At 45.2% G+C, this 119,139-nt stretch overlaps 3 protein-coding genes and 2 long non-coding RNA genes across 20 annotated transcripts in view; 3 read left to right on the plus strand and 2 right to left on the minus strand.

The window, feature by feature from the left end:
* HNRNPL (heterogeneous nuclear ribonucleoprotein L) overlaps positions 1-5,891 on the plus strand; it is a 14,287-nt gene extending 8,396 nt beyond the window's left edge. Inside the window, exons 5-13 of one of the 2 annotated variants that reach the window (XM_056537850.1) lie at positions 411-507; positions 597-669; positions 2,316-2,387; positions 2,875-3,155; positions 3,243-3,364; positions 3,461-3,662; positions 3,867-3,924; positions 4,332-4,427; positions 5,599-5,891. In XM_056537850.1, coding sequence (XP_056393825.1) covers positions 411-507; positions 597-669; positions 2,316-2,387; positions 2,875-3,155; positions 3,243-3,364; positions 3,461-3,662; positions 3,867-3,924; positions 4,332-4,427; positions 5,599-5,657 — 1,060 coding nt within the window. In that variant the 3' untranslated portion in view covers positions 5,658-5,891. Of the gene's footprint in view, positions 1-410; positions 508-596; positions 670-2,315; positions 2,388-2,874; positions 3,156-3,242; positions 3,365-3,460; positions 3,663-3,866; positions 3,937-4,331; positions 4,428-5,598 lie in introns of both variants that reach the window. The other variant, XM_056537849.1, reaches the window with a different exon arrangement.
* A 12,713-nt stretch (positions 5,892-18,604) lies between these two features.
* On the plus strand, positions 18,605-69,814 carry ECH1 (enoyl-CoA hydratase 1). 3 transcript variants are annotated; one of them, XM_056537852.1, is made up of 10 exons: positions 18,605-18,658; positions 52,517-52,679; positions 54,255-54,343; positions 57,168-57,292; positions 58,522-58,570; positions 58,647-58,711; positions 62,305-62,375; positions 64,637-64,708; positions 69,000-69,150; positions 69,221-69,814. In XM_056537852.1, the coding sequence occupies exons 1-10, from the start codon at positions 18,649-18,651 to the stop codon at positions 69,323-69,325; spliced, it is 900 nt and encodes a 299-aa protein (XP_056393827.1). In that variant the 5' UTR covers positions 18,605-18,648; the 3' UTR covers positions 69,326-69,814. The 3 variants fall into 3 exon arrangements, with proteins under 3 accessions (XP_056393827.1, XP_056393826.1, XP_056393828.1); XM_056537851.1 differs by lacking the exon at positions 18,605-18,658 and adding an exon at positions 44,790-44,929 and having other exon boundaries at positions 69,221-69,806; XM_056537853.1 differs by lacking the exon at positions 18,605-18,658 and adding an exon at positions 50,028-50,164 and having other exon boundaries at positions 69,221-69,811.
* On the minus strand, positions 25,063-49,555 carry LOC130290352 (uncharacterized). The gene is made up of 3 exons (XR_008847581.1): positions 49,304-49,555; positions 27,819-27,978; positions 25,063-25,439 (listed from the first exon to the last, which is right to left on the minus strand). It is a non-coding gene; the product is annotated as an uncharacterized LOC130290352 (long non-coding RNA).
* Positions 69,815-81,242: 11,428 nt separating the features above from the next.
* On the plus strand, positions 81,243-116,495 carry LOC130291287 (galectin-4-like). 8 transcript variants are annotated; one of them, XM_056539882.1, is made up of 12 exons: positions 91,033-91,051; positions 93,799-93,964; positions 99,213-99,301; positions 101,464-101,671; positions 102,171-102,299; positions 105,235-105,270; positions 107,965-108,000; positions 108,096-108,134; positions 108,245-108,271; positions 109,944-110,032; positions 112,221-112,383; positions 112,508-112,773. In XM_056539882.1, the coding sequence occupies exons 2-12, from the start codon at positions 93,935-93,937 to the stop codon at positions 112,652-112,654; spliced, it is 993 nt and encodes a 330-aa protein (XP_056395857.1). In that variant the 5' UTR covers positions 91,033-91,051; positions 93,799-93,934; the 3' UTR covers positions 112,655-112,773. The 8 variants fall into 8 exon arrangements, 7 of the variants coding, with proteins under 7 accessions (XP_056395862.1, XP_056395861.1, XP_056395857.1 ...); XM_056539885.1 differs by having other exon boundaries at positions 93,799-93,946; XM_056539884.1 differs by having other exon boundaries at positions 91,038-91,051; positions 93,834-93,964.
* LOC130291288 (uncharacterized) lies at positions 83,773-92,068 on the minus strand. Of its 6 annotated transcripts, none has more exons than XR_008847866.1 (3): positions 90,054-90,259; positions 86,548-86,702; positions 83,773-84,340 (listed from the first exon to the last, which is right to left on the minus strand). It is a non-coding gene; the product is annotated as an uncharacterized LOC130291288 (long non-coding RNA). The 6 variants fall into 6 exon arrangements; XR_008847867.1 differs by lacking the exon at positions 90,054-90,259 and adding an exon at positions 91,998-92,068 and having other exon boundaries at positions 83,774-84,340; XR_008847863.1 differs by lacking the exon at positions 90,054-90,259 and adding an exon at positions 91,279-91,799 and having other exon boundaries at positions 83,774-84,340.
* Positions 116,496-119,139: the final 2,644 nt, after the last annotated feature.

Consider the following 119,139-nt stretch of genomic DNA (forward strand, 5'->3'; position numbering starts at 1 on the left):
AATTTTTACCTCTAGTACGAGGGTTTTTTGCCTTCCTCTGGATCAACTCAATAGGGACTGATTAGGGTTATAATTTGAACTTGATGGACTCTGGTCTGTCTTCGACCTTATGAACTGTTACTATGTAGTGGTACACACATGAAGTATTCATACCGGTGCAGAGGAAAAGTTGCCCATAGCAACCAATCAATCACTTCTTTCTTTTAAAAGGGCCTATGCAAAATGAAAGGAGCGATCTGATTGGTTGCTATGGGCAACTTTTCCTTTGCACAGATTTTGATAAATCTCCCCCATTGTGTTCCTTTATGCTGTGCGTTGTCTTGATCTGTAGCAGATGGTGGAATTCAGGCCAGGAACTAATGCAATGTCAAAGATATTATGTTGCCGTATTTTTCCTTAACCATTCGCACATTTGACTCAGTGCAAAGTGCTCAGCGTGCTAAGGCCTCTCTGAATGGAGCAGACATATACTCTGGATGTTGCACTTTAAAGATTGAATATGCTAAGGTAAGCATCAGATGTTAAAACGGGTATTGAGTCCTCTTACTCTAGGGTCCATATTGTGATTAATTTTTGTATTTGTGGTTTTTCCACAGCCCACTAGACTGAATGTCTTCAGAAACGATCAGGACACTTGGGACTATACTAACCCGACACTAAGCGGACAAGGTAACAATTTCCCTTTACGTGTATTATGTGTATACATTCAATATTCATTAGTTTGATCAAATGCACCAGACTGGCACGTCACACTCTAATGCCATTGCTTTGGTTCTTGGCTACCAAGAAACATGGTCTCTCTTGTTCCTAACCTGCAGCTGTAATTTTCTCAGTGTAAGGTGTGGATAGAAGTGCAAGTTAGTTAGTGTCTCTCAAATTCAATAATTTCCAAAGTTTACATGCACCATGTGTCTGAAATATATTCCTGTGAGTCATTTGGCTCCTGACCGTTTCTCCCTAGAGCAAGCAATGGCATTACATGTCCAAACCTAACACATTTCTTTTCCAATGTACATAGTAGAATCCATGTGCAGGGGCCAGCTCAGTGCTGCCTGAGATGAAGGCGTTGCTCTGTAACTGACCCTTGAGGTGACAGTACTGGTTTACAGGGGTGTCCCACTAATGGGAAGTTCCCGGCTCCCTCTTGGGGTCCAGGACTGACAGGCCCTTGTCTGCACATTGTTTGTTATAAACACACAGTGTAGTGAGAAAGCATGGAGACACTCATCGCAGAAATACCAGGCCTTCTGCAGAGCTCACACACGGAGAACATCACATGGTGAACCAAGAGAAAGTCGCTGAAACTGGGGCTTCAACAGGCATGTAACAAGTACAGTGATGCTTTCAACACGCTGCAGACATGACAAGTACAGAGACCGTTCTCTACATTACAGCAGACATTTTACAAGTTCAGTGAAACTGATCGCTACATGCAATAGCAGTGTATTCACAGTGAACACAGTCATGTAACGGGCACAGAAGTGGGGTCTGCACATGCCATGGCAGGCAAAGACGGGACATGCTACAACATTAGCCCCACGTGAACCTCCATTCCCACAACAGACAGTTCCTCCTCACCAACCAAGTCCAGAAGAGCCGAACACAACCTTTTTACACCTCTTCAAGATAACAGGACGTGTGACAGACACCATCTAGCAGCATCACGAGAAACATGCACATGGAGCACACAGAACATGGAGAAACATTTTAGCAACTTGTCAACCTTTTTACAGAATTGTTGCGTTGTGTTTGAACTTCGATGTAACTCATGACTGAAACCATGTGATGCAGGGTCGCAACGTGTGTATGGCGGGGCGGCACCTTTCAGAGCTCTGCTTACGCACACATGAGGTATCCAATGGTAAGAGAAATACAGATATGTTGTTGTCACTGGGACACGTCTGTAAGTAAGTCTTTTCTCAATCTTCCCAAATGAAATGTCTTGTGCTCAGTCAGATTTTGCTAAGGGCTGGTGGTTGATTTCTGGGGTGGATGGGTGGATCTGTGTATCAAGGTCACTTTGTTGTGGAGCGCACTAGTGGTCCTTGGTCTGGGTTTGGGAGGTATTAAGGGATACTGATCTTCCATGCCACTGTAGCACTGGTATATGTTTAGAGGGTGCATAGTAGGATGCATAGAATATAATTTATCTTTTTATTTTAATTATTTTATTTATTTTTTAACTTCAAAGCCTTGATACACAGTTCTTTTTAATCGGGGCAGGCAGCAGTACGTTTACCCCAAATTTGATTAGTTGGTGGGGGTTCATGATGGCAGGGTCAGAAAGCTGACTGACCTTTATAATTCATTTACAGGAGATGTAGCAGGAAACCCTAACAAAAGACAGCGAAATCCGCCACTACTTGGAGACCACCCTGCAGAATACGGTAAGAAGACTGTTGCACCCATACTGCATGAATGGGGATCATACATTTCCACTGAACTTATCAGGTACTTATCCCCTATTCCCAGGATAGGGGATAAGTGGATGTTTACACACTACGTGCGTTTCCTCAGCGCACTCCATCCCCCACCTTCCTGGATGTGGGCTATTGACGGCCCTCACAGCCTATCACTGGCATAGGTGCAGCATCGATGTAAATGACTGAGCCTGCTGTCATTTGCACATGTCTAGGAAGGTGAGGGCCAATGTTAGTGTACCTGTGACCCCCACCAATCGAAAGAATGAGGGAAGGGACAAGCGTGCAGTAACCCTTTGTGTTTTCACACAGGAGTCTGCAAGACAAATGCCACTGTATAACTATATCTGAGGGAAATCATTTTAATGTGAATGTACTTTATATCGTAAATGATGGAAACAACCATTCTGTAGACTGTTACCAATATCTAATATACCTTGTACATCTACCACAGGTGGAGGCCCACATGGTGGTTACCACGGTCACTATCACGATGAGGGTTATGGCCCTCCTCCTCCACACTATGAAAGCAGAAGGATGGGACCACCCCCTGTTGGAGCCACTCGCAGAGGACCAAATCGCTATGGTCCCCAGTATGGTCACCCTCCACCACCACCCCCAGAATATGGCCCCCACGCAGACAGTCCGGTGCTCATGGTGTATGGCCTCGACCCAATCAAGATGAACTGTGACCGAGTGTTCAATATTTTCTGCTTATATGGCAATGTGGAGAAGGTATGGCACTCTGTACACTTAGAAGTTCTTTATTGTAGTGTGCAATATACAGTTACTTTACAGTTACTTTAACTCTTTGACTATTAGGTCAAATTCATGAAGAGCAAGCCAGGGGCAGCTATGGTAGAGATGGCTGATGGGTATGCTGTGGACAGGGCCCTCACGCATCTGAACAATAACTTCATGTTTGGTCAGAAACTAAGCGTGTGGTAAGTTGTTTTTTTATTTTGTATTGCTTAGTGACAGTTTGTGTATTTTTTAGCTTGTGTTTATTTATTTTTTAACTGTGTACTTTAATTTTGTAGCGTATCAAAGCAGCAGTCTATTGTGCCTGGTCAGTCATATGGCCTGGAGGATGGCTCATGCAGCTTTAAGGTGTTCAGTGGCTCTCGAAACAATCGCTTCACTTCACCGGAACAGGCGGCAAAGAACCGCATCCAGCAGCCAAGCAATGTGCTTCATTTTTTCAATGCTCCACCAGAAGTGACTGAACCCAACTTCCTAGAGGTGAGGAACAAAGCATGTCAGGGGTGGCTAGCTATGGCACACTACATAAAAGTAGTTTTCTTGAAGTCTACAGGACTGGCACAAAGATTTTGCTACTTAACCTTTAAAAAAAAGGAATATGTTGCCTATTTCTCCTGTCTACATGTTCTTAATCGGTTTTATATTAAACTCACACAATGTGGCTTACCTTTTCTGTTTTTGTAGATTTCTGATGAGTTGGGTTTAAAAAAACCCGCTTCTGTCAAAGTGTTTTCTGGCAAGAGTAAGTCTCTAGGTATTTATGTCCAACTACTTTGTTTACTTTTATACACTAAACTGTCTTGTATAAGAATCATATGCAATCGATATCTCCCTATTTTTTTTTTTTAAATGAGCACTACAATAAACTTGGTTCCCAAGATCCCCAGCATATAACTGGTTGATTTGACCAGCTACTCGCTTTCCAGCAGATGTCGTACGGCATAGCACATTTATCACCATCTGTAAAAAATGGCTTTAAAACGGTTACTGTTATGTTAGTCTGCCCCTTTATATAATTTAGCATATTGCTGAATGTCTGTAGCTGCTCGTTCCCTCCTGGAACACGATATAGAAATTTTAAATGATCGGCTGGTGACTTAACTTTGTATCTGTCTTCAGTATTTAAGTCTCTTGGTTTTGTTTTTCTAGGTGAAAGGAGCTCCTCTGGGCTGCTGGAGTGGGAATCCAAGAGCGACGCCCTGGAAACTCTCAGTCTCCTGAATCATTTCCAGATGAAGAATCCTAGTGAGTGCTTGTACCTATGTATAGGTGTACACCAGTGTTTCCCAACCAGGGTGCCTCTAGCTGTTGCAAAACTACAACTCCCAGCATGCCCGGCCCGCCTTCAGCGGGCCGGGCATACTGGGAGTTGTAGTTTTGCAACAGCTGGAGGCACCCTGGTTGGGAAACACTGGTGTAGAATATGTTAATAAATACTGTCATTTCACAAAATTGTTAGTTTTTTTGCACACTGTGTGAGATAAAAAGAAAAAAAAGGTAGTGAGGTCACTTTCATTCGTGTTATAGTCAAGGGGTTTTCTACCGGAAAACATTCTTTTGAAATCAACTGGTGCCAGAAAGTTAAACAAATCTGTAAATTACTTCTATGTAAAAAATCTTAATCCTTCCAATACTTATCAGCTGCTGTATGCTACAGAGGAAGTTTTTTCTTTTTGAATTACCTTTCTGCCTGACCACAGTGCTCTCTGCTGACACCTCTGTCCATGCCAAGAACTGTTCAGAGCAAGATAGGTTTGCTATGGGGATTTGCTCCTACTCTGGACAGTTCCTAAAATGGACAGAGGTGTCAGCAGAGAGCACTGCGGTCAGACAGAAAGGGAATTCAAGAAGAAAAGAACTTCCTCTGTAGTATACAGCAGTTGATTAATTTAAATAAAAAATAATTCCAGTGGAGTACCCCTTTTCAAGGTACAGATTGACGAAATATTAGGGTTTTGGATATGGGAGGGTAAGAATTATCTTGTGTAGAGATGAGTGAACTTACAGTAAATTTGATTCGTCACGAACTTCTCGGCTTGGCAGTTGATGACTTTTCCTGCATAAATTAGTTCATCTTTCCGGTGCTCCGGTGGGCTGGAAAAGGTGGATACAGTCCTGGGAGACTTTCCTAGGAATGTATCCACCTTTTCCAGCCCACCGGAGCACCGGAAATGAGTGGGGGGAAAAAATAGTGGAACTGCCATAAGTTAGAAAAATATCATGATACACACACTTGGTCATACTGCCCAGCACTAGGATGAAGTAGTTAAGTATAGAATCAAAAAAGGACAAAATGCTGCAGTGTTAAAGTTCTGTATTGTAGCAAGGTTAATGATTTGTAAATGTCTGGTGTATTTTTGATCTGTGGGTTTGTTACACAATCAGATTAATTGCTACTGTGTCTTGTATTTTTCAGATGGCCCATACCCTTACACCTTGAAGCTATGCTTCTCCACTGCCCAGCATGCCTCATAACATCAGGACGTGACAACATTGCTACTTCCCTGCCGCTAATGTTTAGTTCCAGTTGGGCTCCTTGAGCTATTTTTTTATTTTCAGTTTATTACATAACTTTTTTTTATGTATGGTTGTGCCCGTCTTTAGCACGTGGTAATAAATTGTTTGGGGGGTACTTGTGTTGTGTTAATGAGTGTTTGTTTGCTAGTCTTTCCCATGTCGAATAAAGCCTGAAGCTTTGATTGGTAACTATATAGTCTTGTATGAACTCTGTATAGACTCCCCAAAAAACCTCAGAGGCTTACTAAAGAGGTTATCATAGAAAAATGGCTGAGCAGAAACACCAGCAACAACTTAGGGGCAAGGATGGCGGTATTTCTGGAAACGAGAATCTTACTGTTAAAATGCAAACACTTTGAATAGCCAACTTCTGATATCAAGATTCTCTAAATATCTAGATCAGTGCTTAAGTAAAACTACAACTCCCAGCATTCCTGGACAGCAATCTGCCACCTCTCTCTAGCATTGTCCCAAAGTCACATCCTGAAGGGTTCATTCTGAAGTGCTTAAAGGTGTATTGCAGTGTAAGAAAACGTATCCACTGTCCACAGGATAGGGAAAAGTGTCTGATCCCGGGGTCTGACATTCTGCCTGGTGTCCAGCTCTCCTCTTGCACAGAGCATGCTCCGCTCTGTTCAAGTACTTACGTGTTTCCCAACCACCCAGGCTATCCAGGCCTTCGGCTCTCCGGGCATGCTGGGATTTGTAGTTTTCAACAGCAGGAGACACCCTGGCTGGGAAATACAGAAGTATAGTTGACGCCTGCACGTTGCGGTGGTCTACATGCTCCCCTCCATGTATCCCTATTGGAGAGACAGATAAAATCCACATCAGTATCACTATGGGAAAGATATAAACATGCTTTATCAGTGCTCTTGTAGTTCTTACTCCCTGCCCAATCTGTATACAGAATCTATATGCCGAAGTATAGCAAAGTAAATCAAACTGAGCCATTGTCAGTTTCAAATGCTTCTGCGTTCTGTATTGCTCTCCACTGAGCTTTATTTCAAATCCTTCAAGCTTATATCACCTTTGTCATTAACATAAGTTCCCAGCCCCTGCTAGGGGGAAAGACATGCCATTCCTCAATGTTTACGGGCTTCCTTTGTTCAGTCTTCACACGATGGGAAGGGTGATACCGGAAGATGGTGGGGGCAAGATGAGAGAGTAGATGGGGGCTCCTAAATGAACATTTTTACATGGAAGAAAAACAGATACATCTATTACTATACATGGAGGGGGCGTGTTGGCCTCTGCTACGTGCATTGGAGATCTGGGGTGGCGTGCGGGAGTCCCAGCAGTTGAACACACAGGTCCTAACCCCATTATAAAGTGACCTTTTGTCATGCAAAACAAATTAGAATTAAATCAATCTCTCATCGCTGTGAAATCCAATTTCCTAAATTGAATATACAGTGGTGCAAAAAAGTATTGTCAGCTACTAGAGGTGAGCGAAGCTAGTGATTTAATTCGTCACAAACCTTGCGGCTAGGTGGTTGCAGACTTTAGCTTGCATAAATGAGTTCAGCTTTCAGGTGCTCCAGTGGGCTGGAAAAGGTGGATACAATCCTAGGAGAAAGTCAGCAACGGCTGAGCCACGAGGTTTGTGGCGAATCGAATCACTAACTTCGCTCATCTCTTAGCCACCAATTGTGTACGTTCTCCCACTTAAAAAGATAAGAGGCCTGTAATTTTCACCATAGGTATACCTCAACTATGAGAGACATAATGAGAGAAAAAACATAAAATCACTTGTGTATTTTGACACATTCCTCCATGGAGATCTCCTCTAGAGCAGTGATGTTTTGGGGCTGTCGCAGGGCAACACGGACTTTCAACTCCCTCCTAAAGGTTTTCTATGGGGTTGAGATCTGGACACTGGCTAGGCCACTCCAGGACCTTGAAATGCTTCTTACGAAGTCACTCCACCGTTGCCCAGGTGGTGTGTTTGGGATCGTTGTCATGCTGAAAGACCCTGCCATGTTTCATCTTCAATGCCCTTGCTGATGGAAGGAGGTTTTCACTCAAAATCTTAGGATACATGGCACTCACTGTTCATTCTTTCCTTTACGCAGGTCAGTCGTCTTGGTCCCTTAGCAAAAAATTGCCCCTAAGCATGTTTCCACCCCATGCTTCAGTGTAGGTATGGTGTTCTTTGGATGCAACTCAGCATTCTTTCTTCTCCAAACATGACGAGTTGTTTTTACCAAAAAGTTCTACTTTGGTTCCATCTGACCATATGACATTCTCCCAATACTCTCTTGGATAATCCAAATGCTCTCTAGCAAACTTCAGACGGGCGATCTGCGGTGATTCTGGTCACTCGGGTCAGTGGTGACCCGATGACCCGGAACTAGATGATCGGCGGTGTACGATACACCGCCAATCGCCTGCTGTTGCTGGAGAGAGGTGACAACTGTCACCTCCCCAGCAACGCTGCTATTGGCCGGCGATCGTCCATCCAATAGCAGTGCAGCAGAGGAGGGGTTAACGGTCCCTTCCCGCTGCTGCACCTGTGCTCTCTGTTCAGTCAGCGGGTGCAGCAGTGAGAAGAAGCCGTGGATCCTCCCTCGGAGCTCCGGAGCTCCCTCAGGAGCCTTAGAATAGGGACAGCGGATTGCAGGGACAGGTAGGGGTTAATAAAGTTAAAGTCCCCCCCCCCGACCCCTAATAGGTCCCCAAGGGTCCTATTAGGGTCTGATCCCTTATCCCGGGTCCTATTAGGGGTTCAGGGAGCTGCGTGCGCCACCCCTTTTTTTTTTTTTCCATTACTGTTTTACACTTTTTACACCAAGCACCACACAGTACATACTTCCCCGCACACACCCTCCCCCCGCCACCATAGAAAAAAGGCGATGGCCCGCCGCGGCGTTTTCGGTAGCGGAGGCTTACGCTTTTTTAATCTCTGATTCGATCTGCCAGTGAGGAAGATCCTACATTTTTGTGTTCTTTCTCGTCCTCCTAATCATCTAGTAGTGATGATGAGTCCCCTGTACGGCGGCGGAGACGTCGCCAGGCGAGGCCACGCACCCCCCATGAGAGTGACCCAGTGGCCGACACTAGTACGAGTGGCAATGCCGCTCGTAAAAGGAGTCCGGCCCCCCCAGACAAGTGCACCGGAGCCCCCTTCCGATGACCCTGTCTGGAGCTCCCAGGGGGTTATCAGCCACGGATTACTGAGTTTGTTGGCTACTCAGGATTCCGGATTGACACGGCTGGCTTCACTGATCTGGACTTTTTAAAGTTTTTTTTTCAGTGACAGCCTGGTCAATCACATGGTGGAGCAAACGAACTTGTATGCCCAGCAGTTCATTGCCCACCACCCCGATTCGCTTTTGAACAGGCCCAATGAATGGCGCGCCATTGATGCAGCGGAAATGAAGACATTTTGGGGCCTCACGCTGCATATGGGCCTGGACAAAAAACCAAGTGCTCGTCATTACTGGAGTGGGGACGTCCTCTATCAGACCCCGCTTTACAGTATGGCGATGACACAGAGGCGGTTCGAGGCCATTCGGAAATGCCTGCATTATGTAGATAATTTGGCATGTCCGCCCCGAGGTGATCCCGCCCATGACCGGCTTTACAAAGTGAGGCCGGTCATCGATCACTTTGGGGCCATATTTTTGGAGGCCCACGTACCGCTCAGGGACCTCTCGGTAGATGAGTCTCTCATCAGTGTTAAGGGGAGACTCCTCTTCCGCCAGTATATTCCCTCGAAGCAGGCGCGGTATGGCATGAAACTCTATAAACTTTGCGAGAGTACCTCTGGGTACACTTGCAGCTTTAGGGTATATGAGGGACGAGATTCCCGTATTGAACCCCCAGAATGTCCCCCCCACTCTGGGTGTTAGCGGGAAACTCGTTTGGCACCTTGTGCACCCATTGCTGGATAAGGGTTTCCACGTATACGTGGATAATTTTTATACCAGCATCCCTCTGTTCAAAACCCTTTCTGCCAGATCCACGTCCGCTTGTGGGACCGTGCAGAAGAACCAGAGAGGTCTCCCTCTAAATTTGGTCCAGACGCCTATCCCCAAGGGTGAGTCCAGTGCCCTGACCCATGATAACCTGTTGTTGGTGAAGTATAAGGATAAGAGGGATGTCCTTATGCTGACCACTATTCATGGGAACAGCAGCACCTCTGTCCCAGGTACCGTGGGACCGGTCCTCAAGCCCGATTGTATTCTGGACTAAAAACGGTATATGGGGGGAGTTGATCTCTCAGATCAAGTCCTCAAGCCATATAACGCCATGCAGAAAACACGGGCATGGTACAAAAAAGTTGCGGTCTACTTGGTACAGGTTGCCATGTACAACGCTTTTGTACTGTCCCAGTACGCTGGCAACACAGGGACATTCCTCCAGTACCAAGAAGAAGTCCTAAGGTTCCTGATCTTTGGCGACCGGGAAAAAGCAGGCCGGACTTCCCAAGGAACTGGAGTAATAGGTGCCAGGATTGTCCCAGGCCAACACTTTCAGGTGAGATCCCCCACAGTGGAAAGAAGGGGCGATCCCAGAAAAGATGCAGAGTTTGTAGCAGGAGGGGGAGACGGAAGGATACCACATATCAGTGTGGCACTTGCCCAGATAATCCGGGCCTCTGCATAGGCTGCTTCAGGGAGTATCACACTTCCATGGAGCCCTAAATTTTCCCTTTTCAGTTTAATTTTCCATAATTTGACCAATGTACCAAGTCCAAAGTACATTCCAAATTGTTAACCTCCTAAAACCACTAAATTGCCCCCAAAAAACTGGAAAAAAAAAAAAAAACCTGATAAGACCTCTGGGGGTGTTTTTTCAAAAATGGGTCATAGGTCACTGAGTCACTATCATCGGGGACTTTTTTATGTTACCTCAAAAGCGCAGCGCTCTCTCCACCTGAGCGGGTGCACATTTGAGGCAACAGGTTAGGGACAGCCACACACATCACATTCCCAGAATGATGATTCAGAGCATAGGGTTTGGGGCGGGCATATTTTTTTTTTAGTTTTGGCTATGCTCTGGGTCATCATTCTGGGTATATATCCTTTTTAATTATAATTTATAATTTTCTGGCCCACTGTACCCCATATTACGGGCCTCTGTACCCCACCTGTATACCCCAGTTACGGCCCGTTGTCCCCCATAGTGTTCCCCTATTTTAGGGCACAGTGCTCCCCCATTAACGCTCCTTGAGGGGGCATCCCACATCCTCTGCTATGAAAAGCTCAAGGCCCCTGACTGACCTCATTTGTATTTACAAATTGTGGGGTGTCTTTTCTGCTATTAACCCTTGTAAAAATGTAAAATTCTTCGGAAAACCCACATTTTAGATAAAAAAAATATATATTTTTTTTACATATGCAAAAGTCGTGAAACCCCTGTGGGGTATTAAGGCTTACTTTACCCCTTGTTACGTTCCTCAAGGGGTCTAGTTTCCAAAATGGTATGCCATGTGTTTTTTTTTTTTTTTTTGCTGTCCTGGCACCATAGGGGCTTCCTAAATGCGACATGTCCCCCCCATTTCAGCAAAATTTGCAAATGTGACTCTTTCTCTTCTGAACATTGACGTCCACTTATGGGGTACCTCCATACTCAGAAGAGATGGGGTTACAAATTGCTATTAACCCTTGCAAAAATGTGAAATTTGGGGGGAAACACATTTTAGTTAAAAAAAAATATATATATATTTTTTTTACATATGAAAAAGTTGTGAAACCCCTGTGGGGTATTAAGGCTCACTTTATTCCTTGTTACGTTCCTCAAGGGGTCTAGTTTCCAAAATGGTATGCCATGTGTTTTTTTTTTGCTGTTCTGGCACCATAGGGGCTCCCTAAATGCGACATGCCCCCCGACCAAAATTTGCTCTCAAAAAGCCAGATATGACTCCTTCTCTTCTGAGCATTGTAGCGCTCCCGTAGTGCATTTGACGTCCACTTATGGCGTACTTCCATACTCAGAAGAGATGGGGTTACAAATTTTGGGAGGTATTTTCTGCTATTAACCCTTGCAAAAATGTGAAATTTGGGGGGGGAAACACAAATTTTAGTGAAAAAATATATATATTTTTTTACATATGCAAAAGTCGTGAAACCCCTGTGGGGTATTAAGGCTCACTTTATTCCTTGTTACGTTCCTCTAGGGGTCTAGTTTCCAAAATGGTATGCCATGTGTTTTTTTTTTTGCTGTACTGGCACCATAGGGGCTTCCTAAATGCGACATGCCCCCCAAGCAAAATTTGCTCTCAAAAAGCCAGATATGACTCCTTCTCTTCTGAGCATTGTAGCGCTCCCGTAGTGCATTTGGCGTCCACTTATGGCGTACTTCCATACTCAGAAGAGATGGGGTTACAAATTTTGGGGGGGTATTTTCTGCTTTAACCCTTGCAAAAATGTGAAATTTGGGGGGAAACACACATTTTAGGGAAAACTATATTTTTTTTTAACATATGCAAAAGTCGTGAAACCCCTTTGGGGTATTGAGGCTCACTTTATTCCTTGTTACGTTCCTCTATTGGTCTAGTTTCCAAAATGGTATGCCATTTGGGGGGTTCTTGTTGTTCTGTTCCTTCTCTTCTGAGCATTGTAGTTCACCCGTAGTGCACTTCAGGTAAACTTATGGGGTACCTCCATACTCAGAAGAGATGGGGTTACAAATTTTGGGGGGTATTTTCCAGGGCTGTGGAGTCGGTAGATAAATGTTCCGACTCCGGAGTTTTCCGTGCTTCCGACTCCCCGACTGTATTAATATGTGAATGTATTTTATTCATTCCTTGAAGGAAAGAAAGGCAACATACATGTCATTACCACAAGACTACTGGCTGGGAAGCCAACAGTCTACTGTATTGAACAGTTTGTGTGCTGATCTGCTGCTGAAGATAGGGCAGTGGGAGGATCCAGGAAGGGGCATTTATTATAAAACATGATTTCCCTAGTAGAATCCCATAGTCAAGTTTAAAGGGGTATGCCGCCCCTAGACATCTTATCCCCTATCCAAAGGAAAGGGGAAAAGATGTCAGATCGCCGGGGTCCCGCTGCTGGGGACCCCCGGGATCGCCACTGCAGCACCGTGCTTTCATTACTACACAGAGAGAGTTCGCTCTGTGCGTAATGATGGGCTATACAGGGGATGGAGCAGCGTGACATCATGGCTCCGCCCCTCATGACATCACGACCCGCCCCCTTAATGCAAGTCTATGGCAGGGGGCGTGACGACCCCCACGCCCCTTCCCATAGACTTGTATTGAGGGGGCGGGCCGTGACATCATGAGGGGCGGGGCCGTGATGTAACGATGCTCCGGCCCCTGTATCGCTCGTCATTACTCGCTCGCTCTGTGCAGTAATGAGCGCGCGGTGCCGCAGCGGCGATCCCGGGGGTCCCCAGCAGCGGGACCCCGGCGATCTGACATCTTTTCCCCTTTCCAAAGGATAGGGGATAAGATGTCAGATCGCCGGGGTCCCGCTGCTGGGACCCCCGGGATCGCCGATGCGGCACCGCGCTATCATTACTGCACAGAGCGAGTTCGCTCTGTGCGTAATGACAGGCGATACAGGGGCCGGAGCATCACTACATCACGGCTCTGCCCCTCGTGATGTCTAGGGGCGGAGTACCCCTTTAAGCTAACAATCGCTGAACTGGATCTTCGCTGAACTGTGCCGGAGCTTTGTATGCTCTCAAGCCTCGTGGAGATTGTTCGCACTGGATATAAGATTGTAGAGAGTTGATAGACCAAAACACGTTTATTTCTTTTTCTGAGAGGTGGATAATTCGGTGTTCTAAGGATTTAACGTCCATCAATTCAATGTCATCCTTAGTGTTACATTCCATAAATTAACCCCCCTTGATCATCTCTCCCAGTGAGTAACATGTTCTCTAATGATGCAATGACCCCGTCCGTGTCCATGTCCGTATTTAAATGTTGTGAGTATTCTGCAATAAAGAAAGAATTTTAGAGAGAAGATTGGTGAGTGCCGGTTTTTCTTCATTATCCTTGGATTAAGAAGTTTTGAATATTGCTGTTTAGAGCGAACCAGAGCACAACCATATCTCTACACTGTTCTCTTACATGACTCATTACATCCCTAGTCCCAACAAGTTTACCCCAGCAGTGCCAGACACCGTTGCTTTCTTTTGTGTTTGAACTATTACTGAATTCTTTGTCAGTGTCGAGGAGCATGCGGGCACGGCAGATAATACGCCACAAAATACGGACATGGACACAGATGGGGTCATTGCATCATTAGAGAACATGTTACTCACTGGGAGAGAGGATCCAGGGGGGTATTTTATGGAATGTAACACTAAGGATGACATTGAATTGATGGACGTTAAATCCTTAGAACACCGAATTATCCACCTCTCAGAAAAAGAAATAAACGTGTTTTGGTCTATCAACTCTCTACAATCTTATATCCAGTGCGAACGATCTCCACGAGGCTTAAGAGCATACAAAGCTCCGGCACAGTTCAGTGATGATCAAGTGTTTGTTAATATTTGGAAGCAAGCGCACTATGAGCACTCAATGAAGTTACTGCATATAGTGCTCACTAGGAATCGCATCGAACACGATAAAGTGAATGAGGACCTTATAAAAACCAAGAATGAATATATCAAAAGAGCATCAGAAGAAATTATTTTTTACTAAACTGAACACCAAGTTAGTTTCCCTACAAGATGATGTGAAAAACAAAAAAAGAGAAACATTTCTCAGGGACAAATCTGATTATGATGGTGATTAAGAATTCCAGTGGCACCCTAAAGCATCTGGACCATTGTTTAAAACCAAATCTACATACTCCTGACGTCCCTCTAAACAACATCATGCTAAACGCACCGAAGACGCACCTAATGTGAATACAACTGACAAGAAATCAACTCAAGTTATCGACATCGCACAAGGGTCCGTCCTTTTAGAAAAAAAAACAATCCGGAGAGGCCCAACCAAGAGATCAAAAAGATCCAAAGAAAAGAAAGACTTGAATCCAATAGTACCTCCTGTTGTTACATCCAATGTTATATCCAACGTGATTAATCTGACTACTGAGGCTATTGACCCTGCTACGGACAGCCTGCTATCAAGAGGACTGAGTTTCGGACTTATAGAACAGTTCAATCCAGTCACTTTTGAAATAGACTTAGCCAGATCACTTGGGACATTAATCTATTTAAGTTTTTTCAAAATAAAAATTTATTTGAGCAAACTGTATGTGATGCCGATACTCCTGTGGAGGCTTCTGGTCTCAGTTTCTTTCCTAAAGAGTGCACGTTATTGGAGTCAGAATGTATAAATATGCTGGCCAACGATTTTGGTGACCCGTTAGGGGAACCTTTTAAAAAAGAAGTGCGATTCTCTAAGGGAAAGAGATCGAAATTCAACCCTCCTATATTCCCAGGGAGTAGTCTGGATTCGTTCCAAAATGCAGTTCTCAATTATGTAAAATCAATATTGTACCATCAGTTACCGTCCAATCTGTCCACAAGTGAGTCAGAGGCTTTAACTAAACTGAGGAAGAGAGAAGATATAATAGTAGTGAGGGCTGATAAAGGTGGGAGCGTGGTTTATATGTACAAAGAAATGTACTCGTCCGAAGCCGAAAGGCAACTAGGAGACAGATCCACGTATACACCCCTTAAAACAGACCCGACCAAAAAGATCTTATCTAATCTAGTTACATTTCTCCTTAACTCAGTCAGTAAGGGAGTAATTTCCCCAAAAAATGCCGAACGTCTCATCCCTGATGCTCCACGCCCGGCGACATGGTATTATCTACCTAAGGTTCATAAGCGGCAGATCCCACTCCTGGGACGACCCATCGTCTCGGGGGTGGGATCTGTCACAGAGCATCTGTCCCACTATTTGGAGTGGTTACTGTCCCCTATGTTACAATGTATACCAGCATACATAAAAGATACATTACATCTACTGCAAATGACAAATTATCTCACCGGGGAGGATAGTTGGAAGTTATGCTCAATTGACGTTGTCAGCCTGTACATCTGCATCCCACATGATACGGGTGTACAGGCTGTACGAGCGAGCCTAGCACGCTCAAATAAGACAACACACTTTATAGATTTTGTGACAGAGGCACTCGAATTTGTGCTGACTAATAGCACATTTAAGTTCGGGGAGCAGTGGTAAAGGCAGGACACCGGGACCCCGATGGGGACCCCGGTGTCCTGCACGTATGCCAATCTGTTCTTAGCAGAGTTCGAGAGCCAATACATATACTCATCTACCGACCCTTATATAAGTCTGGTGAAGTTTTATGCAAGATACGTAGACGATGTCTTAATAGCATGGGCAGGCACAGAGAGTAAGTTTAGCGATTTCGTTAATTACTTGAATGAGGTTAACAAAATGAATTTGTCGTTTACTTTTCAGTATGGTGGGTCCTCTATTGAATTCCTTGATGTAAGACTTAACGTAGACCACAATAAGATTGTCAGTGAGGGATACAGGAAAGAGATGGCCAGGAACACCCTTCTTCACTATGCGAGCTCACACCCCCATTCAGTGAAGAAGGGTATCCCTTATGGCCAATTTATACGTCTGAGAAGAAATAATGCATCAGACATTACTTTCGAAACCCAGGCAGACGAGCTGCAAAAGAGGCTAATTGAGAGACAGTACCCAATACAACTAATTGTAGAAGAACGAGAAAAAGCGAGTAAAATTCAAAGAGAGGCGTTATTAAAGAGTAAAAAGAGAAAAGGTTTGACAACAGATAATAAATGTTTTACCTTCACATTTCAGAACTCCCCAAATAATCCAATGATTGAAAGAGCAATAAGAAAAAATTGGTTCTTATCAGAAAGCGACCCCGAGTTAAAAGAGGTCGCAATAAAGAAACCCCTCATTTCCTACAGAAAAAACAAGATGCTAGGAGACAATCTGAAAAAAAGAGAAGTTGACCCCAGTAAAATGACATGGCTTGAGAAGTCTGCCCCGAAAGGGAATTTTGCATGTAAGTCTTGCAATTTCTGTAGGTACAATGCTGAATTGAGGACGCTGCCTATGGGTGCTAATATACATACTTTTACAGATATTATTACGTGCCGAACAAAATACGTGGTTTATGTTATTTTCTGCCCCTGTGGTTTTTTTTTACATAGGGAAAACGATCAGGCAATTGAGTGCGCGAATCAGAGAACATATGTACTCTTTCCGCACTTTGAAAGGAGGCCCAAGCCTGATCGCCCATGTATTAGAAGCCCACAGGGGACAGACTGATCAGTTAAAGTTTTCAGGAGTAGAGAGAGTGCGTCCTAGGCCAGGAATAAACCTAGATAAGTACTTATTACAACGAGAAACGTTTTGGATTATACATACTGCCGCAGCGGGCCCGCTGGGGTTAAATGAGAAAGTGGATTATGCACCGTGTTTTTAAATACTTAGTTTATATGCAGTATTTATATGTTTGTACTGAGTTCTTTTGATGAGTTTATAAATGGCGACTTATAGCCAATAGTGTGAGCCATAGAGTTCACACAAGTCCCGTCAGAGCAGGTAGGCGGTCCAGATTAATTCTGGGTCCACGTTTCACCTGTATAAGAACCAGCACAGTTCCCTGACTTTCATGGCTGGAGGAAGCTCGCCTGTTTGTGTACCCCCCCACGTCGATCCCTCTCTCCCCTCCACGTTTTAAATGTTGTGAGTATACTGCAATAAAGAAAGAATTTTAGAGAGAAGATTGGTGAGTGCCGTTTTTTCTTCATTATCCTTTCATTTACAAATCTGCTTAACTTTCTGGCACCAGATCATTTAAAAAAAATTGTAGGGGCAGTGTCTGCCTCCAGCTGTTGCAGACCTAAAACTCCCAGCCTGCGGTACTCCGCTGCCCTGCTTCGGAAGCTCCGCTCCCCAGCGTCCAGAAGTTTATTGTTCCAAACGCTGCATGCAGGCTTCCGTGTTCAGGGCCGCCCCTTGGGACGTCATGCCCGCCCCCTCAACGAAAGTCTATGGGAAGGGGGCGCGACGGCCGTCGCGCCCCCTTCCCATAGACTTTCGTTGAGGGGGCGGGCATGACGTCACGAGGGGCAGCCCTGAACATTTAAATAAACTCCCGGATGCTGGGGAGTGGAGCTTCAGAAGCAGGGCAGCGGAGTACCCCTTTAACCTCTCCGTTCAAGCCTTCCAACGGGAACCAAGTCTTCTCTGCAAACTCAGTGCATCTACAGAACCGGGTCCTGGCTGCCACGCAACTACTCCTGTTTATGCGCAAAAAGGTGTTGAGCTCTGAGCCAAATACGTCCAGGTACGTGGGCATTTTACAAAGTTACAAGGATAGCGCCACCACTGTCTGTTTTTTCTTTCCGTATAAACCTGTTGTTAAAAGTTAGCCACAAAAAATCCTACTTGGAGTTTGCCCCAAGCCATGTGGGAGACACGGCAAATGTGGAAGAAGGGGATCTCCTCAGATGAGAAACTGGTCACGAAGGATGGAAAGATGAATGATACAGGGCAATCCTGGAAGAAAATCTGATGCACAATGGGAAAGACATGAGACTGGGACGGATTTTAAAATTGTGGTATCCCAGTACTGGACCTGGTCCCGTGCCTTAGTCGTGATCCTGGTCCCGTCCCCATAGTCAGAGTTCCCCCGTGCTGATAGGGCGCTCTTGGTGGATTAACCTCTAGTCGCCTCCTAATGTCATAAAAATGTATATATTTAATTTTTTTTATTATAGTGCAATTAATGTACAGGACCTTAGGTCATGTGATACTTGATAATTCTGTTATGCTAAGGTTAAGGACCTTTGGGTCATGTGATGGGTCATGTGATGTACCATAATGCTTTGTACTAGGACTGACAGGTTTGGGGACCAATAAGCTTTGATCCTGCCCCTTCTGTATATAAGGGCGCTGTATCCAATAATCTCTCTCAAGTTCCGGACTACCAGACTGAGCAGATCTGTGATTGCAGTGACAAGAGAATCTAGGCCTGAAGCCTTCCACTTCAGCCGCATGCTAAACCGTGAGTTAATCCAACTCCATCCTACCAAATCCTACGTGACTACTGAACCTAAACATACCCCTAAATTCAGTGGAACATCATACAAAAGGAATCAAAGCTTATTTCCTACAAAGTCCCAGCCAACCTGTGAGGAGCCTAAATCCCGGTCCTCTTGTAAAGACTGTTGTTAATTGCATCCTGCATAAAATCTGCAGTAAAGTTATTTCAAGTTTATTACAATTCCGGCTGTGGACAATCCTTTATTCCTCCCTATTGCTCTTGGGTCGGGTGGCGGTAGGACATATATATATGACATATATATACAGAGGAAGCCCTCACCCTGGCATCACGACAATCAAGAGTTAAACCTCTACCCAGCAACACTGCTGTCACGATTCGGCTTGCGGGTTGTGGATCCGCTGTGTCAGCGAGGGATTGGTGTGGACCGTGCTAGTGGACCGGTTCTAAGAGGCTACTGGTTTTCACCAGAGCCCGCCGCAAAGCGGGATGGTCTTGCTGCGGCAGTAGCAACCAGGTGGTATCCACTAGCAACGGCTCAACCTCGCTGACTGCTGAGAAGGCATGGGACAGAAGGACTAGGCAGAGGCAAGGTCAGACGTAGCAGAAGGTCGGGGGCAGGCGGCAAGGTTTGTAGTCAGGATGGATAGCAGAAGTTCAGGTACACAGGCTTTGGACACACTAAACGCTTTCACTGGCACAAGGCAACAAGATCCGGCAAGGGAGTGCAAGGGAGGAGATCAGATATAGCCAGGGAGCAGATGGAAGCCAATTAAGCTAATTGGGCCAGGCACCAATCATTGGTGCACTGGCCCTTTAAGTCTCAGAGAGCTGGCGCGCGCGCGCCCTAGAGAGCGGAGCCGCGCGCGCCAGCACAAGACAGCAGGGGACCGGGACGGGTAAGTGACCTGGGATGCGACTCGCGAGCGGGCGCGTCCCGCTGTGCGAATCGCATCCCCGACGGCCATGACAGTGCAGCGCTCCCGGTCAGCGGGACTGACCGGGGCGCTGCAGGGAGAAAGACGCCGTGAGCGCTCCGGGGAGGAGCGGGTACCCGGAGCGCTAGGCGTAACAGTACCCCCCCCCCTTAGGTCTCCCCTTTTTTTTGTCCGGTAACTGCCTCCCCTGGGATGAGGACACCGGGAAAGAATGGAGGGTTTCCTCAACGGCAGGCAGTACAGCAGGAGTTGGAATGGGGAGGGAGGGCAGAGGGTGAAGCTTGGCACGGGGCAGGGTGACACAAGGACGGGAGCCATGAGGAGGCACAGAGGCTTGCCTGACGGGACTGGGAGGGAGGGAGAGGCACTTCCTAAGGCAGGCAGAGTCCCAGTTCTTGATCTCCCCGGTGGTCCAATTAAGGGTGGGAGAATGAAGCCGGAGCCATGGCAGACCGAGGAGGAACTCAGAGGTACAGTTGGGGAGAACGAAGAGCTCAATCCTTTCGTGGTGGGGTCCAATACACATCAGGAGGGGTTCTGTGCGGTAACGCACGGTGCAATCCAGTCTGACTCCATTGACCGCGGAAATGTAGAGCGGCTTGACGAGACGGGTCACCGGGATGCTGAATTTATTCACAAACGACTCCAAAATAAAATTACCAGAGGCACCAGAGTCCAAGCAGGCCACGGCTGAGAGGGAGGAGTTGGCTGAAGGAGAAATCCGCACGGGCACCGTGAGACGTGGAGAAGCAGACTTGGAACCAAGAGACGCCACACCCACGTGAGCTGGGTGCGTGCATGCGTTTCCCAGACGTGGAGGACGGATAGGGCAATCCACCAAGAAATGCTCGGTACTGGCACAGTAAAGACAGAGATTTTCTTCCCTACGGCGATTCCTCTCTTCCTGGGTCAGGCGAGACCTATCCACTTGCATGGCCTCCTCGGCGGGAGGCCCAGGCGTAGATTGCAACGGATACTGTGGGAGAGGTGCCCAGAGATCTAAGTCTTTTTCCTGGCGGAGCTCTTGGTGTCGCTCAGAAAAACGCATGTCAATGCGGGTAGCCAAATGGATGAGTTCTTGCAGGTTGGCAGGAATCTCTCGTGCGGCCAGCACATCCTTGATGCGACCGGATAGGCCTTTTTTAAAGGTCGCGCAGAGAGCCTCGTTATTCCATGATAACTCGGAAGCAAGAGTACGAAATTGGATGGCGTACTCGCCCACTGAAGAATTACCCTGGACCAGGTTCAACAGGGCAGTCTCGGCAGAAGAAGCTTGGGCTGGCTCCTCGAAGACACTCCGGACTTCAGCGAAAAAGGACTGGACTGAGGCTGTGGCAGGATCATTGCGGTCCCAGAGCGGTGTGGCCCAAGACAAGGCCTTTCCTGAAAGAAGGCTTACTACGAACGCCACCTTAGACCGTTCTGTAGGAAACAAGTCCGACAACATCTCCATATGCAGGGAACACTGAGACAAAAATCCACGGCAGAGTTTAGAGTCCCCATCAAATTTGTCCGGCAGGGACAAGCGGAGGCTAGGAGCGGCCACTCGCTGCGGAGGAGGTGCAGGAGCTGGCGGAGGAGATGGTTGCTGCTGTAGCAGAGGCAGAAGTTGCTGTAACATGGCGGTCAACTGCGACAGCTGCTGTCCTTGCTGGGCAATCTGCTGCGATTGCTGAGCGACCACCGTGGGAAGGTCAGCGAGACTTGGCAGCGGCACCTCAGCGGGATCCATGGCCGGATCTACTGTCACGATTCGGCTTGCGGGTTGTGGATCCGCTGTGTCAGCGAGGGATTGGCGTGGACCGTGCTAGTGGACCGGTTCTAAGAGGCTACTGGTATTCACCAGAGCCCGCCGCAAAGCGGGATGGTCTTGCTGCGGCAGTAGCAACCAGGTCGTATCCACTAGCAACGGCTCAACCTCGCTGACTGCTGAGAAGGCGTGGGACAGAAGGACTAGGCAGAGGCAAGGTCAGACGTAGCAGAAGGTCGGGGGCAGGCGGCAAGGTTCGTAGTCAGGATGGATAGCAGAAGTTCAGGTACACAGGCTTTGGACACACTAAACGCTTTCACTGGCACAAGGCAACAAGATCCGGCAAGGGAGTGCAAGGGAGGAGATCAGATATAGCCAGGGAGCAGATGGAAGCCAATTAAGCTAATTGGGCCAGGCACCAATCATTGGTGCACTGGCCCTTTAAGTCTCAGAGAGCTGGCGCGCGCGCGCCCTAGAGAGCGGAGCCGCGCGCGCCAGCACAAGACAGCAGGGGACCGGGACGGGTAAGTGACCTGGGATGCGACTCGCGAGCGGGCGCGTCCCGCTGTGCGAATCGCATCCCCGACGGCCATGACAGTGCAGCGCTCCCAGTCAGCGGGACTGACCGGGGCGCTGCAGGGAGAAAGACGCCGTGAGCGCTCCGGGGAGGAGCGGGGACCCGGAGCGCTAGGCGTAACAACTGCATTCAACCCTACGTCCCCCCAGCTTCCACAAAATAAATCAACATACTTGGTATCACTGTGTGTGGAAATGTCCAAACTATTAAAATAAAATGTTTAATGATTCTGTAGGGTGAACGGCATAAACGTAAAAAATACCATAGTACAAAATTGCAGATTTTTGGTTAAAAAAAAAGTGAATTAAAAGTCCCATATATGCAAAGGTAGTACAGAAAAAAAACTACAGATCCTGTTGCCAAAAATGGCATACATACATACATCTCTGTATAGGAAAAAATAAAATTATAGGTGTCAGAATAAGACAATTTAAAAAATAAGGTTAACATTTTGTAAAAGTTCAGTAATAGTGAAGCATGTGACCGCAGGTATCATTTTAATCGTATTGACCAACAGAATAAAGAGAACATGTCCGTTTTACCATAAAGTGCACTGCGTAAAAAAAGCAAAAACCCTCCCAAAGTTACAAATTAGAATTTTCTTTCTTATTTCCCGCCACAAATAATATATATATATTTTTTGTTGCGCGGTACATTTTATGGTAAATTAAGTGATGTCATTACAAAGTACAATAGGTTGCGCAAAAAAACAAGCCCTCCTCTGGGTGGAAAAATAAAAGCGTTATGACTCTTCGAAGCGGAGGAGGAAAAAAACAAAAATGCTAAAAATGAAATTGGCGGTGTCCTTAACCTCTTAAGGACCAATGACGTTGTGGAACGTCATGGCACCCTGGGCTTTAAGGACCAATGACGTTCCACAACGTCATGGCGTTTTCCGGTCTCTGCCGTGCGCCGGGCAGAGATCGGAACCGGGTGCCTGCTGAAATCCTTCAGCAGGCCTCCAGGGCAAACGCCGAGGGGGGCCATGTAGGCCCCCCATGTCGGCGATCGCCGCAAATGGCAAGGGAAATCACCCTTGCGATCTGCGGCCATACCAGGCTGATCGGGTTTCTGGGACCCGACCGCCCGGTAATTTCGCATGATCCCGGTTGTCACAGACAGCCAGGACCATGCTGGAGTATAGGAGCGAGGTGGCAAGCGTGCCACCTCCTCCGATCCCCTGCGATTCTTCGGTTAGTTAACCGACCAATCGCAGGGGGGGGGGGGCGGTTACTTCCTCCTGCCCTGCCCAGCCCCTTGAAGTCCGGAGAGGACGGGAGGAAGAACGGAGGACGCGGCGGGGGACGGGGGAGTGCATGGGCCCGGCCCCGGTACTTACCTCGTCCCTGAAGACCCGGATCCCGGCGATGAAGACGGCGGCGGCGGCGACAGGTGAGTTGATCTTCAGCCGCGGTCGGGCCCTTTACAGCAATACACGTCGCCGTAAAGCGACATGCATTGCTGTATTGGGACCCTGTATACTACAACTCCCAGCATGCCCAGACAGCCCTTGGCGTCTGGGCATGCTGGGAGTTGTAGTTTTGCAACATCTGGAGGTCCACAGTTTGGAGACCACTGTGCCCTTCCAGATGTTGCAAAACTACACATCCTCAGCATGCCCTTACTGTCCAGGCATGCTGGGAGTTGTAGTTCTGTAACATCTGGCCCTTCAGATGTTGCAGAACTACAACTCCCAGCATGCCTGGACAGTTTTGGCATAATGGGAGTTGTAGTTTTGCAACATCTGGAAGGGCACAGATTGGGAACCACTGTATTAGTGGTCTGCAAACTGTAGTCCTCCAGATGTTGCGAAATTAATCCATCCAAAAAAATGGTGCAGCACTCCATAAGTAAATCCAAGGTGCAAAAAGATTTATTCACTTCACATCATAGCATAGCAACATTTCAGATCACACAGGATCCTTTTTCAAGCTCATACAAACACACATTAGGGGGTAATATATACCCAAGTGAACATTTCAATCATGATATAATAATTATGGTGCCAATTAATAAAAAGTTTACAAAAAGTGCATATTTAGTGCATCATATTACAAATATAAAACATTAGTGCAGCATAAAAAATAAAGTGCATACATGTGTATTAAAATCATTAAAATAGCTTGAAAGATACAGTTAATATTATACAAACATAATCAATTGCGCACACATGTCTGTCATGTTGTATAATCATACCCATGTGTGGCAAATATAAATCATAAACACTGGCACGGAGAAGGAGGAAGGAACGCTCACCTGTTGTGATGCATAATGGCGCCGTAAAGCGTGAGGCAATCTCTACTGCGCAAGTGCAGAGAGTTGTGACGGGGTCTGTGTGGGGATGTCAGCTGACTCACCCGATCACGTGTACCGCGTCACTGTGTTCTTGCATCACATGACCGTCGTCATGGAGACGCTCTCTCCATGATACTCGGTCGGACATAATCTATCACATATTAGTATATTAGGAGATCTGCCATGATATTTGTGTCTAATCTATATATGTGACTACAAAATAAATAGTGTGTACAATTATATATAATATTATATGAAAAAGTGTAAAAAAAAGTATATATGTGAAAAAAAAATGTTTTCTAAGATGCAGCAATATTGGACCTGTGTGGGCAAAAACTCAACATGTCTCAGAGATATACGAAAATAGCATTAGAGAAACTCAGAAATGAAAATAATATAAGAGTAATAAAAGGAAAAGAAAATAGGAGAAAAAAAGGGGGGGGGGAAAGAAAAAAAGGGGGAAAAAAGGAAAAAGAAAAAAAGCGAAATATAGGGAATTAAATTAATATAATAAATAAATAGATAAATAAATAAAAAATATATAATAAAAAAATAAAATACAAATAAAACAATAAAAATGAAAAAATTGAAAGAAAATAATTTTTTTATATTTGATCATAGATCACCACATGAACGCCCAATGATCTCTGGATCTTTCAGGATATGGGGGACCCATATATAGAATCCCTAATAATAACTGCTCCTGGTACCATGGGACCAGTGCCCAGGGGCACACTATCAATGTATCCCCTGACACCAGTCAAAGAAAGAGTCTCCAGAGTTGGGTCGCTAGACCCTTGTCTAGAGGCTCTATTCACCATAGTCCAATAATGGAGCGCGCCCGCTATTTCAGCAGTGACTTATCAGACTGGGTGGGTCCCCCTATTTTTGCTCCTTATTATTTAAAAATAAAAAAAAATATCAAAAGATAACTCAAAAAAGAAAAATAAAGCAAAATAGTATAATAGAAAAATCAAATAAAATACATAAGATGTATCCCCCTGAGGAATGTATATCCCGTCCACACATGATAATCCATCAACTGCATCATACATTTTTTTTTTAAAATATATTTTATTTATCTTATAATCAAACAAGATGGCAGTTCTCCATTCTATACACAAATAATCATAATAATAATATCAAATTACATTAATTTCTTGATGAAATTCAAATTGTTGAGATGTTACTCCTCCTCCATCCAGATATAGTTCCATAGTCTACCTAAAAAATAAACAAAAAAATAATAAGAGTAGAACATAAAAATACATTTTAATTAATGAAAAAATAATAAAGAAATGTGTGTCTATTTATCATATACTGTTGAGTGGACTCCGGAATTTATCATGGTTACACCATATTAAAGTCTACATTAAGACCTTTCAGACGTAATGAGTCCAATTGGTGGATCCACCATAGTTCTCTTTTACGGAGTAGAGCAAGTCTATCACCACCTCTGGCAGGAACTGGTATACAATCGATCGCCATAAATCTTATATCATTCTCCGTGTGTCCAGCCTCTGTACAATGCTTGGACACTGGGAGATCTAACTTCTTCTTTCTAATACTGTATCTATGGTTATTCAATCTGACTTTTAGGCTCCAGGTCGTTTGGCCTACATATATCAAATCACATGGGCACATTAATATGTATATTACCCATGTCGAGTCACATGTAAGAAAGTGTTTGAGATTGTATATTTTACCTGTACCTGGGTGGGTGAACGTTGAATCTTTAGACATGAGTTTACAATTGACACAGGAAAGACATGGGAAAGATCCCAGTCTTTAGATGTCAAAAACGTTTGACCTGATCTCTTTTTATTCTTGACTTCTGATTGCACAAGTTTATCCTTTAAGTTACGTGACCTACGGTATGACATAAGTGGTCTTGATGTAAATTCTTCAATATTAGGATAACTCCTACATAGAATATACCAATGTTGGTTTAAGATTTTTGAGATTGATCCGCTCTTGGTATTATATGTAGAGGTAAAGGGAATTCTTTTCACTGGGTGTCTTACTTTAGTTTGTAGAGTGGATTCTCTGTCCAGAGCCTCCACTCTATTTCTGTTTCTCAATAAGATGTTTGGGATACTTGCGTTCTATAAATTTGGATGTCATGTGGTCAAGGGACTTTTTCATGGCTTCTTCTTCATTAACTATCTGTTTCACCCTTAACATTTGGCCAAACGGCAACGAATTGACCATCTGTCGAGGGTGACAGCTCTGGAAATGTGATAATGTATTTTTGTCTGTAGGTTTGACATAGAGTCTTGTCTGTAGCTGATTGTCCTTCTTGACCACTAAGACATCCAAAAAATTGACGCTGTCTGAACATTGAGTCATTGTAAATTCAATATTGTCATCAATTTCATTAAGGAAGGCATGGAATAACTGGAGTTCTTCCAGAGAACCCTCCCATAGGAGGAAGATGTCGTCGATATATCGCCACCATCCCAGACATTGTCTGAAATGGTGGGATAGATAGACGACATCTTCCTCCATGGCAGCCATATATAGATTAGCGTACATTGGCGCTACATTTGTCCCCATGGCGGTTCCAATTAACTGTAAATAATATTGTTCATCAAATAAAAAATAATTATTAGTCAAAATTAGTTCTAACAATTGTGAAAGAAAATTCTGAACCGCCATGGGGAACACAGAAGCAGCCAATGTTTTACGAATAGCTCTCAAGCCTTTCGCATGATTGATAGAAGTATACAAACTCACAATATCGAAAGACACAAGTAAGGTGTGTCCCGATATAGGTATGTTTTGTATTTTGGTCAAGAAATCATTTGTGTCTTTGATATAAGATTTGGAAGCAAATACATAGGGCCTTAAAATTCTATCCAATAATTTGGAAGCATTGCTCAGGATGCTCCCTCGACCTGATACGATAGGCCTCCCAGGTGGAGAAGATAGGGACTTGTGGATTTTTGGTAAAACATACAGCACCGGAGTAACTGGATGCTTAATTACCAAAAATTCACGTAGGTCCTCATCTATGAGATTATCATTGAATGCTTGTTCCACAACCATAGTTAGTTTTCTTAGAATATCCATTCTAGGATCACGATCTAACTTGCGACATGTAAGGGAGTCTGTCAACTGTCTATATACTTCCTTTTTGTAATCCACGGTGTCCATAACCACGACCCCACCACCTTTGTCCGCGGGTTTTATGGTGAGGTCGTGGTTATGGACCAGTTCTTCTATAGCTGTTTTTTCTTCTCTAGTGAGGTTTTGTCTAACTCTAACCTCCCTTGAGTTCTGGTCTCTGAGCTGCTCTATGTCTTGTTTGACCAGGTTCATGTAGGTCTCCAGGGGGTGTGATACCACTGGGGGGTTAAATTAGCTCTTATTAAAGAGGTCAAAATCCGCCAGGTGTATGACACCACCTGTATCACGTGTCCTAACAGGACCAGTGTAGTCATCTTGACTATTAAACCAGATTTTTAATTTAAGTCTTCTAAAGAAAGCTTGTACATCACATTCAAGGTTGAACCAATCACAATTTTCTACTGGACAAAATGAAAGTCCTTTAGATAACATAGAGACCTGGGCATCAGTAAGTTCACAAGAAGATATATTTACCACCGTCTCCTGTTTCTCTGAAAGCGAGGTTGAGGTTGTGGCTGTGGAGTCCTCTTTTGGCTTCTTTTTCTTCCTGGACCTGTTTCTTTTCCTTCCTCCTCTCCTGGTGGTTTTTCTGTGGCCACAGGCGTCAAGGCCCCATTGTCTAAAAAATCCTTAGCTGGAAAAGAAGAGGCAACATTGATATTATCAGCAAATCTAGGTTTTCTGTTCCTCCTTGGTGTCATATTTGAATTGTCTCCTGAGGGATATATTTGTGAGTCCCAAGTATAGACTTTTCCTTTTGAGTAATCACCCAAGTCTCTGAACCATTTTTTCTTTTTCACTTCTATGATATTTGTTTTAAATTTCTCAAATAATGCTTTAGTCTTATCTGTATAGACACTCCATTCATCTGCTGACAACATTGAGATAAGACTGTTCCAGACCCTTTACTTTCTCTTTAACCAAAATAAGTTCCTGTTGCAAAAAGTCAAGATTCAAAAATATAATGTCCAAAGCATTAAATTCCACATTATCCATATTCACAGATGGTCTTAGTTTCGATCTCATCCCTCTAGGGATTCTTTTACACTTGTAATATTCTCCTAGTGTGGTCAAATGCAACTCCAATACAATACTCCTTCTTACTTCATTCTCAAAATTACGTTTTAAGTCCACAATAGCAGGTGTTGCCAAAAATGGGGTATCCCCTCCTAATCCACTCAAAATTCTCTGAATCTCGCCCTCAGTATATGAGGAGACATGAAGTGTCCCAGAATCAGCAGAATCTTCCATCATATTAGTGTGCAAGCAAACAATAGATCAACAGTATATAAAGAAAAAAGGTTGTTTTGCAGCACTACTTAGCTTAATAAAAAATGGTGGGGTGCCAGCCCCTAATGAACTTGATCAAAGTCCCAAAATTAATCCATCCCCAAAAATGGTGCAGCACTCCATAAGTAAATCCAAGGTGCAAAAAGATTTATTCACTTCACATCATAGCATAGCAACGTTTCAGATCACACAGGATCCTTTTTCAAGCTCATACAAACACACATTAGGGGGTAATATATACCCAAGTGAACATTTCAATCATGATATAATAATTATGGTGCCAATTAATAAAAAGTTTACAAAAAGTGCATATTTAGTGCATCATATTACAAATAGAAAACATTAGTGCAGCATAAAAAATAAAGTGCATACATGTGTATTAAAATCATTAAAATAGCTTGAAAGATACAGTTAATATTATACAAACATAATCAAATGCACACACATGTCTGTCATGTTGTATAATCATACCCATGTGTGGCAAACATAAATCCTAAACACTGGCACGGAGAAGGAGGAACGCTCACCTGTTGTGATGCATAATGGCGCCGGCAAGCGTGAGGCAATCTCTACTGCGCAAGTGCCAGTGTTTATGATTTATCTTTGCCACACATGGGTATGATTATACAATATGACAGACATGTGTGTGCAATTGATTATGTTTGTATAATATTAACTGTATCTTTCAAGCTATTTTAATGATTTTAATACACATGTATGCACTTTATTTTTTATGCTGCACTAATGTTTTATATTTGTAATATGATGCACTAAATATGCACTTTTTGTAAACTTTTTATTAATTGGCACTATAATTATTACTGTATTTATCGGTGTATACCACGCACCGGCCTATAACACGCACCCTCATTTTATCAAGGATATTGTTACGCTGAGCGCTCCGGGTCCCCGCTCCTCCCCGGAGCGCTCACAGCGTTCTCTTATTCGCAGCGCCCCGGTCAGACCTGCCGACCGGGTGCGCTGCGATAATGTTCGCAGCCGGGATGCGATTCGCGATGCGGGACGCGCCCGCTCGCGATGCGCATCCCGACTCGCTTACCAGACCCATTCCCCGTCTGTGCTGTCCCGGCGCACACGGCCGCGCTCCTTAGGGCGCGCGCGCGCCGGGTTTTTGCGATTTAAAGGGCCGGTGCGCCACTGATTGGCGCATGAGGTTTAATCAGTACCTTCACCTGTGCACTCCCTACTTATACCTCACTTCCCCTGCACTCCCTTGCCGGATCTTGTTGCCATTGTGCCAGTGAAAGCGTTTCTTTGTGTGTTCCTAGCCTGTGTTCCAGACCTCCTGCCGTTGCCCCTGACTACGATCCTTGCTGCCTGCCCTGACCTTCTGCTACGTCCGACCTTGCTCTTGTCTACGCCCTTGTACCGCGCTTATCTCAGCAGTCAGAGAGGTTGAGCGGTTGCCGGTGGATACGACCTGGTTGCTACCGCCGCTGCAAGACCATCCCGCTTTGCGGCGGGCTCTGGTGAATACCAGTAGCAACTTAGAACCGGTCCACCGGCACGGTCCACGCCAATCCCTCTCTGGCACAGAGGATCCACCTCCAGCCAGCCGAATCGTGACAGTAGATCCGGCCATGGATCCCGCTGAGGTCCCGCTGCCAGTTGTCGCTGACCTCACCACGGTGGTCGCCCAGCAGTCGCAACAGATAGCGCAACAAGGCCACCAGCTGTCTCAACTGACCGTGATGCTACAGCAGCTATTACCACAGCTTCAGCAACAATCTCCTCCGCCAGCTCCTGCACCTCCTCCGCAGCGAGTGGCCGCATCCAGCCTCCGATTATCTTTGCCGGACAAATTTGATGGGGACTCTAAATTTTGCCGTGGTTTTCTTTCACAATGTTCCCTGCATTTGGAGATGATGTCGGACCAGTTTCCAACTGAAAGGTCAAAGGTGTCTTTCGTAGTCAGCCTTCTGTCTGGGAAAGCCCTGTCATGGGCCACACCGCTCTGGGACCGCAATGATCCTGTCACTGCCTCTGTACACTCTTTCTTCACGGAGATTCGAAGTGTCTTCGAGGAACCTGCCCGAGCCTCTTCTGCCGAGACTGCCCTGCTGAACCTGGTCCAGGGTAATTCTTCTGTTGGCGAGTACGCCATCCAATTCCGTACTCTCACCTCCGAATTGTCCTGGAATAACGAGGCCCTCTGCGCGACCTTTAAAAAAGGCCTATCCAGTAACATCAAAGATGTGCTGGCCGCACAAGAAATCCATGTTAACCTGCATGAATATTAACCTTATTCATCTTGCCACCCGCATTGACATGCGTTTTTCCGAAAGGCGTCAGGAGCTCCGCCAGGATATGGACTTTGTTCGCACGAGGCGGTTTCTCTCCCCGGCTCCTCTCTCCTCTGGTCCACTGCAATCCGTTCCTGTGCCTTCCGCCGTGGAGGCTATGCAAGTTGACCGGTCTCGCTTGACATCTCAAGAGAGGACACGACGCCGCATGGAGAACCTTTGCCTGTACTGTGCCAGTACCGAACATTTCTTGAAGGATTGTCCTATCCAACCTCCACGTCAGGAAAGATGCACGCTGACTCTGCACAAAGGTGAGACAGCTCTTGATGTGAACTCTGCTTCTCCACGTCTTACTGTACCTGTGCGGATTTCTTCTTCTACCTTCTCCTTCTCAGCTATGGCCTTCTTGGATTCCGGATCTGCAGGAAATTTTATTTTGGCCTCTTTCATCAACAGGTTCAACATCCCGGTGACCAGTCTCGCCAGACCCCTCTACATCGCCTCTGTTAATAATGAAAGATTGGACTGTACTGTGCGTTACCGCACGGAACCCCTCTTAATGTGCATCGGACCCCATCACGAAAAAATTGAATTTCTGGTCCTCTCTAACTGCACTTTGGAAATTCTTCTTGGATTACCGTGGCTTCAACGCCATTCCCCAACCCTCGATTGGACCACCGGGGAAATCAAGAACTGGGGTACTTCTTGCCACAAGGACTGTCTTAAGCCTGCTCCCTGTACTCTCAAGACCCTGTGGTTCCTCCGTTATCTGGTCTCCCCAAGGCCTATCTGGATTATGCTGATGCCTTTTGCAAAAAACAACCAGAGACTTTGCCTCCTCACAGGCCTTATGACTGTCCTATTGACCTCCTCCCTGGTACTACTCCACCCCGGGGCAGAATCTATCCTCTGTCTGCTCCGGAAACACAAGCCATGTCGGAGTACATCCAAGATAATTTAAAAAAGGGGTTTATCCGCAAGTCTTCCTCCCCTGCCGGAGCTGGATTTTTTTTCGTTTCCAAAAAAGACGGCTCCCTACGCCCTTGCATTGATTACCGCGGACTTAATAAAATCACTGTAAAAAAACGCTATCCCCTACCTCTTATCTCGGAACTCTTTGACCGCCTACGAGGCGCCCACATCTTTACCAAGCTGGACTTAAGAGGTGCATATAATCTCATCCGCATCAGGGAGGGGGACGAGTGGAAGACCGCATTTAACACCAGAGATGGACACTTTGAATATCTGGTTATGCCCTTTGGGCTTTGCAACGCCCCTGCCGTCTTCCAAGACTTTGTAAATGAAATTTTTTGTGATCTTCTATATACCTGTGTTGTGGTTTACCTAGACGATATTCTGATTTTTTCTGCTAACCTAGAAGAACACCGCCAGCATGTCCGCATGGTTCTTCAGAGACTTCGGGACAATCAATTATATGCCAAAATGGAAAAATGTCTCTTTGAATGTCAATCTCTTCCCTTCCTAGGATACTTAGTCTCTGGCCAGGGACTACAAATGGACCCAGATAAACTATCAGCCGTATTGGATTGGCCACGCCTCTCCGGACTCCGTGCTATCCAAAGTTTTTTGGGGTTTGCCAATTATTACAGACAATTTATTCCGCACTTTTCCACTATTGTGGCTCCTATCGTGGCCCTAACCAAGAAAAACGCCAACCCTAAGTCCTGGCCTCCTCAAGCGGAAGATGCATTCAATCATCTCAAGACTGCCTTTTCTTCTGCTCCCGTACTCTCCAGACCTGATCCATCTAAGCCCTTCTCGCTGGAGGTAGACGCCTGCTCGGTGGGAGCTGGAGCAGTACTCCTACAAAAAAATTCTTCCGGGCATGCTGTTACTTGTGGGTTTTTTTCTAGGACCTTCTCTCCGGCGGAGAAAAACTACTCCATTGGTGATCGAGAACTACTGGCCATAAATTTGTCGCTTGAGGAATGGAGTTACCTGCTGGAGGGATCCAAATATCCAGTTATTATATACACTGATCACAAGAATCTCTCTTATCTTCAGTCTGCCCAACGGCTGAACCCTCGCCAGGCTAGGTGGTCATTGTTCTTTGCCCGTTTTAACTTTGAAATTCATTTTCACCCTGCTGACAAGAACATTAGGGCTGATGCCCTCTCTCATTCATCGGATGCCTCTGAAGTGGAAGCTTCCCCGCAACACATTATTCCTCCGGACTGTCTGATCTCCACTTCTCCAGCTTCCATCAGACAAACTCCTCCAAGAAAGACCTTCGTCTCTCCACGCCAGCGCCTCAGGATTCTCAAGTGGGGACACTCCTCACATCTCGCAGGCCATGCTGGCATCAAAAAATCCATCCAGCTCATCTCTCGATTTTATTGGTGGCCTACCCTGGAAGCTGATGTTGTTGATTTTGTGCGGGCTTGTACAGTCTGTGCCCGGGACAAGACCCCTCGCCAGAAGCCTGCTGGTCTCCTCCATCCTCTGCCTGTTCCTGAACGACCATGGTCTCAGATTGGTATGGACTTTATTACTGACTTACCTTTATCCCATGGCAACACAGTTATTTGGGTGGTCGTTGATCGATTCTCCAAGATGGCACATTTTATCCCTCTTCCAGGTCTTCCTTCTGCGCCTCAGTTGGCGAAACAATTTTTATACACATTTTTCGCCTTCACGGGCTGCCCACGCATATCGTCTCGGATAGAGGCGTTCAATTTGTGTCTAAATTCTGGAGGGACCTCTGTAAGCAGCTCAAGATCAAATTAAACTTCTGATCTTCTTATCATCCCCAATCCAATGGGCAAGTAGAAAGAATTAATCAGGTTCTGGGTGACTATTCGCGACATTTTGTTTCCTCCCGCCAGGATGACTGGGCAGATCTTCTACCATGGGCCGAATTCTCGTACAATTTCAGAGTCTCTGAATCTTCCGCTAAATCCCCATTCTTCGTGTTGTACGGCCGTCACCCTCTTCCCCCCCCTTCCCACTCCCATGCCCTCTGGTTTGCCCGCTGTTGATGAGGTGACTCGGGACCTCTCCACCATATGGAAAGAGACTCAAAATTCTCTCTTACAGGCTTCATCCCGGATGAAAAAACATGCCGATAGGAAAAGAAGAATTCCCCCCATTTTTTCTCCCGGAGACAAAGTATGGCTCTCCGCCAAGTATGTCCGCTTTCGTGTCCCCAGTTATAAACTGGTACCACGTTATCTTGGTCCTTTCAAAATCAAGTGCCAGATCAACCCTGTCTCTTACAAACTCCTCCTTCTCTCCGTATTCCCAATGCCTTCCATGTCTCTCTCCTTAAACCACTCATCCTTAACCACTTCTCTCCCAAACTTGTTTCTCCCACTCCAGTTTCCGGGTCCTCTGACGTTTTTTCGGTGAAAGAAATTCTGGCATCCAAGACGGTCAGAGGTAAAAAATTTTTTTGGGTTGATTGGGAGAATTGCGGCCCAGAGGAGAGATCATGTGAACCTGAGGACAACAATTATTCTCCCATAGAGACCTATAACACTGCACACACTGATCTCTTATGCTCCCATAGGGACCTATAACACTGCACACACTGATCTCTTATGCTCCCATAGGGACCTATAACACTGCACACACTGATCTCTTATGCTCCCATAGGGACCTATAACACTGCACACACTGATCTCTTATGCTCCCATAGGGACCTATAACACTGCACACACTGATCTCTTATGCTCCCATAGGGACCTATAGCACTGCACACACTGATCTCTTATGCTCCCATAGGGACCTATAACACTGCACACACTGATCTCTTATGCTCCCATAGGGACCTATAACACTGCACACACTGATCTCTTATGCTCCCATAGGGACCTATAACACTGCACACACTGATCTCTTATGCTCCCATAGGGACCTATAACACTGCACACACTGATCTCTTCTGCTCCCATAGGGACCTATAACACTGCACACACTGATCTCTTATGCTCCCATAGGGACCTATAACACTGCACACACTGATCTCTTATGCTCCCATAGGGACCTATAACACTGCACACACGGATCATTGTTATCCCATAGGGACCTATAACACTGCACACACTGATCATTGTTATCCCATAGGGACTTATAACACTGCACACACTGATCTCCTATGCTCCCATAGGGACCTATAACACTGCACACACTGATCATTGTTATCCCATAGGGACCTATAACACTGCACACACTGATCTCTTATGCTCCCATAGGGACCTATAACACTGCGCACACTGATCTCTTATGCTCCCATAGGGACCTATAACACTGCACACACTGATCTCTTATGCTCCCATAGGGACCTATAACACTGCGCACACTGATCTCTTATGCTCCCATAGGGACCTATAACACTGCACACACTGATCTCTTATGCTCCCATAGGGACCTATAACACTGCACACACTGATCTCTTATGCTCCCATAGGGACCTATAACACTGCACACACTGATCTCTTATGCTCCCATAGGGACCTATAACACTTCGCACACTGATCTCTTCTGCTCCCATAGGGACCTATAACTAGGGTTGCCACCTTTCCCTCAGAAAAATACCGGTCATGGGTGTGGCTATGTGGGGGTGGAGCTACAAAGGGGGAGGGGCCAGATTGCACAGGGGCTGAGGGATCAGGGGTTTAAGAAATGGCACGGGGGATGGGAGGTGGGTTTAAGAAATGGCATGGGGGATGGGAGGGGGGTTTAAGAAATGGCATAGGGGATTGGAGGGATACAATATATATGCGGGGGGAATTTTCCTATATCGCACAAAAAAATTTACATTTAGAGAATACCTACCAAAACCCTATTTATGCCAGCGGCGGCGGTAGTGGTGGAGCGCGACAGCAACGCTGGCTCTCTGTGATGACGAGTGACGTCCCCCTGCGCAACGTCAGATAAACAGGCTAATCAGACAGTATCACACATGACAGATTTAGATGCACAGGCTCAGCAGACAGTATCACACATGACAGATTTGGATATACAGGCTCAGCTCACAGTATCACACATGACAGAATTAGATACACAGGCTCAGCAGACAGTATCGCACATGACAGGATTAGATACAGAGTGCAGCAGATAGTTTCACACATTAAATCAGTGTTTCCCAACCAGGGTGCCTCCAGCTATTGCAAAACTACAACTCCCAGCATTCCCGGACAGCCAAAGGCTGTCTGGGCATGCTGGGAGTAATAGTTTTGCAACAGCTGGAGGCACCCTGGTTGGGAAACACTGCATTAAATACACAATTTTGCAGAGAGGTCTCACCAGTCTCTTGTCTTCACTTTCTCCTTTCCCCGGGCGGCTCCAGGTTAAGGAATGTCCAGGGGTTGAGGAGGAATGAGGGGGGCAATTATTTATCCCATGGGGCCACATGAGAAACTAAAAATATTGTGGAGGGCCGGGTAGTTGTCCCCCAGATCAGGCAGCATAGTTGTCCCCCAGATTAGGAGCATAGTTGTACCCCAGTTGTCCCCCAGATTAGGAGCATAGTTGTACCCCAGTTGTCCCCCAGATTAGGAGCATAGTTGTACCCCAGTTGTCCCCCAGATTAGGAGCATAGTTGTACCCCAGTTTTCCCCCAGATTAGGAGCATAGTTGTCCCCCAGATTAGGAGCATAGTTGTCCCCCAGATTAGGCAGCATAGTTGTCCCCCAGATTAGGAGCATAGTTGTCCCCCAGATTAGGAGCATAGTTGTCCCCCAGATTAGGAGCATAGTTGTCCCCCAGATTAGGAGCATAGTTGTCCCCCAGATTAGGAGCATAGTTGTCCCCCAGATCAGGCAGCATAGTTGTCCCCCAGATTAGGCAGCATAGTTGTCCCCCAGATTAGAAGCATAGTTGTCCCCCAGATTAGGAGCATAGTTGTCCCCCAGATTAGGCAGCATAGTTGTCCCCCAGATTAGGCAGCATAGTTGTCCCCCAGATTAGGCAGGATAGTTGTCCCCCAGATTAGGCAGCATAGTTGTCCCCCAGATTAGGCAGCATAGTTGTCCCCCAGATTAGGCAGCATAGTTGTCCCCCAGATTAGGCAGCATAGTTGTCCCCCAGATTAGGCAGCATAGTTGTCCCCCAGATTAGGCAGTTTACCCCCCCCACTACACACACACACACATATACACAGACACATAGAGACACAGACACATATAAACACAGACACATATATACACACAGACACAGACACATATATACACACACACACACACACATATATACACAGACACTCACCCGCCCTGTGCAGCAGAGGGAGACAGGATACAGGGCCTCTCCTTCTCTCCCCTCCCTGCTCTGCCTATGGAGGGTTGTAAGACTGCACGGCAGAGAGAAGGAGGGGGAGGGGGAGAGAGGAGACAGGAGGTCACGCCCCCTCCCCAGCACTGTACAATCTCTTCCTGTCATCGCACGGAGCTCTTCCTGTCACAGGCTGCTGGTGTCAGACCTGGGCATTGTACGGCCGGTCATGAAAGCAGTGTTCTTCTGGGGATGCTGCTCCGTCCGCCCCTGTCAGTGAATGAAAAATACCGGCCATTGCATGGCCGGTATTTTTCATCCAAACTTACCGGCACAGCCTGGAATGTAGATGAAAATACCGGCTGTGCCGGTAAAATACCGGCAGGGTGGCAACCCTACCTATAACACTGCACACACCGATCTCTTATGCTCCCATAGGGACCTATAACACTGCACACACTGATCTCTTATGCTCCCATAGGGACCTATAACACTGCACACACTGATCTCTTATGCTCCCATAGGGACCTATAACACTGCACACACTGATCTCTTATGCTCCCATAGGGACCTATAACACTGCACACACTGATCATTGTTATCCCATAGGGACCTATAACACTGCACACACCGATCTCTTATACTCCCATAGAGACCTATAACACTGCACACACTGATCTCTTATGCTCCCATAGGGACCTATTACACTGCACACACTGATCTCTTATGCTCCCATAGGGACCTATAACACTGCACACACTGATCTCTTATACTGATCATTGTTATCCCATAGGGACCTATAACACTGCACACACTGATCTCCTATGCTCCCATAGGGACCTATAACACTGCACACACTGATCATTGCTATCCCATAGGGACCTATAACACTGCACACACTGATCTCTTATGCTCCCATAGGGACCTATAACACTGCACACACTGATCTCTTATGCTCCCATAGGGACCTATAACACTGCACACACTGATCTCTTATGCTCCCATAGGGACCTATAACACTGCACACACTGATCTCTTATGCTCCCATAGGGACCTATAACACTGCACACACTGATCTCTTATGCTCCCATAGGGACCTATAACACTGCACACACTGATCACTTATACTCCCATAGGGACCTATAACACTGCACACACTGATCTCTTATGCTCCCATAGGGACCTATAACACTGCACACACTGATCTCTTATGCTCCCATAGGGACCTATAACACTGCACACACTGATCTCTTATGCTCCCATAGGGACCTATAACACTGCACACACTGATCATTGTTATCCCATAGGGACCTATAACACTGCACACACCGATCTCTTATGCTCCCATAGGGACCTATAACACTGCACACGCTGATCTCTTATGCTCCCATAGGGACCTATAACACTGCGCACACTGATCTCTTATGCTCCCATAGGGACCTATAACACTGCACACACTGATCTCTTATGCTCCCATAGGGACCTATAACACTGCACACACTGATCTCTTATGCTCCCATAGGGACCTATAACACTGCACACACTGATCTCTTATGCTCCCATAGGGACCTATAACACTTCGCACACTGATCTCTTCTGCTCCCATAGGGACCTATAACTAGGGTTGCCACCTTTCCCTCAGAAAAATACCGGTCATGGGTGTGGCTATGTGGGGGTGGAGCTACAAAGGGGGAGGGGCCAGATTGCACAGGGGCTGAGGGATCAGGGGTTTAAGAAATGGCACGGGGGATGGGAGGGGGGTTTAAGAAATGGCATGGGGGATGGGAGGGGGGTTTAAGAAATGGCATAGGGGATTGGAGGGATACAATATATATGCGGGGGGAATTTTCCTATATCGCACAAAAAAATTTACATTTAGAGAATACCTACCAAAACCCTATTTATGCCAGCGGCGGCGGTAGTGGTGGAGCGCGACAGCAACGCTGGCTCTCTGTGATGACGAGTGACGTCCCCCTGCGCAACGTCAGATAAACAGGCTAATCAGACAGTATCACACATGACAGATTTAGATGCACAGGCTCAGCAGACAGTATCACACATAACAGGATTAGATACACAGGCTCAGCAGACAGTATCACACATGACAGATTTGGATATACAGGCTCAGCTCACAGTATCACACATGACAGGATTAGATACAGAGCGCAGCAGATAGTTTCACACATTAAATCAGTGTTTCCCAACCAGGGTGCCTCCAGCTATTGCAAAACTACAACTCCCAGCATTCCCGGACAGCCAAAGGCTGTCTGGGCATGCTGGGAGTAATAGTTTTGCAACAGCTGGAGGCACCCTGGTTGGGAAACACTGCATTAAATACACAATTTTGCAGAGAGGTCTCACCAGTCTCTTGTCTTCACTTTCTCCTTTCCCCGGGCGGCTCCAGGTTAAGGAATGTCCAGGGGTTGAGGAGGAATGAGGGGGGCAATTATTTATCCCATGGGGCCACATGAGAAACTAAAAATATTGTGGAGGGCCGGGTAGTTGTCCCCCAGATCAGGCAGCATAGTTGTCCCCCAGATTAGGAGCATAGTTGTACCCCAGTTGTCCCCCAGATTAGGAGCATAGTTGTACCCCAGTTGTCCCCCAGATTAGGAGCATAGTTGTACCCCAGTTGTCCCCCAGATTAGGAGCATAGTTGTCCCCCAGTTGTCCCCCAGATTAGGAGCATAGTTGTCCCCCAGATTAGGCAGCATAGTTGTCCCCCAGATTAGGCAGCATAGTTGTCCCCCAGATTAGGCAGCATAGTTGTCCCCCAGATTAGGAGCATAGTTGTCCCCCAGATTAGGAGCATAGTTGTCCCCCAGATTAGGCAGCATAGTTGTCCCCCAGATTAGGAGCATAGTTGTCCCCCAGATTAGGAGCATAGTTGTACCCCAGTTGTCCCCCAGATTAGGAGCATAGTTGTACCCCAGTTGTCCCCCAGATTAGGAGCATAGTTGTCCCCCAGTTGTCCCCCAGATTAGGAGCATAGTTGTCCCCCAGTTGTCCCCCAGATTAGGAGCATAGTTGTCCCCCAGATTAGGCAGCATAGTTGTCCCCCAGATTAGGCAGCATAGTTGTCCCCCAGATTAGGCAGCATAGTTGTCCCCCAGATTAGGCAGCATAGTTGTCCCCCAGATTAGGCAGCATAGTTGTCCCCCAGATTAGGCAGCATAGTTGTCCCCCAGATTAGGAGCATAGTTGTCCCCCAGATTAGGAGCATAGTTGTCCCCCAGATTAGGAGCATAGTTGTCCCCCAGATTAGGCAGCATAGTTGTCCCCCAGATTAGGAGCATAGTTGTCCCCCAGATTAGGAGCATAGTTGTCCCCCAGATTAGGAGCATAGTTGTCCCCCAGATTAGGAGCATAGTTGTCCCCCAGATTAGGCAGCATAGTTGTCCCCCAGATTAGGCATCATAGTTGTCCCCCAGATTAGGCAGCATAGTTGTCCCCCAGATTAGGCAGCATAGTTGTCCCCCAGATTAGGCAGCATAGTTGTCCCCCAGATTAGGCAGCATAGTTGTCCCCCAGATTAGGCAGTTTACCCCCCCCCCCCCCTACACACACACACACACACACACACACACACACACACACACATATACACAGACACATAGAGACACAGACACATATATACACACAGACACAGACACATATATACACACAGACACAGACACATATATACACACAGACACATACACATATATACACACACACACAGACACATAGAGACACAGACACATATATACACACAGACACAGACACATATATACACACAGACACAGACACATATATACACACAGACACAGACACATATATACACACAGACACAGACACATATATACACACAGACACATACACAGACACATATATACACACACACACACACACATATATACACAGACACATATATACACACACACACACACATATATATACACAGACACTCACCCGCCCTGTGCAGCAGATGGAGACAGGATACAGGGCCTCTCCCCTCCCTGCTCTGCCTATGGAGGGTTGTAAGACTGCACGGCAGAGAGAAGGAGGGGGAGGGGAGAGAGGAGACAGGAGGTCACGCCCCCTCCCCAGCACTGTACAATCTCTTCCTGTCATCGCACGGAGCTCTTCCTGTCACAGGCTGCTGGTGTCAGACCTGGGCATTGTACGGCCGGTCATGAAAGCAGTGTTCTTCTGGGGATGCTGCTCCGTCCGCCCCTGTCAGTGAATGAAAAATACCGGCCATTGCATGGCCGGTATTTTTCATCCAAACTTACCGGCACAGCCTGGAATGTAGATGAAAATACCGGCTGTGCCGGTAAAATACCGGCAGGGTGGCAACCCTACCTATAACACTGCACACACCGATCTCTTATGCTCCCATAGGGACCTATAACACTGCACACACCGATCTCTTATGCTCCCATAGGGACCTATAACACTGCACACACTGATCTCTTATGCTCCCATAGGGACCTATAACACTGCACACACTGATCTCTTATGTTCCTATAGGGACCTATAACACTGCACACACTGATCTCTTATGCTCCCATAGGGACCTATAACACTGCACACACTGATCTCTTATGCTCCCATAGGGACCTATAACACTGCACACACTGATCTCTTATGCTCCCATAGGGACCTATAACACTGCACACACTGATCTCTTATGCTCCCATAGGGACCTATAACACTGCACACACTGATCTCTTATGCTCCCATAGGGACCTATAACACTGCACACACTGATCTCTTATGCTCCCATAGGGACCTATAACACTGCACACACTGATCTCTTATGCTCCCATAGGGACCTATAACACTGCACACACTGATCTCTTATGCTCCCATAGGGACCTATAACACTGCACACACTGATCTCTTATACTCCCATAGGGACCTATAACACTGCACACACTGATCTCTTATGCTCCCATAGGGACCTATAACACTGCACACACTGATCTCTTATGCTCCCATAGGGACCTATAACACTGCACACACTGATCTCTTATGCTCCCGTAGGGACCTATAACACTGCACACACTGATCTCTTATGCTCCCATAGGGACCTATAACACTGCACACACTGATCTCTTATGCTCCCATAGGGACCTATAACACTGCACACACTGATCATTGTTATCCCATAGGGACCTATAACACTGCACACACCGATCTCTTATGCTCCCATAGGGACCTATAACACTGCACACGCTGATCTCTTATGCTCCCATAGGGACCTATAACACTGCACACACTGATCTCTTATGCTCCCATAGGGACCTATAACACTGCACACACTGATCTCTTATGCTCCCATAGGGACCTATAACACTTCGCACACTGATCTCTTATGCTCCCATAGGGACCTATAACACTGCACACACCGATCTCTTATGCTCCCATAGGGACCTATAACACTGCACACACTGATCTCTTATGCTCCCATAGGGACCTATAACACTGCACACACTGATCTCCTATGCTCCCATAGGGACCTATAACACTGCACACACTGATCATTGTTATCCCATAGGGACCTATAACACTGCACACACTGATCTCTTATGCTCCCATAGGGACCTATAACACTGCACACACTGATCTCTTATGCTCCCATAGGGACCTATAACACTGCACACACTGATCTCTTATGCTCCCATAGGGACCTATAACACTGCACACACTGATCTCTTATGCTCCCATAGGGACCTATAACACTGCACACACTGATCTCTTATGCTCCCATAGGGACCTATTACACTGCACACACTGATCTCTTATGCTCCCATAGGGACCTATAACACTGCACACACTGATCTCTTATACTGATCATTGTTATCCCATAGGGACCTATAACACTGCACACACTGATCTCCTATGCTCCCATAGGGACCTATAACACTGCACACACTGATCATTGTTATCCCATAGGGACCTATAACACTGCACACACTGATCTCTTATGCTCCCATAGGGACCTATAACACTGCACACACTGATCTCTTATGCTCCCATAGGGACCTATAACACTGCACACACTGATCTCTTATGCTCCCATAGGGACCTATAACACTGCACACACTGATCTCTTATGCTCCCATAGGGACCTATAACACTGCACACACTGATCTCTTATGCTCCCATAGGGACCTATAACACTGCACACACTGATCTCTTATGCTCCCATAGGGACCTATAACACTGCACACACTGATCTCTTATGCTCCCATAGGGACCTATAACACTGCACACACTGATCTCTTATGCTCCCATAGGGACCTATAACACTGCACACACTGATCTCTTATGCTCCCATAGGGACCTATAACACTGCACACACTGATCTCCTATGCTCCCATAGGGACCTATAACACTGCACACACTGATCTCTTATGCTCCCATAGGGACCTATAACACTGCACACACTGATCTCTTATGCTCCCATAGGGACCTATAACACTGCACACACTGATCTCTTATGCTCCCATAGGGACCTATAACACTGCACACACTGATCTCTTATGCTCCCATAGGGACCTATAACACTGCACACACTGATCTCTTCTGCTCCCATAGGGACCTATAACACTGCACACACTGATCTCTTCTGCTCCCATAGGGACCTATAACACTGCACACACTGATCTCTTCTGCTCCCATAGGGACCTATAACACTGCACACACTGATCTCTTATGCTCCCATAGGGACCTATAGCACTGCGCACACTGATCTCTTATGCTCCCATAGGGACCTATAACACTGCGCACACTGATCTCTTCTGCTCCCATAGGGACCTATAACACTGCGCACACTGATCTCTTCTGCTCCCATAGGGACCTATAACACTGCGCACACTGATCTCTTCTGCTCCCATAGGGACCTATAACACTGCACACACTGATCTCTTCTGCTCCCATAGGGACCTATAACACTGCACACACTGATCTCTTATGCTCCCATAGGGACCTATAACACTGCACACACTGATCTCTTATGCTCCCATAGGGACCTATAACACTGCACACACTGATCTTTATCATTAATCACTGGTTTCTCATAGGAAACCAGTGATCGATGATTCTGCCGCATGACTGCTCATGTCTGGATCTCAGGCACTGAGCAGTCATTCGGCGATCGGACAGCGAGGAGGCAGGTAGGGACCCTTCCGCTGTCCTGTAAGCTGTTCGGGATGCCATGATTAGCCACGGCTATCCCGAACAGCCCACTGAGCTAGCCGGCAACTTTCGCTTTTAGCCGCGCGGCTCAGCTGCGCGCTATTAGAGGCGGGTCCCAGCTTCCTCTGTAGCATACAGCTGCTAAAAAGTACTGGAAGGGTAAAGATTTTTTAATAGAAGTCATTTACAAATCTGTTTAACTTTCTGTCACCAGTTGAATTAAAGAAATTGTATGAGGCAGTGTCTGCTACCTCCAGCTGTTGCAGACCTAAAACTCCCAGCCTGCAGCTGTCCGGGCATACTGGGAGTTGTAGTTTTGCAACAGCTGGAGGCACCCTGGTTGGGAAACACTGTTATAGAAGCTTGAGAAGAATATGCAATTTCATTTGCGACCACTAGGTGGAGAAAATAGAGTCGGCTCAAGTCTATCTCCAGTCACTTTGTGTAGCTCCATGTGTCCTTCCCACCTCCAGTCCTTCTGAGTAGCTCCATGCTAAAGGGGCGGGTATTGCTGCCAAACACAATATGGCGCTGCCCACAGTGTGACCTGGGTTGTGTTTAGTTCAGGAAGACAGTGATCTATCATGGCTGGGATCAGAGGACTCTTGAGAAGAGGTGAGTAACCACTGATCATAGGGTCAGCACTCTCTTATTATACTTGACTAGGGGATATTATAGCTGCTATGACCCCCACCAGATCATCTATCATTTAACACCTTTATCTTAATCTTAACTTATTCCCCCTATAAATGACACAAGACATGTGTTGGTTAAACAAAGGCCACAGCAGCCCATTTATTAAATAACATAAATAATCAATTACAACATTGTAAACCGATGTATGAACGTCATACATAACAATATAACCTGTCCTAACATTAGGATGTCTATTAGCGCAGGAGAAGAACCTGAGGGGCACCGTTACCAGACCACAGGTGATGGGATCTTCACTTGCTCCTAGCCGTAGCTCACCTGAACAGGAGCACCATTTTGTGAAGCCCACCAACCTGAATTCCCCCTTCGGCTGGGAACCGCTCCCAGCCCACCTCCACACCATCCAACATACCATGCCCATCCACTGGTGCCTCCCCAGATTCCTCTCCTGACCCCGCCACAACGGGGACAAGTGACCCCTTACTTGCCCCCGTTCCTCCACAGCCTCAATGCCCTCTCCACCGTCTCCTTCAACTCAAGAAGCCAAAGATCCATACCCATCACATTAAGATGAATACCATCTGAGGCAACAAAATCCGCACCTCCTTCCTCCAAATCCTGGTGCCGCGCCACCAGACCCCCATTCCTGGCCACGAACTTACTCACCGCCTTATTAACCTTAATCCTCGGTTTGTTGACCGAGCCTGCCTCCATTTCTGCCTGGCAACCATCTCGGACCACACCAGGACCAAATCAGGGAAAGAGGACCACAAGCGCAACAGGTCCAGTTTAATATCCCTGATCAAATCCCGAGACCTGCGCACCCCCAAATCATTCCCACCTAAATGGACAACGAGAACATCTGGGGACCGGTCTAGCTGAACAAAGAACTGGACCCTGGACAACATTTCTGACCACCTCATGCCCCCCTTTCCCAACCAGCGAACCTGGGCCACTGAACCGTCCAAGCCCAACTGTCTGCCCGCCGGCCGAACCCCCGCCCTTACTGCCACACGCGTCACATACGAATGGCCGACAATCCAGACAAGCCCAGCCGCTCCACCTGAAACGACAAAAGAAAAGAATACAGTACAACCCACAGGCGCAAACACACGCACATCACAACAAATGAGGACGAACGTACAGCCTATACCTCTCAGATTCCCACCTCCCAATCCGCTTAACCATCTCCGGTCCCAGGCCCCACCGAGACGCCTCGGTCGCCGCACCTATCCGGAAGGAATGAGAACTTACGGAAAACCCCCACAAACTGAAAATGAGACAAAAAACCCCCGTCAGCATGGACCAGCAACGGCCCCACAATCCCCACCCGCAAAGCCAAAAACGCGGAGTAACAAGCCACCGGGCACATCACCGAACCCCCAGTCGCGCCAAACGCACCACCGCCCCCCGACCCATCTAATCCGTCTTCGACCGCCGAACGCGGCACTGCAAAACCCCTTCCACCAAAACCACATCCGAAAAAAGAAGCCCCCCCCGGCCCGACAACGACTAGGAGACACCAACTCCGATATACGAAAAGCCCCGAAAAACGCCAACGCAAAAGCCAAACGGAACAAACATTGCTCATATACTGAAAAACACACCCCAGCCAATAAAGAACCCAAGCGCAACAACAAAGAAAACGTCACCGGTTTGCGCAGATCCCTAGAACTAGCCCCCTTACGAAAACCCCGCACCGCCTGCCGCACCAAAAAAAGACTTCGTCCCATCCGGCACTCCCCTGACCTTGAACCAGAAAGCCAGAGCCGCCATCCGGAGACCCAGACCCGACGGGGACACCCGCTCACAAAAATCCCTGCCCACATAAAATAAAAGGGCCGCCTCCCATTCCGAAGGGGCGCCCGCAATGGAAAGCTGCCGAAGCAATAGCTCCCAATCTGCCCACCACCACTGCAAAGGAGAGAGAGCATCAGCGACTGAGTTAATCACCCCTGGCACATGCAAAGCGACAACATGCGAATTAAGCTCCAAACCCCGTAGCACCAGGTGACGCAGCAGCGTAACCGCCGGCGGAGAATTCGCCGTCTGATTATTGATGGCCTGTACCACCCCCATGTTATCGCAATGAAAGCTAACCTTCCTATTGCGAAGCAAGTCCCCCCCCCCCACACCTCCAGCGCCACCACAATCGGAAACAATTCAAGCAAAGCCAAGTTCCGTGTCAAACCCGCCAGACCTCCGGCCACTAACCCTGCAAATAGGCCCCAAAACCGCAACCGCCCGCCGCGTCGGTAAACAACTCCAAATCCCAATTAGAAACCGGGCAACCCATCACCACCGACCGACCGTTGTACCTGCCCAAAAACTCCTGCCAAACCCGCAAATCCGCCCTCAAGTCTGCCGACAACCTGACATAGTGGGTAGGCCGCAAAACCCCCGCAGTAGCCGCCGGCAAAAAACCCTCCCCATAGGCATGATCCTGCATGCAAAATTGAGACGACCCAGTAGTGACTGGACCTCCCGCAACTGCAATTTCTTAACCCTGCATGCCCTATCGACTTCCCCTTTCAGCTCACTCAGCTTCTCATCTGGCAGCCGACACTCCATCGCCACGGTATCAATAATGATCCCCAGAAACTTAACAGCCGTAGACGGGCCCTCTGTCTTTTCTGGCGCCAACGGGACGCCAAACCACGTTGCAACCTGCTCCATCTCCTGCAACAGCACCGCACAGACCCTAGACCCAGCCGGGCCCAAAAAAAGAAAATCGCCCAAGTAGTGCAACACCGAGTCCAACTGGGACTCCCGCCGCACCACCCACTCTAAAAACGAACTAAACTTTTCAAAAAATGCACACGAGATAGAACAACCCATGGACAAACAAAGGTCAACGAAAAAACGATCACCTAAACAACAACCCAACAAGTAAAAACTGTCAGGATGAACAGGCAGCAGGCGAAAAGCTGCCTCTATGTCAGTTTTCGCCAATAAAGCCCCCTGCCCAAAACGCCGCACCCACACCAACGCAGCGTCGAAGGAAGTGTACGACACCGCACACAAAGCCGGGTCAATGCCGTCATTCACCGACCCCCTTCAGGGTGAGAGAGATGGTGAATGAGGCGAAACTTGCCAGGCTCCTTTTTGGGCACCAGGCCCAAAGGCGACACACGCAATCCCTCAATAGGAGGGCCACCAAAGGGGCCAGCCATCCTCCCCAGCTCCACCTCGCGCAAAAGCTTTTCTTCCACAAGCTCCGGACGGGCCCGCGCTGAAACCAAATTCCGCACCAGCCCCCCCCGAACCCGCCGACCCGGAAAAAGGGATCCGAAAACCCTCCGCAAAACCCAAGCGCAACAGCTCCGCCGCCTCCCTATTTGGGTAAAGCGCGAGGAAAGGCAACATCCTTTCCACCCGCACCGGCGTCACCCCTCTTCTGGTCAGCCTCTCCCTGCTTATTCTTCCCCTGCCGGAAACAGCGTGACAAACCGTGTCCCCCATCCCCGCAACCGGAACATTCGTGCTTGAACCGGCAATCCGCCCCGAATTTGCAGCTCCCTTCGTTAAACTGCCCAAAAAAAAACACGCCAGGTCCCCCCGGACCGCCTTGACCCCAAACCCCCGACACCGTCCCGAAAGGACTGCGGTCCGGACCCACTACGAGGAGCCTCCATCAGCCGCATCCACAAACCGATATCCTTATGCTCCCAACGCAGATCCGGACGCACCGCCATGCGTTGCCGGAACTGCTCGTCGTAACGAAGCCACGCCGAGCCCCCATAAACCCGATACGCCTCCCCCACCGCATCCATGTAGCAGAAGAGACCGGAACAGGACTCCGGCGCCTTCCCACCCACCACGCTAGCCAAAATGGCTAAGGCCTGAAGCCAATTGGAAAACGTCCGCGGTATCAGTCGATACCGCCGGCGCTCTTCCTCCTCCACTTTTTCCAACCGATTAGACTCGTCCGGCCGGACCCTGTCCAAGTTAAACTTATCCAGCGGCAGGAGCGAAAAAATGTCTACATACTCCCGCTTCCAATTTTTTTCCCTGACCTCCGCCTTGAGATGAGCGCTCAATGGGCCGTCAAAACAAACATAAATCTCCCCCCTAGTTGCATCTGCGAGCCGGACCCCTCCCCCAGAGCTCGACGCCGCCACCACTGGGGCCCCCACCGACGAGCCCAACCCAGTCCCCCCAACCGGACCTAACACCCCAGCACCCCCCCCCATCCCCCCAAACAGGTACCGGAGACACCTGGGAACCCCCCGCCCCCAGACCACTCCCCCGCAGTAAAGCATGCAAGCCATTAAAAAACAATTGTAAATCATGCAAGCCATTAAAAAACAATTGTAAAGACAGTGGTAGACTCACCCGACCTCACCGGCTCGGAACCAGCGGCCGTAACTCCAGAAGAAGGGCGACTCCGGACATCACGGGTTGCATGCACATCGACCAAGGAGAGGACCGGGGGGACCCCGTCCGACGACTCCGCAGCAGCAGAATTCGCCCCACCAACGGCTTGGACGAACAGTGGCGGCGACCGGACCCCGCTGACGCCAACACCCGCTACAACCCCGGAGGGGAGCAGGGGACAAGACAGCGGGTCCAGGGTCTCTGTAGATTCTCCAGCCAGCAGCAGCAGATCATCCTCACTGACCTCACTGAGAGCAGCCTCGATCTCGTCTCCTCCCAGAAGCACCACCCCCTGCCGGCAGCAGCAGCAGGGGACACTGCAGAACCAGCCCTCCTGCTCCCCCTGGAAGAGGAAGCAGAGGGCACAGCATGAATCACGGACCGGGCAGCAACCAGGCCTGCAGGAGACTGCCCCCCGACTGAGGGGCAGAGGAAGCAGCAGCTTCGGATCTGCGCCGGGCCCGCCCTCCAGAGCGGGCCGCACCACGCGCCGGTCCCTCACTGAGGCCCTGGGACACGCCGACAGCACGCCCCGCACCGCTCCTCACAACAGGCCGACCGAGGGGTGCCTGTCCGGACTGCCCCCCCGCCCGACGCTCCGGACCCACGTCAGGAAGCGGCTGGAGAAGGACTCACCCGTCGGCATCTGGGAATAGGCGAAGCAGCAGGTGACAGGTAGAACGGGGCCCGGACTCCCCCGCCGAAAGCACCGGAGAGGCGGTGAGGGATGGGAGCGCGTCCTCCAGCCACTGGGAGCCGCACCGGAGGACCTCATCCCGCACGCGCCGCAGAATCGCCTCCATGTCTGCCATGGCACAGGTAGGGACACTTCTTCAGCCACGCAGATTGTGGCCCCCCGCACAAATCCCCTATCCTATATACCCTCCTTAACTCCTCCCTACTCCCTCACTAAAAGCTTCCCTAGCTCCCTCCTCTAACCTACTCACATTTAACCCCTACCTGCCCGCATAATACCCCTGTCATGGGGCCCCTCCGTTCCCATTCTGTCCCCTCCAGTGCTTTCTAAATATTTGTATACATGGAAGTGATGTCATAATATTAAACCTTGGATGATACCCTGATGCTGTGTTTCCCAACCAGGGGGCCTCCAGCTGTTGCAAAACTACAACTTCCAGCATGCCCGGACAGCCAAAGGCTGTCCGGGCGTGCTGGGAGTTGTAGTTTTGCAACAGCTGGAGGCACCCTGGTTGGGAAACACTGTAGCCGAAGGCTGTCCAGGCATGCTGGGGGTTGTAGTTTTGCAACAGCTGGAGGCACCCTGGTTGGGAAACACTGTCCGGGCGTGCTGGGGGTTGTAGTTTTGCAACAGCTGGAGGCACCCTGGTTGGGAAACACTGTAGCCAAAGGCCGTCCGGCTGTGCTGGGGGTTGTAGTTTTGCAACAGCTGGAGGCACACTGGTTGGGAAACACTGCTCTAAGGACAAACATATAAAAGTGTGTGCTTGTACATGTATACATCCCCTGCACACTTTGCACTTGCAGACTTTGTCGCCACCACCGCTCCCTCCCCTCTTGCGCTGAACTTTAGCCCAGATACTTTGTTACATTGACTCACGATCCAGAGGCAGCTGTCAAGGTACATGAATCGTCCATGTAAGACCCCTACATAATATAAGGACCCCCTCCCCTGCTGATCTACTAGGAATGTAGGGACACAAATCAGTGGTCTCCAACCTGTGGTTCTCCAGCTATTGCAAATCTACAAATCCAAACATGTCCTGACGTGCCAGGAGTTGTAGTTTTGCATCTGATGTAGCCTTTGGCTGTCCAGGCATGCTGGGAGTTGTAGTTGTGAATCTGAAGTAGCCTTTGGCTGTCTGAGCATGCTGGGAGTTGTAGTTTTTCAACAGCTGGAGGCACCCTGGTTGGGAAACAATGCAATAAGGGGAATACAGAATGGATGTCAGGTTTTTTAATTATTTTTTTTCCTCCTCTCCTTCTAACACCCATAACGCTTTAAAGGGGTATTCCAGGAAGTTTTTTTATTTGACTATGCTACAGGGGCTGTAAAGTTAGTGTAGTACATAATATAGTGTCTGTACCTGTGTGTGACGGTTTTCTCACAATTCTTCTGTGATTATCGCCCCAATATTTATTTTTAACAGCATACAAAATGACTCAGGTCTTGGGTTTTCCCAGGTTGCAGTGTGCCGAGATCTGACATCACTAGTCAGATGATCAGAGGGAGTCTGTCCTGCTTCAATGGGTGGAGCGACCACTGGGTGGGAGAGAGATCATTTTGCAACAGCTGTAGGCACCCTGGTTAGAAAACACTGGTGTATTTCTTTGAAGGGATCACTGGTGAGTTTCAATGGCTGGGGTGGTTGATGTGTGGGAGGGAGGAAAGTGACCTCATACTTACAAACTATGGGAAGTGTAGTTTAGAGAACGGAATTCAACAGGAAATACCCAGTTCTGCCAGGTACGTACTATTAAAATCCCCTTATGGTGGATAACCCCTTTAAATTTCTCATCTACAGATTCTTATGAGGGTTTGTTTTTTTACGCCACCAATTGTACTTTGTAAGGACACAACTTGTTTTACCAATATGAATAAAAAATTGTGTGCCCCCCCCCCAAAAAAAACTGTCATTTTGCATCTTTTGGGGGCTTCAGTTTCTACGCAGGGCACTTTTCGGTAAAAATTGCACGTTATCTGTATTATGTCGGTCCGTACGATTTAAACATATGCTTAAAGAGGTATTCCAGGCAAAAACTTTTTTATATATATCAACTGGCTCCAGAAAGTTAAACATATTTGTAAATTAATTCTATTAAAAAAATCTTAATCCTTTCAGTACTTATGAGCTTCTGAAGTTAAGGTTGTTCTTTTCTGTCTAAGTGCTCTCTAATGACACCTGTCTCGGGAAATGCCCAGTTTAGAAGAGGTTTGCTATGGGGATTTGCTTCTAAATTGGGCGTTTCCCGAGACACATGTCATCAGAGAGCACTTAGACAGAAAAGAACAACCTTAACTTCAGAAGCTCATAAGTACTGAAAGGATTAAGATTTTTTAATAGAAGTAATTTACAAATCTGTTTAACTTTCTGGAGCCAGTTGAAATATAAAAAAAGGTTTTGCCTGGAATACCCCTTTAATGATAATAAGACGTTGATGTTGCAGTGACATTGCGCTCCCTTTGATCCTCAGACCTCCACAAGGTGGTTCTAGGTCTCCGAAATATGTCTGCAGAGGCGGGACTGTCCTCCTACAGCTATGAAACTCTGAAAGTCACCACACCAGCGGACCACGTGTTCCACGTGGAGATAAACCGTCCAGAGAAGAGAAATGCAATGAACAAGGCTTTCTGGAGGTACTGAGCTCCGTTTTCATCATCATCATTATTGATATCTGTAGTGCTAACATATGCTGTGGTGCTGTAAAGAGTAAAGCCAACCCTAGACATTACATATGCTCCCCTAAGGGATATTTCCACCCGAGACACAAGGCATGACCACTTTCTGGTGGGGACCCATACAGCCAGTTCTCCATTGTTTCCCTGGTGGGGTGAGGGTCAGGTGTTGTCTTATATGGTGGGGTGAGGGTCAGGTGTTGACTTATAAGGTGGGGTTAGGGTCAGGTGTTGTCTTATAAGGTGGGGTGAGGGTCAGGTGTTGTCTTATATGGTGGGGTGAGGGTCAGGTGTTGTCTTATATGGTGGGGTGAGGGTCAGGTGTTGTCTTATATGGTGGGGTGAGGGTCAGGTGTTGTCTTATATGGTGGGGTGAGGGTCAGGTGTTGTCTTATATGGTGGGGTGAGGGTCAGGTGTTGTCTTATATGGTGGGGTGAGGGTCAGGTGTTTGTTTTCTTATATGGTGGGGTGAGGGTCAGGTGTTGTCTTATATGGTGGGGTGAGGGTCAGGTGTTGTCTTATATGGTGGGGTGAGGGTCAGGTGTTGTCTTATATGGTGGGGTGAGGGTCAGGTGTTGTCTTATATGGTGGGGTGAGGGTCAGGTGTTGTCTTATATGCTGGGGTGAGGGTCAGGTGTTGTCTTATATGGTGGGGTGAGGGTCAGGTGTTGTCTTATAAGGTGGGGTGAGGGTCAGGTGGCCTTCTTATGAAGATTGTTGTGGATAACAGATATGTAGTTATGCCATTAATGTATATCGGGGGGGGGGGGGGGTAAACCTTTTTTAATTTTATTTTTTATTTTTTTAAATAATGAACTGGTGCTAGAAAATTTAACAGATTTGTAAATTACTTCTATTACAAAAAAAATTAATCCTTCCAGTACTTAGCTGCTGTATGCTCCACAGGAAGTTGTGAAGTTCTTTTCTGTCTGACCACAGTGCTCTCTGCTGACACCTCTGTCCATGTTAGGAATTGTGTAAAGTAGGAGCAAATCTATATAACTTTTTAGCACCAATTGATTTATTAAAAAAAAAAATTCCACCAGAGTACCCCTTTTAACTAGCCTCCAACCTTACTTTAACAAAACTTTTCTCAGAGAATCAAAGACAGGTAAGGCTAGTCCTACTGACCTGAATGGAGTCCATCGGGTGTCCCTTATTTTAGGGGAGTTAAAGGGGTACTGCGGTGGAAAATGTTATTTTATTTAATTTTTATTTTTAAATCAACTGGTGCCAGAACAGATTTGTAAATTACTTCTATTAAAAAATCTTAATCCTTCCAGTACTTATTAGCTGCTGAATACTACAGAGAAAATTATTTTCTTTTTGGAACACAGAGCTCTCTGCTGACATCTCTGTCGATTTTAAGAACTGTCCAGAGTAGGAGAAAATCCCCATCGAAAACATATGCTGCCCTTGGGTCCTGGTCCCCTGAAGGCAGACACTGGAAGACTGTCGGCTTTGGCCCAAAAATCGGATAATGTACCCACAGTAAATTGTTGGAAAAATAATAGTAATGTCCATTTCTCCTACAGGGAGATGGTGGTTTGCTTTCAGGCTCTCGGAGAAGACTCCAATTGTAGGGCAGTTGTCATTTCTGGAGCCGGGAAAATGTTCACATCAGGTCAGTACTATGCCCAGGATTTATTTATGTGTAATACAGAGCCTGCCGTAAGGGACAGCATTCTTATATGAAGAGGTGCTGGATCATAAATCTTATGTCTGACCGCAGTGACCACTACCGATCCTTAGAAAGAAGTGGTCACCGCACTGGAAAAGGTTCACAGTGCCGCGACCACCATGTTTACTGGAAAAACACAGCGCCACTTCCCAACTCCCTTTCACCCCAATAGGACAGAGTTGCTGTTTTAAAAAAAAAATAAAAAATTTATTTAGTACAGAACTCGTCTTTGGGTGCCATGCTTTGCAAAGAAAAGCTTAAAGGAGTCTCAGCCCCATCATTTGTCTCTTGGTGAACCAAATTAATGGAAGGCTGATGGATCCTGAAAAAGTTCCATTGTAAAAACATTAAAGGGGTACTCCGCTGCTCAGCGTTTGGAACAGACTGTTCTGAACGCTGGAGCCGGGAGCTCGTGATGTTATAGCCCCGCCCCCTCATGATGTCACACCCCACCCCCTCAATGCAAGTCTATGGGAGGGGGCATGACGGCTGTTGAACGCTGGAGCCGGGAGCTTGTGACATCATGCCCCCGCTGTCACGCCCCCTCCCATAGGCTTGCATTGAGGGGGTGTGATGTCACAAGCTCCCGGCTCCAGGGTTCATGCACATAACAAAGCGACACCCGTACATACAAGAGAACAAATACTGTAGAAAAGAGAAGAATTTTACTACTGTATTTTGCCATGCAGGAGAGAATGGCCTAAAGGAATACCTGTAGTGGAATATAACTTCTCCCCTATCTGAAAGATAGATAGCTGGGACCCCCCGCAATCTCCTGTACGGGTCCGCGGCAGCCTGCAGGAAGGGGGCATTCCGTCCCTGCATCCCATAGAGATACATGGAGGGGGCGTGTCTGCTGTGGCTTCCTGCAGGGTCGGCACGGGGCTTTCTGCGGACTGCCGTGGCCCTGTACCCCCCACCACGATCTATAACTTATCATCTATCCTTTAGATAGATAAGTTATATTTCACTACACTACTCCTTTAAAGGAAAACTGTCAGCTTGTTCCCCCTGGCACTAACCAGCAGTACTGGCTGGTAGTGCGGGGGACGCTGATCAGTTTGATGCCTACCGTGCCCGGATCCGCCCTGCCGTTCAGCCAAAATCTTCGATTTTCTGTGTATGCTAATTAGTTGCTAATTGGTGGGATAACTGGCACTCTAAAGTCAGCGCCGCCCAGCTCATCAATATTCCTCCTCTCCCTCTTCATTACAGAGTGGGGAGAAGAGGGAGAGGCGGAGGGAGGAATATTGATGAGCTGCGCGGTGCTGTGGACTAGCGACTTTGGCGTCAGAGTGGCAGTTACCACCTGATTAGCATACATAGAAAAACAAACATTTCAGCGGAACAGCAGGGCGGATCCAGGCACAGTAGTCATCAAACTGATCAGTGTCCCCTGTGCTACCAGCCAGTACCACTGGTTAGTGCGGGGGGAGCAGGCTGACAGTTTTCCTTTTAATATTTGTTTCTGCCTCCTCCATGAACAATTCACTACACCTGTGGTCACTGATAATGAAGTTCCTTTGGAGGGAGGAGCTATCGCTACCCAAAGGGAATAGGACCCGCTAGGTCTTGGCATCCTCTATTCACGGGCCCTCTAGCATCTGCATGGCCTGCCTCTATAATACATATGCCTTTGGATATAGAGCACAGGACCGTTTTCTTGATCTCGTTCCTGCCCGCCCCCGCTGGATTTCTGACCATTACAGCCTGCTCCTGCAACGTGTGTGTCCTGCTCCCGTAACATGTGACCAATCCCGCCCGCTGCCGCAAACATTTTGTTACAGCTTTTAGATATAGCCTGCCTGTGCATTTTTATTGCCCCCCCCCCCTTGTGCCATTTTATCATCTTCCTGTTCCATTTTAGAGATTTGCAGGACTTTGCGGGACCCACTGTATGTTCTGTGACCGCCCACTCCCGCCCGCACAATACTTAGAACCGCCCGCTCCTGCAAGTTCTCTGCTTTGAAATACTTAAAGGGGTATTCCAGCCTTTCTCAAGCATGTGAAGTGACCGAAGTGAGAGGTTTAAATATACAATCCAAATTGAACAATCAAGTATACAGTAAAAGTCAATAAACACATAATACAACATAATAATATACAATAAAGTGCAAGTGCAGTAAAGTGCATTCATATAAGGGGAGGATATATCCGTCCAAGTGCTTGTGCAGATGTGCAGGCCGCATGAAAAAGCTACACAAACAGATTAATTAATAATCAATACACAATTCATAACTAAAAAGGGGGCAGGGGCTAAGGCAGGACACTCAATGGATGCTTCCACAGTAATAGAGATTGCACGCCATTCCTGCGTGTCTGTATTGCAGGAAGTGAAAAAGGCTAGAGCCAATAGGACTCCGGGACGACCGGTCACATATATATCAACTGGCTCCAGAGAGTTAAACAGATTTGTAAATTACTTCTATTAAAAATCTTAATCCTTTCAGTACTTATGAGCTGCTGAAGTTGAGTTGTTCTTTTCTGTCTAAGTGCTCTCTGATGACACCTGTCTCGGGAACTGTCCACAGTAGAAGCAAATCCCCATAGAAAACCTCTTCTACTCTGTGCAGTTCCTGAGCAGAGAGCACTGTTGGCAGACAGAAAAGAACAACTCAACTTCAGCAGCTGATAATTATTGGAAGGATTAAGATTTTTTAATAGAAGTCCTTTACAAATCTGTTTAACTTTCTGGAGCCAGTTGATATATATATAAAAAACATTTTTTTTCCTGGAATACCCCTTTAATATGGTTTCTCTTCGGCAGGGATCGATCTCATGGATCTGGCAAGTGACTTTTTACAGCCGCAGGAGGAGGATGCTGCAAGAATTGCCTGGAATATTCGCAAGAAGATTTGTGAATATCAGGAATCTTTTTCTGTTATTGAGAAGGTTTGTGTTCCTTTATAGAAAATAGACTTTGAGGATAACTGGAGGAGACTAATATGAGACCTATTTCCTGGGGGTGGGTGGGGAATGCAGGGGGTCAATCCATTTTTAACACTTTAAAGTTTCGCTAGATAACTAGCTTTCTCAAAAGGACACCGGGTATGTCCTTTTGAGAAAGCTAGTTATATAGCGAAACTTTAAGGCTAGGTGTGCGGTTTTAAGACCATCTCAACAAGAAAGTACACATATGCTGGATAAATTAAAGGGGTTATCCAAGAAAAAACTTGATATATATATATATATATATATATATATATATATATATATATATATCATCAACTGGCTCCAGAAAGTTAAACAGATTTGTAAATTACTTCTATTAAAAAATCTTAATCCTTTCAGTACTTATGAGCTTCTGAAGTTGAGTTGTTCTTTTCTGTCTAAGTGCTCTCTGATGACACCTGTCTCGGGAAACGCCCAGTTTATAAGCAAATCCCCATAGCAAACCTCTTCTACTTTGTGCAGTTCCCGAGACAAGCAGAGATGTCAGCAGAGAGCACTGTCGTCAGACAGAAAACAACAGCTCAACTTCAGCAGCTGATAATTATTGGAAGGATAAAGATTTTTTTAATAGAAGTAATTTACAAATCTGTTTAACTTTCTGGAGCCAGTTGATATAAAAAAAAAAAAATAAATAAAGTTTTTCCCTGGATAACCCCTTTAATGCTAACCGGCATCACAAGTTGAGACCTATATAATAACACCACCTAGTGGGCTGAAACTGGAAGTGCCTCACCACACTACCTGACGATTTTAAACTTTGTGTTTGAATCAAAAATAAATCTTTTAAATGGAACTAATAAAAGCTATATTTTAGGTGGGTCTTTGGTTTAGGGTATTTTTCCCCGGAGGGGTCACCTTCCTATAAGGGGATTGGATTTGAACAAAATGATAAAGAGCTTTATTATGGTCATTTTACTTTAAACGGAAGGGGAGGTTTGTGTTAGTTAAGAATTCACTTCATGGGTTACTTTAGCCATCCATGACTGATTTATTTGGAAAACAGCGCCACACCTGTCCACAGGTTGTGTGTGGTATAACAGCTCAACCTCATTCACTCCAGTAGATTCCTTGGACAGATGTGTTGCCCTTTCTGGAAGAAATCGGCCATGTTTATTAACCCTTGACAATCCCTTTAGGCTCCATGCTAACTCCGTATTCTTCCTTTGTAGTGCACAAAGCCTGTCATTGCAGCGGTTCACAATGGTTGCATTGGAGGAGGTGAGACAACACATGGATAACACTGAGAGAAACACATTATACTGTTAATAATACTTTATGACATGTATCTCATCAGGTGTAGATCTGGCTACTGCCTGTGATATCCGCTACTGTTCCCAAGATGCCTTTTTTCAAGTAAAGGTAAGAGACCCTTCTGGCTCATTCGTTAACCCTTTACTTACATTTTATTTACATGTATATCAAATGTTGGGCCGGATTGTATTGAATAGATTCGAGTGCTTACCCCACTCCGTACACAGTGGATTCCGGCTGCTGTCTGCAGTTGTCACCCGCCAGCAGGGGCCGGCATTAGATATAACTCTGCTGCAGGCCATTTAACCTGCTAGATACTGGTGCATCACTTGTTGGGCCTCCCTGCAGCACAGGTGCTACATGAGTAGAGTAGGTTCCAACTATAGTAGTAGCCTGTATTGCAGACAATGCGTTTCTGGGGCCAAACCTGTCCCTTCATCAGGTCTGTACAGGAAAATGGCCTTAAACCGTTCTTCTATACATATGCAGACACTCTCTATATAAGTATAGCCCCAAGTACACTTAAAGGGGTTCTCCACCATAAGGTGATTTTAGTATGTACCTACCAGACAGTAATGGACATGCTTAGGAAGGATCTGCACTTGTCCTTGGGCTAAATGGCTATGTTGTGAGATTACAATAACACTGTGACTAGCTTTTTGTGAACTGGCATTTCCTGTTTGACTTTTCTTCTTTGCCTACAAATCCCATAATTCCATTTTCCTCCCTCCAACACATCAGCCACCCCACCCATTGAAACATAAATGAGCTGCATCCATTCAAAAGACCTGTGGTTTTCAATCAGGGTGCCTACAGCTGTTGCAGAGTTATCTCTCTCCCACCAAGGGATCCCTCCAACCATTGAAGCAGACAGGCTCCCTGTCATCAGCTGGCTAGTGAGTCAGGTCTCGGCCGCATTGCAAGCTGGGAAAAATCTGAGACAACATTTTGTATGCTGATAAAAATAAATATTGCGGTGAAAATCACTTAATTGTGAGAAAACGGTCACACACAGGTACAGACACTATATTATGAACTACACTAACTTTACAGCCCCTGTAGCATAGTCAAATAAGAAAAAATTCTGGAATTCCCCTTTAAAGTGTACCTGCGAGATCCCACAAAAAAAACTGTTATATGTTACTCAGTACCTAATCCTGATCATGTGCATGTCATTTTTATGTAGCAATCACCGATATTTCACAAAAAAAAATAGCATATTACGGCTTCTCAATGTCTTTTCAATTGTCTCAAATGGAAGGGGCATGTCCGTCTCTTGCCTGCACTGTGACTCCTCCCACCTCCTCTCACTCTGCTGACTCACTGCTCTCGGGAGCCTGGCAGCTCTGCTTTGTAACCCTTTCCTCTCTGGTTTCACACACACACACACACAATGATTATTGGAGATTGCCTGTACCAAAGACAATATGGCGAGTGTATAACTTAAATAAAGGTTTAGTGCTAAAAGTACAGTGTTTTTTTTTGTTTTTTTTTTATGCATACATTTTATATGTGATTCTATGTCATTCACGTGTATCATCCTTAGGCAGTCCTGTAATGCTGGGACTTGTAGTTTTGGAATAGTTGGAGGAACACTGTTTGGATAACTCTTTTTACAGCAGTGTTGTCTTCAGCTGTGTGCCTACAGCTTTTACAAAATTACAACTCCCAGCCCAGACATCCTATGACTGTCCAGGCATGCTTGGAGTTGTAGGTACATGTTTGGTAGAACTCTTTGTTACAGCAGTGTTTCTGCAGGCTGTGTTCCTCCGGCGGCCTTGTCAATCAGCCATCTTGTGTCCATGACCCTTTGACACCCTTATGCTGCTGTGGGAGTCATCAGTGTCCCAGGAGGTATGGGGACCCCTAGTGGTGGGATTTTCAAAGGCAGTTTTCTTTAATAAAATGTGATTTTTTTTAAAAAGAAGTATATTTAAAAAAAAAAAGATTGTTTTGCCCAGATGTACAACATATAAAAAGTTTTTATATCTGACAGTGCCCATTTAAACGAAAAAGAAATGCTAGGTGTATACAAGCATTTGGAAGTGCTGCCTTGGACTATGCTTCTTTGGATGAACTTAGGCAGTGTTTACATATGCCCGGCTCAGTGAACAAAGCCTAAACTCGCTGCAACTTATGTCACAACTGATGAGAAAAGTGCATCCTTTGACATCAGTTGTTAAGGATCTGGCATTCATTATTGTGCAGCCCAAACCGGGGAACACAGCAAGATACTCCCCTATGCGACGTGTTTCACCATCTGGCATTCAACTTGAGATCTCCGAAATGAATGTGAACTGTCCCATTCTAATACATCTGCAGTCAGTTTCTCTCTGGTGCTTTTTCTACAGCGCCAGAGGGCTACACTGCCGGACAACGCACATATGTCAAGGGACCCTTATTGCAAACTCTGAAACAAGACTGGTCAGGCATGCAACCCACATGTTAATAATGTTTGATTGTTTTACAGCACTCCGAATCACATACCCTAATCCCAGCATTCATACCCCTTTTTGCTATAAGATTATTCAGTGAAAAGTAGTCACCAGTAAAATACCTACATCTTGGTAACTAGGAGGCATTCCAAAAAAGGAAAAACACACTTGAAATCATGGCACTTGAAGCTACAAGGTATAATACAAATAAATAGTCTCAGGTCCTCTCTAATTGCTGACTTTTCTTTAGTTTGACATTTGGGGTTTTTGGGAAGATTTATTAAAACCTGTGAAGAGAAAAGGTTGACCATAGAAACCAATCAGATTGCTTCTTTTATCTTTCAGAGGCCTTTTTAAAGTGGTACTCCACCCCTAGACATCTTATCCATATACCCTATCCAAAGGGGGACCCCTTGATCTCCCTGCTACACCCGGCGTTCGTTTAGAGAATCTGATGCAGTGCCGGAGGCTTGTGGCGTCATGGCCACGTCAGGCCCCCTCCCATATACTTGCATTGAGGGGGCGTGGCCGTAACATCACGAGTCTCTGCCCCGCACTGCCAGTCATCCGGCACAGAGAAAAGTTTGCACCGTGCTTCGGATGTCTGGGGTGCCGCATCCGAGATAGCGGGGGTCCCCAGCGGCGGTACTCCTGTGATCAGACATCTTATCCCCTATCCTTTGGATACAGGATAAGATGTCTAGGGGCAGAGTACCCCTTTAAAGCAATAAGGGAGGGCCTAAGATTTTTACTATTATACCTTTCAGCCTCAAGTGCCATGATTTCTATTGTGTTTTTATTTTTTTATTTTGGTATGCCTCCTAGTTACCAAGATGTAGGGATTTTACTTTTTACTACTTTTCACTGAATAGTCAGGAACTTTGTAGCAAAAAGGGGTATGAATGCTAGGGTTGGGGGACGTGATTCGGAGTGCTGAAGAATATCAAACATTACTAGCATGTAGGGGGCACACCTGACCTGTCTTGTTTCAGAGTCTGCTTTTACTTCATCCAAAGAAGCATAGTCAGCACTTGCTTGTATACACCTTGCAGCATTTTGGTGTCCCAGCATTACCTGTTGTTTTTGTTTACTTGGGGCTATATGTATCTTGGTGGTGTCTGCGTATGTATAGATATAGATATATGTATACATATTTTTTTTGTATAGGCCCCAGAACACATTATTGTCTGCAGTATAGGCTACTACTTTACTATAGTTTTTTTCTTTTATCTTTCTATATAATTAAATAATAGTCTCTTTTTGCAGGAGGTGGATGTGGGTTTGGCTGCTGATGTGGGAACCTTGCAGCGCCTGCCGAACATTATTGGGAGCAGAAGGTATGTAAAAGTGTTTTAGTATAGGAATTACTGGTTACTGTAGTGTTTTTTTAACTAGGGCGCCTCTAGCTGTTACAACTCCCAGCATGCCCAAACAGCCTTTGTCTTTCAAGGCATTCTGGAAGTTGTAGATTTGCAACAGCTGGAGGCACATTGGTTTGAAAACACTGGGTTAATTAACAAGTAGTAGTTTTAGCCAAAACCAGGAGTGGATCCAACACAGAAAAAAAAAAAAAAGACAATGAAAAGGTTTACACCTGTTTCTGTGTTTTGGACTGCCTCCTGGTTTAGGATAAAATACATTACCAGAATACTATGTGTGAACCCAGCTTTACAATGAGATATAGAGATGTATATACTCTTACACACAGTGGTCCCTCAAGTTACAATATATATTGGTTCCAGGACGACCATTGTATGTTAAGACCATAACTCTATGGAGACCTGGTACAGTGGTCCCTCAACATATGATGGTAATTCGTTCCAAATGAACCATCGTATGTTGCGGGATCCGTGCAATGTAAAGTATAGGAAGTTATACTCACCTGTCCCCGCCGCTCCGGACCCGTCACTGCTACCCTGGATGACGCCCTCCATCACTGCTGCCGCGTCCCCGGGGTGTCCCCGCCGCTCCGGACGTCTCTGCTGGCCGGGATCGTTGTTCTTCATCGCCGTCATCACGTCGCTGCGCACGCACGTCGCTCCTATTGGGTGACAGGACGGCATGCACAGCGATGTGATGACGACGGAGAGCGACGGCAATGCTTTGGAGCCCGAAGAGGACGTTCCGGAGCCCCGAGGACAGGTAAGTGACCATCACCGGACCACACAGGGCACCGTAAACAGCTATCCGGTGGCAGCTGAAGCAGTCTGTGCTGCCGGATAGCCGTTTATGCGATGGCCCCGACATACAAAAGCATCGTATGTTGATGCTGCCTTCAACATGCGATGGCCTCTGAGAGGTGATCGTATGCTGAAATGATTGTATGTCGAGGGGTCACTGTAATTGGTTCTGAAGCCACCAAAATGTCATCCAAAAATAGGAAAAAGTGAGGATAAAACAAAATTTGTAGATAACTAATATAGATAAAGCAAGTCCTTACATATAACAGTAAGAAAGATCTGCTGGGAGCTGTAATCACTGTCTATGTAGAGGACAGGAGCTTCTTCAGGGTCCTGTACAGTACACAGGGTCCTAAAAAAATAAAATGGAGCCGCCCTCACCTGGTGTCCAAAGGAACAGGTAACCCTGGTGCAGGTAAAGAGTACAGAACATCAAAGCAAAAAATGGTACAGATAAAAACTTCAGATCACGGTGCAAAAAAATGAGCCCTCGTACCGCCCCGTATACGGAAAAATGTAAAAAGTTATAGGGGTTACGAGATGACAATTTTACACATACTAATTTTGGTGCATGAGGTTATTATTTTTTTTTGTAGTAAAATAAAATAAAAAATATATAAATTAGGCATTCTTGTAACCGTATGGACCTACAGAATATAGATATGATGTAACTTTTTACTGAAAAGTGCACTGTGTAGAATTGGAAGCCTCCAAAAGTTACAAAATTAGTTTTTGTTTTTGTTTTTTTTTTAATTTTGGCCGACAAATATTTTTTTCTGGTTTCGCCATAAATTTAGTGGTGAAATGATTGTATAAACTACACTTAGTGGTGCAAAAAATAAGCCCTCATATGGGTCTGTAAGTGCAAAATTTAAAGCGTTCTGATATTTAGAAGGGGAGGTGGAAAATACGAAAGTGCAAAAATAAAAAAAAACTGGGGTCCTTGAGAGGTTAAAGTTCTATTCTGATCATTTTCCAAACATATCTTTATAGTTTTTTAGAGTTTTGCTTTTCTGATATGGAGCTCCAGATCCCCAGCAAGGCCAAAGTTATATAAGCCACCACAAGGGCGCGCCATTGCGCCGACTGCATAATTTTATAGGTAAAACACCTGCCATACGACAGTATATGTAGAAAGTTCTAAGCTCCCTGTAGTAGAAGCTATATGTTATGTGTATGCTGGGGGTTTGAAGCTTTGCATCAGAAAAATAGAGCTGGAACCATTATAAATAGACAAACCTTCCTAGGATGTGCTGTCTGCAAATCTTCATGGAAGCGCCACTAGACTCCATGATGCATTTCCCTGCAGTAAACCTTCTATGTATTGGGGCGGTCAGAGCAGTGTCTTCTGGTTTCTGTATAGGGGGTCATGGTATTAGTCTGTATAAGTGATTAAAGAGTCTCTTCTTCCTCTGTAGCTTGGTGAATGAGCTGGCCTTTACCGCTAGGAAGATGATGTCAGATGAGGCCTTAAGCAGCGGACTAGTCAGGTACTGCAGCGTCGCTTCATTCTTCATTTCACGATGTGTCTCCTGTTCACAGTTCTTTGTCCTTGTTTTGAGAAATCTCGCTTCATTTTATGTGCGACAAGTGTCCGGCCCAGAATATCTATGATGACTTCTTTGTTGTCCTTCCTTGAAGCACTTTTTGTAGGTGCTAACTAGGGATCGACCGATTATCGGTTTGGCCGATATTATCGGCCGGTATTCACGATTTAGGACATTATCGGTATTGGCAATTACCTTGCCGATAATGCCCCGCCTCCCCGGCCTAAGACCACCGCTGCCCCATTGCCTTCCCCATCCCCGGTTTTATAATTACTGGGCTACTTCTGGCTCCTGCGGCGTGCTGCGCAGCGCAATGACACCGTCAATGACACCACAACACAACGTCACCGTTAGTGCGCACAGTGGCAGCTTAGGATGCCGCCGGAGCCAGAAGTAGCGCAGACCCCAGGAACAGGTAATTATAAAACCGGCTATGGGGTAGGCAATGGGGCAGCGGCGGTGGTTGGACTAGGGGAACCCCAAGACAGGCAGGGGGAGAGAAGCGGGTGGCGGCGGTGGTCTCTGGCCCTGCAAAAGCCGCTGCAGTTCATTGATTTAAAGCGCCCGCTTTAAATCATTGGTCTGCAGCGGCTTCTGCGGGGCCGGATGGGGGTGGGGGGAAATAGCCGATAACTTATACCAGAATATCGGTATAAGTTATCGGTATCAGCCCTAAAAAATCGATATCGGTCGATCCCTAGTGCTAACCTCTGTATACTGGGAACACCCCACAAAACCAAATAGCTCGATGTTACTAGCAGTAGTGACGTCACTACAGTGGCTGTGGAGGTCCAAAATGCCGAAGGCATTTTGGACCTCCACAGCCACTGTAGTGACGTTACTACTGCTAGTAACATCGAGCAATTCGGAAGTTGGCAGCAGTTCGGTTGAGACGCCACCGGCCAGGGCGATCTCCCGCTGCACACTCGCTCAAGACACAACAGAGGATCCCTGGACTATACAGCTCCAACAGCACAGCACAACCTCACTAGGAACAAGTCTGCTCTTCTGATATAGTTAAAGGGGTACACCGGTGGAAAACATAATTTTTTATTTATTTTATTATTATTAACTGGTGCCAGAAAGTTAATCAGATTTGTAAATTACTTCTATTAAAAAATCTTAATCCTTCCAGTACTTATTAGCTTCTGAATACTACAGAGGAAATTCTTTTCTTTTTGGAACACAGAGCTCTCTGCTGAATCATGAGCACAGTGCTCTCTGCTGACATCTCTGTCCATTTTAAGAACTGTCCAGAGTAGGAGAAAATCCCCATAGCAAACATATGCTGCTATGGACAGAGATGTCAGCAGAGAGCACTGTGGTCATGATGTCAGCAGAGAGCACTGTGGTCATGATGTCAGCAGAGAGCACTGTGGTCATGATGTCAGCAGAGAGCACTGTGGTCATGATGTCAGCAGAGAGCACTGTGGTCATGATGTCAGCAGAGAGCACTGTGTTCCAAAAAGAAAAGAATTTCCGCAATTATGAAAACAGTAATACTTAGATACTGGAAGTCACCTACTGTGCCAGGCTTGACAGATGGAATAGCTGCTATAAACTTTACTTGCTCATTTGAAAAAGTGATCTCCCTAGGCAATTGCACTCATCAAGCATTTTTGACTAAATGGTCGCTGTGGCTTCCGTCCAACTATTCTAGGGTTACAAAATATTTCCCGCTCTGAAGCGTTCTCCAGTCTACCCCACTCCCTCCCATATTCACCCCCCTACATACAACTAAGCCTGTACTCACATATTCACCCCCCTACCGCCTGTACGCATATATATCCACACTTACAGGGCATTATCTACCATCATAGGCAGAAGAAAATGTTAGAAAATTTTTGTCGAAATATATTAGGATGATATCAAATTGTTGAATGACACCTGAATTGTACTCAAGACAGATTTTCCTTTCTGTTTGATACACTGTTGTATGTTCTGTTTATTCTTTATTTCTGTTTTCTATTTTGTATACCCCAGGAATACCTCGCTGTTTGTACTTTTTGAAAAATTTTAATAAAAAAAGATCTCTGGGAGGAAAAAAAAAGAAAAAAAAAGAAAAGAATTTCCTCTGTAGTATTCAGCAGCTACAAGTACTGGAAGGATTAGGATTTTTTAATAGAAGTCATTTACAAATCTATTTAACTTTCTGGCACCAGTTGATTTAAAAAAATAAATAAAATAAAGTTTTCTACCGGAGTACCCCTTTAACAGACTGTTCATCAAGATTACTTACAGCCGCGGCGCTCCGCTATATCATCATCATCATAAACATTGCTTTCCATGCATTAGCTCTTTTTCTGAATATATTACTTTCTACTACAACACTGAGGAACGCTGCTGGCCTCCCTCTCATGGTTTCATCTTTTTATCATATCTTTGATACAAGTATGCTATATATAGGTTGAAGCATCACATATATATTTTTATTCAAACAAGTCCTTCTCAGCACATACTGTATATTTTGAATTGTAGTGTTTTTACCTTTTGGAATACCCAAATACAGGGAAAGGTACCGTGTTTCTCCAAAAATAAGACCGGGTCTGATACTTATTTTAGTTACAAAAAACACACTAGGGATTATTTTCAGGGTAGGGCTTATTTATTTACGGCATGTACATTGAACAACATACATTGCCCCCCAACGTACACCACCACCCCCGCCAGTTTATCAGCCCAGTGCTGCACCCCACACCGGGGGACTAATCGTATCGTATGTCAACCGCGAGCGCTGCTTCTCTCCCCCCCCCCCCCCGCCAAATAATTATCAGCCGCTGCGCTGTACTTTGCATTCCTGTGCCCGGGCTGCAAATATTAAAAAACAAACTTTAACTTGCCTTCGTCCTCCGTTCCCCCGTTGCTAAGGAACCGGCGTCACCGTTCTCCGCTGTTCTTGCTGCTTCCTGATTTTGAGACGTCACAGAGCCTTCAGTCTATCACCGGCCGCAGTGATGTTCCGCCTCTGCCGATGATAGGCTGAGCCCACTGTCATGTAAGAAGCCGGCCGGCTTCTTACATGACAGTGGGCTCAGCCTATCATCAGCCTTTCATTTGCAGCCCGGGCATTGCCTAGGTCTTATTTTCGGGGTAGGGCCTGATAATTTTCGGGGTAGGGCCTGATAATCCAGCTAGGGCTTATTTCCGGGGAAGGTGTATTTTCAGGGAAACACAGTACTTATAGTAGTGCAGCATAGTGGGCATTTCCACAGACCTTGGTGCAGCACTGGTGATACAAGCTTTTACATACCCCACAAAACCAGCTGTTTTGGAGATGCTATGACCCAGCCATCTTAGCCATCACAAATTGGGCCTTCTGACCTTTATGCCTGTCCAGCACATCAACTTCAAGAACTGACTAACTGCTGCCTAATATGACGGGTGCCATTGTCATGTTGTATTTTGAAAAAAATATGGATTGTTGTCACAAAGACATTTTGCTAAAACTAAAGTAGTTTTTGTCAGCTGTGAGACCTTATAGACAGGGCTACATTTTCCCTTCTCATGTTTGATCGGCTGAATTTACCACAGATGTCTCCAATAAAGCTGTAGAAACATCTCATAGATGCCCAAGAGAAATGGGAGGAGCCAGAGATAAATTTCAAGTGTCACAGCAAAGGGTCTGAATACATACCTCCATGTGAAATTTTAGCTATTTCTTTTTAAGGGTAGTGTCACACACAGCACATCCACAGTGTTTTTGACGCTGTGGATGCACTGCTGTCAGTCGCAGAGCGAGCTCCCTGTAGCTCTGTGTATCTGCTCATAGCGACTGATTTCCCACCGCCAGTCGCGAGCTGACACACAGAGCTACCCAGCTGCAGCAGGGAGCTCGCTCTGAAGACACTCTAAATCCCAGAAGCGCATCCGCAGCATCAAATACTCTGCGGAAGTGCTGTGTGTGACCCTACCCAAAATTTGCCCTAATTTTTAAAATTCTGTTTTCACATTCTTATGAGTGCAGGATGATTGAGGGTGGGGGCATTATTTATTTATTTATAATTTTTTGTTTATTTTAGCACAATGCAGTAACATAACAAAATGTGAATTAATAATATTTAATTTAAACTTGAAAACATATTTACATATTGATGTCTATCAAAATTTACATTGAAAATGCATCAAAAATCTCAAAGGTCAAATGGTGTGGGCTGCAGAGTTTAAAATGAATGCGTAATTTTTTCTGATCTCAAAAGCCCCTTTTTAACATTAGATTTCTTTTTCTCCCCTTCAGCCGGGTGTTCCCTGACAAGTCCTCCCTACTTAGTGCTGCCTTTGAGTTGGCCACTGAGATTGCCAGCAAGAGCCCTGTTGCTGTGCAAGGAACTAAAGTGAATTTGGTGTATTCTCGGGATCACTCGGTGCAGGAGAGTCTGAATTACATGGTGAGTGATCATTCTGTCATTTGGACCTCGGTTATTACAGTCAGGTAACCCTGTTCTATCTGTGTCTCAGGCCACCTGGAACATGAGTATGCTACAAACCCAGGACATCATGGCATCTGCACAGGCCGCTTTGCAGAAGAAGACCCCAAAAGACGTCACATTTTCTAAACTGTAGGAGTTGTCTGAATTAAAGGGGATTGATGCATCTGGCTGGATGGCAAAGACGTGCGATAGCTAAAGTGTCCGACACGAGTGCAAAATCTCTTTCCTGCTGATCGATAGTGAGGAGTTATAGAACAGCTGTTAATGCCTTTATATCAGAAAGAAGTGTATAAACCATTACAGCATACGCATAAAAAAAAAAAGTGCCCATATTTGCTCTGCAAAAAAAAAAAACATTTCTAAAATAAACGTCCTTGATTTAAATGACCATTTCCAGAATACTTCCCCTCCGTAATAATTTTAATACAATTGAGGTGGCACCATCTCTAAAGTAAGCTGCGATTTGTTTATTCCTGCAGACATTTCTTGTTTTTAATAGAATTTCCTACACAACTGGTAGTTCTTTTGTGTACTATTACAAAGTTTATGTCGATGGGGGTAGAATCCATATATTTTATTTTATAGGTTTTATTTATAAATTGCACATTGAAGGTCTTCCAGTATCAGTTTCATTTTAATATAATCTTCTATCGCTTCAAGACATGAAACTTTCTAATATAGTGTTATCCCACTTTGTACTGGCTTTGACATGCTTTTGCTTGACTTCCCCTTGACAGAAAGTTGTGTAGTTCTTTCATTTTTATTGTAGTATTGTCTCAGCAGCTCCCTGGCTCCTCCCTCCTTCCAAAGGCAACACATTGTCCTGTCACAGAAGTCTTGGCTGGATCTTGTCTCTAGAGCTCAATTCTCACTCCTTGAGTGATGTCATCACTTCTGACCAGCCACTACAGCCCAAGTCACCACCTTTCCCCAGCCCACACACTCCTGAGATAGAGAGATATATATATATATATATATATATATATATATATCTATCTATATCTGAGAGAGACGGATAATGTGTGTGTGTGTGTGTGTGTACACACATGGGGCCAGCGTGTGAGGGGGCCCACCACCCTTCGCTGCGCTGCCGTTGCTCACTGTTCTAAAGCGCTGCGTCGCATAATAGTGCAACGGGCAATTTAGACAGTGAGTCTGCAGCTGGCCGACCTGGGACTGACAAGGGACGTCGCGCAAGTGTCATCCCTACGCAGACCCGTGTGTTGTCTGTCTGTGTGTTGGGGGGGTATGCTACCTAATGTGGGGAAACTATTCTACCTAATGTGGGTAATCTGCTACCTAATGTGGAGAAACTATTGTTAGGGAATTCAATGGATTCCTTCAAATATGTTGTTTGATTCCGAATCGGTAGTTAAGTGACTCGTCTAGAAGAAGAATGAATGACACAGACTCCAGCTGTATATAGACTCTTCTGAGCTTACTACAGAGACCAAGATTCTTATAGCACACAAGAGAGAAGCTGGCACACTGTCAAATTATACGCAGTTACAAACCTATGTCTCATCTCATAAGCAGGAAAGAAGACTTCAAACTAAATGGCCTTGAAGCTTTCCTGTAAGCCCAGCAATTGTAACCTTGAATATGTTTCCTGGCTATAATTCCTATTGAAGTTCATGATAAGTTCATAATTAAAGAAATACAGACAAGATGGCAGATTATAGACAACATGGCTGATGATATACAAGATGGAGTATAAAATATAAAAGGAGTATATGAAAATGTGGATAAAAACATATAACAAGCTGATTTTCCTCACACTATGCTACCTATTGTGGGGAAACTATGCTACCTAATGTGGGGGAACTGCTGCCTACCTAATGCTGCAGATTAATGTGAGTTGCAGTGCAAATTTATGGCATAGTACTTTATTTATTTATTATTATTCATTTTTTTTTTTTTTTTTTGGGGCCCTCTGCTGTTTGTATCCGCCCCTGGTGTAGGGGTATATTCACATGCTGAGGATCTGCTGCAGGTTCATTGTAGAGCATCCACAGAATGCTTCATTTAGGGTATTTTCACAACCAGCTTTGGTTGGGGCACAACTATGGAAGGCAAACTGGAAAGAATCCTGTGGAAGGACTGTGATTGGAAGTCCTAATTGGAAGCAATGTATTCTGGTATTCTGGGAATTGTAGTAATGAGCCAGCTGCTCTCTAACATCTAAAGCAGGTGTTGGCTGGAGATGTCCCTAATAATAACCTAAACTCACCATAACATTTTTATCTATTCTATCTGAATCATTTTATAAAGCCGGAAGAGCTAAGCCTATTGATATATATCTTTGTGGGCAAACCTTTAGTATAACATAGAAAATCCAAAGTAGTCACAGCACTGGTAAACGTCCAGATATTTTAATCCATTAAAATCCACAAGGTACAAAAGGTGCAATCCAACATGTTCGAGGTAAAAACTTCCCCCTCTGACACGTTTCCGCCCTACTGGGCCTTAGTCATAGATGCAAGTAGCTCCACCTATACTGGGGTGAATGTACAACATATTAAAAAACAGAAAATACAAAAAAAGAAAACGAAAGAAGCTTCAATAACTCATAACCAAATCTAGCTTATGATTCATGCCTTTGGGATACGAGGTATCAAACATAAGAATCCAAAAACCTTCCCGATTCAGCAATTTTGAACATCTGTCTCCTCCTCGTAACGGCTTTGTAAACCTTTCTATTCCAGCACTACCATTGCCTTAGTATAATTTGTAACCTTGATTAGTATCCCTGCTCTTTCCATTCTTAGGAGTCCAGTGGACGGTGTCACTCAATAACAGGACCGCCCACTGGACTTCGAAGCATGGAACGATTGACATAATGAATAAGGTGCAAGTTATACCGAATCTTTTCCCACAAAGATATATATCATTCTGCTCTATAACATTATCCTCATAGCCTAGATGACATTTTCATGGTGACTGGTGTACTTTTAGTTAAACTGAAGTATAATAGACACAGGGGGAGATTTATCAAAACCTTTCCAGATGAAAAATTGCCCAGTTGCCCATAGCAACCAATCAGATTGCTTCTTTCATTTTACAGAGGGCTTTTTAAAAATGAAAGAAGCGATCTGAATCTCCCCCCCCCCCCCTGTGTAAATGTGTATTACATTAGAAAAATGTTTCCCAACCAGTATGACTCCAGCTGTTGTAAAACTACAACTCCCAGCATGGCCAGACAGCCTTTTGGTTTGGAAGCACGGCAGTAGAATGTCTCTAATGCCTGACCCCAGATGTAGAGAAGTAATCTGTTACATTCTTCCAATCAGTAGATGACATATCAGGGATGTCAGTCAGCCTCCAAGTGTTTTTCATGTAAAAAGTAGAATAAATGCTCCATCCCACCACCTATACACAAAAAGGTGTTCTCTGAATGAACTAAGGTAGCAGGACTAGAAAAGTTGCTCTGAGTGGGCAGAGAAAGCAGGACTCACAGGCTTTTTCTGAGTGGTTTACGAAAGCATTAAACACAAAGAAACATAGGAGGTGTCAGCAGAGAAGAACCTTTCAGCCCATCTAGTCTGCCTAATATTCTGATGAAAAGTCCCTGAGTGTATATTGTATGAAGGATAGCCTTATGTTTATCCCATACATGCTTAAACTCCTTCACTGCACTAGCAGATACCACCTCTGCAGGAAGGCTATTCCATGTATCCAACACACTCTCATTAAATCCAACACACTCACTTCTTTTAAATACCCTCTCCTCCTTTACCGTGTTGATTTTATTTATGTATTTAAAATTTTCTATCATATCCCCTATCTCCGTATACACCCATGAGCTCTTCCCTCTCTACTGCTAATACCTCTGCCTATAAACCCATGAGCTCTTCCCTCTCTACTGCTAATACCTCTCCCTATAAACCCATGAGCTCTTCCCTCTCTACTGCTAATACCTCTCCCTATAAACCCATGAGCTCTTCCCTCTCCACTGCTAAAACCTCTCCCTATATACCCATGAGCTCTTCCCTCTCCACTGCTAATACCTCTCCCTATACACCCATGAGCTCTTCCCTCTCTACTGCTAATACCTCTCCCTATAAACCCATGAGCTCTTCCCTCTCCACTGCTAAAACCTCTCCCTATATACCCATGAGCTCTTCCCTCTCCACTGCTAATACCTCTCCCTATACACCCATGAGCTCTTCCCTCTCCACTGCTAATATGTCTCCCTATACACCCATGAGCTCTTACCTCTCCACTGCTATACCTCTCCCTATACACCCATGAGCTCTTCCCTCTCTACTGCTAATACCTCTCCCTATACACCCATGAGCTCTTCCCTCTCTACTGCCAATACCTTTCCCTATACACCCATGAGCTTTTCCCTCTTCTCTGCGTATACCTCTCCCTATACACCCATGAGCTCTTACCTCTCTACTGCTAATACCTCTCCCTATACACCCAAGCATTCTGCCAGCATTACCTGCAGCTCTATTACGTCTTCCTACGTTTAAGTCTTCTTAAATTATGATCCCCCTAAATCCCTTTTCTCAGAGTCTGGGGTTATTCTAAAGCTTTCTATGTGAATGGGCGAGAAAACAGAACTCAAAGGTTTTATAAGTGGGCAGGGGAAGCAGGACTCACAGGCTTTCTCTGAGTTTAAAGTAAACGGCTTTTTAGATGGAAAAACTGAATTGTATCAAAAGCTTTAAAGGGGTACTCTGTTGCTCAATGTCTGGAACAAACTGTTCCGAATGCTGGAGCCGGCGCCGGGTGCTTGTGACGTCATAGCCCTGCCCCTCATGGCATCATGCCCCGCCCCCCTCATTGCTAGTCTATGGGAGGGGGCATGACTGCCGTCACGCCCCCTCCCATAGACTTACATTGAGGGGGTGGGGTATGATGTCATGAGGGGCGGGGCTATGTGGTCACAAGCTCCCGGCGCCTGCTCCAGTGTTCGGAACAGTTTGTTCCAAACACTGAGCAGCGGAGTACCCCTTTAATGTGCTATAATGTTTCAATTTCTTGTCTATTTATATACACTGATTGAAAACTTCTATATAGTTTAGTGAATCAGGAGATGGAGATGTAGCAGTTGTCTTTATCTGGCCACTCATATAAGGAGACACCAGAGCCATAAATATCACAAAGTGAGGGACATGATAACACTGACACTTGTCTGGCTTTAAATCCTTATTAAGAAGATTACACCCCTGTTAGCAATATTTAGACTTGACGCCTTTCAACTATTGCTCTCTTTCCACCCACACACACTGAACTTTACCCAATCTTTGAGTCACGTAAAGATAATAATTTTTTATGACAACTGTTTGACAGAATTGAGTGCAGAAAAATGCACCTGTTGTCTGCAGCCCCATTGGTTCTTATTGGATTAAGGGAGCAATTTGTGGCACTATATTATATAAAGGGGGGGGTTACTTTTTGACTTGTGTCATTGAGTCTTGATGCATAATCGACTGCACTGGAGATTCTGCTGTCTCCATAAATCATTGGAAAGACATCACTAAAGTCTTATCATTTTTATCTGATTATTGAACCTGTTTTGCCAGCACTAGGGGAAGCTCACTGCATATGGACCTATAATAGAGATAACTGAGACCGATATTCCTGTATATGCCTGCAGGCAGATGTTATTTTATCAGGGGAAGGCAGGGGATTTGGAGCTTTGTATCATAAAACAGAAGCTTTGATCTGCAATGAAGAATTTTGTATATGGAGAGGGGCATTTTGTCATCTTCACTGTGGTATTAGTGCTTACACGGAGCCCATTAAAACAAAAGCCCAAGCTTACTTCAAGTCTTGCATGTGCATATGTTGTTTATGCTATACAGAGGTGTACATAGATGTAAGATTAAAATGTCTGTGCTCTTAACAGTACCACACACATGTCCCCTGTCCCCGCCCCAGTGCAACCCACTTTGCCAGTCACCGCAGCCTTAGATCTACAAAGCCTTAAGCAGGACATTGAGCAATTGACCAATGCTGTTAAGGAACTTGCCATCTGACCATGAACCACCCTTACCCAGGAAACTTGCCCCTGCACCTGCTCCCCGCAATCCCAGTTACCGTAAACCTCCAGCCAATTGATATTTGGGGACTCAGAGACCTTTTTGCACCTATTGTAACAATTGGAAAATGCAGTGCTGGGATTTACCCTGACGTCGAGGACCGGCCCTCAGGAAAACAGTCACCAGGTCCAATCCCTGAACAACCTAAATCAGGACTCTCACTTTATATCGCCTCCTGCCCCTTTGTAAAAGTTATTGCAGAAGCTGTACCATTAGAGGTGTTGATAAATACAGGGTCACAAGTGTCTACCATACCTAAAAGTGTTTTCTATCAGCATTGGGATGCTAGTCTGCTGTGTGAGTCTGATGATGTCAATTTCAGTGTAGTAGCAGGTAATAGGCAACCAATCCCCAGACATGGATACTGGGAGCCAACTATTCAGTTGGAAAAGCATGTACTTACTGGGCCGGGAGTGATTGTAACTAATGTGACAGATAAGGGATCTGCCAAGTTTATATTGGGGATGAACATTATGAAAAATTGTTTTGCTGAAATATTAGAAGCCTTGCATGCCTCTCTTCCCCATCTGTCCCCTTCAGGCCAGCAGACTGCGCAGCACCACTTGAAAGTTCTACAGGTGGATCAGAAGTTTGCCAACAAGCAAGATTAAATCTGCCGAGTATGAGTATAAGACATCAGGTTGTTGACCTTACAACCCTATGCAGAGACTATTATCTGGTGTCGTGCACGTCCCGGAGTCAAGAATCAGGCCCTGCTGGAACCTATGCAACTAGAAGATCATCCTCTTGTCTGAACTGCGAGAAGCCTTGTCACTGTCACCAACGGGAGAGTCCCGGTGCAGTTAGTAAATCTGTCTGATTCTGCTACTGTTTTACCCAAATACACTCATGTAGCTCAGCTGTACCTCCTAGAGTCGAAGGACATTGTGACAGAACGTCTGGTGGCCCGACAGCATGCAACTCAAGTGGCCGAAGGATCCAGTGTGAGCCTTCCAGAGCCCTAGTTGGTGCAACTCCAGGTTGGAGACAACACTACCCCAAGGGACCGAGTCAATGGGATCATCAATGTCGCCAAGAGGTACCATGAGGCTTTCAGCAAGCACCCCACAGACTTCGGGCAGACTTCAATGATCCAGCACCGAATACTCACAGGTGACAGCCCACCTATCAAGGAAAGACACCGTCCGGTCGCACCAGGCATGTATCAGACTGTCAAGAAGATGCTGACATGAAAGAGGCAAACATGATACAAGAAAGTCGGAGCCCCTGGGCAGCGCCACTTGTTTTGGTCAAGGAGAAAGACGGCACATCCGCTTCTGTGTTGACTACAGGAAACTGAACAACGTTACGCATAAAGACGCTTATCCTTTGCCAAGGATCGAGGAGTCACTCACAGCCCTCAGGTCTACTGCTTACTAATCTACTCCACCCTGGACTTAATCAGGGGATACTGGCAAGTGCCCATGGCCGTGGAGGATTGGGAGAAGACCGCCTTCGTGACACCCATGGGACTGTTCAAGTTTAAAAGTATGCTGTTTGGGCTATGTAATGCCCCTGCTATGTTCCAGCATCTGATGGAAAGGTGCCTGGGCCATCTGAATTTTCAAAGTGTTATATTGTACCTGGACAATGTCATTGTGTATTCCAAGTCCTACCAGGAACACCTCAGTCATCTGTCAGACGTCCTTCAAGTCCTAATCAAGCATGGATTGAAGATTAAACCATCAAAGTGTAATTTTCTCAAACTCAAGTCCATTACTTTGGTCATGTTGTCAGCGCAGAGAGAGTCCAGCCCAATCCGGAAGAGTTGGAAGTTGTCAAGAACTGGCCAACCCCACGCACGGTGAAAGATGTCAGGAGCTTCCTGGGATTTGCCTGCTACTACCGCCGCTTCATCCCACACTGCGCCCAGATTGCAGAACCCCTCACAGCTCTCCTACAGGGTACGGAGAAGGAGAATTATAATAGAAGACTACCGATTGAATGGGCCGAATAGCAAGAGACAGCTTGCCGAGCTCTTAAACATTTGTTGACAGAACCACCCATCCTGGCGTATCCAGACTATAGTCATCCATTCCGACTATACACTGATGCCAGTTTTGAAGGTCTGGGAGCCGTCCTATCCCAGGTCCAGGATGGACAAAAGCGAGTAAGTACTATCTCGAATGACCCCCGACGAACAACCACCTGTCGAAGATGTGTGGGAAGATGTGGAGATGCCCCCATTTTTTCAACGGTTTGTGAACCAGAATTTTGTGACCGCCCTGATGGACGGTGAACCCAGGTCAGAAAAGGTTGAAGACCTGTACACCTGGAAAACCCTTCAAGATGAAAGTCGAGTCATGGGGGATCTGTTGGACTACCTTCTGGTGAAAAAAGTACCAACCTGTCTACGCTGGGCCCAGTGGGATTATGAGCTGAAATGTCTGTGACGACAAAGAAAGCGACTGTTTGTGCACAAAGGACTGTTGTACCGAAATTCTTTGGATCCTGTCTCTGGTGATCGACTTCATCAGATTCTTGTTCCCCAAAGAGACACGGCTATGGTCCTCAATGCATATCAGGATCAGTCAATACACTTCGGAGTCCACAAGACTGAAACTACTGTCAGGCGAAGATTCTATTGAATCGGAATGCAGAGTGACATTGAGAAATGGTGCAGTGAATGTTCTGTCTGTAATGTCACCAAGAATGTACGCAAGAGCACCCCTCCATTTCATCCAGAGTAAAAGGCCCAACCAGTTGGTCATGCTAGACCATGTCAAAATGTCTCCTACCAGGTCCAGGTATGCTTATGCTCTCACCATGGTGATTCATTTCTCCAAATGGGTTGTCGTTGTACCCGTCAAAGATCTCACACCCAAGACATTGGCCAAGATGTTCAACTCTTTTTTTTAATACTTTTTATTTTACATTTTAAATTTACATAAAACTTTATACATTGTTACAGTTGACTAAGTTTGGACATTGCAATAGAGTAGAAAAAATAGGCAGGGTAGGAAGAAAAAAGAAAGAAGATTGGGGAAACTAGAGCAAAGCAGGTAAAGGGCTGGTTAGAGTATATATGTCTGAGTATAGATAGACCATTTATTCACCTAAGTGAAGAAGTGCAACCTCTGGGCCCCAGGGGAGGTAGCAACCCAGTATTTGATTTAGTAATAAATGTACTTTGTTCCAAAAAACTTTTATGGGGTTGCACTCCCACCATATATGGAGCATTGTACCTATATTGCTATTGCATCTCCAATATCTGTTAGAACGTGTAGGGTCAATATGGTACACTTTTGAAGGGGTCAGATACCATCTGTACAGAATTTTCCTGGATGTTTCTAAATGTAAGATATTATGGGACACTTTAGAGGTGATCCCAAATGCAAATGTCCACTCCGATTTCTCAAATACCCTTCCCAGGTCCTGCTCCCATTTCTTACACCAGGTTGTGGTATCCTGTTCTGGAGAGAGTGACTTATATGCCCTAGATATGCCCCTCCCCCTCCCCCCCCCTAGTTAATATTGTATCTGCAAAAAAGCAAGTATAAGGGGTTTTTAACCAGGTGTACGGGATATGTGCAGAGTTTAAGAGGTGCCTAAGCTGTAAATATTTGTAGAAATCAAGGTTAGGGATTGAGAATTTTTGCCTTATGGTTTGAAAAGGTAGTATACCGTCATTATCCGAAATATCTGAATATAAATAAATACCTCTATTCTTCCATGATTTAAAGTTAGTATCTTTAATTGCTGTTTGTACAGCCTCCAGAGGTAAATCTTTAAGAGCAAGTGGGAGAATGGAATTACTGAAGGGAGTAGCCAGATGGAAAAAGCTGCTTCCATAGTAGGAGACATATTGGGCAATACTTTGCCAGTCAGTCGGGAAGCCCACATCTCCAGGAAAAGCGAACCTGAAGGTGTGAGTGAGCTTTCTATTTCCATCCAAGATTTTGAAAGATCTTCAGTCCACCAGGACTTCAACTGGTCAAGCAGAGAGGCATAGTGGTACCTCTTTAAATCAGGGCACCCTAAGCCTCCCTTCTCTACAGGTAAACATAGGTACCTTTGAGCCACTCTTGCTTTTTGATTTTTCCAAACAAACTTCATTAAAATGCGTTGTAGAGCTTGGATTTTATAATGTGGGAATGAAACAGGTAAGTTTCGGAAGTAGTACAGAATTTTGGGCAGTAAAAACATTTTGGCTGCTGCGATTCTGCCTACCCAAGAGGTGGGGAATCGTGAGTAACCTGAAATATCTTTAGTAATGGTTATCATCAGCGTCGCATAGTTAATCTGCATCAAATTATTCAAAGCTGAAGTTAAAATTATACCTAAATAAGGGACTTGACCATCACTCCATTTGCACGGGTAGAGGTCTTTCAAAGAGTTTTTAAGGTCAGGAGGGACTCCCATATCCAAAATTAATGATTTAGATGCGTTTACTTTGTAGAAACTTTTGTCACTAAACTCTTTCAAAATTTGGGATATTCCTGATATAGACTTTTCTGGTTTGGTTATACTGAGAATTATATCATCGGCATATAGACCAATTCGATGTTCTTTGTTTCCTATTTTAACTCCTGATATCTCCTGCGAATTTCTTATGTATTGGGCCAGTGGTTCCATACTCAAAATGAAAATCAATGGTGACAACGGGTACCCCTGGCGTGTCCCGTTTGTAATAAAAAATTCATTTGATAAAGCTCCCGAGGTATATATCCTTGCCGAAGGGGTAGAGTATAATGCCTGTATGGCTTTACCAATTTCTCCCACCAGCCCAAATTTGATTAGGACCTGTGACAGATATTCCCAATTCACCCGGTTGCACGCCTTCTCTGCATCCAGGGTAAGGAGCAGAGAAGGCGTTCGACGATTCTCCAAAATATGAATAATATCCAAGAACCTCCTAGTCCCGTCTGCCGTCCTTTAACAAACCCCACCTGATCATTGGACACCAGGTCCGGTAGTATATTTTCCAATCTATGGGCTAGCATGCATGCATATATTTTGAGATCTGTGTTAAGTAAGGCTATAGGTCTTAAGTTTGAAGGTTCGTGAGTGGGTTTGCCTGCTTTAGGGATAGTTATTGTAGTAGCTTTAAGCATTTCCATTGGAAAAGCAGCCTTCCCCACAGCTTCATTAAAACACCTTGCTAAATAAGGTGCCAGACTATCTTGGTGTATTTTATAATAAGCATTCGATAACCCATCTGGGCCCGGGGATTTATTATTTTTAATATTTTAATAGCTGATTTAACTTCACAGATAGAAATGGGATTTGACAGGACCTCCTGTTTTGTTGTTACCTGCGGGAGATCCACCTTACTTAGGCAATATAGGCCAATTCTTAAGTTTGGTTGTGTAATGTTTCTATCATCCTTTAAATTATACAGTGTTCTATAATAGTCCGCCAAAATATTAACTATACTTTTGGGGTCAGTGATCTTATCCTTATTTACATTGTACATGTAAGGAATTTGCGTTTTGACCTGCTGTGTTTTTAATTGTCTGTCCAGCAGCGCTCCTGGGTGGCCCCCCTGCCAGTAGTGTAGCAATTTTGATTTGCGTAGCACTGCCTCAAATTTATAGGCTTTCATAGCATGAAGCTCTCTAGTTAACTCTACTATATCTTTTGACCTTTGCGGGTCGATCTTTACCTTATTTAAGTTATGTAATTTGGATAGTTTCAATTGAATATTTATTATTGCTTCTAAGTTTGTTTTCTTAAAGTGAGATGACTGTTTGATAAAATGTCCCCTTATTGTGGCCTTGTGTGCACACCAAAGAGTGGTGTCTGATACTAAGCCATTGTCATTAATAGTAAAAAAGTCTTTTAGTGTTTCTACTGTTGCTGGGGCATAACCATCATGCTTTAATGTAAATTCATTAAGACGCCAGAACGTTTCTCGTAAGTTATGTATCTGTTCCTTCAGGTAAATTGTAAAAGGGCTGAGATCACCCCAAGTTATGGGCCCAATGTTAGTTGAATCTACTATACTCCTATTATGACGTTCCAGTAGGAAATAATCTATCCTAGAATACATCTGGTGTCGACGGGAGTAGTATGTAAAGTCCCGTTCTCCAGGGTGTTTGACTCTCCAAGGATCTAAGAGGTTTTTACAAAGGGGTAGGTTCTGTTTCGTGTCTAGTGGTACTGGAATCCATAGACGGCCATTGGACTTTGTTAAAATCTCCCATCATAAGTAAGGTCCCCTTTTGTATGGGTTTAATTATTTTTAATAGTTTTTTCATAAAGCTACCGTATATATACTCGAGTATAAGCCGAGTTTTTCAGCACGATTTTTCGTGCTGAAAACACCCCCCTCGGCTTATACTCGAGTGAACTCTCCACCCGCAGTGGTCTTCAACCTGCGGACCTCCAGAGGTTTCAAAACTACAACTCCCAGCAAGCCCGGGCAGCCATCGGCTGTCCGGGCTTGCTGGGAGTTGTAGTTTTGAAACCTCCGGAGGTCCGCAGGTTGAAGACCACTGCGGCCTTCGACATCATCCAGCCCCGTCTCACCCCCTTTAGTTCTGTACAGTACTCGCCTCCGCTCGGCGCTGGTTCGGTGCTGCAGGACTGTCCGGTGAGGAGGTCGTCCGGTGGGATAGTGGTTCCGGGCTGCTATCTTCACCGGGGAGGCCTCTTCTAAGCGCTTCGGGCCCGGCCCCAGAATAGTCACGTTGCCTTGACAACAACGCAGAGGTACGTTCATTGCCAACGTACTTCTGCGTTATCGTCAAGGCAACGCCTCTATTCTGGGCCCGAAGCGCGGAGAAGAGGCGCCCCCAGTGAAGATAGCAGCCCGGAACCACTATTCCACCGGACGACCTACTCACCGGACAGCCCTGCAGCACCGGACCAGTGCCGAGCAGAGGCGAGTACTGTACAGAACTAAAGGGGGTGAGAGGGGGCTGGATGATGTCGAAGGCCGCAGTGGTCTTCAACCTGCGGACCTCCGGAGGTTTCAAAACTACAACTCCCAGCAAGCCCGGACAGCCGATGGCTGCCCGGGCTTGCTGGGAGTTGTAGTTTTGAAACCTCTGGAGGTCCGCAGGTTGAAGACCACTGAGGGCGGATGATGACAAGAGGATGATGAAGGGGGGGTGTGGGATGATGACAAGAGGATGATGAAGGGGGGGTGTGGGATGATGAAGGGGGGTGGGGATGATGACAAGGGGATGATGAAGGGGGGGTGTGGGATGATTACAAGGGGATGATGAAGGGGGGTGGGGATGATGACAAGGGGATGATGAAGGGGGGATGTGTGGGATGATGACAAGGGGATGATGACAGGTGATGATGATGAGGGTCTGGATGATGACAGGCGGTGATGATGATGAGGAGGATGTTAATGACTGGTCTGGATGATGACAGGGGGGGATGATGTATTTCCCACCCTAGGCTTATACTCGAGTCAATAACTTTTCCTTGGATTTTGGGTTGAAATTAGGGGTCTCGGCTTATACTCGGGTCGGCTTATACTCGAGTATATACGGTATGCTGATTTCTGTTTGGGCTATAGACTGCTGCTAAAGTGTACTGTATGTTATTAACCGAACAAATAACTATTACATATCTGCCCTCGCTATCTACAATTTGTCTTTCCAAACCAACAGTGATCCTGTCATTAAATAGAATTGAAACCCCACCTTTTTTACCCACCGCCTGGGAAGAGATAATCACTGAGTGAAACTTAGGTTTGAGTCTGTGCAAGTCTCCAACATTCAGGTGTGTTTCTTGTAAACAACAGATATCAGGTTTAGTCAGGTTAAAGGGGTACTCCGCCCCTAGACATCTTATCCCCTATCCAAAGGATAGGGGATAAGATGTCAGATTGCCGCGGTGCCGCTGCTGGGGAGCCCCGGGATCCCCGCTGCGGCACCCCGCTCTCATTACAGCACAGAGCGAGTTCGCTCTGTGCGTAATGACGGGCGATACGGGGGACGGAGCAGCGTGACGTCATGGATCCACCCCTCGTGACATCACGGCCCGTCCCCTTAATGCAAGTCTATGGGAGGGGGCGTGACGACCGCCGCGCCCCCTCCCATACACTTGTATTGAAAGGGGCGGGCTGTGACGTCACGAGGGGCGGAGCCGTGACGTAACGATGCTCCAGCCCCTGTACTGCCCGTCATTACGTGCAGAGTGAACTCGCTCTGTGCTGTAATGATAGCGGGGTGCCACAGCAAGGATCCCAGGGTTCCCCAGCAGCGGCACCGCGGCGATCTAACATCTTATCCCCTATCCTTTGGATATTGGATAAGATGTCTAGGAGCGGAGTCCCCTTTTAAGTTCTTTAGTCAGTAGTGATCTTTTATATGGAGAATTTAGTCCCTTCATGTTTAAGGATATCATTTTAAGTACCATTTAGTACATAATGTCGAAGGTTGACAGTTATATTACCCTCCGCCTGGGGAGCCTGAGTTCCAACAGAATGTTACTCATCTGAGATATGGAGACTGGCACTGCTCACCTGGCATCCCTTGCAAATCTTTAAGATAGGTATATCTGACCTAGTTGATGTTTCTACACTTCCCTGGAGAATCTGAAATAAAAAATGTGTATGCTATCTGTAAATGAGTATGACTAGTACCTAACCAGCGCAAGTACAGGAAAATATGAAGCCTAGGAATTAACATAGAGAGACTAACCAGGAATCTATTCAGAACATAGTGCTCTATTTTTATTATATTTATCTTATCAGTTTCCTCAACATCAAAGCTATCTGCATCATATCATTCAAAATATCTTAACCCAATCAGGACTTTGAAAAAAAAAGACTACAGAAAAAGAGCCGTAAAAAAAAAAAAAACTACCAGGAAAAAACAGCATGTGAAAAAAGAAAAGAATACAAAAAGAAAAGTTAATTGGGCATATCCAATGTTGCCCTAAGTGGGGCTAATCAGGGGTTTTCCCCCGTATGTGTCCATGACTAAACCGGCTTTGTTTAGTGAGAGAGCATAAAGGCCAAGATGTTCAACTCTAATTGGGTCTAGATCCTCTGTGATATCAGCGCTGGACACCCGAGCACCGGCTGCCAAGGTCATTTGCTGCACTCCATACTCTCAGCTGTCCACAGGGCGCCGGCTGGCTGTCCCCTGAGACCTTCTGGGCTGCACAGGATCCTCATCTCCTCTTCATACCTGTATACGGGGTGATATGATCATAATCTATGAGCTCAAGGTGAACGGCCAATCTATAGAGCCTGCACTCCCCTCCCTGTAAGGGACACCCCGCTCTCTGTTTTTGGGGTAACACACAAGGCGCCGTCCTCTGGTCTTCTTTTTTCTACTTCTATACAGGTTATTTACCATTCAGTTTAGACTTGTTCTGACATGCTTACTTATGTCTTAGGCCCTTAAAGGGGTACTCCTCTAAATGTTCTGAACGATGGACAGTGGAGTACCCCTTTATAATCATTGATGTAGCCTTATGTTTATTTCCTCTCTGTCAGAATACATATGTATCATATCTCTACATATTAGAGTTGCTCTGTATTAGAAATATGATCCATTTATCCCTTTGTTTGCAATGATTGCTGTCATACTATCTATGGGATATATTTGGAGAGACGCTATCTCTATACTGCCATACATTGATTTATTGTTATATCTGTATAATATTTGTACATATGTGTATGCCTTGCCATCTTGCTTATTATTTCCGATTCTGTTTATTTTTAGTATAATTCTGATGAAGGTCCAGATAGGACCGAAACGTTAAATTTGTTTTGTTTAAAGGACTGCTACAATAAAACTCTTTTGAATCATTACTTGAGTGCCAAGTTTACTTCATATTTATTGTGAGGATTGGGATTCCTACTTGAGCACCTGAAAGGAGGGAGTGCCATTCCTATTGCTTATTTAGTGCTCTCTGCTGACACTGTCAGGAACTGTCCAGAGCAGGAAAAAATCCCCATAGCAGACCTTTCCTGCTCTGGACAGTTTCTGAGGGACAGAGGTGGCAGCAGAGAGCACTGTGGTCAGACTGGAAAGAACTACACAACTTCCTCTGGAGCATACAGCAGCTGATAAGTAGTGAAAGGATTAAGATTTTTAATAGAAGTAATTTACAAATCTGTTTAACTTTCTGGAAGCAGTTGATTGGAGAAAAAAAAAATGTTTTCCACCAGAGTACCCCTTTAACCCTTTGTATGTGCTGCTTTTGGACTACAGGAAAAGAAAATTTCAATTAGTTAAGTCCCCACCCGACATTGGGTCTAATGACCGAACTGATGGATGTCGGGGCAGAGAGCTGATGCTCTCAAGATCTTCCTCAGTTTTCTCCATGAAGGATGTGAATAAAGGTAAAAGTGATGCTTGGTCCATAAACTGCACATAACGAATTGGCAATTAAAGTGTTGAAAGCAATTGGAAGGTTGCTGACCCCTGCATTAAAGGGGTATTCCGCCCCTAGACATCTTATCCCTATCCAAAGGATAGGGGATAGGATGTCTGGTCGCGGGGGTCCCGCCTCTGGGGACCCTCGCGATTTCCCTGCTGCACCCGGCGTTCGTATTGGGTGCAGCACCAGAGGCTCGTGACATCACAGCCAGGCCCTCCTTGTGGCGTCACAACCACGCCCCCTCAATGCAATTCTATGGGAGGAGGCAGGACGGCCGTCACACCCCCTCACATAGACTTGCATTGAGGGGACATGGCCATGACGTCCCGAGCCTCCGCCCTGCATTGCCAGTCAGGGCGGAGGCCAGGGGTGGAACCCCCGCGATCAGACATCTTATCCCCTAAGACAATGATGGGGAACCTATGACGTGCCGAGCCCCCTCTGTGGGCACGCGGCAACACTGGCGCACAGTGTTTGATCCTGTCTTTTTCATTTTAGCCATCTTATGCTTAAACAAAAAAAATTGATTCCATTGAACTTGTCTTTTGAAAACGATGTGTGAACATAGCCTTACATGCCACTATATTTAATAAATGCTGAACTTTTGCAGTTTTCACTCCGACCACAAAGCGCTCACAAGGTTACACTTCCTGTCAGTTTGCAGCTTGTGCTGTGTACATGAGGAGAGGCTCAGCATTCAACTCATTATCATCCTAGGGAAGGAGTACAATGAAGACCACCCCTCAGATCCTCCTCTCTTTCCCTGCACTGGGCATGCTCACAACACTCTCCCATAGAAGTCAATGGTTACCTATATGGCATAGTTTCCTCATGTTAAGATGCTTGCTGTAAGAAAAAATGGCTGCCATAATAATAATGTTATGAAAATATAAAGTCTGCACAATAATAAAATCAAAAAGATATTAGAAAAGGGTTTCATTGTCTACTATAAACTAGAAAAAATATAGGATGATACTTGGAAGAAAAATGTCTCCATAATACTTACCCTCTCGCTACAATCCGCTGCTGCGGAAAAACTGCACCAAACTATTCTGTGTGAATCTGACCAAAGGGACTCGCTCGGGAAAGACTTCAGATTCTGGAGGAAACAAACTTTTCTGTTCCAAGGACCACATTGTCAGATTGAACCGCTCCCAAAGGCTGCAAGAGAACCTCAAGCTGTATTTCCATTTCTAGCACATGAATAGCACATTGTAAATGTTGGTAGTTTCCACCTCTTCAATATATATCTTCATATATGAGAACAACCACTAGAGGAGCCCACGCTGATAACCATAGTGTTAATACAAAACATTATTTAAAAGGGTTGTCCAAGATTAAAATAACACTGCTTCTTGTCTCCAAAAACAGTGCCACACCTGTCCACTCCATTATATGTGGTTTTTGCAGCTCAGCAAAACATTTTTTTAAATTTTTCAGTGGAATAGAGCTGCAATGCCAAATACAACCTACAGACAGGTGTGGCACTGTTTTTAAAGAAAAGTGCCCATTTTTTGTTATCCTAGAAACCCCTTTAAAGTATAACTTTCTTGATGGTCCAGCAGCAGGATATGTTTAAAGAGTACCTCTCATGATCTTGTAAAATTTTATAATCCTCCCAGTTCACTGCCCCCATCATGATAAACCACCCCCTGCCTTTATTTTTATTATTTTTTTCGTTTTCTGCCTTGATATTGCTCTGTATTTTCTGCTCAGTTTCAGTCAGATTCACAGACTAGGAAGGGGGGAGACCTTCCTCCCTCACTCTGCTACACACAGCCCAGAGCAGTTCAGTGTGAGATGAGCTATGATTGGCTAAGGCTGCACCCCCCCCTCAGCACTCCAGACTGCATTTCCTGATTTTGGACGTCTGCCAGGCCAGCAGGAGTCCAAAGTCTCTGCAAGAAATGGGAAGGAAATGTGCTCTGGACAAGTAGGGCGACACCTAGTGGCAGCTTTTTCCAAACACAAATAAAATATTGAAATCTTTATTTTTTTAAAGCAAAATACATTATTAAGATTTTTTATTTTCCATAAAATTAGTTTTAATGATAGTGCCCATTTAACACTTTAAGGACCAAGGGCATACCTGTATGCCCTGGTCCCGCTCCCCTGCTTTAGCCGGGTGGTCCCGTAGGCAAACAGCCACCAGGACCCGTGGCTAATCACCGATTGCGGTGATGCCCGGCCTTAACCCCTTAGATGTGGCGATCAAAGTTGATCGCCACATCTAAAACAAAAGTAAACCGTTCCTGCTGCTCAGTCGGGCTGTCCGGGACCGCCGCGGTGGAATGGCGGCGTCCCGAACAGATGAATGGATGGGGAGGGTCCCTACATGCCTCCCTCTGGGTCCGATTGCGCTCTGCTGCTCCATGCCTGAGATCCAGGCTGAAGCAGCAGAGCGCCGATAACACTGATCAATGCTATGCTATGGCATAGCATTAAACAGTGTATGCAATCAGAAGATTGCATGTAATAGTCCCCTATGGGGACTAAAAAATTGTGTAAAAACAGTAAAAAAATTAAGTTAATAAATGTGATTTAACCCCTTCCCTAATAAAAGTTTGAATCAACCCCCTTTTCCCATTGAAAAAAAAAATGTAAACATAAATAAACATAAACATATGTGGTATCGCTGTGGGAGTAAATGTCTGAACTATAAAAAATATAATGTTCATTTAACAGTACAGTCAATGGCGTACAGGTAAAAAAAATTCCAAAATCCCAAATTGGGTATTTTTGGTAATTTTGTATACTCTAAAAAAAATTAATAAAAAGCGATCAAAAAGTCCTATCAAAACAAAAATGGTACCGATAAAAACTTCAGATCACGGAGCCTTCATACATCCCCGTATGCGGAAAAATAAAAAAGTCAAGTGGTAAGTAGAATGAAAGGACGGCACCCACCATATGCTCCAAACTCGCTTTATTCTGTGATCATCGGCAGGTACAAAGGCGGGTGCAGTAAGCCATCTTTGTAAAAAAAAGTTATACGGGTCAGAAGGTGACAATTTTAAACATACTAATTTTGGTGCATGTAGTTAAAATTTTTTTAAAGTAGTGAAATAAAATAAAACCTATGAAAATTAGGTTTCCTTTTGACCGTATGGACCTACAGAATAAATATAAAGATTTTACCTAAAAGTGCACTTTAGTTTTTTTTCAACTTTGCTTCACAAATATTTTTTTTCTGGTTTTGCCATATAATTTGGGGTAAAATGATTGATGTCATTATAAAGTAAAATTGATGGTGCAAAAAAAGGCCCTCATATGGGTCTATAGGTGCAACATTGAAAGCGTTCTGATATTTAGAAGGGGAGGAGGAAAAAATGAAAGTGCAAAAATGAAAAAATGGCCCGGTCCTTAAGGGGTTAAATTTAATAAGCAAACATAGCCTGAGACTTACCCCAAGACTAGACATGCAAGTCTATGAGACTGATAGTGTTAGTCTCAGGGTAAGTCTTTTTTCTTATTCAAAGTGCACTTTAAGAGTAGGGTCACACTAGCCGTATGTGCTGCTGCTGCGTATCTTTCCACCCATTGAAGTCCATGGGTAGCAAAATCAGCTGCCTATGCCCTTAAAGGGGTACTCCGGTGAAAACCTTTTTTCTTTTAAATCAACTGGAGGCAGAAAGTTAAACATATTTGTAAAATACTTCTATTAAAAAATCTTAATCCTTCCTGTACTTATTAGCTGCTGAATACTACAGTGGAAATTCTTTTCTTTTTGGAATGCTCTCTGATGACATCACGAGCACAGTTCTCTCTGCTGACATTATTATAATAATAATAACACTTTATTTATTGTTGCCCTTAGTGGGATTTGAACCCAAGTTCCCATCACTGCAAGGCAGCAGTGCTAACCACTGAGCCACCATGCTGCCCTTAGCATACATCTGCTATGCATGGTTGCTAAAATGGACAGAGATGTCAGCAGAGAGCACTGTGCTCGTGATGTCATCAGTGTTCCAAAAAGAAAGGAATTTCCTCTGTAGCATTCAGCAGCTAATAAGTACTGGAAGGATTAAGATTTTTTAATAGAAGTAATTTGCAAATATGTTTAACTTTCTGCCACCAGTTGATTTAAAAGAAAAAAGGTTTTCACTGGAGTACCCCTTTAAGAGAAATATTGCCATGAGGATAGAGTGTTTTCACCTATAATCACAATTGAGGTGTTTTGTGAAGATTTTACGTTTTTAGGCTGTGCTAATACATTGATTTTTTTGTGCATTTTTCACACATTTTTACTGCATTTTCCAAAATTGCAGCAAAAACATGGTGAAAACCGAAACTGCAGTACAGTATCACCATTTTTTCCACGTTGTTGGGATAATAAAATGTAAAACAGAAAAAGAAAAGAAATTCTCCTATCAGTATAAATCATACTGATAGGTAAAAAATAGATTGAGAGCCCCAAAGGGGATAGGGACTGACGTGAGTGATGTAAAAGCATTGCAGAATATGCTGGTGCTATGTAAATAAATAATGGAGTGGGGAAGAAAACCAGAGTACCTAAAGGAAACCCACAACAGCTCTTTTATAGATGTTGTCCTCGGTGGGATTTGAACCTAGGACCTCAGAACTGCAAGGTAAGAGAGATAGCAGGAGTATACAGATCTGGGTGGGGAGGGGTCTGGTAGATGATGATATCACCCTGTAGTTCACAGGAAGTCATACTGACATTCTGTTGTGGCCATTAAAGGGGTACTCCACCCCTAGACATCTTATCCCTATCCAAAGGATAGGGGATAAGATGTCTGGGGACCCCCACAATATAGCATTCGGCACCCACCTGTTTCTTGTCCGTAAGCGCTGGAGGGTCTGGGTTCCGTCCACGGGAACGGAAGTCTGTGACGTCACGACTCCGCCCCCGTGTGACGTCATGCCCCGTCCCCTCAATGCAAGTCTATGGGAGGGGGCGTGGCGGACGTCACGCCCCCTCCCATAGACTTGCATTGAGGGGACGGGACATCACACGGGGGGCGGAGTCGTGACGTCACAGACTTCCGTTCCGGTGGTCGAGACCCAGACCCTCCAGCTCTTCGGAGCAGAGACAGGTGGGTGCGGCATGCTATACTGTGGGGGTCCCCAGGGGCGGGACCCCCACGATCAGACATCTTATCCATTGGATAGGGAATAAGATGTCTAGGGGTGGAGTACCCGTTTTAGCACTAGAAGATTTGGAGAGTCAGACTGGTGATCACATGATGAAGTTAGTAATAAAACACACAGATGCAGCTGCGCTGGAATTAAAAAACAAAATGGTGCTGTAGGACTAGTGATAGTGGGGGAGATTTATCAAAACCTGTGGAGGGGAAAGTTGCCCAGTTACCCATAGCAACCAATCAGATCGCTTCTTTCATTTTGCAGAGGCCTTGTTAAAAATGAAAGAAGCGATCTGATTGGTTGCTATGGGCAACTGGGCAACTTTTCCTCTCCAAAGGTTTTGATAAATCTCCCCCAGTGAGTGTGCATGATATAGGCAAAAACCTGGAGGGCTTCTTTAAGAGGTTGTCATGGTGATGACAATAGGGATGTCAGATGGGAGACGTTGTCTGCTGACTATGTTCTCTGGACAACTTACTTGAGACAGATGCATTTTATTATTTTATTGTAGTGCTCCTCATGGTGATGGAACCATGTGGTACAGACAGTCCTGTTATCTTCTAGCGACGGTTTCATGTATACAGCTTACTCTATAACATGAAACAGAAAGGGGTTTTCTGGCCTCTCCTACCTGATAAGCCTGGTTAATAAATAAGGATATTTCCAGTCCAGCCCCATAGACTATACAGACTTTGATATCATTGCTTTGTGGTCAAAGGGAAACACATCATCCTTGTCTCATAGGAGTCCTCAATATAAGGATTAAGTTCAGGGCGTGGGGCGTGCTAGGTTTATGACTAGTGGGTGGAAAATGAAAAACATTTGGAGTATTCCACTTTATAGAATTGTATGACATCAGTACAAAGTCCGGGACTGATTCAGACAGAATTAAAGGGGTGCTCCGGCCCTAAGACATCTTATCCCCTATCCAAAGGATAGGGGATAAGATGTCAGACCTTGGGGGTCCCGCCGCTGGGGACCCCCCGCAATTTAGCATTCAGCACCTATCTTGGGGAACTGCACGCCGCGGTGGCAGCTCAAAATCTGCCATGTGATGACCACGGGGCCGGAGTATCGTGACGACACGACTTTGCCCCCGTGTGACATCATGCCCCACCCCCGCAATGCAAGATGCTACATATGCCAGCTTTGTGTATGCCTTCAAACATATCCAGCCCCCTACCAGATGTCTGCTATTAATTACTTATTAATAGTTCAATGGTTTCCAGTCATTAAAGAGGTTCTCCTCCCCTAGACATCTTATCCCCTATCCAAAGGATAGGGGATAAGATGTCTGATCGCGGGGGTCCCACCGCTGGGAACCCCTGCAGTTTAGCATGCGGCACCCACCTGTTTCTTGTCCGGAAGCGCTGGAGGGTCTGGGTCGTGACCACGGGAACGGAAGTCTGTGACGTCATGACTCCGCCCCGTGTGGCGTCACGCCCCTCCCCGCCCCCTCAATGCAAGTCTATGGGAGGGGGCGTGGCGGCCGTCACGCCCCCTCCCATAGACTTGCATTGAGGGGACGGCCCCCATAGATTTGCATTGAGGGGACGGGGCGTGACGTCACACGGGGGCGGAGTCATGACGTGACAGACTTCCATTCCCGTGGGCGTGACCCAGCCCCTCCAGCGCTTCCGGACAAGAAACAGGTGGGTGCCGCATGCTATACTGTGGGGGTCCCCAGCGGCGGGACCCCCGCGATCAGACATCTTATCCCCTATCCTTTGGATAGGGGATAAGATGTCTAGGGGTGGAGAACCCCTTTAATGGAGAACTCCAGCTCAAATTAAGTTACCCCTATCCACAAGATACAGGATAAGTAGCTGATTGCGGGGGTCTGACCATTGGGACCCCCCACAATCTCTAGAACAGGATTCGGCTCTCAGTGAGAAGTGCATGCGGTAGACGGCACGCACTCCATTCATTTCTATGGGAGCGCCGAAGAGACCCAAGTGCAGCACTCGGGCATCATCGGCGCTCCCATAGAAATGAGTAGAACGCGTGCCGTCTACTGGTAGACAAAATGCGCTTCTCACTGAGAGAGTCAGGGGCCTGTTGCAGAGATTGCGGGGGTCCCCCATGATCATTTACTTGTCTTCTATCCTGTGAGGCGTATAAAGAGCCATAAAACTGGACACATAAATGGGAAAAGTGGGGGTGATTCAAACTTTTATTAGGGGTTAAATGATCTTTATTAACTTTTTTTTCACTTCTTTTTGCAGTGTTATATATAGCCCCTTCTAGTGGCTATAATACTGCACTAATAGGATGGGATCATAGGATATCATAGGATAACATTGATCAATGATTCTATTGCTTGACTGCTCATGCCTGGATCTCAGGCACTGAGCAGTCAGTCGGCAATCGGACACATAGGAGGAAGGTAAGGGTCCTCCTTGTGTCCTCCAGCCATTCGGGATGCCACGATTCCGCCACAGCAGTCCCAAACAGCCCACTGAGCTAGCAGGGATCAGTTTACTTTCACTTTAGGCGCGGCGATCAACTTTGAACGCTGCGTCTAAAGGGTTAATAGTGCGCAGCACCGCGATCATTGCCAATGCGCTATTAGCCACGGGTCCTGGCCTCTAACAATTGTTAGAGGCCGGGCCCGACCTGCTATGGAGGGTCGAAATGGAGCGGACTCAGGGCGTACAGGTACGCCCTGCGTCCTTAAAGGTTAAAGTACGTTTATACGTGCATATTTTAATGCAGATTTTTTGCAGCAGATTTTGCTACCCATTGAAGTCAAGAAAGTGAAGAAAATCTGCAGTAAAATATGCACATGTGAACACATACTTAGGGTGTGTTCACATATTCAGGTTTTCAAATTCCAATTATTGAATACAAAGCCAGTAACAGATAAGAAATGGAGGACATGTGTAATGGGAAAACTGAAACTTCTGTTTTAAAATCAATTCCTGGTTTTGCATTAAGTGGGTGCTGTCAGACGCAAAAACTTTATATATGTTGTACATGTTGGCAAACATCAACCTTGTATTTCCTTTTAATAGAAATCATTTATTTTCATTAAAAATAAAAAAACACAACTAGAGGTCCTCATACCATCCAGAACATAATCCTGACAATCTGAGTCCAGTAAGTGAGGGCAGGTCTAACACTACTCTGTGCTCACTCCTGTCCTGTCAAGTCTGCAGCATAAAAACAGAGAGGAAGGGGTTACAGAGCAGCCTGCAGTGATTGAATGAAGACCCAACACAGCACAGCAGACTCAGGGAGGAAGATTAATCATGCAGAGTGAGGACATGCCCCCTCTATAGCACAGAATGACAAACCAAGTGAGCAACAGAAAGAAGGTATTTGTGAGAGAACTATAGGTGCTAGACACATAAAAATCATATATGCATGATCGGGATTAGGTACTGGGTTACATATAACTTTTTTTTGGGGGGGGGAGGGATATGACAGGTAGTCTTTAATTTCCATCAAAAACATAATGTGTGTACATGTGCATACACTCTTATTACAAACAGAAATGCTGTTCTTGCACTGATCACAGTACTCAGTGATTTATTTTGCATAATTTATTACAGACTTTGTAATCACATGTAGGCAGTCAGCAGTACTAAGCAAATCCCGTCCGTCTGTTTATAGTATCAGAATTACAAAGTTTGTGGATAAAAAAAAAGAAAGACTAAAGTCCAGCAATTTCCCCCCTTTTATATTTACAAACCTCACCTGATCTAGAGGGAGGAAGAAACCACTCTTTAAAGGTGTACTCCAGTGGGAAACTGCTGTATGCTCCAGAGGAAGTTGTGTAGTTCTTTCCAGTCTGACCACAGTGCTCTCTGCTGATACCTCTGTCCATGTCAGGAACTGTCCAGAGCAGGAGCACATCCCCATAGCAAATCTCTCTGCTCTGGACAGTTCTGAAATAGTATTAATTCTTTTAATGCTCCACATTATCATAATGCCCATTTTTGTGCCACTACGTATTGTAATGCCTCTTTTGTTTTTTCCCACATAGTAATAATGCCCACCATTGTGCAGTTAGGCCCCTAGACAATATCAAGAGGACTTTGACTGTAATAGTTCCCCCTATACCCCAACACAGTAAAGACTCCCTTTATGCCACCCTAGAAACCAATAACGGTGGATATTATTATTGTGTGGAATTAGTTGTTATGTTTTATTTATTTATTACAATGACACAATAAAAATTACCACCTTTAGTATTGCCCTATTTGTGTCCTCTAAAATAAAAATTGGGCCCCCTTCTTGACAAATAATGCCTCCTCATTGAAAATAGCACCCACCTATAAAGATTATACTTACCTTTTCCCAGTCCCCCAAGCAGTGTAGCGACTAAGGCTGTGAAGTCAATGTCCCAGGGCAGGGGCATGATACCTGATATCATCTTACCACATACGCTTGGACATTGATGTTGATCATGTGACAACACTGTTTAGTAGGCCACAGGCCTAAAGTGGCCTCTTGTCTCGAGAACGGCAATGTACAAAACCAATGGTTTTCTGCTCTGTATTGAAACTGGAGCTCCTCTGGGAATCCTAGACACGAGGCCAAAAGTCTGGTTCCCCCAATTCACAGGGTACACCCCTTACGGATGGGGACCTTGTTCATTGACAAACATAAGGGTGATTCCACAAGTTTCAGAATCTTTACATGCAGATCTGTCACAAAGGGGTGAAGGGGTGGGAAGTGGTCTGGGGATAAAAAGGAGTCTGTGGGGGAGGGGTCTGGAGGGGGGGGGTGAAAACAGATGGGTGTGGGGAGTCTGTGGTAGCCAGAGGGTTCTGGAAGAGGAGGACAGAGGAGTCTGTTTGGTGACATGGGGGTCTACAGAAGTACAAAGGGGTCTGTTGAAGGCCAGAGAGGTCTGTTGGGGACATAGGGTCTTGAGGAGAACAATGGAGTCTGTTGGGGGACGAAGGGGTCTAGAGGAGAGCAGAAGAGGGGGCAGTGAAAAATGGAGGGGAAGTCAAAGCAGTTTGGAGAAGGGCACTACAGGGGTGGATTCAGACAAACTGAAAGAAAGTATGTGGCAGTATTATATTAAGGGGTGCAGTGTATGGCAGTATTGCATTCAGGGTTGCAGTGTATGGCAGGGTTTTATTCAGGGGATACAGTGTGTGGCATGGTTATATTCAGGGGACCCAATGTGTGGGGGGGTTATATTCAGGGGCACAGTGTGAGGCAGTATTATATCCAGGGTCACAGTGTGCGAATTATTATATTCAGGGGCACAGTGTGAGAATTATTATATTCAGGGGCACAGTGTGTGGCAGTATTATATTCAGGGGCATAGTGTGCGAATTATTATATTCAGGGGCACAGTGTGTGGCAGTATTATATTCAGGTGCACAGTGGGCGGCAGTATTATATTCAGGTGCACAGTGGGTGGCAGTATTATATTCAGGTGCACAGTGGGTGGCAGTATTATATTCAGGGGCATAGTGTGCGAATTATTATATTCAGGGGCACAGTGTGTGGCAGTATTATATTCAGGGGCATAGTGTGCGAATTATTATATTCAGGGGCACAGTGTGTGGCAGTATTATATTCAGGGGCATAGTGTGCGAATTATTATATTCAGGGGCACAGTGTGTGGCAGTATCATATTCAGGTGCACAGTGGGCGGCAGTATTATATTCAGGTGCACAGTGGGTGGCAGTATTATATTCAGGTGCACAGTGTGTGGCAGTATTATATTCAGGGGCATAGTGTGCAAATTATTATATTCAGGGGCACAGTGTGTGGCAGTATTATATTCAGGGGCATAGTGTGCGAATTATTATATTCAGGGGCACAGTGTGTGGCAGTATTATATTCAGGGGCATAGTGTGCGAATTATTACATTCAGGGGCACAGTGTGACAGTATTATATTCAGGTGCACAGTGTGTGGCAGTATTATATTCAGGTGCACAGTGGGTGGCAGTATTATATTTAGAGGCACAGTGTGTGGCAGTATTATATTCAGGGGCACAGTGTGTGGCAGTATTATATTTAGAGGCACAGTGTGTGGCAGTATTATATTCAGGGGCACAGTGTGTGGCAGTATTATATTCAGGGGCACAGTGTGTGGCAGTATTATATTCAGGTGCACAGTGGGTGGCAGTATTATATCCAGGGTCACAGTGTGCGAATTATTATATTCAGGGGCACAGTGTGAGAATTATTATATTCAGGGGCACAGTGTGTGGCAGTATTATATTCAGGGGCATAGTGTGCGAATTATTATATTCAGGGGCACAGTGTGTGGCAGTATTATATTCAGGGGCATAGTGTGCGGCAGTATTATATTCAGGTGCACAGTGGGCGGCAGTATTATATTCAGGTGCACAGTGGGTGGCAGTATTATATTCAGGGGCACAGTGGGTGGCAGTATTATATTCAGGTGCACAGTGGGTGGCAGTATTATTTTCAGGGGCACAGTGGGCGGCAGTATTATATTCAGGTGCACAGTGGGTGGCAGTATTATATTCAGGTGCACAGTGGGTGGCAGTATTATATTCAGGGGCACAGTGTGCGAATTATTATATTCAGGGGCACAGTGTGTGGCAGTATTATATTCAGGGGCATAGTGTGCGAATTATTATATTCAGGGGCACAGTGTGTGGCAGTATTATATTCAGGGGCATAGTGTGCGAATTATTATATTCAGGGGCACAGTGTGTGGCAGTATTATATTCAGGGGCATAGTGTGCAAATTATTATATTCAGGGGCACAGTGTGTGGCAGTATTATATTCAGGTGCACAGTGGGTGGCAGTATGATATTCAGGTGCACAGTGGGTTGCAGTATTATATTTAGGCGCACAGTGTGTGGCAGTATTATATTCATGTGCACAGTGAGCGGCAGTATTATATTCAGGTGCACAGTGGGTGGCAATATTATATTTAGGGGTGCAGTGTGTGGCAGTATTATATTTAGAGGCACAGTGTGTGGCAGTAATATACTTCTGGGCACAGTGCGTCACCTGAGAGTCACTATCATTGTGTCCCATATCAGCATATCCTTACCATTGCTCCAGTCTGGGAGCTGTCGTTTTACATGGTAAACACCATAGCATGCCCTAACCTGATTTGGAAGTTGGTTTATTTAATTATTAGACAACAATTCCTACACAACGTACATAAGAAGATTTCGTAATGGCCAATAGGAAAACAGAGACCTTTGAGAGAGCTGTGTCGGTGTTTATGTCCACAATGTTGAAGTTCTTACGCATGTTGCATAGTATACTATGGGGGCAATGCATAGGAAAATGGCGTAGAACTTCAGCATTGCCATGACTGCCCCAGACAGCTCTCAGTTATATAAAAGAAAAACTTGCAGAAGGGAGTTGGGGTGACAGCATTTTCTTTTGCCCCAGGTGGCACCAACCCTGGCTATGTCACGGGACACACAGGTGCCTAATGCTAAATCTGGCATCTTATTGAGGATGACATTATTTCCTCATACTTCACACAAAGTATATAGACTGTGATCAGAGAGTTTCCTCAATAAAGTACATCACGACAGAAGCAAACGTCATGTTGCGCATAGGTGCAGTAAGCCAGGCCCAGGAACAAAGGTTGAAATAAGGAATGAGATCGTAACCATGCCCATGTTACCTGTGTGTATATAAGGAACCTGCTATGTGTGCAGAGCACTTCTAGGCATTTCATTTTCCTAAGAGGAATATTCAGACATGGCGTTTGTGTCAGCTCAGGGATACCAGCCGGTTTACAACCCGGTAAGTCATAGCTTGGTCCTTCCTGCGCCATTTATAGCGTTAAAGAGTTTGTTTAGTTAAAGTAAGTAGAGTTTTTTTCATGCTGCTTGGGTGGAGTCACATAATAGTATTTCCAAGTAAATATTCAAATTGAGCTTAGCTGTCCCCCCATTGACATTTATAAGGAATGTATGTTGGCACTAGTATTGGAATGAGGTCCCTTGAGCTTCTCAGAGGAAATGATTCCAAGGTCCACCTTCTATCTACGCATTCATTGTATACGTCCATTATAAATTACATTGTAATCTATGTAGTTATCATTGCACACCTAGGATATGTTCTCTATAATATCTAATAGGTTATATGGGAATTAGAAATATACTCTAGAGACAAGTGATTGGCTCCAAGGTCTGTTCCAAAGGGTGGTCTTCTGCTGGACTGCTTGGGGTCCATAACTGCACCAGAGCTTCGGTCTGTCAAAAGATTCTCTGGTTTTCTTTCGCATTGTTCATAGTTTAAAAAATGTAGGACGTGAAGCTTTGCTGTATAGTACAACACAGCTGAACATCTCCACGTCTGGTTGGTTCTTAAACTGGACTAAGACATCTACGTTCCCATCTACATGTGGAAAAATCACATTAGTCTGATATGATGTAAAATATTCTATGCAGGCTTATGTGTCTCTACAAATCTGAGTAATCTGATCAACAGAGGATTTAGTAACAAAAATGTTTAAGTCGCTTCATTTTTTAAAGATATATTCTATATGCATTGTAGCAATACAAAACTAGTTGTTACCAAAGTCCAGACGCCCGTCCTTTGTATGAGATTGTTCAATCACTATAATTCTTATTTATCCATCTTTGTGTAGACTGTTCCTTTCAAGCAACCAATTTATGGCGGTCTGCGGATTGGCATGTCGGTTCACATTCAGGGAGTAGTCCCTCATCATGTTAACAGGTAAGCAGCTAAATTGAATTACCGCTGAGTATTATTGTTGTTTTTTTGGAAAAATTGTCGCAAAAAAATCATGACCTGACCATAATGTGCGAATAAACCTTATGCATACATAAACATTTGGCTAAATCCATTTATCCAGAGTTTGCCTGATACTTTCAAGCCTAGCAAATAATGTGTTCTATATGTGTGGTGACCGAGTACGGGATGGTGTTACCCCGTACCTTCCCTGCCCTGTCTCTGGTCTCTGTCACTGGTCACCTCCTGGTGTCCTGGCTGTACTGCATAGACTGTACAAACTGTCTACCCTCAGTAAAGCTACCGTTGTCCGTAACTTGGCGTCGGTGTCTTCATTGCCCCCGTGCCTGGCCCAGGATCATGCAGTATACCTATGGCGGTCATGTAAGCCCTTGTGACTTGGCTCGGTAAACAGAGTTATAAACTTATATGGCATTCAACTGATTACTGCAATAAATGTCAATGGCTGCCAGAGCCGTAGGTACACTTTAACTCCCAGATACCTCTCAGGTGACATTATGTTGCCAGTGTTAGCAAAGAAGTTTGAGTAATGATGAGTAATTTTGGCTACAGATGAATGCTCCATATAGTCCTATATTGACAGTGTTATACAATGTCTAAATAAAACTGACATACAATTTATATTAAAGGGGTTATCTACCATAAGGTGATTTTTAGTACTTACCTGCCAGACAGAAATGGACATGCTTAGGAAGGATTGGTGCTTGTCTTGGTGCTAAATGGCTGTGTTGTGAGTCCATCATAATGCTGCTGATTTTTTTAATTTTTTTGTGAAATGGCTATTTCCTGTTGGAGTTCCCTCCCTCCAACTACAAGTCCCAGGGTGCCTTGTTTGTAATCCCACACATCAGCCACCTCACCCATTGAAGCACATCTGGGACAATTCCCTGTAACTCTGTGGAGAATGAACTCCCCCGTCCCCACCCATTGAAGCAGGCAGGCTTCATATGAACACCTGACTAGTGATGCAATGTCTCGGCCACACTACAACCTGGGAAAACCTAAAAAAACTAATTTTGTATGTTGTTAAAAATAAACATCTGGGCAAAGATCACATCACACCAGATCAATAGATGTAGTGGTGCTGGTTGCAGCTTTTTCCCCCATCTCTATTTAGAACACATGAACGCATGACCAAGCATGCATGTGTATGGGGTGGGGGGGATCAGGAGAGATCTCCTGTGTGTGGTTAGATCACGGGGTTCTGAACCATGCTTTCAATGTTTAAGATAGCGTATGATCATAACCTTGGGGTAAATTGGCATCATTTAAGGGGTTCTTTACTTAGGGACACTCTTTTAGAAGGTTCATTATAATATACATGGATGGTCAATACACTAAATATACTGATTTTGTGAGTAAGGACAAGATGAGGATCATAAACAATGTAAAGATATATAGATATAGTTGATGGCACTCACCCACTGTGTCTGTAAAAACAAGTAGTTTATTTCAGCTTGTTTAAAAATCCATGAAGTGCAATAAAGACAGGACGATTCAGTGCAGACATTCAGAAGGTGTGAACAGAGTTACAGCCATTTTATGAGAATGTGCTTCATCAGACTCCACCTGCTGGAGCGCTTTCGCGTGAAACGGCTGTAACTCTATTCACACCTTCTGAATGTCTGCACTGAATCGTCCTGTCTTTATTGCACTTTATGGATTTTTAAACAAAATGAAATAAACTACTTGTTTTTACAGACACAGTGGGTGAGTGCCATCAACTATGGGGGAGATTTATTAAACCTGTCCAGAGGAACCAATCAGATTGCTTCTTTTATTTTCGAAAAGGCCTGTTAAAAATAAAAGAAAGAAGCGATTTCATCTATGGCCAACTCAGCAACTTTTCCTCTGGACAGGTTTTTGCTAAATCTCCCCTATACATATATATATATATATATATATATATATATATATATATATATATATCTCTTGATATTTGCAGTTTCTATGCTCATCATTGAGCAACACCCATGCTGCAAACTGTGTCAGTATTGTCTTGAAATAAAGCCATATTATTTGGCTATTCCGGGTCCTACCACAGCTTTCATCTACCATAGTGCCAGCTGACTTCTATTTGTTTCTACCATAAAAATGTAATTTTGTTGTCCTTGTCTTCCTCTTAGGTTCCATGTAAACTTTTCATGTGGTCAGCACCATGGAGCAGATATTGCTTTCCACTTTAATCCCCGCTGGGATGGGAAGGACAAGGTGGTGTTTAACAGTTTACAAAGTGGGTCATGGGGACACGAAGAGAAAAAGAAAGATAAGTTCCCCTTTCATAAAGGCGGGCACTTTGATCTGGCGTTTTTTGCCAATCTTGGAGGCTTCCAGGTAAGGAAACAGATAATAGGAAAGTAGTTAAAGGTGTAGTCCAGTGGTGAAAAACGTATCCCCTATCCTAAGGATAGGGGATGAGTTTCAAATCGCGGGGGTCTGACCTCTGGGGCCCCCCACGATCTCCTGTATGGGGCGCACGAAGCGGCTGACACGCCCCCTCAATACAACTCTATGGCAGAGCTGGAGATTGCCGAAGGCAGCGCAGAGTTGTATTGAGGGGGCGTGTCAGCTGCCACTTTGATCGGTGGTAAACACGCCCCCGTCCCACAGGCTGACGGGGCCCCGTACAGGAGATTGCAGGGGGCCCCAGCAGTCGGATTCCCCTACAATCTGAAACTTATCCCCTATCCTTCGGATAGGGGATACGTTTTTCACCACTGGACTACTCCTTTAATGTCATCCAATAAAAAGGACTTTTCTTGGATCATGTGAATGTTTATAATCTTCCTTTGACAGTGATGATGTTCTTTTTCTGTCCATCCTTTCTGTGTAGGTCAATGTAAATGGTTCCCACTTCTATGATTTCAATCACAGGATTCCTCTCGAGAGGGTGGACTGTGTTCAGGTGGAAGGAGATGTGAACATCAGATGTTTGAGCATTGTTGGAGGAGGAGGAGGTGGGGTGAGTTCAACTTTGGTTATAAAGGAAGAGGCTAGAAAATGAAGGTAAAAAAGACCCCACATGTGCCCCAGCGTGTATACAGCAGACTGGCATACACAGAGCCCACTCATATTCAATCTATTGGATTTTCTGTAATGACCCTCCTGTCACAATGACTTGTCTCCTATAGAACTGTCACACATTATTAGATGGGATCCACAACATGTCCTTAACCCCATAATTCCAGGATGAGAGCAGCTGGATCCACAGGGGAGGAGAGTTTCTTAATGCCTCTTTATTATTTGAATACATTGGAGATTTTGTGATTGTCAGAAAAGCCTCATAACACCATGTATCTGCATATAACATCACCTACCAGTATATAACACCATGTATCTGCATATAACATCACCTACCAGTATATATAGCACCATGTATCTGCATATAACATCACCTACCAGTATATATAACACCATGTATCTGCATATAACATCACCTACCAGTATATAACACCATGTATCTGCATATAACATCACCTACCAGTATATATAGCACCATGTATCTGCATATAACATCACCTACCAGTATATAACACCATGTATCTGCATATAACATCACCTACCAGTATATAGCACCATGTATCTGCATATAACATCACCTACCAGTATATAACACCATATATCTGCATATAACATCACCTACAAGTATATAGCACCATGTATCTGCATATAACATCACCTACCAGTATATAACACCATATATCTGCATATAACATCACCTACCAGTATATATAGCACCATGTATCTGCATATAAAATCACCTACCAGTATATATAACACCATGTATCTGCATATAACATCACCTACCAGTATATAACACCATGTATCTGCATATAACATCACCTACCAGTATATAGCACCATGTATCTGCATATAACATCACCTACCAGTATATAACACCATATATCTGCATATAACATCACCTACCAGTATATAACACCATGTATCTGCATATAACATCACCTACCAGTATATAACACCATATATCTGCATATAACATCACCTACCAGTATATAGCACCATGTATCTGCATATAACATCACCTACCAGTATATAACACCATGTATCTGCATATAACATCACCTACCAGTATATATAGCACCATGTATCTGCATATAACATCACCTACCAGTATATATAGCACCATGTATCTGCATATAACATCACCTACCAGTATATATAGCACCATGTATCTGCATATAACATCACCTACCAGTATATAACACCATGTATCTGCATATAACATCACCTACCAGTATATAACACCATATATCTGCATATAACATCACCTACCAGTATATATAACACCATGTATCTGCATATAACATCACCTACCAGTATATAACACCATGTATCTGCATATAACATCACCTACCAGTATATAGCACCATGTATCTGCATATAACATCACCTACCAGTATATAACACCATGTATCTGCATATAACATCACCTACCAGTATATAACACCATATATCTGCATATAACATCACCTACCAGTATATAGCACCATGTATCTGCATATAACATCACCTACCAGTATATAACACCATATATCTGCATATAACATCACCTACCAGTATATAGCACCATGTATCTGCATATAACATCACCTACCAGTATATAACACCATATATCTGCATATAACATCACCTACCAGTATATAGCACCATGTATCTGCATATAACATCACCTACCAGTATATAACACCATGTATCTGCATATAACATCACCTACCAGTATATAACACCATGTATCTGCATATAACATCACCTACCAGTATATATAGCACCATGTATCTGCATATAACATCACCTACCAGTATATAACACCATGTATCTGCATATAACATCACCTACCAGTATATAACACCATGTATCTGCATATAACATCACCTACCAGTATATAACACCATATATCTGCATATAACATCACCTACCAGTATATATAACACCATGTATCTGCATATAACATCACCTACCAGTATATAACACCATGTATCTGCATATAACATCACCTACCAGTATATAACACCATGTATCTGCATATAACATCACCTACCAGTATATAACACCATGTATCTGCATATAACATCACCTACCAGTTTATAACACCATGTATCTGCATATAACATCACCTACCAGTATATAGCACCATGTATCTGCATATAACATCACCTACCAGTATATAACACCATGTATCTGCATATAACATCACCTACCAGTATATAGCACCATGGACCTGCATATAACATCACCTACCACTATAAACCTTCATGTACCAGTATATAGCACCATGTATCTGCATATAACATCACCTACCACTATAAACCTTCATGTACCAGTATATAGCACCATGTATCTGTATATAACATCACCTACCAGTATAAACCTTCATGTACCAGTATATAGCACCATGTATATGCATATAACATCACCTACCAGTATAAACCTTCATGTACCAGTATATAGCACCATGTATCTGTATATAACATCACCTACCAGTATAAACCTTCATGTACCAGTATATAGCACCATGTATCTGTATATAACATCACCTACCAGTATAAACCTTCATGCCAGCATATAGCACCATGTATATGCATATAACATCACCTACCAGTATAAACCTTCATGTGCCAGTATATAACACCATGTATCTGCATATAGCATCACCTACCAGTATAAACCTTCATGTGTCAGTATATAGCACCATGTACCAATATAAAACATCATGCACCAGTGTATACCACAGTGTAGGTGGCAGCGTATGCCGCTGTGGCTCTTCTTTTTTTAATTAAAAAAAATCTGAATATGTGGATACAGCCTAAGAGTCAGGCTAAATAATTTGGTGATATTGGAAATGAGCTAATATGTTATCACATCCATTTTTATTGTAGGGCCCCATGGTGACTCCTTCCTTCCCATCAGCTGGGGTAAGTGCCATTATATAGACACTGGGCGTTCCATCTGTCACTGGGTGTCTTGACAAGTGGCCATTACAATATAAGCAGTTCAAAGAGGCTCAGGTGGTGAGGGGCCACCTACGGATGTGCCCTGGGTCAAATGGCCCCTGGGAGTATATGGTAGGACCAACTCTACAGGCAGAACTGGGGGGATTCCCCCCTCATGATTTTCTGGGGGGGGGGGTCCCCTGCTTCCCCCATGGTTCCTACACTCATGAGTGTGGGACTTGTAGTTTTGCAGTAATCCACGAGCCATTATTTGTAGAACTCTGTCCAACTGGGTGAAAGATTTGCTGATGGTAATAGATGATGTATCTGGTGCCATGTTATGATGTGCCCCAGCGTATGGGCATGTATACAGCAGACTGGTATACACAGAGCCTGCTCAGATAAAATCGGTCTGATTTTCTGTAATGACTTGATTGAACTATATGGATATATGGTGAACTTTGTGAATATCCACAGATAGAAAAGTAATAGACATAGTAATGGATCTACTTTTACAATTCTCTGTCCCCTCCTGTCACAATGACTTGTCTCCTATAGAACTGTCACACATTATTAGATGGGATCCACAACATGTCCTGCACCCTATAATTCCAGGCACCAGACCCCGTGGCACCAGGTCCACAGGGGAGAAGGGTTTCTTAATGCCTCTTTATTACTTAGACATGTTGGAGGGTTTTTGATGGTCAGAAAACCCTCATAACTCCATGTATCTGCAAATAACATTAAATACCAGTATAAACCTCCATGTACCTGTATATACCTGTGTATACCACCATGTACCTGTATATAATATTAAATACCAGTAGAAACCACCATGTACCTGTATATACCTGTGTATACCACCATGTACCTGTATATAATATTAAATACCAGTATAAACCACCATGTACCTGTATACACCACCATGTACCTGTATATACCTGTGTATACCACCATGTACCTGTATATACCTGTGTATACCACCATGTACCTGTATATACACTGCTCAAAAAAATTAAGGAAACACTTAAACAACACAATGTAACCCCAAGTCAATGACACTTCTGTGAAATCACACTGTCCACTCAGGAAGAACACTGATTGACAATCAATTTCACATTCTGTTGTGCAAATGGAACAGACAACAGGTGAAAATTATAGGCAATTATCAAGACACCCCCAATAAAGGAGTGGTTCTGCAGGTGGTGATCACAGACCACTTCTCAGTTCCTATGCTTCCTGGCTGATGTTTTGGTCACTTTTGAATGCTGGCGGTGCTTTCACTTTAGTGGTAGCATGAGACAGAGTCTACAATCCACACAAGTGGCTCAGGTAGTGCAGCTCATCCAGGATGGCACATCAATGCGAGCTGTGTCAAGAAGGTTTGCTGCGTCTGTCAGTGTAGTGTCCAGAGCATGGAGGGGCTACCAGGAGACAGGCCAGTACATCAAGAGATGTGAAGGAGGCCGTAGGAGGGCTACAACCCAGCAGCAGGACCGCTACCTCCATCTTTGTGCAAGGAGAAGCAAGAGAAGCACTGCCAGAGACCTGCAAAATTACCTCCAGCAGGACACCAATGTGCATGTGCCCACTCAAATGATCAGAAACAGACTCCATGAGAGTGGTATGAGGGTCCGATGTCCACAGATGGGGGCTGTGCTTACAGCCCTACACTAAGCAGGGTGTTTGGCATTTTCCGGAGAACACCAAATTGGCAAACACTGTGCTCTCCACAGATGAAAGCAGGTTCACACTGAGCAAATGTGAGTCTGGAAACGCCATGGAGAACGTTCTACTGCCTGCAACATCCTCCAGCATGACCGGTTTGGCGGTGGGTCAGTAATGGTGTGGGGTGGCATTTCTTTGGGGGCCGCACAGCCCTCCATGTGCTTGCCAGAGGTAGCCTGACTGTCATTATGTACTGAGATGACATCCTCAGACCCCTTGTGAGACCATATGCTGGTGCGGTTGGCCCTGGGTTCCTCCTAATACAAGACAATGCTAGACCTCATGTGGCTGGAGTGTGTCAGCAGTTCCTGCAAGAGGAAGGCATTGATGCTATGGACTGGCTGCCTGTTCCCCAGATCTGAATCTGATTGAGCACATCTGGGACATCATGTCTCGCTCCATCCACCACAGACTGTCCAGGAGTTGGCGGATGCTTTAGTCCAGGTCTGGGAGGACATCCCTCAGGAGACCATCCCCCACCTCATCAGGATCATGCCCAGGCATTGTAGGGAGGTCATACGGGCACGTGGAGGCCACACACAATACTGAGTCTCATTGTGACTTGTTTTAAGGACATTACATAAAGTTGGATCAGCCTGTAGTGGGGTTTTCCACTATGATTTTGAGTGTGACTCCATATCCAGACCTCCAAGGGTTGATAATTTTGATTTCCATTGATAATTTTTGTGTGATTTTGTTGTCAGCACATTCAACTATGTAAAGACGAAAGTATTTCATACGATTAGTTCAGTCATTCAGATCTAGGATGTGTTATCTTAGTGTCCCCTTTATTTTTTTGAGCAGTGTAACATTACCTCCTATTATATACCACCATGTACCTATATATAAGATTACATACCAGTATATACCATATAGTAGGTGGATAATAATAGAATAAGGTAATCTTAGAAACAAGCCAGTTTCTTATCACATCCATTTTTATTGTAGGGCCCCATGGTGACTCCTTCCTTCCCATCAGCTGGGGTAAGTGCCATTATATAGACACTGGCCGTTGTATCTATCTCTGGGTGTCTTGACATGTGGCCATTACAATATATGCTGGTTCTTTATCTTTTCAGGTGATGCCACTGCCAGTATATCCAGCCATGACCCTGCCTGTGAGTATACGTTCACCCGTTATTCTTTCTCTGCACATACTGTAATTCTTTTTGGCAATATCATAAAACCCCATAAATTCCTTTATCTATTTTTCCTCTTATCTTCTCAGGCAATGGGAGGACCTGTCTATAATCCGGTCAGTATACAGGGCTTTGAGCAGCTCATATTCTTATACTGTGTCTCTTCATCTACAACTTGTATTTCTGATCAGTGTTTATTTACTCTGGTCACGTACTCCCAGTAGGTCAGGTCTAAAAGATTTCCCATAAGGACTTATGGTATGTTTTACAACCTATTTTACAACCAGAAAAAACTATTCTTTTTATTAGAAAAAAACATGTTTTTATGTTTTGTTTTTATGGCATTCATCATGTTGTATACATGATGTTGGACTTCACAATTATGGCTTATGGGCTTGATTTGCATGACATTAAAGGGGTACTCCACTGCCCCAGTGTTCAGAACATTTTGTTCCAAACGCTGGGTGCAGGCGGCTGGAGTCGTGATGTCACGGCCACGCCCCCTTGTGATGTCACACCACGCACTCCCTCACTGCAAGTCTATGGGAGGGGGCGTGACAGCCATCACGCCCCCTCCCATAGACTTGCATTGAGGGGGCGTGGTGTGACATCACAAGTGGCATGGCTGTGACATCGCGACCCCCGCCGCTAGCACCCAGCGTTCTAAATGAACACTGGGTGCTGCACAGAGATCGTGGGGGGGTCCCAGCAGCGGGACCCCCACAATCAGACATCTTATCCCCTATCTTTTGGATAGGGGATAAGATGTTTAAGGAGTACCCCTTTAACATTGTATTCTGTCTTACAGTGTATTATGCCTGTCAGTTTTATACCGGCAGACAGCCTATCAGGTCCTGTATGACATACATGGTAGACCTCAAGGTCTTTATTAACACCCAGTTGCCATGGAAACTTGCTGGCACCCCCAATTGCATTACAGGATGATGGGATGTCAGAGAGAGCAGATGGTTAGTTAGGCTAGGTTAAGACTACAGAATTTCCGCCTGCAATTCCGCTTTGAAATTGCAGGCGGAAATTCCGCTTGCTAAAATGCATAGTGTAGTGAATGGGTTTCCGTTCACAAATTCACACATCGGAATTTGTGAAGCGGAATTTGTGAACGGAAAATCCGCTTGGAAATTTCCGCCTGAAGAATGGCGTTGCTCTTTCCTCAGGCGGAAATCCGCACGGAACACATTGCAGTATATTGGAGACTGCAGGGTCCGCGCGGTCCTAGCGCCGACTGATTCAGTCCGCGCTGGCCGCACTCGGAATCTCCGGGTGGAAATTTTCTGCCCGGAGATTCCGTAGTCTGAGCCTAGCCTTACTGTCATTTAGAAAAACTCTTGACATCACCCAGACAGGTTGGGGTCTCAGTACTGGGAGGTCATTAGACATAGCCTAGTGTGGCAGCTCACTGTACTCCCTGGCTTATTGCAGACAGGCTCCATTATAACAAGGACTAATGATTGAGCTGGGGAGAAGTCATTGCGGGAGCCCGTCTCCTGCATTGAGCACCGTGCCAGGGAGTGAAGTGCGGTTACTCCATGCTTCACCCGGCTATATCTAAAATATTGGAGAAGGTCTCAGCACTGAGACCTCAGCTAATTGAAAAGTGTGACATGTCTGTGCGTCAAAAGTTTAATTTAATGACAGTAACGCTTTAAAGAAATCCACAGTACATGACAAGTTGGGGCTACTTGACTACCAGGGTTGAGGAACAACGCTTCAGTCTATGATTTGGTCATTTTTGCCTCTTGACAATTTGTGTGTATTGTCCCCTTACAGCCCATTCCTTACCATGCAAGCATACCCGGAGGAGTGACACCTAAGAAAACCTTTGTGATTAGAGGGTTCCTGCCAATGGGAAGCCAACAGTAAGGAATAGTCGTACTGTTACCTGACTCGTATTAGTCTATTACTTGCCAACACGCTAAACAATATTGAGCAACTACTAATATTTTTCTATTAATCATCTATATTATTCCTAGAGCCAACTTCCTATCCACAGGAAAGGGGATAAGTGTCTGATCGTGGGGGGTCCGACCGCTGGGACCCCCCAGGGATCTCCTGCCCGGCACCCTGTCTCTCTTAGTTCAAGGTGCAATCTCTGCTCCGTGCACGGATTACTGTCGACCACACAAAGCGGTGGACAACACGCCTCTCATTGTAGCTGAATGGGAGAGCCGGAGATACAGCATTCGTGCACAAAGAGAGACGGGGTGGCAACAGGTAAATGTGGGGAGTCCCAGATCCCCCGCGATCAGATACTTATTCCCTATCCTGTGGAGTACCCCTTTAATAACAGTAAGGTGTTTTGTACCGGAGATAACAGTGGGTTTGTAAACCTCTACATCTTCTTTTTCTGTCAGAAATTCAGTGCTGATTAATTTGTCAATTTATTTTTATAATTGACAGAGTTGCATTTTTCCTGATACAGAGGTACGAATCGTCTGCATAGGACCACCATTATTGATAATGCTAAATGTTATACCAATACATTCAGAGAGGGACGTTTTTAAAAACGGACACATTTCAGGAGCCATAGCACCAAAATCTGTCTCCATACACCACTAAACCTCTTTAGTAATAATAGGTACTAGTGGTTTGTTTTTCTGTTGCCAAAGATTTTGCTCACATCAGAAAACTGCACTAAGTATATGTCAGAATATCGGCAAAAGGGTATTCTTATGTATAGCACTGCACACCATTAAAAACCGGATCATGTGAACACCCTGACAAACATGCACCCTCCAGTACAATGACACGTCATCATTAACCAGCTGCATTATCTCTTTATATATTTATTTTGAATTCCTTTTATAGCACTAACATATTCCACAGCCCTGTACAGAGATTGTCAGAATCATTGTCACATCAGTCCCTGCTTACAATTTAATTCTGCTATCTCAGACCTAAGGGCAAGATTAAAGGGGTACTCCGGCGCTAAGACATCTTAACCCCTATCCAAAGGATAGGGGATAAGATACCTGATCGCAGGGGTCCTGCCGCTGGGGACCCCCATGATCTTTCACGCAGCACCCTGTTACCATCAGCCTCCGGAGCATGTCTGTTCCGGGTCTGATGACTGCCGATCACGGGGCCGGAGTATTGTGATGTCATGGCTCCACCCCTGTGTGATGTCATGCTCCGCCCTCTCAATGCAAGCCTATGGGAGAGGGCGTGGCAGCTATCACGCCCCCTCCCATAGGCTTGCATTGAGGGGGCAGAGCGTAATGTCACACGGGGGTGGAGCCATGACATCACAATACTCCGGCCCTGTGATCGGCAGTCATCAGACCTGGAGTGAACATCCTCCGGAGGCTGATGGTAACGGGGTGCTGCGTGAAAGATCATGGGGCTCCCCAGCGGCGGGACCCCTGCGATCAGGCATCTTATCCCCTACCCTTTGGATAGGGGTTAAGATGTCTTAGCGCCAGAGTACCCCCTTTAAGGATGGTGGAGGTCCCTGGGAAAATAAGACCCCTATGTAAATTCAGACCTTGACCAGGCCCCTATATTAACTCTCACCTTCCCAGGCCTTAGACCAGACCCACTGGTCAGCGTAATATCAAGACACCTGACCCAGTTTTGGTGGAGACCCCTAAATAAATGCAGTCCCCAGTCAATACTCTTAAATTAAGACCCCAGATTAGACCCTTAAATTTAGACCTAATATATATATATATACACACACATATACACACACCCACCCTGTCTCGTATAATCTTAGGACCCACTGCAGCCGTGCCACATCTCGCCTTAGCTTGGCTCTAGGTCAGCTCCTGAGGATAATCTGTTGTTCTGATATCAAGACACTTGAACCAGTTTTGGAGGAGACCCCTTCTTCTCCCTTGGTATTGGAGGGCATGTGCTCTAGATGCCTTAACTAAAATCTGGCCCTGTCAAACTCACTAAGGCCAGTTTTTTATGCCGCCCAAAGGTCCTTATCACTAAGCTGTTCTCCTGCCCTCTTGATCATAATACATTGCTCTCATCTCCAGTATTATAACCCATAACTCTATAAATCTTGTGTCATAATCCTGTACTTCTTCTCTGTTTCAGGTTCCATATAAATTTTAAAACAGTAACTGGTGAAATAGCGTTTCACTTCAATGTCCGTCTTTATGAGTTTACAGTAGTAAGGAACAGCTTTCTTGGTGGCTCCTGGGGCCCAGAGGAGAGACAAATGGTAGACAACCCCTTTATGGCTGGGCAGTCTTTTGATGTGAGTAGAGACTATAGTAGATGGTGGGTTCACACAATGGAGAGAAAGATGGTGGCTGTTTTGGGATGTTTATCTGCTCATAGTGAATACCAGTGAATAATAGTGCAATGGACTTTCCCTACAGATCTCCATCCGCTGCGGCAATGGTCGATACAAGGTTTTTGTGAATGGACAACCCTTCTGTGAATATTTTCACCGCTTCCAAGCACTCCATATGATTGACTCCCTGGAGATCGGTGGGAATGTGTCGCTGTCACTTGTACAGTTTTAAGGAACATCTGAATGTGCTTTAAGGTGGACAGCAAGATGGATGAAGTCTGGTCTTTCTAGTAGATGAACCATATTTTAAAGGGACAGATCAGGTCAAAGATTCTCAAACTCTGCTTTTTGGATTAGTAATAATAAAATACTATTATTTTACAAAAAAAAAAAAAGTTTATCATTGACCAAAATCCATTGTGCGCAATGGATCCAGATACATTCAGTGGAGCAGCAATGTTTGGCATGGTACGTGAGAATTAGAGATGAGCGAACTTACAGTAAATTCGATTCGTCACGAACTTCTCGGCTCGGCAGTTGATGACTTTTCCTGCATAAATTAGTTCAGCTTTCCGGTGCTCCGGTGGGCTGGAAAAGGTGGATACAGTCCTAGGAGACTCTTTCCTAGGACTGTATCCACCTTTTTCCAGCCCACCAGAGCACCTGAAGGCTGAACTAATTTACGCAGGATAAGTCATCAACTGCCGAGCCGAGAAGTTCGTGACAAATCGAATTTACTGTAAATTCGCTCATCTCTAGTGAGAATACTCAGTTTGACACAGCTCCTTAGGGACAAATTAAAACATGGACTAAAGGGCATTTGCCCTAAGGTCTCTCCCGCCTGCACCACTATGGTCACTTATGACTGTCAATGTATGCAGTGGCCACCATCACTGGCCATCACAAAGGGTTCCCCATTAATATAGCAGAGGCAGTAATTATGGGGTTACTATACAAACAACTGCTTAGACCTAGACTTAAAATATACGCTCCTAAACATGGACATTTTCCAGAATAATGTTCCAAAATCCTTCTTTCAAACAAGTGGTATTCAGTGAGTCACATATAAACAGATAAAGCACATCATCTAAGCCGGATATGACATCACACCATCATTAACATAAAACATACATATAAAAAAAAAACTTCATTAAAATATCCTCTAGTACCATCTTAACTGTTTTTTTAAGTCCTTGGGGAGATAGGGGGGGTATTTATCAATTTTACCTGTTGACCGTTTCTTTTTACCCTTTTTTTTTCACTTTGGTTTTCGTGGACCTGCACCAAATTTATCATTTGGTGCAAGTTGTTAGTAATTTTGGCTCAAATGTTGAAATCAGCCGTTCACAGCGCCTTTTACACAGAACTTACCCCCACAGAGGACGCGTATTTTACCCCTTGTGCAGCCATTTCGGAGTCCCTCCTGCAGTATATCAGCAAGCGACATGAGTTATTTTCTTTTGTGGGGTTTATAGTCACCATGTGAAATGGATTTTATTTTCAACTTGGGTATTTTTTTTTTTTTTTTTACTTTAGTGCAGTGGTCTCCAACCTGCGGACCTCCAGATGCTGCAAAACTACAACGCCTAGCATGCCCGGACAGCCGTTGGCTGTCCGGGCATGCTGGGAGTTGTAGTTTTGCAACATCTGGAGGTCCGCAGGTTGGAGACCACTGCTCTAGTGCTTACCTGAACCTGTGCGGCCATGTCCAATGTTGGCTCAACAAAGGGTGAAGGTTCCTCAGAGACAACTATGTCGCAGGATAGTATTGAGCAGCCCTGGAGGCGTCGCTGCTTTCACAAAAAAATATAGTTTTCTGTATTTTGACGCCTTTACATTTTCTGACATTGCTAAGTGTGTTTTCCATGTGCAAAATTTCTTGGCGGGGATTTGTGCCAAAATTGCGCCAAAGATCGATTGGCGCAAATGATGAATTACTGACTAAAGTTAAAATCACACACAGGACCGTGGGATTTTGAGAAAGTTGTAAAAATGACAGTGGAGAAGATGCGCCATACTTTGGCGCAAAAAGACACTGCGCCAAAGTATTGCGCCAAAGTTACATGAAAAAAACACATAAATCCTTTTGATAAATACCCCCCATGGTGTCCTCAGGTTAATACGTCTTTGTGGTTTCGATAAGGCTGGGTTCACACTCCGTTTCACTGTTTCCCTTAGAATACATAACATTTTGCTGTGTAAGTCGATGGGAAACAGATTCTGCTGCCTGGCATACAGAATATCAGTTTTTAGCACCGTATATATATATTTTTCCTTTTAGAAGTTTATTAAACATTTATGTTAAAAGGAAACAGAAAAAGCAGTGCAAACCCACCCTAATGCTAAGTTTTATCCACTGGGGTCTCTATCATGCACTAAGAAGAAATGCTCAGACATCCTTGGCAAAGGAATGGTGGAGTCGTTGCCCATAGCAAGAAATCTGATTTGTTGGTATAGGAAACGGCTCCACCTCTGTACAAGTTCTGATAAATCTCCCGCTATGTTTTAAAGGGGTACTCCACTGCCCTAGCGTTCGGAACATTTTGTTCCGAACGCTGGGTGAGGGCTGCGGGGGTCGTGTTGTGTCACACCTCACCCCCCTCAATGCAAGTCTATGGGAGGGGACGTGGCATCCGCCACGCCCCCTCCCATAGACTTGCATTGAGGGGGTGTGGTGTGACATCACGACCCCCGCAGCCCTCACCCAGCACTCGGAACAAAATGTTACGAACATTAGGGGAGTGGAGTACCCCTTTAAAAAATGCATTTCCCCTCAATGCAATGCACTCCCTCAATGCAAGTCTATGGGAGGGGGCGTGGCGGATGCCACGCCCCCTCCCATAGACTTGCATTGAGGGGGTGTGGTGTGACATCACGACCCCCGCAGCCCTCACCCAGCACTCGGAACAAAATGTTACGAACATTAGGGGAGTGGAGTACCCCTTTAAAAAATGCATTTCCCCTCAATGCAATGCACTCCCTCAATGCAAGTCTATGGGAGGGGGCGTGGCGGATGCCACGCCCCCTCCCATAGACTTGCATTGAGGGGGTGTGGTGTGACATCACGACCCCCGCAGCCTTCACCCAGCGCTCGGAACAAAATGTTACGAACATTAGGGGAGTGGAGTACCCCTTTAAAAAATGCATTTCCCCTCAATGCAATGCACTCCCTCAATGCAAGTCTATGGGAGGGGGCGTGGCGGATGCCACGCCCCCTCCCATAGACTTGCATTGAGGGGGTGTGGTGTAACATCACGACCCCCGCAGCCCTCACTCAATGCATTTAGAAACCTGCATCGTACCCAATACACAATTATGGACATTTATCAACAGGTTTAGTCAGGTTTTCTATTATTGTCGCAAAATTGTCGCAACTGCGACTATGCGATTTTTCGTGCAACATTTTGACTGGAAAGCGAGAAAAGCAAGTTTTCCAAAAATTAACTACGTAGTAATTATTTTAAAATGGACTACGGGTAGTCAGGTATTTATTAACCGCGACAGTCGCAACTGCGCAAAAAAAAGTCGCAACAGGGTTAAAAATTGACTAAATTTACTCCAGCTCAAACATGGAGCAGAAAAAGCTACTACCAAAGTAAAAAAGGAAAAATTGCTTACGTGAAAGAAAATTATCAACAGGCTGAAAGCAGTTCATAAATACGTCACAAAAACAAAAGTAAGGAAAAAATTACAAAAAAAAGATACATAAGCAAACATTGATAAATGTCCCTCTATATGACTGCCGACACGGCCAACCTCCATATCTCCGTCTTCTCATTCCAGTTTCTCCTATTACAGATCCCAGTATAATTCTCACCGAAACGCAGCGTTCATCAGGCACTTTATTTTCCAAAAGCTCAGAGCCCCTTGATCGTGTTCCAGCGCACCATGTACAATCTACAGCCCCCACATTCCCCCAGGCAGAGCAAGGCCATCACTTATTATGTGTCTCCTATAAGGGAACAACCCCTCTAGGTCTAATACACAAAATAATAAAAGGTTGCGATAAAGGGCAAAGAGCGGGAAGAAGGATCCTGTCACAACTTGAAAACAAGAATGAAAGAACAATCCAGTAAAACATAAGGAAATAAAAATATATATTTTATTATAAAAGAGGTACCGTATATCATTTTGCCTTACAGCCTCAATGGACAACTACAAGTTGTTTCTAGACCTTAATTTCAGTATTAGGCCATGTTGAGATGGCGGAATTTCCATGCAATTCCATTCAGCTACCTTTAAAGGGGTACTCCCGTGGAAAACTTTTTTATTTTAATCAACTGGTGCCAGAAAGCTAAACAGATTTGTAAATCACTTCTATTAAAAAAATCTTAATCCTTCCAGTACTTTATAGGGGTTGTATACTACAGAGGAAATGCTTTTCTTTTTGGATTTCTATGATGTCACGACCACAATGCTCTCTGCTGACCTCTGCTGTCCATTTTTGGAACAGGAGAAAATCCCCATAGCAAACCTATGCTGCTCTGGACAGTTCCTAAAATGGACAGCAGAGGTCAGCAGAGAGCAATGTGGTTGTGACATCAGAGAAATCCAAAAAGATAAACATTTCCTCTGTAGTATACAGCCCATAAAATGTATTTGAAGGATTAAGATTTTTTAACAGAAGTGATTTACAAATCTGTTTAACTTTCTGGCACCAGGTGATTTAAAAAAAATCCACGGGAGTACCCCTGGAAAGTTTGCCGAAATTCCGCCATCTGAACAGAATCTTAATGTAATACATGACACTGGGGCAGGTGGGGCCTTTTCTACTCTCTTGTTCTACCCCTCACAACTGCCAAAAATGTGCCTGTTCTTTTTATGCAATATAAATTTGGGGGAGACCCCACTGTACTGTTCCCCAGTTAGTGAACATGTTCAGGGCCGGACTGGGGATGAAAACCAGCCCTGGAAATATCTACATACCAGCCCCACTGCATTGCGTCAGCCAATGGCAGCCATGTCCAGATTTACCCCTTTACAGTACACAGTGGAGGGAATTTACACAGGTATTTTGTGTATATTTGTCGCAATAATGTCGCATGTGCGAATTTTTGTGCAACTTTTAGTGGTAGGCCGGCCTGCACTATTTCTCTCTGAACAGATGTTTTACATGAGCTTTTTACTTTGCAGTGGTCAGTGATTCGCGATGTGCGACTTATCTTAAAAAAAAAGTTGCAGATTTGTCGCACAGCCTTCAATTACACAAAAAACCCTACACCAGAACAGACCTGGCTTACAAAAGTGGCACACAAAAGTTGCGCGGGTGTTCTGGGGTGAAATTTCACAAAAATGTATACTAGCCCCATATTTATCACAGGCCCTACACCATTTATTACATTTGGTGCATGTACATGTGGTGGACCACCGGTGTATGGCGGGTCCATGGGTGTAGCAGTGTGAGTGATGGGATCAGATGATATTAACCCCTATGTGTTCGTGACGCCAGTGTGGTTTTCGGGTTCCGGAACACCACATGACCGGATTCTCCGCTATCCCAGTTTCTAGAAATGAAATGAGAGTCCACAACCAGTTATGGTTAAACGGAGGCTTTACTGAGTAGAAGACAGGTGTAATTATCTTCACAGCTAAGGACAGATTTCCCAGAGAGGTGGCCAGGACCAAGAGGACCTCGCAGTTTGCTGGACATATATACTTGTTATAAACTGGACATGAAATTTGACTTAACTTGACTATATGCAGGACTCTACTAGTTTCAGTGACAGCAGACATAGACTTGAGACTTACTGGAATGACTGTAGCTTTTGAGGTCTTCCAGATGCTGATCACTTGCACTGAGATCTCTGGCGGTTGCTGCAAAAACTTGAGATGGAAGAGAGTTGGAATATAGTGGGGGGGGGGGGGGGTAAGACTAAAGCCCATTGGTCAAGCTGCAGGTCATAGGTTAAGCTGTTGCTCTCTGGGAGAACATGTGACAACAAATCATGTGACTGCATAACATAACATGTGACAGCTTACACAGATCCTTGAGATCTCCCACTGGTCCTTTATACTACCTATACATAGGGATCCTGTCTAGGCATTAAAGTGATACACACACCTTTATAAAACCAACAGGGGGAGACCTTGCAGGAGACTCCCCAGTCACTGAGGGACTCAACCTGATAGGGCCTAAGGGTAGTGCAGGACCATGTCCTGTACTGGGATATCACATACACTCCAATTACCCCAACAAAACCTGTGTATACAATCAGTGCACCTACACTGACCTTGATAAATATCCCCTATATATATATATACCAATTTTAGCTCTTAGCTCCACCACTCTGCGGCTGCTGCACACAAGGTCCTAACACTAATGTGGTGGTTCAGTACGGGATGGTGTTACCCCGTACATTCCCTGTCCTGACAGGCAGTGTCCCTCCGTGTCCCAAGGGCCCCCTGCAGTGTTTCCCCCATGGTAAATATGTTATGCATTATGCTGTGTGTTATACCTAATAAATACTTGATAAATTGTACCATGTGATTGTTACCCAGGAGGTACCAGTGACCAGCTGACCCCAAGAGTGACCTATGGGCTCCCTGCTAGTCTCCCCCATATAAGCCCTGGGCGGAGCTTCTCTCTCTCTTGCTTCCTGCTGAGGTCCAGTGCAGTCATGCCTTGTGTGTGTCCAGAGTAGTGGAGTCCTGCAGCCACAAGTCAAGTGCAAGTAAGATAAAGTCACCGTCCTTTCAATCACAAGTCAGTCAAGTAAA

Source organism: Hyla sarda, chromosome 9, assembly GCF_029499605.1.
Source record: "Hyla sarda isolate aHylSar1 chromosome 9, aHylSar1.hap1, whole genome shotgun sequence".
NCBI classification, from domain to species: Eukaryota; Metazoa; Chordata; class Amphibia; order Anura; family Hylidae; genus Hyla; species Hyla sarda.

What these genes read in the sequence shown, in the direction of transcription:
- ECH1 (XM_056537851.1), top strand. Translation starts at nt 44,899, where the DNA reads ATGGCTGGGATCAGAGGACTCTTGAGAAGAG. An exon ending in ATGAACAAGGCTTTCTGGAG is followed by an intron (nt 52,680 to 54,254) that starts GTACTGAGCTCC and finishes TTTCTCCTACAG; the next exon opens with GGAGATGGTGGTTTGCTTTC. An exon ending in AACATTATTGGGAGCAGAAG is followed by an intron (nt 62,376 to 64,636) that starts GTATGTAAAAGT and finishes CTTCCTCTGTAG; the next exon opens with CTTGGTGAATGAGCTGGCCT.
- LOC130291287 (XM_056539881.1), top strand. Translation starts at nt 98,318, where the DNA reads ATGGCGTTTGTGTCAGCTCAGGGATACCAGCCGGTTTACAACCCG. An exon ending in ACCAGCCGGTTTACAACCCG is followed by an intron (nt 98,363 to 99,212) that starts GTAAGTCATAGC and finishes ATCTTTGTGTAG; the next exon opens with ACTGTTCCTTTCAAGCAACC. An exon ending in TTGGAGGAGGAGGAGGTGGG is followed by an intron (nt 102,300 to 105,234) that starts GTGAGTTCAACT and finishes TTTTTATTGTAG; the next exon opens with GGCCCCATGGTGACTCCTTC.